The sequence below is a fragment of the Podarcis melisellensis genome (assembly GCF_964234715.1).
Source record: "Podarcis melisellensis genome assembly, chromosome: 7".
In the NCBI taxonomy this organism is placed as follows: Eukaryota; Metazoa; Chordata; class Lepidosauria; order Squamata; family Lacertidae; genus Podarcis; species Podarcis melisellensis.
Genome location: NC_138539.1, coordinates 23,913,856 through 24,039,401, shown reverse-complemented (window position 1 = coordinate 24,039,401; position 125,546 = coordinate 23,913,856). Strand labels below are relative to the sequence as shown.

The 125,546-nt window shown below is 42.4% G+C and overlaps 6 protein-coding genes and 1 long non-coding RNA gene across 8 annotated transcripts; 4 read left to right on the top strand and 3 right to left on the bottom strand.

Annotated features, from left to right (window-relative positions):
* Window positions 1-6,660: 6,660 nt before the first annotated feature.
* MATN2 (matrilin 2) lies at window positions 6,661-57,725 on the top strand. The gene is made up of 20 exons (XM_081919702.1): window positions 6,661-6,805; window positions 11,829-11,993; window positions 14,765-15,334; window positions 17,121-17,243; window positions 23,787-23,909; window positions 32,657-32,779; window positions 34,774-34,896; window positions 35,822-35,944; window positions 39,123-39,245; window positions 41,794-41,916; window positions 42,733-42,855; window positions 43,755-43,877; window positions 43,962-44,084; window positions 45,189-45,311; window positions 47,373-47,786; window positions 51,372-51,524; window positions 53,752-53,814; window positions 54,335-54,445; window positions 55,636-55,734; window positions 56,961-57,725. The coding sequence occupies exons 2-20, from the start codon at window positions 11,879-11,881 to the stop codon at window positions 57,011-57,013; spliced, it is 2,931 nt and encodes a 976-aa protein (XP_081775828.1). The 5' UTR covers window positions 6,661-6,805; window positions 11,829-11,878; the 3' UTR covers window positions 57,014-57,725.
* Window positions 57,726-58,718: 993 nt separating this feature from the next.
* On the bottom strand, window positions 58,719-61,936 carry RPL30 (ribosomal protein L30). The gene is made up of 5 exons (XM_081919916.1): window positions 61,828-61,936; window positions 61,631-61,681; window positions 60,345-60,490; window positions 59,462-59,592; window positions 58,719-58,816 (listed from the first exon to the last, which is right to left on the bottom strand). Exons 2-5 carry the CDS (start codon window positions 61,649-61,651, stop codon window positions 58,767-58,769), a joined length of 348 nt encoding a protein of 115 aa, XP_081776042.1. The 5' UTR covers window positions 61,652-61,681; window positions 61,828-61,936; the 3' UTR covers window positions 58,719-58,766.
* A 226-nt stretch (window positions 61,937-62,162) lies between these two features.
* On the top strand, window positions 62,163-67,698 carry LOC309374342 (tigger transposable element-derived protein 1-like). Of its 2 annotated transcripts, none has more exons than XM_081919163.1 (2): window positions 62,163-64,304; window positions 65,432-66,854. In XM_081919163.1, exon 1 carries the CDS (start codon window positions 63,225-63,227, stop codon window positions 64,287-64,289), a length of 1,065 nt encoding a protein of 354 aa, XP_081775289.1. In that variant the 5' UTR covers window positions 62,163-63,224; the 3' UTR covers window positions 64,290-64,304; window positions 65,432-66,854. The 2 variants fall into 2 exon arrangements, with proteins under 2 accessions (XP_081775289.1, XP_081775288.1); XM_081919162.1 differs by lacking the exon at window positions 65,432-66,854 and adding an exon at window positions 66,875-67,698 and having other exon boundaries at window positions 62,164-64,304.
* Window positions 67,699-70,673: 2,975 nt separating this feature from the next.
* ERICH5 (glutamate rich 5) lies at window positions 70,674-83,044 on the top strand. The gene is made up of 5 exons (XM_081919881.1): window positions 70,674-71,076; window positions 75,561-76,049; window positions 77,549-77,656; window positions 80,067-81,958; window positions 82,326-83,044. The coding sequence occupies exons 1-4, from the start codon at window positions 70,986-70,988 to the stop codon at window positions 80,087-80,089; spliced, it is 711 nt and encodes a 236-aa protein (XP_081776007.1). The 5' UTR covers window positions 70,674-70,985; the 3' UTR covers window positions 80,090-81,958; window positions 82,326-83,044.
* On the bottom strand, window positions 76,622-77,538 carry LOC309374738. Its single transcript, XR_014170699.1, has 2 exons — window positions 77,424-77,538; window positions 76,622-76,893 (listed from the first exon to the last, which is right to left on the bottom strand). It is a non-coding gene; the product is annotated as an uncharacterized lncRNA (long non-coding RNA).
* On the bottom strand, window positions 82,945-92,788 carry RIDA (reactive intermediate imine deaminase A). Its single transcript, XM_081919910.1, has 6 exons — window positions 92,622-92,788; window positions 87,899-88,004; window positions 86,564-86,618; window positions 85,725-85,793; window positions 84,835-84,890; window positions 82,945-83,661 (listed from the first exon to the last, which is right to left on the bottom strand). The coding sequence occupies exons 1-6, from the start codon at window positions 92,684-92,686 to the stop codon at window positions 83,593-83,595; spliced, it is 420 nt and encodes a 139-aa protein (XP_081776036.1). The 5' UTR covers window positions 92,687-92,788; the 3' UTR covers window positions 82,945-83,592.
* Window positions 92,789-92,920: 132 nt separating this feature from the next.
* POP1 (POP1 homolog, ribonuclease P/MRP subunit) lies at window positions 92,921-113,393 on the top strand. Its single transcript, XM_081919701.1, has 16 exons — window positions 92,921-93,100; window positions 95,085-95,231; window positions 96,337-96,411; window positions 96,758-96,933; window positions 97,846-98,094; window positions 98,615-98,702; window positions 99,845-100,032; window positions 101,702-101,952; window positions 102,516-102,609; window positions 103,601-103,712; window positions 103,842-103,958; window positions 107,635-107,750; window positions 108,732-108,923; window positions 109,799-109,953; window positions 111,248-111,580; window positions 112,596-113,393. Exons 2-16 carry the CDS (start codon window positions 95,087-95,089, stop codon window positions 113,248-113,250), a joined length of 2,946 nt encoding a protein of 981 aa, XP_081775827.1. The 5' UTR covers window positions 92,921-93,100; window positions 95,085-95,086; the 3' UTR covers window positions 113,251-113,393.
* The last annotated feature ends 12,153 nt before the right edge of the window (window positions 113,394-125,546 follow it).

Genomic DNA, 125,546 nt, shown 5'->3' with positions numbered 1-125,546 from the left:
TACTTTTCCACTCTTGTGTTATACAAGTGTCCATACCTACTTCAGTGCAGGTTGTTTTTGGCACTGCTTTTCCCCCCAAGCATTTCATTTCAGCACTGCTTCACTTGGGTGGGTGTGTTTTTTATCAGAATATCAGCAGTTGTGGAGCTCTTGTATTATCTCACTGGATCACACTTCCTTTGAGAAGGTGAAGGCGAAATACGTGGAGTCACTGTCCAATATATATGTGTGATACATTGGCCTGAGGGGACAGAAGCTAAATGTTGACCAATGTCTGCATGGTTCGGCACAGTTTTAATTCCACATCTCAATTTAAGATTGCCACACTGTTCACGACACCACATGGGCAGATTTAACATAGAAACCTTAAAACAAATACATAGCTGAGTGTTAGGTGTGCAGATGTACAAAGCAGCCAAGAACCATGCCTGTAAAAGTAGCCCTATACACCGGCTCACATTTGATGGGTGTTTTAAAACAATTTTGCTCTATTGCACTTCTGACTTGAATGGCAAATCTGCTCCTCCTATTGTTTCATAGGAAATGCAGGCAATATGAATGCTATTGCTTGACACCAGCAGAAAATGTTTTATGGCGGCCCAATTAATCAGCAAGACTTTCTTACACCCTGGTACAGAATAAAGCTGGTTTTATATTTTATGTTTCTCGTATTAGGTTTCAATTTTTGTTAACTTGCAAACTGCCTAGACAACTTCGCTTCTTGGATGGTAGATAGATATTGAAAATAAATAACATTAATACCTTAAAATTATTATGGAAGTGTAAAGCTACAAAAGCCAAGCTGCATACATGCACGTACACATCAAGAATCCTGGGCACCTTACAGAACTACACTTCCCAGCACCTTTAAACTACAGTTCCCAGGCTTCTCGTGGGGGTGGAGGAGAATGTGCTTTGAATATATGGTGCGTAATCAGCCTAGGTAGCTATAGACATGGATTCAAAAGTGCATTTTATGGGTTTGTATACTGTGTTCCTCCAGTTTCCACCAATTTGCCTCCTTTCAGTTGTCCAAGCCACATCCATGCTCTTTCAAAAGGTCCCCTGGCCCCTAGGAGTGTTTCTTCAGGAGTAGAGTGACGGTGAAGAAAGCACCATTGCGTGAGAGGAGTTATGCTCATGCCGTAAGTAGGAACATCGTGCTTTGGGAAGACCCCTGCTGGACCCAAATGCACAGACAGTGGCTCTACTTTGACAAAAATATAATCTTTCTTGCATGAACTTTCTAGGAAAAGGTCCAGCTACTTTGAGAAAGGATCCAAAAACTGTTGAAATAGTAGCATGACAAGTGGAAAGATCTGGTGCCGATCAAAATATCAGTTGCTCAGAATTTCATATTTGATGAGGCTGTTAATTGGTCGTGTGTTACCAAGATTTAGCAAGATGGGCATCTTGGCTGCGACCTCTGAGATGGTTCTAGCAAAGTAACCAGTTTAGCAACAGGTGTCAGGAAAGAGTTGGGAATTGTGTTCTAACAATGCCTTGCCCTGAATGAAGTGTCCAGTGACTGGTTTGTATGTTCCTAGTTCATGCAAATAGACTGCACAATTGCTTCTAGTAAATTCAATCTCCTGCCTCGTTTTTAAAGTGAGTTTCTCAGCTAGGAGCAATCAAAATTAAAACACTAACAGCATCTTAACTCATAATCTTAAAAGCTGTAAAATAGCGTCTGACACCATTCAAAGGACATTTTGGCTCTAATAGATCTGTCTGGACATCCTTGGATTTCAACCAAAATGCTTCTGCAAAACCAGCCAGCTTTTCGTTTTATTAATTCAGCTGGATTTGGAGACGCCAGATCTGTGACCTTTTGCATCCATGTACTGTCATATGGATAAGATCCTGGATCACTGGGATGACAGCACCGTTGCTCAGCCAAAAAATATAAAGCTACTTGGAAGTACAAACAAACACTATAAACACACATTTTATCTTGACACTTACCTGAAACAGCTGTTTGTTTTGTATAAGTTATTAAGGCGCAATTGAATGCAACGGGTTCTATGTATATGAATTTGTGTATGCATTACAGTAGCATTTTAACAAAAATAACACTTTCATATAATTCCTATATGGCCATTGAAGGCAGAAGTTTAAGCCAATGGCCCTGATATTCACATGAGGGAGTAGATGTAGCTACTGGAAAAGGTGTTATTTAGCCTGATCCAGCAGGTTCGTCTTATATTCTTAAGGTTGAGCGTTTGCCAGGACCTCAGGTTCAGCAGAGGGCCAGCCATCTTCCATTCTATCATTCCTACCTTGCAGAGTATCCAAAAGGATCACATGCAGATTAATAACATTTTTGTTCTGAATCTTTCAGGTTCAAGGAACTCACTAAGAGTGCCACGGCTAAGGGCCTCCAAAATCCTGGAGTCAGTATTTGGAGGCCAAACAGGGCTTTCTTTACATGCCACTAACAAGGAGTGGGGGAATTTGAGACTTTCCGAGAGCCATATCCCAATGGTCACTCATCTGCTTTTGCATGTCTTGGGGTCAGTCCCCAGCATCTATGAAGTGTAGGTGGGTTCCCATGAGGCAAGACACAGTGATAACAGCAAGAACCTTTATTGAACTACATAACTGGGAAACAGAGGCAAAGCAACTCCTTATATACATTTCTGAAAGCCTGAGCCACTCCCACTCCCAACGTGATTGGCTGTCTACACTACCAAACAGCGAATCACGACTCAGAGTTCAAGGGCCAATGGCAGAGGCCCAAATCTTGAAATGTTCTGTGACTGGACAACATGTATCAAATCAGAACACAGAAGCTCAGAATCCTTAGTCCAGACTCAAGCTCAGGCAAACTTAGACCACTGAATATATAACAATCTACAAACAGAGCTGGAAAAACTGTCTGAAATAATGGAAAGGCACTGCCAGTCAGTGTAGACTGAGCTAGATAAACAAAGTTAAACTCAGAAGGCAGCTTCTTAGGTTTCAGTTTGGTTGGTGCTCCCACTTTTCTGCATACCTCACAACCTGAATTCAGGCAACTAGTCCCTTGTCTTTCACCTTCTATTAATGCTGGGCAATCTGGTTCATGAGCGATAGCTCAGTTGGTAGAGCATGAGACTCTTAATCTTAGGGTTGTGGGTTTGAGACCCATGTTGGGCAAAAGATTCCTGCATTGCAGGGGGGTTGAACTAAATGACCTTTGTGGTCCCTTCCAACTCTACAAATCTATGACTCTATGGTGTATTTCCTGGCTTTTTCTTCCCCATCCTCCTTTTTTTTCTTAACTGCTCCTGAGCATCAGAAATATAGGCTCTCAAAGGTTGCTGCAAAGGGGACTTTCCTACTGTCTGCAGCTGCAGCAAAAAATGTTTTCTTTCTTCACTTCCCAATGTGTGCACCACCCTGGCATAAAAAGCAGTGCCCTTACAAACAGAAAGAAGAAATAAGAGAGCCACAAATGTGTTTTCTTCAGTACTTGTGCTACTGACATTCTGATCCTGCCCCCTTGATGTGAGATTTATTGCAGCCAGTTCGAAAAAACTAAACAATTGATATTGGTAAGGTGTTCTCCATCTGCCTCTTTATTCGTCCTGAGAGACAGCAAGCAGTTTATGATTGGAATCAGATTGGCAAAGGGAGTGACATCTTTATGATATTTACTGGAGAACCAAGCTGAAGAGATTACATCAATTGGGGTAGGATGCCAAGAGAGTTAATTATTTCAATAACTCGAATGTCTAGAATCCTGGAGATTCTACATTGTTTTTCTTTGAAGAGTTGCATTTGTTTTGGTGAAATGGAACCATGTCAAATTCAGATTGCCCACGCTATGCTATGTCTGAGCAATATTTGGATGGCCCAGTGATTATTCTTCTGTTTAATTTAAGATTGCTATTTTATTTTATTTTTAAAAAATTATTCAATAAGAAAAAGACCAAAGATTCAGGTGTTTGCTTAGAACTATGAGAATCAATTTCTTCTTGGTGCTGAGATATGATTGATATAAACGTTTTTATATATTTTACTTTACAGAATCAATGTTATACCAACTTATTCCTACTACAATATTATTCTCATTTTCTCATTTCTAGACTGCATTTGTAGTGGTTGTAAGCTAGCAATAGTAATGATAATAATCTAAATATTTATATGCCAGCCATCTTACTGCTTCCAACCAAATTATTAAGTCATTATGTCCACCTTACTCAAAATAAGTTTAAGCTTTGATTACAATTGCAGCTGGCCATACAATGTAAGAGAAAAAGTAATAGGAAAGGTGATACCATTTATTGCATTGACTTTTATTGGTTGGAATGGAACATGTTGTATTTTGGGAGAATTCAGTTTCAAATAAAATGAAAAGCAGAAATATATATATACATATATATGTATATATATAATTACCTTACATATAAACCAAGTTGGCTTTTTCTGTCACTTAAGATAAAAACTAGGCAGATGGTTTCTCCCCCACAAGCGACCCTCAGGATGATTCATCACTCTTCTTTCCCGATGCTCTTCTGCAACATATATCCGAAGATATATGCACACAATACAATAGCAGAGTCCAAGCAGAAGCTAGGCATTTGAGGTGTGGAATCTAAGCTACTTTATTATATACAAGTGTTACAGAACAAAGGAACATGGCTCCTCTCTCCTTCTTCTTCTCTGAGAGATATCAGACCAAAAGCAATAGGACAACATAACGGAACAGTGGAACTGAACTTCTGTTCTCATGACTCCAACAGTATGGAATGTCAACACAGACATGTGATGAAAACAATCACACATCCTGCAACGAAGGAATGAAATCCCAACAATATCTAGGAGCAGCCTGGTGTTAAATCTCCAACCTCATCTCAGCCCAAGATACCCCAGGGTAACTTCTTTCATCTAGGGCTCAGTTGAAGCTGGCTGAGCTGAGACTGGTGTAAAGTCTCCAAAAAGGGACATTTAGGGCAGTGGCATAGCGTGGCGGGTGCAGGAGGGGCCGGCCGCACCGGGTGCAACATCTGGGGGGCGCGCGCTTGCACTTGCAGCTCTCTGCCCTCTGCTAAAATCCACGGGTTAGGGGGCGCAAATTACTTGCCTTACTCCGGGTGCTGACAACCCATGCTACGCCACTGATTTAGGGATGGGGCAGTGGCGGGACCACACTGGATCATAAACCCATTCAGCTTGGTTACTTCACCTGGAAGTACAGCATAGAACATCATTTTAAACACTTATTATCACTTTGCCAAGCTTAGGCGGAGCAGCAGTGCTGCTGAACAGGATTTGGATCTGGTGTAATTTACTCTGGCTTAACTTCAGCTTTATGCCAGTTTCATGTGCATATGAGTGCTCCCTAAACCAGTGTTTCCCAACCTTGTGCCTCCAGATGTTTTTGGCCTACAACTCCCATCATCCCTAGCTAGCAAGACCAGTGGTCAGGGATGATGGGAATTGTAGTTCAAAAACAGCTGGAGGCACAAGGTTGGGAAACACTGCCCTAAACCATTTAGTGAGAGATCTTTCACACATGCAGATTGTCTGAATATCCCCAAACCCAATGATCCATTATTTGTGGAAACCAACTTTTCACTCCCTGATGGTATGCTCCTGAGGGTTGAGGACCCTTGGAAATGATGTGGGGTTTGGTGAAGGGGACTACTAGGGGGCATTTATGGAAATGGTGCCCCTCCTTAGGTAAACAGAGCAGCAACTTATCATCCAAGCCATTTTAGATTTGTCATCTGAATTAACGACGCACGAAAAGCAAACACTGATTTGTGGAAACAACGTTCAGTGTCTCTTGGGAAAAGGTCCTAAGACTTAGGGCTGATGAAGATATCAGGTGAACTGAAAAGCTTGCATGCTATTTGGCGATATTTTGATTTGCCTAATAAAGGGACCAAGCCCAATTCAAGGTGTTGGTACTGGTGTACAAAGCCCTACATGCCTTCCAATGTGTATTCCAAGGTGAGAAGGGGATGCCCAGCTCTTCATCCCATCAACAGGCAACTCAAGATGGGGCCTTCTCGGTGGTGGCCCCTCAATTATGGCACACACACACACGCCGGGAAGTGCAGTTGTCCTCCACACTTCCCATTTTTAGTTGTCACTTCAGTACATTTCTGTTTTCCCAGGCATTTCAGATATATATTTACAGTACTCTGGGATCTAGGACTGCCCTGGTTGAGCCCGTTATCCTATGCCATTGTGTTGAGTTTTGTAACACTGCTTCAATTACTGTATATAAACGGTTGCATGTTCAAGATGTTGTGCGCCACATTGGGCTTCTTTGGCCAGAAAGATGCTATACAAATATAAAAATAATAATATTGCCTTATAATATGTGGATTTTGGCTTTTTTTAATGGGCCAGCACAGCAATGTTTACTTCTTTCTGTTCACAACCAAAACTACTGATTTCAAAGGTCCTGCTCCTTTTCAGTTGCATAATCGAGAAAATTATGAGTCTCTGAGGAGGAGTCCAAAGGGGTAATCCGGCGCCACAGAAAGAGAGGGGAGACTACGACCTCCGCTTTCCGGACCACCGGTCGCCAGAGCGGGAGCATCCAGCGCGGCCGGGCTGGACTCTCCCGCCGTCTCCTCCCCTTCCCCGCTCAGCGCCCTCTCCGGGATGGGACGGGGAGGCGACTGCACCGCCGGCTTCCCCCTTCCGTCCTCCTTGGCTGCCGAGCCGGAGCCGCGCTGCCAGGAGGCCCCCTTCTCCTCCTCCTCCTCCGGACGCGCGCCGCCTGCTGCCTCCTCGCCCGCTTGTCTGCTGCTCTCCGGGCTTTCGGGGCTGGAGCCGCCGCCGCCGCGCCTGGGAAGGGAGTCAGGTAAGAGGCGTCGCCCGAGGAGGGCTGCCTTTACTTTTGGCGCCGGACCTCAGGCGTCAATGGGGTGTGGAACTGCTTTAGGAGAATGCAATAGAATAAGCATGAGTAGGGGAGCGAGGCTTTCACAGAATCCTAATACTTATCTGTGTCTGAAAGCAAAGGGGCCATGGGGAGGGGAGCGGGAAGTATTTTAAGGGAGCGCCCACTTATTTATGTATTTATTTTATTTATATATCGCTTTTCTCTCATGGTTCTCTTCCTGCCCTTTTTCATCCTCACAACAACCTTGTGAGGTAGGTTGGGCTTAAGAGATGGTAAGGGCTGAGTGGGGATTCGAACCATCTTCTCCCAGGTCCTTGTCCAACACTCTAACCACATGCTAGACCTTTGAGGGAAGTTTTTAATATATAATGCTGTATTGTTTTTAACACTTGATTGGGAGCCGCCCAGAGTGGCTGGGGAAGGGATGGGTGGGGTATAAATAATAAATTATGGGTGGGGTATAAATAAATTATTATTATTATTATTATTATTATTATTATTATTATTATTATTATTATTATTTCTTCAGCAAATTGCATTTTTCCTTTTCTAACCCCCACCCCACCCCACCTGCTCTCTTTTAAATGCAATTATATACATCTTGCCGCCGCCCCCCCTTTTCTCAACAACAGGCAGTCAACCTTTCCCCACAATATCTAGTGGCTAAATAATGGCTTAATTAGTGCAAGGGCTCCATTGGCATGAATGGAGGAAGGACAAATGAAAGTGACCCAGAGCAAAGAAAGCTAAATTTCTTGTATGTACTGTATATGATTTGCCATTTCCAAAGTCACTGCTGGACCTCTTAATGTGGAAATGTTGCATTCGGAACTAGGTATCCACGCAGCTATTTCAAATCTTTAAACATGAGCAGTACAAAACAAAAATCAAAGATGTGCATAAATATGTCTTCTGGTAGAATACATGCTCTGTGTACATTTTCACATGGAAGCAGTTTGAAAAATTTATCTATATGAGTTTCAGTGCTGATGACTTGTGGTCAATACAACACTGGAATCTCAGTCCCATAAGTTCTGAATCTTAAGAAATCAAATCTGTTCCACCACATAAAACACATAACCTAATTCTGCCAACTCCATGGTACTATTAATCTTAAGTATTTTGTGGAAAATATGACAGATTCAATTCAAAAAGATCAAATGAGTTGTCCCCAAAGAATCAATTTGATGAAAAGATACTTTGTCTGTAAAAGCAACTAGGAAACTAGGAGACCAACGTCATTACAAAAATCTTCCTCAGTAAATCTTGCTTCCCCACATCCAGTGGAAATTATGCAAAGCTGACCAAACCATGGGATTACTCTTTCAAATATCACCAAATGCTTCTTCATAGTTGCCTTTATTAAACTAGAAAATGTTAGCTGAAGAGATCCCAGTGGCTCCGTATGCAATTTAAGATAATAGAGCATAACTTTTAGCTTTCTCAGTATGGATTGACTACTGACAAGAAATGTTGCAGCAGTGAATGAGAACTTTTCCAGGTATTTTAAGGAAGAAAAAGAGATCCCATCACTTGATTGCTGTAGGGGCGCCAAACATCTTTCTTCAAATAAATGTTGCTTTTATTCTTAATGTTACTACAGTAAAAATAAATAAATAAGTTCCACAAAGTATCATCCTAAGACGGCAGCATTCCATTACTGCTTGCTTATTTACATACATTGCAAATATCAAACCACTGTGATCCAAAACCATTCCTCTTTTTTTGATGACTGAGCCAATTTTATGTTATTTGTCAATGTTTCAATCACAATTGTATCCCAACCCTTTTTGTACCAATATCCCAAATGTTTCTCTAAGGAACTGAAATTCCCGTTACAGTAGCATAACTGTAAGTGCTTTGTGGATTACATCTGCATGTGTTCTCATGAGCACCTATTGGACAGTATCCAGAAGATCCCGAGTAAACAGTAACACAACTCCCTTTTTTCTTATTTTGTTCCTTGACACTGGAGCATAGTATGAAGACATGTGATGCAGCAAAATTACTGCAGCTAAGCAGGTCTGGGCCTAGTTATTGCCTAGACTGGAGTCTTCTCAGAAACCCTAGGTATGCCATCTTGAGTTCCATAATAAATAAAGCTAGGATATAAATATAATAAGCAAATAAGACAGAGATCCAAACCTCCAACTGTTGCACTGAAGGTGGGTGGGTCTTGGATGGGTTGGAGATCTTCCTTGGCCCAGTCCAAAACAGCTTCATTGGCCTCCCTCTCGCATGAAGATCTCCATTCCGCCTGGCAAAAGTGCAGGTGGTCGGAAACACAGCCAGTGGGATTCCCACTGGCAGCAGCACACAGAAAGACTCAAAACAGTAACAGGGAGGGGTGAGCCAGTCCGGGATCCACTGCCTCCAGAGCTGGCCCACTGCCATCACTTGATGGCTTTGGACCCGATTCACTGCCAGCTCCAGGCTGCTGTATCAGAGAACAGGTCTTTGCCTGCCCCTTCATCTTGCACCCAAGATGGAATTAGGATTGCTCTATGTCCTTAGAGACTGACACTGTGTACACACCATACAACTGAAGCACATTTGAAGCATGTTACTTCCGTCAAAGGGTATTGGGAACTGCAGTTTACCCCTACATCTCCCAGTACCCTCAACAAACTACAGTTCCAAGGATTCTTTGGGAGGAGTTGAGCTTTAAATCCACAGCAGTGATCAGAGGAGAAACAAGTGCTGATAGAAGAAACGCCATGGTGCATCTGTAACAGCGAAATGGATGCCTTCGTCTGGCCCAACTGCAATAGAAGATGTCTCTCCTGTTTGATCTCTTCAACCACAGCTGGCGCTGAAATTCTCCAGTGGTTTGACTTTAGCCCTGATAGCGCACTCTTCCATTGGTGGACGCTTCCATTGTTAAACCAGACGGATACCAACAATGACAATGACAGAGTTTTCTTGCATCCATTTGTCTTTTAATGGAACACAGTAATGAAGGCTTGCACATAATTCACCCCAGTAGAATGTGCCCAAGGTTTTTAAGTACTGTTGAGCTTTAGCTGATTTAATGCTATTTTAATTTGGATACTTTATGTGTATTTTTACATGGGTGTTGCCTGGTTTAATTGGGTGTCGTCCATTTGGACTGTACCCTCTGTGGAGCAAATGATACTGCGTCCACGTGTAAGAGAGCCCAGATGGCACCTTGTTTGAAAAAGAAAGGGGTGCTTTGAAGGAGGGAAGGAACAGAGGGGAAGGGAGTGCTTAACCCAAACTAAATCTGAGTAAATAAATAAGCTCTACAGGTGGTGCTGTGGGTTAAACCACAGAGCCTAGGACTTGCTGATCATAAGGTCAGCGGTTCAAATCCCCACGACGGGGTGAGCTCCCATTGCTCAGTACCTGCTCTTGCCAACCTAGGAGTTCGAAAGCACGTCAAAGTGCAAGTAGATAAATAGGTACTGCTCCGGTAGGAAGGTAAACGGCATTTCCGTGTGCTGCTCTGGTTCGCCAGAAGCGGCTTAGTCATGCTGGTCACATGACCCGGAAGCTGTACACCGGCTCCCTCGGCCAATAAAGCGAGATGAGCGCTGCAACCCCAGAGTCGGTCATGACTGGACCTAATGGTCAGGGGTCCCTTTACCTTTACTGTATGCTAACCCATACTGTATTCAAACCCATGCTGCATAATATTGTGAGTGTTTGTAAATATGTGAACTTTTCTTTGTTTTACATTTGCATTTATGCGTTGAAAAACTTAACATCTTGCCTTTCTCCAATGCTAAAGCCCTAGGAATGTTTCCTCAGAACTAAACCCCATTGAATTCCATGTATTACTTATTTATTTATTATTAAATTGTTAACCCACCTTTCCTCTACGAGCTCAAGATTGCAGACTCAGTTCCCCCCCTTTCCCATTTTATCCCCACCGCAAGTAAGTGTTGCGCAGAATTGCAGCATTAAACTGCCCACACCACAGTACAAAAAGAAGTGAAAATATATGCATGAAATTCATAATCTCAGATCACAGCAAGTAAGCAAGTTAGTGTGGCACAGAAACGCCTGTTGTGGTGTGACATGTTAGGCTTCACCATAGGAGATCCAGGTGCAAAATCTTTGCTCTATGTATGCTTCCTGTTGCAATATGCGAATCAACCTCTTCTGTGTAACCTGCCTCACACATGATTGTTTTGAGGAGTGAACATCCTTGGAAGAAGGGCAGAATACAAATGAATCAAATCACTGGAAGATGTTTTATAGCACCTTCTAAAGTCTTTTACAAATGTTGTTAGTCTTTTTATATAAGATATTTAATGATGGCATTGTCTATAGAATTATAGAATCATAGAGTTGGAAGAGACCACAAGGGCCATCGAGTCCAACCCCCCTGCCCAGCATGTTTTTAGCTTTTTCTATTTTATCTATATAGGGGGACGCGGGTGGTGCTGTGGTCTAAACCACTGAGCCTAGGGCTTGCTGAACAGGATGGCTGCTGGAATCCCCACGACGGGGTGAGCTCCCATTGCTCAGTCCCAGCTCCTGCCAACCTAGCAGTTTGAAAGCACATCAAGTGCAAGTAGATAAATAGGTACTGCTCTGGCGGGAAGGTAAACAGCGTTTCCATGTGCTGCTCTGGTGCGCCAGAAGCGGCTTAGCCATACTGGCCACATGACCCGGAAGCTGTCTGTGGACAAACACCGGCTCCCTTGGCCTATAGAGCGAGATGAGCACTCAACCCCAGAGTTGTCCGCGACTGGACCTAACAGTCAGGAGTACCTTTACCTTTTTATTTTATCTGTATAAGCTGCCTTGAGTTCTGGATTGGTGAAAGGGTGGGATATAAGTAAATATAACAACAACAACAACAACAACAACAACAACAACAACAACAACAACAACAACAACAAATTGTTGTGTGTACATTCAGAAAGAAGCAGCATTAAAAGAAAGGTGCATGACATTTTTCTGGCAGTGATTGCCTGACGATAAAACTTAATCTCATTTCCTCTTGTTGCAGTGAAGTGCCCTGATTATCCATCTTGCTCCATTCTTTGTTCTTTCTGAAAAATGAAGAAAATGATCTCATGCTTCCTTTTGCTGGTTGGACTTTTCCCTGCCTTGGCCAGAGAGAGACACTTTCCAGGGACACTTTTAAGTCAAAGAAATGATGTTTCTTTACTTGGTGAGTTGCAAGTTGGCAGTATCAAACAATACCTGCATACAGTTTAGGACTTCCTAACGCTTGTAGATTGTAAGCAATGGGGACTGCGCTGCTCTGCTCTTTTGGAGGGGATGATTATTGTAGAAGCCACAACACCAGAAATAGGATAGGGAAGATGCATATACCATTATGATGAGTGGTCTTTTTAAACAGAGAACACTGCTTCTGGATGGACCAAATAACCTGGTGAAGTGGCAGAGAGAGGCTTGCATAACCTTTTCCTTGCCTGCTGTTTCCTTTATAAGATTACAAAACAGCCATGATTTTATGGGGAGGGGGGAGGACAGAGAGATAGTTGCTTTGGAGTGATTTGGAGCAAGAAACAGTGAGCAAGAAAATAGTCAAGCACTCCCTTCTCTTCACGGCCTCCCTAGTGCCTGTTCTGGAAGTAGCTTTTACTGCTTAAAAAGGCATGGTGGGTTGATGATTACATTCATAAATGTCTAGTTCGACACTTAAAATGGCACGTACATGTTGGGGAAATTGTTGGTATTAATAGCATCAATTATATGAATTATACCCTATTGCTTGAAGTGCCTGGAATAAACTAGTACAGTAAATCTGTTTTGCTAGAAGTTCAACTAGATGACCTAATGCACATTTTATATTTCCATTGCTTATGAATGTGTCATAAACACTGGGTTCCAAATAAGAGGTTAGGGATCAAAATCACAAAAATTAAAGTTCTATGTTCACAGTTGTTGTTTTAAACCTTGCTGCTTAGTATTGTTATCTTTGTTAGAATTGCGTCAGAAAGTTCCATGAGGGGTATATATCCTATCCTGTCCTTTCCTTTCCTTTTTGGACTACATTAATTGTAAATCAGAGCCAGAATTATGGGCATGGTTAAACAAAGCCAGAACTTTTCATTTCCATGTGATGTTTGCAAAGATTCCAAAATTTGCCTTGGCTAGAGTACTGCATTTGACCCAATTTCTTCTTATTTCTGATTAGTTAATTATGGAACATATACAAATGTTAATTATGGAACATATACAAAATCCACAGCTTTAGTTACTAACACTTGCCCTGAATATTAGTATTCCAAAGCTTCAACACTACTTCTAAAACTGATGCCAAAACAATGTCCTGGGAAGGATGAACCTGCACCTGGCATTCAAGTAAGAGCCCTGTGACAACTGACAGGGCCCATGGAGACGACTGTGTTGGCTTTTTGGCTCCATTCCTTCATGTACTTGAGTCTGAAAAGTTACACTAAAAATAGCTCACTTAATTTTTTTTACTTGAAATGATAAGCATCTTTTGAGGGTTAATCCCCCCTGACTTTTTTCAACTGCATTTGAATCAACAACAGATAATTCCAGCTTACGGCATAATTGGAAGAGAAACAATGAACTGGATCCAACTCCTCAGATTGAGGTCCAGACTTCCTAGTTTGGTCTCCAGTGGTGACCAAACTTAAGTTCAGCCCTTCCAACTCTATTTTAATTTCTTTCTTTCTGACTTCATTCCTGCAAATATCCCTCGCGTGTTATCCGTGTACAATTCTTATACCATAATTATTAGTGTTTTATTCTACGCTAGAAAAAAGAGAAATAACTGCATACAGGAGTGAGGTAATAATATGGAAAACTAATAAATACGCCAGCATTTCTGCATCTCATTAGAACTGGAATGCCATTTTTGCTCATTTTGGAGGATGAGCTGGTTCTGAAAACGTTAGCAACCTTTCTATGACTCTCTGAAGAAACCTTGACTGTAGCCCCCAAATGAATAAAACATAGTTACTTCATAGACCACAAATAACATTGTTGTTCTGTGCCCACAAATGTTCCTGGTTGCTGACAAAAGACCAAATGAACCAGAGGGAAATATGGCCATTTCCCTCAATAAATTGCAGAAACATGTTTTCAGTATTTATCCTTGAACCATTTGCTTAAGTACGCAACAATAGACAACTGTACAAAAAAACAAAAAATAATAATCTAATTTTGACTTTGTATTTCCCCAAGATGGAATGTTGCTTCAGTGACTATAGAATATGCCCATAATTTTAGTTGCTTACCACTAGCTAAATTTGGTTGTTGCCTACATCTTTTATGCTAATTCTCAATTCTTCTTTTAGTATTATTAGTACAGTCAAACCTCGGATCACGAACGCCTCCGTTTTGGAACGTTTCGGCTCCCTAACGCCGAAAACACGGAAGTAAATGTTCCGGTTTTCGAATGTTTTTTCGGAAGCCGAATGTCCTACGCAGCTTCCACTTGGGTGCAGAAAGCTCCTGCAACCAATCGGAAGCCGTGCCTGAACATTTCGGAAGCCGAAATGAACATTTCGTTGTTGAACATTTTGGAAGCCGATTGGGCTTCCGGAATGGATTACATTTGACTACTGAGGTTTGATTGTAGCAAGTTTATACTCCACCTTTCCTCCAAAGAGGTGAGACTGGTATATATGTTACTCGCCCCTCCCATTTCAGCCTTACAACAACCCTGTGAGGTAGGCAAGGCTGAAAGATGGTGACTGTAGCAAGGTCATCCACTAAGCTTCATGGCCAAGTGGGGATTCACACCTCGGTCTCCCAGGTCCTAGTCCAGCACTCTAACCAGAACACTAAAAATATTGGTGGATTGAGTGTCTCTGGGTTGTAAATTAAATTTCATTTGCTTCCTAGTTCTCAATTCAAAATAGAAGCACTCTACCTGACCCATCATACTCACTTTGGGGAATTGTTTGTTATATATATCTGCTTTCCCCCCTCCTTTTTCAGAAAACTTTTGCAATAACAAGCGGCTGGACCTTGTGTTCATCATCGACAGTTCTCGCAGTGTTCGCCCTTATGACTTTGAGAAAGTGAAAGAATTCATCTTAACCATCTTGCAGTTTTTGGACATTGGCCCGGATGCCACTAGAGTGGGACTCATTCAATATGCCAGCACGGTCAAACAGGAATTTTCCCTGAAGACCTTTAGGAGGAAACAGGATGTGGAGAGAGCAGTGAAAAGAATGTTGTACCTGGCCACGGGTACCATGACGGGATTAGCCATTCAGTATGCAGTGAACATCGCATTTTCAGAATCTGAAGGGGCTCGGCCACTCCGACAGAACGTGCCTAGAGTGATCATGATAGTGACAGACGGGAGGCCTCAGGATCCTGTCGCAGATGTTGCCGCAAAAGCCAGGAATTCGGGAATTCTGATTTTTGCTATTGGCGTGGGAAAAGTAGATATGAATACCCTCAAGTCCATTGGGAGTGAACCTTATGAAGACCATGTGTTTTTGGTTGCAAATTTTAGCCAGATTGAAACGCTGACTTCCGTGTTCCAGACTAAACTTTGTGGTAAGGCTCTTAAACGCAGATTTTGAAAGTTTTGTTGAAAAGTCTTTTAAAGGTGCCTCCCTCCCTCTTGTTTTTAAAAGAAACAGATGCATGCCAGAACCATGGGCTCCTTATCATGAAAGACAAATTGCAGTGTGTTTGATGAATAGACAGGTTTTTTGAGAAGCACCCAAATAATGATTTAAGACTGTGTTCAGATGCAACAACAAAAAACAGTTTTCCATTATGTGCATGAGCCACCGTGAACCTTGGACACACACACTTTCCCTTTCCCTTTCTTCGCATGTGAAGGGAGGAAATGTAAAACTTCTGATTGCAGTCAGTAATGAACTGCATCTTCCTGTTTTCTCTGAATATGGTAAGCTGCCATAGGTCGTTCACCTGTACATGCCAGAATTAAACAATAGTTTAATATCCTGGTTTGTTAATTGACTATGATTTGTACAAAAAGTTTAACATGTTCAGACAGAATGGGAAACTGTGGATGGTTACAAACCTTGTTTGAAAGCTGTCAATGTCCCTTCATTCACAAAACTCATTGTGGCTCATACATGTGGCAACAAAAGATGATTTATCATTATGTCTAAATCTTAATATAAATTTAATATCCTGTATGAAATTCACAGTCATACTAGGATTAAAGTCTTCTCTATGACATGATAGATTTATTTCTATTTTACATTGAGTACCAATCAGCTGTGCTGTTCCTGATCTTCAGTCTGGTTTACCATGTGCAATTTCTGCACATGTGAGTACAGCCTTACGTTTCCGTCATTCTCAGGGTACAGTTGGCATAGGATTTGTGTCTTTAGAAATCTGTGATATGTTCCTGAAGATAGAAATGACATCCACATGTTAACAGGAAAATCAGAAATTGTGATAGTTTGAACATGGACTGCAAAATCTAGAATCTAAATTTAAGAAATGCATTTCGTCCAAATAAATTTTATTTTTTAAAGGGGGGGTTATAAACACCTAGCATGTCATAGTTCTCACTGTGGTAAGTATTAGAAGAACATGGACGGTCCACAGAAATTATTCGGGATTTACTCTCATTTGCATATACATCTCTCCATAATCTTATCACATTCTGACTCACATGAAAGCTCTCTCTGTGTTTAGTTACTGAGCTTTGAACATAAATTTGTGAATTGACCTGTAGGGCATGCTTGCCTGGAGCTTGAAACTGCCCCCAAAAATCCTGAAAATCAAGATACCATCTGCACAAAGAAACCACCACGCTGACATCAAATCTTAAATTGTGTGGACAGCACATTCCCCCAAACCCTCTTTTTATCCTCATCTGCAATACAGATTTGCTAAACACCAGTGGGTATGGGGACTGTGGGTATTAGATACGTTCACTTAATTCATCTAGCAAGCCCATCTGATCACTTTGGATAACAAAAGGGGCAGTGTGGTGTGTTGGATAGAATGGTGAACTTGAACCAGAAGACCTGGGTACCACTCTGCTCAGTCATAATGAAATATGATGCTGTGGCTGGAAGTAACAGGAAGGAAAGGATAGGAGTACTGATGTACACATGGCTGGGTTTGTGAAGGGATTGCTTTAGTGTGGGATTTTAATACAAAGATGTCCATATAAAAAAGATTTTTGAGCAGGAAAGACTATTTTGGTGCTCGTTTCATTCCTTTAATATGCATGTTCTCTTTGTCCGTTGAAAGAAAAACCTCTTATCTAGGTTTTTATACCTCTTACCTAGTCTTTTTGTATATTAAGTCTTTAGCAGAAGTAGTTTTGTTTAATTACTTTTCTGTTTTTCAGTCCAACACATGTGCAGTGTGACTGAACATGGCTGTGATCATTTCTGCATCAACACTCCTGGATCTTATGTATGTAAATGCAAACAAGGGTATATTCTGAACTCAGACCAGAGGACTTGCAATAGTGAGTTTTCTATTGTATCTCTCTTACATCTTATCAATTCATAGATACAGTCTTTGGTGTAAAATTGCAAAGCTGTTGTGGTCTCAACAGCCTGAAAACATTTGACACTACTTCCTTGGAAAATCAATATATCCACTCCTGATAACTTTGGTTTATAAGGTAAAATGGTGGAATGGTTTTTTGGTGTGTGTATAAACATATTCTAAGAAAGCTACATGTTAAGTTTCTCTAGTACAACATAGTGCAGTTTCTGATGTAAATGTAAAGCTGTATTTTCCTTTGCTGCATATCATTGGCTGCTTCTGGTGGGAACTGGACAATTCTCAGCATAACAACACCCAGGATATTATGCACGATGCATGATGGGGAAACATCTTTGAGGGGGGAATTGCTAACATTTTCAGCAACAGATCCATTTTTTTGTGGTTCTGCCCACAGGAACACCAACATTGCTATATAGTTGGTAGTACCTGTACCTCTTGCCTATGTCTTTCCCCTTTCAATTCTCCCATCATTTTAATAGTAGGAAAACTTTTTAAAAACACTTTGTATTTTCATTTTGTCTCACATTTTCTTTTTCCTCTGTGCCAAAGATTTCTTCACTTTCCTTGCCAAAACAGTGCGTGATATCTAGTCTCAGATCTTGTCATGGTTATTGCTTGCTATAGTGTAGAATACATTTAAAATACAAAATGTTTTATCTAAGATCTGCAGTCTTAGACTAGGACTTGTCTCCTGTTTATGTCACCCTGTAACATGTTGAAAAAATAATTAGCTGCAATAGTCTTGTCCAGAAGATCAACGTGGCATTGTGGCACCAAATGCTTTATACACTTCTTCACTGTGTTTATAGTGAAGATTTCCCTCAGAGGCAAATCATTATGTTTTTCCTCCACTTGTGTCTCAAAATAAACATTATATAGTAGCACATGGCTTTTTTTGGATTCTAAGTAGCCTTCCTTCCTATGATAACTTAGTTCAAGTTATGTACAGCAAAGTGATAAAAATTACAAATAGCATGGGCATAATTAAATAGAAGGTGCCCCTACACCACAACTTTATGACATACAGCTTATTGCCTTCTCTTATAAAGTACTGATTTAGGACAAACAAAACAAAATAATTCCTTCCAGTAGCACCTTAGAGACCAATTAAGTTTGTTATTGGTATGAGCTTTCTTGTGCATGCACACTTCTTCAAATAGCTTCACACTTCTTCATATATCTTCTTCAGGTGTATCTGAAGAAGTGTGCATGCACACGAAAGCTCATGCCAATAACAAACTTAGTTGGTCTCTAAGGTGCTACTGGAAGGAATTATTTTATTTTGTTTCGACTACGGAAGACCAACACAGCTACCTACTTGTAACTGATTTAGGACAGTAGTGCAGAAAATTGGCTGCAAGGAACATTATGATGAGTGGTGCCTAATGGGTGACCATGAAAATTGCCAGAAATTGGTGCAGTAGGAATACGCATTAATTCACCAGTAGAATCGCCTTTCCTGACACAGCACATAAGTGTCTTCACTGCAATCAAGTGCAAGAGAGAAAGAGAGTCATGGAGGGAGCAAGAGTGGTGACGGTCCATTTATATACCTTTCTAAAGATTTTTCTCGCTTTTTAAAAAATGGCATAGTTATATTGTGGCCTAAGCTAAGTATAGATTCCCAAAGATATTTTTTCCCTGGTAACTATGGCCAAGGAAGCGTGTGTGGCAGCTGTGGATGTATGCGCTGATGATGGCCCTGTGACACCTATTGTAGAATATTAAGAAAGGTAGATGCTAGAACAGTTTTGTTGGCAAGGGTTCGATTCAAGCTGATGCAGCTCTAGTGTGGTTTATTTATTGCCTTATTTTAATTATTTGTTTTACATATTAATATGCCACCTTTCAGAATGACAGTTTGCATCAAATAAAAGCAATTTTAAAAAGCCCACTGCTACAGTGTGATCCAAAAATATTGAGTGGATTCATCTAACCAGCCCCATCAGCCGAAGCTTTCTGGCCAGGGTTTTCCTCCTCTTTCCCCTGCTGCAAAATATAAAATTGGCTCTGATGGGATCAGGAGAACCACCCCAGAACAGTGTGCAGGAGGAAGAAAGCAGTATCATTCTGTTTGGCAAGCTGGAATGATTACATAGATTGAATGTTGGGAAGAGTGTGATGTTGATTTCCACTCATTGTATTTTTGTATTTTTTTATTTGCATGTGTTGTTGAATGTCCAGAAGCATATAAGGCCAAAAGCACATTCCTCACATGGTCTCTAATCTCTGCAGATATAAATAAGCCTTGTTTACATTTTCAGACAATACATGGTCAACATTAACCAGATGTATTTCACTAAACGCTAGCATCGGCTTTCAGTTAACTCCCAAACTAAATTTAACATCCTCAAAATCACTTACCCTTTCTAATCTCTCAAAGTCAAGGGCTATAATTCACATCTCATTAAAGTAAATGGCAAGGCTCTCACCAGTAGTTCAGGTTTGTGAATTTCACTCACTGGTTGCAGTTCCACAACCAGTTTATACATATATGTGACCCATTAATTTAATCAGCATTGACTTAGGCGTACAGGAAATGTGCCCCTGTGTTAGATGGCTTCCCTACACCCAATATCCAGATGTTGAGTGTGGATGCTGGTACAGTGGTACCTTGGGTTAAGTACTTAATTTGTTCCAGAGGTCCGTTCTTAACCTGAAACTGTTCTTAACCTGAAGCACCACTTTAGCTAATGGGGCCTCCCGCTGCCAGAGCACGATTTCTGTTCTCATCCTGAAGCAGTGTTCTTAACCCAAGGTAATATTTCTGGGTTAGCGGAGTCTGCAACCTGAAGCGTCTGTAACCCGAGGTACCACTGTAGCAGGAAAAGCCCAAAGTGTACATGTATTAGAGGCTGAAGAAGGGTACTTTAAAGTATTGATATCACAAGTCTGGAATTCCCCGCACAGAGCAGCCTGCAACAGCTTATCCCTTCCTATTTTTAAAGAGAATTTGAAAGGAAGAAAAAAGGAGGATTTTGGAAGGCTTCTTAAAATCGATTAAAACCATTCTGCTTGCTAAACAGAATTGGTTCATCAAGCAGATGAGAGTTCATTTTATTTTTAGTGTCAAGATCAGGAGCAGTCAGTGGGGACACTGCCATGGAAACCAGCCTCTTGGCATTGGGGTTTTTTGCTGCTTACTAGGACAGTGGCTGAGGGGACGCAGGTGGCGCTGTGGGTTAAAGCCTCAGCGCCTAGGACTTGCCGATCGAAAGGTCGGCAGTTCGAATCCCTGCGGCGGGGTGCGCTCCCGCTGCTCGGTCCCAGCGCCTGCCAACCTAGCAGTTCGAAAGCACCTCCGGGTGCAAGTAGATAAATAGGGACCGCTTACCAGCGGGAAGGTAAACGGCGTTTCCGTGTGCGGCTCTGGCTTGCCAGAGCTGCGATGTCACGCTGGCCACGTGACCCGGAAGTGTCTCCGGACAGCGCTGGCCCCTGGCCTCTTAAGTGAGATGGGCGCACAACCCCAGAGTCTGTCAAGACTGGCCCGTACGGGCAGGGGTACCTTTACCTTTACCTTTACCTTTAGGACAGTGGCTGAAAGAGGATGGCAATGAGGTTGGACTGGCTCAGGCACACCAGGGAAGGCATCAGATTGGCTCTGCTGGTGTGTTTGTGTCCTGGTAAGCAGCAGTGATGCAGCCCCACCAGCCCCATTGGGTTTTTTTTCTGCAACAGGCTAACATGGCTATCCTTAGTTTTACTGCTGTCATTTTGTTTGTGTTGTTGATTTCTAAATAGCTGCACCTTTTAAATAATGTTTTGTTTATTCTCACATTTGGGCAATTAAGATTTCCTTTTCAAAAGGAAACAAAATGTGTCAGGCATAGAGGGAACTTTGAAGAGACTAGATAAAGCGTATCCCGTTTGTTCGTGCAGAAAACAAACCTATTGTAAGTCTTGGCTGGGGAAAAAGTAAGCATGCCATTCTCTGGGAAAGCATGCGTGTATTTGTCACAGTGAGCACAGATTGTATAAGTAAACAGTTGCTTCTTTTACCAAATATTTAATCTATATTTTCAGAATTATGTCTAGGTTTTTAAAGTATCAGTATCACATATCAGTTTTGACACTTTGTTTTAGAATGTTTTATTTTTCTATGAAGTTGTTTATATATCATGGGCTTGTGCTAAACATGACTTGCTTATTTTAATCTCTTTCTCACATTTATCTTTAAATACGTCCAAATCTCCCTGGTCGTAAATTCTTGAGGTAGGAAAAACAATCTGAATAAGCAAGGGTGACTTTCAATCACTTAAGTAGTACTGATTGTGGATATTTAGTTTCTAGGCTGTAGGGGCAATTAGTGACCTAATACTGGTTTTTAAAAAAAGCAATACTGCAAAGTATTTTCTTTTTTAATTGCTTAAATCCTATTTCTTGAGGGAGATCATACTAGCTCAAAAGATCTTTCAGAATTTTAAACTAAAAGCATATTTATACTGCTACCAAAACTGGTTGGCTATATGTTGGGTTGAAATAAACGGCTTTGGGATGGGACCCCTCTGCATTGCAGAAGATACTGAGACATGTTTTAAGGCACCCACTCAACTCACAGAGTATAGTTCATGTAGGAGATTACCAGCCAAACCTAACAAAGACTCTCCTCCCTGAAAGAGAGGGGAGTGGTTGTGGGCGGGAGCCCGAGCACCGCCCAGCAGGGGGCGTTGCCCCCTGCCTCCAGCTCACCTGGCTGGCGCTCACGCCCCCCCCCCCGGTGGCCACCCAACCAGGTGCCGCGGTGGGGGCGTGTTCAGCAGCCTTTTGCTGCAGCGCCAGCCTTTCCCTGGCCTCATTCCTCGTCGTCGTCCCGTCACGAGTCACCCACCCTCCACTCCCTTTTAGTTAGGGCTTAGGTCATTGGCCTTGCTATGGACCTTAGGTTGGTCGCCCTGGTTGCCCGGGGGGCCTGGTAGGAGTTTTTCCATTTGGCAATAGGCTTTTTGGTTTTTTCGCCTACCTCGTAGCAATCGTCACAACTTTTGTGGTATTGGTGGGTAGGTTAGGCATTGGAATAATGTGTTGTGGTGTGTCGAAGTGCTAGGTGTGGCCATCGCCTAAGCCTTCAATTTTTAGGGGTATTCCGTTAAAGGAATCTGGCGGTCGTGTATTCTGTCCGATGCCTGCTTGGCGGGAGGCCATGGCACGACCCGTGGTGACAGCAGGCGTGAGCCTATAGTTGGATTAGCATCAACAGGTGATGAACCCCTGGTGAATAAACCCACTTGTTTCGATCCAATGCCTAAGCCAATACCTTTTCATTGCTGTAATCAATAAAGTTGTGGCCTTTTCTAGCCCATTAACCTTATATCACGTGCCCTTGTGTCTTCATTTCACTTCACGGGGGTTGGGCCCTCGAACCACAAATGCATGTTCTTGCTAGTTAGCATGAGACGGGGCTAAGTCCACAGAGCTGTATTACTGATAGGCAGATACTCAGACCATACAATTGGTAGAGAGGGCTGTGTGTGACGTCATTTCCGTCCTCTCCTAGAGAGGAAGGAGTATATAGGACTTCCTGTTCCTCTCCCCGTTCCTTTGACTAGTGTTGGGTGCTGATAGGCCTCCGCTTGCTGCAGCTTTTAGGCAGATGGCTGAAGCTGGTTATGTTGTAAATATAAGTGTTTTGCCTGCATAGTTTTTACTGCTGCCACTTCTGTGAACCAGTGCAATATTATAAGTAAGTAAATTATATATATTTTTACTTACTTTACAAGCTGTTGCCTGATTCTTTGTTAAGCAGGGTAAGAAGGGGAAAGCCAACTTACTTTGTTAGCTGGATTTGCTCCAAAGGAGGCTTTGCAGCCTAAGTCCTATGCTTCTGATTTTGCTGCCGAGGTTGGGATTTTGAAACTCTGTTCAACCCACACATGTGGGAGCCTAGAGAAATGAATTGCAATTAGTATATCTTCTTTTACCCATTAAAACCCATCCCACAGGTCACACTTAGTTTGTGCAGAATGAAACTGGGGTCAACAGAGAGAGGTAGCTGTGTTCGTCTTCTTCAACAAAAGCAACAGCAGAGTCTTGCAACACAGCATTTATTATGGCATAAACTGGTGGTAGCCATTGTGGAGCCCTCCATATGTTGTGGACTAATTATCAGGAAATCTGCATAGGTTTGCAATTCAGTGCTATTCAATCTCATTTCAAGCAAATCTTCCAGAAGTTCTCCCATTTCTGTCCATGTGGTAATGGAAGGTTCTGATACAATTTTAGCCAAAGAGCTTGGTTTTAAGCCAGTTGATGATCTGATTGTAACATTTGCTGTTCCTGCAGATTAGTTCTGCATCCAACAGATAATTTTGGGTCAGGTAACAAAGCAAATCTATATGTTCACAAACATCTCCAATATTACTGTCCTCTCTGCATGCAGATACTATATGATATGAAAGATTTCAGGACCTGAGACAAAAAGAAAAGGTAGAACTGAAGATGGCACAGGCTGCAATCCCAGTTCTTTCTAAGATTGTGGTGTAATTTTTATATTTTGCAGCCCAGGACCTATGCGAAGTCGAAAAGCATGATTGCGAACAGATATGCGTGAATACACCCGGATCCTATGTTTGCCAGTGTTATGATGGTTATGAACTTGAGGAAGATGGAAAGAAATGCTTCAGTATGTATCTGCTTCCTATTATTCTTATACTTAAAAAAAGAAAGCAAGGAAAAAGAGGCTGCTTTTATTGCGATAACTGTCTTGGATATCTCTAGTCTCCTATATTCAGTTTGGAGTATCAGGGATGACCGGGTGGCTGAGACCCATAAGCTGTCAGCTCACATGTTCCATTGCTTGTGGGGAATGGAAGGTTCTGCTGGCTGCAAAGCCGTAAGATAACATCTTGCAGAACTAATGTGGGAATAGGATGAAGGGAAGGAAGAATTCATGTGGTGCCACTCTAAGCAGGAGAACTCCAGCAATGGCAGGAAAATTATCAGACACAACAACAAACTAAAAAGTTTAAGGGCACAAGCTCTTTGTGGTAGCTATGTGAGTTGTTCCTAATGTTATGATTGATCTGCTGTTTCCCACATTGTGGACTTCCCTTTTCTGGAGCTGGAAGGGAACACCTCCACATTTCATTAAAGAGTGTTCCTTGATGCTAAACAACTGTCTTTCTCAGGCTCCAGTTTTTAAGAGCTTGCTAAAAAAATATGTGAAAGCATACTGATTCCATCATATGTTCAAGTTTTCTTAGGCCCATAAACACAGTCACACCCCAATACTTTGTAAGCAAAACAGCTTCCCACAGCTGTACATTCTCTCTAGCAAACTTCACTCTGAAACCCATAAAACTTATTGCTTTTCAAATAACAGCTGTTTTATGTTACTACTTTGCATGAGGAATGGGTTGTTCTTTGTTCTAATGAATACTTTACTTTCTGATTGCTGAATACTTAAACTTCTTATATATAAATTGGATGCATTTCCATTTACATGCACTATGTTCTCTTTTTGTTTATTTAAGTATTTTCATTTGCTTGAATACCTCCTGTCCTATGCCCTACTGAGATCCCTAAAAGTCAAAGCCATCTTCTTTTGTATAGTATTTGTTAATTTCTCCAGGGGCACATAGACACACTAGCTGTTCTGTAACTGTGCAACTCCTTTCCCCTAGAGAGTTCTCATAGCCCAAATATGTAGCTTAAGTGCCATGATACTTTTCTTTTTCTTTAAGCTAGGGCTGAGCTATAGGTAGCTCTCAGATGAGCCAGAAGCTGAACCAGACTAAAGAGACTGATAGGAAGACTTTTGCAGCTTTTTCTATCCAGAAGGGCCCAATGGCCAACTGGGGGGAAGGGAGGGACTAATCCAGAGCCTGAGAACATTTCACTAGAAGGAACTTGTTCCGAATGGCAGCTACACAGAGAATGGAACCCAGTTCTAGCCCTGGCAGCTTCTGGCACTTCAGGGACACAAGGAATTTAAAAAAGCATTTCCATGCAATTTCAACCATAGTATAAACTTCTCTGCTTAGACTTAATTATATTCAAGGCTCATTGGATAATTTAGCAGGAGCTTATTAGTGGCTTATGGAATGATGAGTCCTCTTCTCACTCTCAAAACATGTCTATTCTCATATTCATGTTATGTATTTTCCCTTCCTCTTGACCTAATTCTACAGAGGTGTGGCTTCTCTGCATTTAGCTTGGAGGAACTCCATAATACAGTATGTGCAGCTTATAGGCAGCTTAGGCTGAAGTCCTATGTACCTTCCAAATGAGTAAATCTAAATGAGCACAGTGGGACTTACTTCCAATTGTGTGCTGAAAAAAACATAATTTTTTTTTTATGAATGCCCTTACCCTAGCCATATTTATTTAGATTTAATTATCATTGATTTCAGTGGACCTATATCCATCTAACAGTGCTTAAGGTTGTGGTCCTGTTGTACACTCCATTTTAGTTTTTTCTACACCTTGAACTTTTAAGATACAATTTGCAATGTCTCACTGGAATACTGTTCCCTTACATTTCCAATGGTCAGGCATGAGTGTTGTTGCTTAAGTAACTAAAGCTTTACCACCTGACAACAAGGGAGAGGTGTCAGCAGGTTCAGGGGAACCCCAAGTTTTGCAGAAGACAAAAGTGCCTTCTTTCTCAAGAGTGGATTAAAGGTAAAGGTACCCCTGCCCATACGGGCCAGTCGTGACCGACTCTGGAGTTGTGCGCCCATCTCACTTAAGAGGCCAAGGGCCAGCACTGTCCGGAGACACTTCTGGGTCACGTGGCCAGTGTGACAAAGCTGCTCTGGCGAGCCAGCACCAGCGCAGCACACGGAAACGCCATTTACCTTCCCGCTATAAAGCGGTACCTATTTATCTACTTGCACTTTGACGTGCTTTCGAACTGCTAGGTGGGCAGGAGCTGGGACCGAACGATGGGAGCTCACCCCGCCGCGGGGATTCAAACCACTGACCATACGATCGGCAAGTCCTAGGCGCTGAGGTTTTACCCACAGCGCCACCCGCGTCCCCAAGAGTGGATTATATATGCCAAATGAAATACTACTACTTTTCTCAAGAGTAGATGATATGTGCCAGATACTATTAGTTTCAAAAACCTAGAATAGTCATGTTGTCTGAACATCTCAACTTTACCCCAGGAATAAAGAGTAAATTACAGTCGAATCAGAGCCCAGCCATTCTGAATTCTGTGTGGCGCTTAATAATTGAATCTATAGGACAGAAAAAAAACTAAACAGTTTAAACATCAAGAACCGATGTTTTGACTGAACTGAAGTAATACTGCAACACAGCACATATGTGTATGTGAAAACACACAAAAGATGTTGCATATGTGGTGTTTTGTGTGTGTACATTATCCCTCGCCAGATAAAATTGTGTGCCCTTCACACTTAATATTAGAGATGACTGACCCTCATCAGGATACTACAATTTCTTTCTTGCAACTCTTTGTTGGAATCCATTGCAATGTATATATGATTGGGACCAGACCATAGAAGGCAATATGTTCAGTACCCTCCACACCCTTCTGGCTTTCAAACAATGTGAAATATTTAACAAAAGTAGTAATCAGAAGCAGATAAACATGTTTTCAGGGGAAAGGAACAACAACAAAAAACAGATGGGAGAATTGTAGTCAGGTTTTTTTCCATGCCAATGGCCAATATCCCTAGTAACAACAACCATCTATGCATATATTCTCTCTCGTGCAATACAGCAGACTAGCTGAAGTGACTTTAAGATATACGTCTGTCAACTACCTTGCTGGGAATTATCTATAAAGCAAATTCACATGTAAAGTATAAGAAGAACCAAACTGCCATTTATTTATTTATTAAAAAAGGTCTAATGGAAAGTTTTGCCTACTTTACACTGATAGAAGTTGGTCTAATAAAATATCATCTTAAATGCTCTTCATTGCTAGATATTCCTATAAATGCTATTCAGATAAATGTTATAAATAGTTGGTCTTTATGCTGTCCTAGAAGTTTAGTATGTTTACAATTCATATTGCCTCATTTCAAAGTGGATATTGTAGAGCTGTAAAATATTTATTATGTTTTTGTATATGCTGGAAGCTGCCCAGAGTGGCTGGGGCAACCTATTCAGATGGGCAGGGTACAAATAATAATAAGATGATGATGTGTGTAATAATTGGGACTTTTTAGTTTAGAAAAAAGGCAAGCAAGTGGGGACATGATAGAGATTTATAACATCATGCATGATGTCGAGAAAGTGGATAGAAAGAAACTGTTCTCAGGAAGCTGAATGCTGGTTGTAGCCAATGCTAGTCCTGCTCAGAGCAGACCCACTGAAATTAAGGGACACAACTAATATCCATGAATTTCAATGGGTCTACTCTGAGTAAGGGATCCAACCCTATTACTCATCTATTCGCCAAAGGCGCTAGTCGCTTTTGTAGTTTCGAAATAACTTTGTAATATATGTTTTCCCATTGATTGGGACTTCATTAGTATAAATAAGTAAATTATATCCTGAAATGTACTGTGGTTATTGTAGATTGCTGTTACTATAATTTTGTCTCACGAGGCTGCTGAAAAATTGCGCTTGAGATTTTTAAGGGAAAGCTGATTATTGCTTTAATTTTCAAGAAATGTTCCATATGACTGTCTTCGGCCTGGAACAAGGAAGGTGTTTGCCAGGAAAGTGGTTACACATCCTACATGACGGAAAGTCTAAATTGTTTGGACTCTGCCCAATTTCTTTAAGTCAGCAAAGCAGAAACTCCCATAATGTGAAAGAATATTATCAGCTGCTTTTTGTTCTGTTTTCCCAAAGTTGCCTAAATTATGGCAGAGTTATAGTTGTGGGATTTGGGGAGAATGCATTAATCCAAACAAATGGACATTAAAAAAAATTTTTTTTAAGTAATATGATTTTGGAACGTAAAAAAGAAATATAACAGGATCTAGCAGCTAGTTCATAATGGCTTAGTTGGCACTGTTGGGAATGCCGTACTTGGTAAAATTTATATGAAACATGACATTATTTCAAGGGCAAAAAATGGAAACTTTGTTCTTTTTATTAGTCCGAATGATCTAAGAAACCACTTTGTGATTTGATTATGTTTATCCTTTGTTTAGAATAATTCTTTAAAAACTGACACAAGCTCCACAGAGATAAATACAGTTCAGCTTCATCTATCCAAAATCTGCAGAGCATTCCAAACAATTTAGAATGTTCTGAAAGAGGGTTTGATTAACAGGTTTACATTTAGGCAAATAGAAGATATTTGATAAGGGCACAAATATATTTTAATAAGCAGAAATTTTGGGAATGGGAGTTTGCACAATGACAGATATATAATGTTTAATATTTTCAGGGTATAGCTTACACCATTTCACAACCACTTTCACAAATTAGTTTAGTTTTGGCATCTTGCCTAGTGCTTTGTAGATAAATATTACGTCCTGTTTATATTTAGTGAATATAAATTACCAAAATGACTACAACAATGCTTCTTGCTGTCAAAGAGCAATACAAGCCCAGTATGGTGTAATGGCTAGAGGGCTTGGAAGGCCCAAGTTCAGATAGCTGTGAAGCTCAATGGGAGGCCCTGAGGCTAAGTTGCCTAATTTATAAGGTTGTTGTAAGGAGGGGATAGGGGACGGAGAATAGCATGCATGCATCTTTCAGCTTCTTGGAGGAAGAATGGGATAATAATGTAAGTAAGCAAGTCGTGGTGAACTATGAGGCCAGGGTTTACATTATAAGCTTGGAAACACAGAGGGACAAAATTACAGTGATACCTCAGGTTAAGAACTTAATTCATTCCGGAGGTCCGTTCTTAACCTGAAACTGTTCTTAACCTGAGGTACCACTTTAGCTAATGGGGCCTCCTGCTGCCGCCGCGCCCCAGCTGCGCGATTTCTGTTCTCATCCTGAAGCAAAGTTCTTAACCAGAGGTACTATTCCTGGGTTAGCGGAGTCTGTAACCTGAAGCATCTGTAACCTGAAGTGTATGTAACCCGAGGTACCACTGTAGTTTGCAGAACAGTAAGTGGCTTCATTGGACAGTTGCCAGATCCACAAATTGCTCATTCCTTTAAATGCTCTTTTAAGGGAGAGAGAAGGATGCTGCTGTGTTCAACCATGCCCACTTATGTCCTCCACCATTTGCTATAGTGGTGCTCAAATAAGGTCCTCTTGATGGGGAGAACAGGTGAGGGGAATCAAGGTTGAAACAAGGTGTGAAGCGTAGAGGCTACACCCTTTCTCAGAGGGTTTAAAGGTGTAACATCATATTTCTTTACCATTTATCCACATAATTAGCTGCCCCCGGTGGGAATTGGAAAATTCACAATGAATTGATATCACAACACAATAAACTGGTTCTGCAGGGGAAAAGGAGAGTCAGTATGGTACAGTGTATAGTATAGACTGGAACATGGAAGACCTGGGTTCAAATCCCTGCTCAGCTATGAAACTCAGTGCGGGACCCTGGGCTAATCACAGTCTCTCATGCTTTTCGCTCCTTGGAGGAAAGGGAGTATATCAATGAAACAAACAAATTGACCTAAGGATGCCATTTTTGGTAGACGCTCCGTGTGGGGTACAACACGGAGCTTCTACCAAAAATGGCATCCCTGGGTCAATTTGTATGTTTCATTGATAAGCTGCTAATGTGAAGTTCTTCCTTCAGTGTTTTATGGAGAGAGCAGGGGTTTTTTTCAGCTTGAACTCACTGGAACTCCGTTCTAGCACCTCTCAGGTGGGCTTCATTGTCATTCTAAAGAACGAGTGAGGTGTTCATGGTGAGTTCCAGCACCTTTTTCTTCTTCTGGAAAAATAGCACTGGAAGAGAGAGATTAGTTCTAACCAAATCACTGCTTCCCAAAGGATCTAGTTCCTGAATATTGTTCCGTACTCACCACATTTTAAGTAACACCCTCAGTTTCTTCCAAACTGTAAATTTTTCTAGGCGATGACAAAGGAAACTTTCGTGTTTAACCTTGAGCAGTCAGAGTCAAGTTTATTTTGGCTGCACTGTGATAGTCAAGAAAGAGAACAGTGCTCAAACAGCTAGCACAGAGTTTGGTATGTGTCAGACTGAGTACAGCACCATTTCTACACCCACGTGCTTTGTCTCACCTGAGGGTCTATGAAGGCAACTTTAATTTCAAGGATTGTGAACGTTGCTTCCATTCCTCCAGACTCTGCAGTCCAGATGTATGGCGTGCTTAAACCAAATAGGGAATCTCAGATCAGGGGGCCAAATGCAACCTTCCAGGTCTCCCCATCTGGCCCTCAGAACTCTCTGCAGGCCATCTACCCTCTCCCTAAACCATACCCCTCACTGGCTCTGCTATCCCACCTGAATGTGTTTCCCTGGCTGCAATGTGTCCTTGGACTCTGATAATGCCTCTGGCTTGTCTGCTCCTGTTCATCAGGCAGTGGCTTTTTCCACCTGCCTTGCCCCAACCTTAGGAGTCTTCCCCAGACCATGTCTTTGAGAACTACAAAAGCAGCTGGGAAGAGAGAAGAGGAGCTTAGGGAGATATATAAGTCGTGTGTCCTTGTTTCTCAATTTGATCCTTTTACATAGTTTTGTGGTATTTAATGCATTGTGACTTGCTGTTATTTTTACTGATCATAGTTTAGTAAAAAAAAATTTTTATTGTAATTGATGTGTGAACTGTATAATTATTATTTGCTATTTAATTTTACTGTTGACTATTATATTCTAATGCATTGTTGAATATTGCTTTATTTGATATAAGTTGTTTAAGTTATTGTGACTTTCTCTGGTATTGGATCAGATTGTTATGAGGTGTGTGATCTTTGCTGTCTGTTTTGTTGTTTCTTCAGCTTGTAAACCACCTTGTATACAAATTAAAAGTGAAATGAAAAAATGAGAAGGAATGGAGGGTAGGGAGGGTGTGTGTGTGTAGAAAGTAGCCTACTGTAGAAAGGTGAAATTCACATTTGTTGTTTCCACACACACCCCTTTACCTCTGACCCTGCCCTCCACAGACATGTGGCCCCCTGAAGTTTACCCAGATTGGAATGTGGACCTTAGGCTAAACATGTTCCTTAAAAAGGTAAAGGACCCCTGACAGTTAAGTCCAGTCGCAGACAACTCTGGGATTGCGGCACTCATCTCGCTTTACAGGCTGAGGGGGCCGACGTTTGTCTGCAGACAGTTTTTCCGGGTCATGTGGCCAGCATGACCAAGCCGCTTCTGGTGAAACCAGAGCAGTGCACGGAAACACCATTTACCTTCCAGCCAGAGCGGTACCTTTTTATCTACTCACACTTTGATATGCTTTCGAACTGCTAGGTTGGCAGGAGCTGGGACTGAACAACGGGAGCTCACCCAGTCATGGGGATTTAAACCTCCAACCTTCCGATCGGCAACCCCTAGGCTCAGTGGTTTAGACCACAGCACCGCCCACGTCCCTCCAATATGTTCCTTACCCGTAGTTTAAGTTATTACTGGCCCCTTACCAACCCACAGCTGACTTGCACAGGAAAATTGTCCACTGTGTAGTTCACACAGTTGGCTTCCAACATCTTCAGGGGATGATGGAATTCTCCCCTTTCCCCAGGACACCTCACTTCCCTTTCCCATGAACACAAGGTATGGAAGATCATGCTTTAGAATGAAGTTCATGTCAGCTGCTCCAACAGGATTATAGCAATAATGTGATGGGAAGGTCAGTTTAAACATGTGCTATGCTCTTCGTGTCACTGCAGTCCAAATTGAATCTAGATGGAAAACCACACACCCATTGTCCACTTCTTTCAGCAGCACCTGACTAAAGGCCTTAGTTGATAAGTTGTTGTAATGTTGGCATCTGTCTGTCTTGAGAGACAATGGAGTGAGCCTCCAGTGATGAAGTCAAGCTGCTGCGTTAGCAACATCAAAGTGACCTCCTCAGGGCGCAAGCCTGGGCAGTGTGTATGGAGGTCCTGGGCTGCCCAGATGACAACACACACACACCCCTTTGGTCTTGCTGATGTGGTCCAAAACAAAGCAGAGTTATACCTTTGTTAGCAGCTTAGCTTAGTTGCCAGCAGGAAGTGTACAAGGCACCATCCAGTCATCTTAGGCAGTGTTCCCCAACCTTGGGCCTCCAGCTGTTTTTGGACTACAATTCCCATCATCCTTGTCTACTGGTCTTACTAGCGAGGGATGATGGGAGTTGTAGTCCAAAAACAGCTGGAGGCCCAAGGTTGGGGAACACTGATCTTAGGGACTCCACTCCAGATTTGTGTAGGGTTTTCTTCTCCAGAAGATATCCCGCAAGGCTATGGAGGTTTAGGATCAGAGTTTTCCATCTCCTAGATGGACTACCTGCCCACCGCCAACATTGCAAACATTCATTTGTCAAGTTCTGTCCCTGAGTGAGCTTGTTGTTCTTGTTTGTTTTTCAGTTGTAAATTACTGTGCTTTGAATAACCAAGGCTGTCAACATGAATGCATTAATACTGAAGACTCCTACTACTGTCAATGCCGCAAAGGGTTCATTCTCAATCCGGATAAAAAAACCTGCAGGCGTAAGTTTTCCATATCTATGCTCAGTTCTTTCAGATAGTAGCACACAGGTGCATACAGTCTGTTGTAAGGGGAAGTGCCACAGTTCCACCATCTGTTTTGCATGCAGGAGGTCCTGGCTACAGTCCATGGCATCTCCAATGAAAAGGATCTCAGGTTGCAGATATTCTAGAAGGGCCATTCCTAGTAGGTGAATTGGCCTAGATGAAGTACTGCCATAATGTACAATTAACAACACGCTTTAGTACATGTGCCTATATGATACAGGTGGCAGAAAGCATGTGTTTGTTGCATGTTTTAGCATATAGTACATTTGAAATATTTTACATATGTGCCTTAAAAATATAATATGTAAAACACCACTAGGTCCCTAAAGTTCCTGCCCTGAACCATTTAGGAGTAAGCCCCATGAAATTTACTTCTGAGTAGGCATTATGGAATTGTGCTATAAGGTTTACTTCTATTTCCATTTGTTTTGTTTTTGCAAACATTCAGAGTATACCTTAGGGCCAAATGACATGTGACTATCAAATTGGCTTAACCTGGCCATTTTATTTTGAGGGGAAAGCAATACAGTGCTCTTGTTCCAGCATGTGCTCCCGTCCAGATTGTGGCCCCCAAGCCTGCTGAAAATGGGTCCCCCCACCAGCTGCTTTTTGCCACAAAAAGGGCGGTTTGTGAGCTTCCCTGAGCTGTCTTTCTGATAAACAGTGTAGTCAGAGTAATGGGCTAGTTGGAACAATTGGCCTAGTCCACATAGTCTCCAACTGTCCCCGAAAATGCCAGGACTGTCACGAAAACCTGTAAGCCATTATGGCTTCTCGCTTTCTCATGCCGAGCCCCGAATTTCCATCTTTTTTGAGGTATGTTAACCAGAAATGGCTTCATGTAGGGGGAAGAGAGTGTTGCCAACTGAGCCTCCTCCTTTGCCACCGCTCCTGGCAGTCAAAGAAAGCAGGGTGGAAGGAGGGGAGAAGAGTCTTGTGCTGGGTCCAAGGAAGGAAGCCAGGCTGACCAGCTGGCCGGCCGGTGGAGTAGCAGCAGCATCAGAAAGCGGAAGGGGAGGAAGGGGGAAGGAGGCAACAGGGCCACTGCCATCCTTGCCATGCTTGCCATGGGAGGTTGCGACTCTCCAGGCTGGCAGACCCATAGCCACCCATCCAGCTGGCCATGCAAATAAAAACAAGGAGAAAGTGAGCTAGGTCAGGCCTGAAGAGAAGACAGCGGCTAGAGAAGACCCTGGGCAGGAGCAGGCCCTGAAGGTCGTGGGAAAGGGTGTAGCTCAGTGCTTCTCAACCTGTGGGTCCCCAGATGTTGGACTACAACTCCCATCATCCCTGACCACTGATCATGCTGGCTAGGAATGATGGGAGTTGTAGTCCAAAAGCATCTGGGGACCAGCTGGTGGGGTGCAGGCCGGCCTCTGGGGGGCTGGAGTTTAAGAGGTAGCAGGGGCAAGGAGATTATGGGAGTCATAGGTGGGCATTGGAGCTAGCTGGGCTTCAGGGAGGGGTTGTCTGTATCATGGAAAACTTTAATAAAAATATTAACGTGCAAAAAAACAAAGCCCCTCCTGGCAGTGATACTGATGTAGACTAGAAGGTCTGTGGAATGTTGGGGTTATGGGTCCAACAAGACCAATTAGATGTATTCTGTTCCCATTAGTGGCTGGCAGGGTTGCATGGCTGGGGCTGTATCATTTTCTGGACCTCCTAACCCCTCAGGTTGCTGCCAGTTATTGAGAGGGCAGGACAAAGCAAAGCAGCACTGACCTCAACATGGTGTAGATGTAGCTTTGGGAGTGTCAGACTGGCCTGCGGTTTGCTTCTGTTCCCAGATTTATAAAGATTTTATTCAATTTTCTGTGAAAAACTAATGCTCTTCTTATAGTCACATCTCTGGCTGAAGCCTTTATTTTTGATTACAGTCTGCTCACTTTGTGTACTACTCCTGTTACTTAAATAATAACAATTCCCCCCTTCCCCCCAAACTTCAGGACCAGACTACTGTGCAATGCAAAATCATGGGTGCCAGCAGGAGTGTGTCAATACAGATGAATCCTATCACTGCCGATGCCAGCAAGGCTTTATTCTCAATCCAGATAAGAGAACGTGCAAAAGTATGTTGTCCTAAAGTGTATAGTAAGTTCATCTGTTTTTACTTCTCAACATCACCGTCACAGCTTTCTTTTAGTTCCTTTTTGCCATTTTGAGGTGTAACTTTTGAACATGCCTATAAAAACCACCTCCTCCTTATGTCTTCATTATAATTCCTAAAATCAACCAACCAATCCTCCACGCACATAGAAATATCTTTGTGCCAACTTAAAGAAGCACATGTGCATTAAGAAGCCTCCTTGGTGGAACTCCAGTCCCATGGCCTTCTACCAAAAGACAATCTCTAAGCCTCTTTAAAAACCAGTATGAAACTTAGAGGTTGCACTGACGTTTGGTGGCTGGTTTGCATGGAGGATTTTGCATGTTACCTTTTTAACTTTATGTTTATATATGACAATAGTGCAAAGTTTATTTGACTATATTCCCAGAAACAACCAGAGCCATGCATTTTGGAGAACAACACTTACACAAAGAAACTGATGAAACCACCCTAAGAGGCAGAATTGCATCTAGGGTTGAATGGTAGGCTCTGTCAGGGGCTTGTCCTACACTCAAGTAGGACCTTGGTAGAGACACATGCCCGACTGGCATGTTCTCTCCCTCCTGGTCGATTGTTCGGGAGCTTCAAAAGCTTTCTTCAGCCCGAACATCACAGCGACCGATGCTAACAGACATTGGCACACTTAGGGAATCGCAGAGTGTTCGCAGCTTGCAATAGCCAAATATTTTGAAAGGTCTTGTCCTCCTGATACTGTCTCTTGCATATGCAAACAGTCCTAGTGAACTCTTAATTTTGCTTTTGGTGTCTAGCACCAAACTGGAAGATGAGGTGTTTTTAATGGTTTTACATGATGGTTCTTAAGTATTATTTTTCAACAATTATGTTCCAGCATTGTTACATTACATGTTTTCCTTCCCTTCCCACAGGAATAAATGTCTGTGCTTTGGGAAAACATGGCTGTGAACATGAATGTGTTAACACAGAAGACGGGTATACTTGCAGATGTCGAGCCGGATACACTCTGAACCGTGACCGCAAAACATGCAGAAGTGAGTATGTCAGACATTCTGGTGGAGTTAATCTGTATACTGGACAGAGTTCTGAAGCAAACCTATGCTACAGATCTCCTCAGGCATTATAAATATGGGCTTTTGTAAAGCTAGCAAGATTCAGCATAAGCTGAGATAATGCCAGCGTGTGATTTAAATACTGTATATTTCTTTAACAAACAAACTTGCTGCAAAGTTCTAGAAAGAGGAATGCCTTACTGCTGAATGTATTTTAGGTCCTTATCTTAGAAAGTGCAGATAATAAGAGAGCATGCAGTGTGTGTGTTTTGTTACTGGTTCTGGGCCTGTTTCTTTGCTTTAGGCATCTCTTACGCAAAAAAATGACTTACTGATTATTTTTTTTGCAACTCCACATATTAAGTAGTTGTCCACATGGCACTTAAACTATGGAATTCACTCCCTCTAGAAGTAATGACGGCTACCAGCTTGGATAGCTTTAAAAGGTATTTAGACACATTCACGGAGAATAAGATTATCAGTTGTGGTTCGAGGACCCGACCCCCGCAATGTGGAAAGAATACACAAGGACACGTGATATAAGGTTAATGGGCAAGGAAAGGCCACAACTTTATTGATTACAGCAGTGAAAAGGTATTGGCTTAGGCACTGGATTTCTCAAACAAGTGGGTTTATTCACCAGAAGGTGGAGCCTGTTGATGCTAATCCAACTATAGGCTCTCCCCTGATGTCACTGAGGGTCGTGCCATGGCCTCCCGCCAAGCAGGCATTGGACAGAATACACGACCGCCAGATTCCTTTAACGGAATACCCAAAAATTGAAGGCATAGGCGATGGCCACACCTAGCTCTTCGACACAGCATAACACATTATTCCAATGCCTAACCTACCCACCAATACCACAAAAGTTGTGACGATTGCTACGACGTAGGCGAAAAAAACAAAAAGCCTAATGCCAAATGGAAAAACTCCTACCAGGCCCCCTGGACAACCAGGGCGACCAACCTAAGATCCATAGCAAGGCCAATGACCTAAGCCCTAACTCAAAGGGAGTGGAGGGTGGGTGACTCGCGACGAGACGACGAAGAATGAGGCCGGGGAGAGGCTGGCGCCGCAGCGAAAGGCTGCTAAACACGCCCCCCCTCAGGAACATGGTTGGATGCCTGCCGAGGGGCGTGGGCGCCAGCCAGGTAATGGAGGCAGGGGGCTAACGCCACCTGCTAGGGGCGGAGCTCGGGCTCCCGCCCACAACCACTCCCCTCTCTTGCAGAGAGGAGAGTCCTTGCTGTTCGCCATGAAGGCTGTATTCTGTCTCTGCTGTAAGTGGCAATATGATTTGGACTGCCAAGTTGCTAAGAATCACAAGTGGGGAGTGCTCTGTTGTAATCAGGTTCTGCTTTTGAGCTTCCACTGGGCATCTGATTGGCCAGTGTGAGAACAGGATGTTGAACTAGATGGGCCTTGGCCTGATCCAGCAGTGTGATGTCGTACGTCTGTGTCGCATGTGTGATGTCACATGCATGCGACGAGCCCCTCCCCCCCTCATGTCACGCAAAACTCGGCGCCTCTGAAATCAGGATATCTATCATCTGTCCCAAAGTCTCCTTTTTTAAAAGAAATGGTAAATGCAGCTACAGGAGGGGTAGGATTAGGATCAGGACTATGGCACTAAGGATGAGATTTTTAATCCTTTCTCCCTGTAACATTTTCCTGATGCAAAATCTGCCCCCAGACTGCTATTTGCTCTGCAAGAGAAAGCCTATAGGTTCCTCCATGGTACCACGAGTTTCCACCCTGAACCAACTGAAGCTTCAGGGAGGCAATACATATTGAGAAAATGGTACACAGAAACAGGTTTTGGGTTTTTTAAATCACCTCTCCTCAACACTACACGTCAAACCACAGTCTCCTTCTTGTGGCATTATTTACCAATAAAAAACGCAGGAAATCTGATCACAGATCCCCTGGTGTTCTTTCGAGTTTAGCCCTGAAAAGTCAGGTCATGCAAGTGAATAGCCTTTACTATAGTCATAGAAATCAAAGAGGGTGTTCCCTTGCATGTAGCGTGAGCTCATATAATGCACTTTTCCATCTCATTCCTGTGCAGTCTGGAGGAATTGTGCATACTGTTTGCCTATTTGAAATGGTTCTAAGAGTGAGCTATAAAAATAGCAAAGAATGTCTGCTAGCAGAAAGTTAACAGAGGAGTTTGTTTGAAAAGGGGATTTCTTCCCTTCTCTCTCTCCCTCTCTCTCTTGGATCTATTTTCCCCCCAGGAAAAAAAACGCGTTTTGCTCTGTACTGCCAGAGCCAGCATAGAGAGAAATGTACATTCATAAAAGCACGTATCAGCTGCACCTCCCAGTTGTTCCTTCGCGTGAGAAACAAACAGTCCAGGCTTTAGACCTTAACAAATCCTCTGTTGCATGTATATCTGGCATTCTCTCTCCTCTGTTAGGAAGTTCCCCTGCAACAGCTGAGCAGTCATGCTAATTTGCAAAATGGTGATGTTAGGTTTCCTCATTTCATATGATTAAATTATAATTCTGCTACACAGTTAATCCTGAAGATTTCACTGTGAATGTCATGTTGTGGTGACTTTACCAAGTATGACTTCTACTCAAAAAATGTAAACAGTAGTCCAGTCCACCCTCCACCCAGTGTAAGGGAGGTTTGGATTGCTTTGTTAATATAACAGAGTACACTTGATCAGATGTTCCCTCAGTTTTCAGGTATACAGTTGTACCTTGGATCTTGAATGGCTTAGTTGCCGAAAAGGTTTAGGCTCCCGAACGATCGAAAACGTGAAGTGAGTGTTCCAGTTTTCAAACTTTTTTTGGAAGTCGAACGTCCGATGCAGGTTCCAGTTGGTTGCAGGAGCTTCCTGCAGCCAATCAGAAGCCCGCGCTTTGGTTCCCAAACATTTTGGAAGTCAAATAGACTTCTGGAACGGATTCCATTCGACTTCCAAGGTACGACTGTATATATATGGGTGCGGGTGTAAAACAATGGGATCACATGACAATGAAATGCAGAAAGTACATTCTGTGTCCATTCTGTGCAAAGTTTTAACAAAGTCACAGTTTACAATGGTGGGCTTTGCTGATGGTTGTTCCTTGCATATTTTTCACTTCTGGGCTTTAAAAATGCTTTAACATTCCAATGCATTCTTTGCCATTGCTGATACATAACAATCCAGGAAAAGACCACTGTGCAGAGTCCAACCATGGCTGTGAGCATCTGTGCCTGAACACCAAGGACTCTTACATTTGCCAGTGTTCCGAAGGTTTCATCATTAATGAGGATCTAAAGACCTGTTCACGTAAGTCTCTTGATTTGGTTATTGCATATAATTAGAGAAAAACAAGGTGGGTTAAAGTGCTGAATTTTTTAATTCTGTTCTGAAAGGCAATTTTGAGGAAAGCTCGAGATTATAGCATGCACTCAGGTTTTTTGGGAATCCATAATTAAAGCAGGCAGATTGGAATCTTGAGCCAATAAACAGAAACAAAGCTTCATAGTCCCATATTCCAAGCTGGCCCTTTAAAATTGATCGTGACATTCCCTGTTATTTTCATGTGTGCCATATCACACCACCCTTTACTTCTGTTAGTTAGGCATTCCTCAGTGGGCTGCTAGTGAGGCCAGGCATAATACACCTATTTGTTTTTGTTTTGATCCACTGTTTTATCCGAGTCCGATGTATTGGAAGACTTGTATCTTTAAAAAAAAAAAACATGCATGCAAAGGTAAACAACACCTGCCTGTATGCCCACAATGGATCCCAGGTTTGTGGAACTCAGGGTGGGTGGGTTAGTACTAATTGAGGGGAAGGGGAAACAGCACACAGTGTGAATACACCCCATCAAGCAAACCCTACCTGTGTGGATAGGGGAAAATGAGACAGAATTCAATTGAAAGTCCTCATGTGTAGATGAACTTGCACAAGGAAAAAAAACAAATATGTGCAACTTACATGTGCATTAACACTTTGGTGTGTACACAGCCTAAATTTTAAAAGGGGGGAGGGACCATTGGACCATTCCTTAACAATTCCCCATATCACTAGTAATGAGTGATAATAACTTCCCTTTCCCCGCTCAGTTAATTTTGAGAATCTTTGGGTGGTATTCAACTATGTTTTACTTAGACCCATTGAAATTAATGGGCCTAACTAAAGGCTTGCCCACACTTCCGCTTGAGCTGTGCCTAGAAAGCATGGGGCTCAGTGGTTTTCCCCTTGGCCCACTCCTTTCCCAGGGAAAACCTGCTCTTTAACTCTAAATCAGAACAAACAGCAAGACATGGAAAACCTGATTGCTATTTGCTCTGATTGAGCACCAAAGAGCAGTTTTCCCCAGGTGGGAAAGCAGCAAGACAACAGGAAGTGTGGCTAAATCCTTAGTTATGTTCATTAGCTTTGATGGGTCTACTCTCTCTGAGTAGAACAGTTTAATATCATCCAGTCTCTTTCCTACATAAAAGTAAAATCAAGGAATGTGACAATTGGCACGACAACAGTGTTAAGTAGCCATTCATGATTATGGTACTTGATGAGGGTTAGCAGAAATATGTAATTTTAAGATAACTACCTGGTATGTATGTAATCATATGACAACACCCTGTGGTTGAGCAGGGTTAAAACAGAAACTTGGATGCTGTGGCTTGAAAGGAAAAACTGAAAATTAAGGGGAATAACACTTTAGTACTAGCTATTCTAACCCAGCCCTAGGTGTCTGTTTGAATCCAGAGTAGCCAAAAAGCAACAGGCTTGCTGAAATAGTTTTATCAACCTACCAATGGAAAGAGTTCTTTCCTGGATAACAAGAGAAATGTTTATCCTTTATGGAGTTTTATTTTCCTCCGGGCAGCACTTGGGATTTCCATCAAAAGCTCTAAAATTTTATATTTGCTACTCAACTCCTGTGTGTAAAGTTCTCATTTTATGGCTTTTCCTTCTGGAGATTCTTACTTCCCAATTTGCCTTGCTTATTATTTAGAAACAGGCAATACTTATTTTGTGCTGCTAGGAAATCTCATGGGTTATATTACTCAATTGACCTGAAGTTTAACAGTTGCTTAAATCAACAGCAGAGGAAAGAGCCCAGCACACTCATTCTAGTTCTAATACAAAGCACTTGAGAAATAAGTGGCTATAGCCCCTTGTGCAAGCAAAGAATTATTAAACATCAGGGGCAAAGTAGCCTTTTTGTGACCCACCATTGTCTCCCAAGAGAAATGGATGCCAACAAATTTCTGTTACGTCTTTAGTTATGTGTCTTTTTTTTTTAACAGGTTGTAAGCCACCTTCAGCGTGGCTTTAACTTTGGAAAAGTGCCATACAAATAAAACGATTGATTGGTCTAATTACCAAGTGGCACTTTCAATCACAGGGAGCCAATGTAGTGCCCACCAGATATTGTTGGACTGCAACTTACTGAACAATGGCCATGCTGGCTGAAGGGAGCTGTGGTCCAATATCCTCTGGAGGACTCCACATTGTCAGTCCCTCCTGCTTTAAATGCACAGGAACTCCAGATACACATTGGAGTACACAAGCTAGAGTCATAGGGTCCATTGGTCTGCTCTTAGTGGTGTGGCACTAAGTGAAAGTGCATATGTCCTTTCCCCCCGCCCCCCGGCACCCCTCCCCCCAAAAAAGATTGGGCAAGGGGTGTTTACTTTCATTCTGTGCACAAGAGACTAAATTTATCAACTCTTTAGAAACTTCCTCGGTTACCATCCTGTTTGCCCTGACTTCATTTCCCTCCACTTCCTTTGTTGTTTCCTTTGCCTGTTTTCAAGTTCCCTGGGTGTCAGGACTCTTCTTTGCAAATACATAATAATAATTGCAACTTTTTTATTCCCAGGGGTGGACTATTGTTTGCTGAATGACCACAACTGTGAACATTTGTGTGTAAATAGTGAAAGATCTTACGCCTGCCAGTGCTTTGAAGGATATGTGCTGCGTGGGGATGGGAGAACTTGCAAACGTAAGTTTGTTTTCCCCAACCTAGTTCACTTATTTTCTCGTGTGTGTGTGTGTGTGTGTGTGTGTGTGTGTGTGTGTGTGTGTATGTATGTAAGTGAGTGAGAGCTGGACCATAAAGAAGGCTGATTGCCGAAGAATTGATGCTTTTGAATTATGGTGCCGGAGGAGACTCTTGAGAGTCCCATGGACTGCAAGAAGATCAAACCTATCCATTCTTAAGGAAATCAGCCCTGAGTGCTCACTGGAAGGACAGATCCTGAAGCTGAGGCTCCAATACTTTGGCCACCTCATGAGAAGAAAAGACTCCCTGGAAAAGACCCTGATGTAGGGAAAGATTGAGGGCACAAGGAGAAGGGGACGGCAGAGGACGAGATGGTTGGATAGTGTTCTCGAAGCTACCAGCATGAGTTTGACCAAACTGCAGGAAGCAGCGGAAGACAGGAGTGCCTGGCGTGCTCTGGTCCATGGGATCACAAAGAGTCGGACACGACTAAACGACTAAACAACAACTATATATCTATATCTATATATATATATATATATATGTATATCTAGGTTCACAGATAAATAAAAATTGCCAACTGTTATTACTGTGAATAACATAGTTACCGAATTACCCATGGGGGCTGTTTTCAGATTTCACTAGTAGATTTATGCGGTATTGTGTAGTATGATGATTGTTGAGCTCAAACCAAAGTTCAAATGAGTGATGATGAGAGGGAGCTTGGGGAAGCAGAGCCAAAGGTTTTATAGTCTTCATGTTGACTCATAGGGTGAGCATGTGGCGTTACAAAAGAAAAGAATTGTCTGATTTCAGGTAGAGATGTCTGTAGATCTGTCGACCATGGATGTGAGCACCTTTGTGTCAGTGATGGCATTTCCTATGCCTGCAAGTGCCACGAGGAATTCATACTGAGCGAAGATGGGAAGACCTGCAGAAGTAAGCAAGCACTCCTTAATGGGCTATTCCTTCTGAAGGTTCTGGTTTCAGAGGCTGGGAGTGCTGTTTCAGCGCTTCCCTCCCTGTAAGCTCAGGTGTGTGCTATGCTATAGCTCATCTTTGTCTAGTGAACTAACTGGGTGTGGCAGATGGAGGACCAGTGAGGGCTGTAGAGGGCTGTTCCTGCTGCTATCTCATGCTGAATCCATGGGCATCCAAGGGCATATCGCCCTGATCTCTAGGCCTCCTTAGGTATGATGAGAGTGGTCTCATGCTTCTGCTGTCTTGCTGGAGCTTGCATGTCTTTCCACGGGGGAAATGCACAGGTTTCCTTTTTGAATTTTATAAGAGGCTGCAGAAAGTGGAAATGTGAGTACACTTGCACATATTATTCCCCCAAATTTATTGTGATGTGCAATGAAGTCCTCAGCAAATTTGAGATTGTGTCTCAAAGAGCATCTCTGACTAGCACATGGCTAGTTGCATGCTACTTCTGAAGCAGGCTTGCAGCCCCCTAACAGAGCTGGGGAGGTCGTGGAGAGCTCACTTGGAGAGCTTGTAGGCAGGATTCTGCCAGATGATGGTCTACCAGTTCACTACTTCTAATCTAAAGTCTCCATTGAGAAATATGTCCTCAGATCAGTTGGCTATGGCTGTGTTTGTGCTAATAAATACAGCATATCTGCAGTACTAGGAAGCATGCATACTAAAGGAGGATGTGAAAACCTGAACCAATTACACAGCGAAAAGTGGACTCATAATTGTCATGTGAATTCATTTTGACAATTGTGCGAAAGCAGGATGTGATCTGAGTTTTATTTCATCTTTGCAATATTGCTCATTCTACCTTTGCATTTATTTCATCTGGAAAACTTATTAATTATGAAAATTATCATTAGGTAAAGACCTCTGTAAATCGGTTGATCATGGCTGTGAGCACCTGTGTGTCAACAGTGGATACTCCTATGTCTGCAAGTGCCACGATGGATTTGTATTAAGAGACGATGGGAAGACATGCAGAAGTAAGCAGCTCAGTCTTGATCAAATGATAGTTATTGTAAATCTGTTCCATCTGTTTTAACCAGCAAACTCTTAACTATACTCAGATCAAGATGTCTGCAAATCTGTTGACCACGGATGCGAACATGTCTGTGTTAGTAATGGGGATTCATATACCTGCAAGTGCCATGAGGGATTTCTATTAAAGCAAGATGGGAAAATGTGTGGAAGTAAGTAATTTGATTATTCCTCCTATCAAATGAATTGTTGTTGTTTTTTGAAGTTGTTGTTTTACTTGTAGAAACACAGGCCCAGTTCACATGCAGCCCTGCTGCTACTCCAGCACACACAAGAAGAGATTGGAGGCATCTGCTTCTGGGCTATACTAACCATAGTTTGACATTTTTATTTATTATTATTTTCTTTTTTTTCTGTCCTGCCCTTCTTCCCAAATGAGCCCAGAGCACAAACAATCAAGCAGCTAAAACAATACAATGGTACCTCGGGTTACATACACCAGGTTACATACACTTCAGGTTACAGACTCCGCTAACCCAGAAATAGTGCCTCAGGTTAAGAACTTTGCTTCAGGATGAGAACAGAAATCGTGCTCCGGCGGCGCAGCAGCAGCAGGAGGCCCCATTAGCTAAAGTGGTGCCTCAGGTTAAGAACAGTTTCAGGTTAAGAACGGACCTCCAGAACGAATTAAGTACTTAACCCGAGGTACCACTACACATTTAAATAAAAGAAACATTTAAAAGCATTAAGAACACCTAAAAACATGCCTTCACAACCAATAATTTCAGGATTGCCAGGATTTCAGTTTCAAATGGCTAGGTGAACAGAAATGTTTTTAATTTCTCCTTGAATGTTAATAACAAGGGAGGGCATTCCACAAAAGGGATACCACCACAGAGAAGACCCTGTGATGTCTGACGAGGTCAAACTGTCTTTAGTTTAAGCTATGGTGTATTAAAGCAAGCCAATATTAAAAGTATGGTTTCTGATTCTGGCTTGTAAAGCATAGTTTAAATGATGCAATCATGGTTCAGACATTAACAATGCACTTTAAACAATGCAGTTTAAACCAGGAAGAATGTTTTCAGTCTGCCTCTCTGGTACATGCTGGTTGGGAGGTCAAATAGAGTCAGGAAGATGAGTGAAGCATCAGGTTAGGAAGATGAGTCCATCCAGCCAGGCTCATCTCCCTGTTTCTTTGAGGCCCTAGGCTGCGAAGATTAAAATATGTGAAGCACCTGACCTGACTATTCTACAATCTTTGTACTTACCAATAATATTTTGATAAACAACTAAGTATTCTAATTTGTTTTCAGGCAAAGACTTTTGCAAGACCATCGACCATGGCTGTGAACATGTTTGCATGAATAATAACAATTCATACTCCTGCAAATGCCATGAGGGATTCATACTGGAAGAGAATGGGAAGACATGCAGAAGTAAGTCACCAGATATTTGGCCTTTGTTTTGTTCTTCAGATGTCCTTTGATTCCTAAAAGGAAGAATCCAGCACTGTAAAAGTGCTATAAAATCTGAGGTCATGAAAGCTGGAAAATGTGTTTAAGAAAATACAGAGTATTCTAGGAACCAACAGTAGGAGCCAGCAATAGGAAACAATAAGTGGCGTTCCTTTGGAATCAATAAACACCTACAATTCTTTTCCAGCACTGGGATTGGGACTGTTCCAACTCAGATATTTTGCAGTATGAAAAGTGACAGTCCTCTTAATGCTGCACAAAGGTGACCCCTGGCCCCCTGCGTATTCAGGGTTGTGCCTTGTTAGGCTGATAGGGTTGCAAAGTGGAGAGGCTATTGGGTTAGGACTAAAGACACCCTGGTTCAAATCCCAGCTCAGCTTGAACCTCACTAGATGATTATGGACCATTCTGCCTAACCCGCTTGTGGGACAAGATACTTTTTCTTCTGCTTTTGGAACAGAAATCTTCTCATACTACGGGAGCTGAGGAAACCAGTCTGGTTTACCTTGCCTGGCGAATCCAGCTAATCTCTTAGTCAAGGCCTTTCCAAGTCCTGTCTGGCTTTTAAAACTGATAGGTTCTATCTTGACTGGCTGACACTTTGCCCGGCCCTGTTTGGCTGAAGGATCTCCAGAGATATGACTCAAGTCCATCAGTCACAATTACAAATTGAAGGTTACCTAACATTAAAGATGGCAGGATAGCCTGTGCTTATATGGAACACAATGTGTGTCGTGTAAATGGGAGTATATATGTGCACATTTCAGTAATGCTCTGAAGGAAAATGTAATGAAAATGATATATAGATGGTACATGACCCCAGTTAAATTGGCCAAAATATACCATTCGTCTGATAATAAATGTTGGAAATGTAAGGAAAATGAAGGAACATTCTTTCACCTCTGGTGGACTTGCCCTAGAGTGAAGGTCTTCTGGGAAATGATATACAATGAGCTGAAAAAGGTGTTTAAGTATACCTTTACCAAAAAACCAGAGGCCTTCCTTCTGGGCATTGTCGGCCAGAATGTGTTAAAGAAGGACAGAACATTTTTTATGTACGCAACAACGGCAGCAAGGATACTCATCGCTAAGAACTGGAAAACTCAAGATCTACCCACACTGGAAGAATGGCAGATGCAGCTGATGGACTATATGCAACTAGCTGAGATGACTGGCAGAATCCGAGACCTGAGAGAGGAGAGGGTTGAAGAAGACTGGAAGAAATTCAAGATTTATCTACAAAAGTACTGTAATTTGGTTGAATGTTAACAAGGATGTCAGAGTAGAAATAATTGTCTACCATCAAATTAGATTTGAGTTTAATGATAAGGGAAATAAGGAAAGTATATATCCCTTTTTGGAGAAAGGAAGAGACTGTATTTAAATGAATGGATTTAAGATTGTAAGCAAAATGATAATTTGCTTGGAAACAATGACGTGAGGGAGTCCAAAGTAGTAATGAAAAGATGTTAAATAATCAATGTTGTTTATTAAATATGCATTTGTATTAAAAAACCTTAATAAAAATTTATATATAAAATATATATATATATATATATATATGTGCACATTTCAGGCACCAGATTTGGATAGTTGCTTTTACCATCCACTTCTTTATTCTAGACAGAATGTATGTATGTCAGATTCTGAAGGAGATAGCAACCAACTTTATTGGTTACAAGAAATAAATCCTAGCAGTGTGCCCACATGAACACTGTGCTGCCTGTATTTTAATTTGTCTGTGTTCAATTGCAAATAACCTGGCTTCTTACAGCATTCTCAGTTATGTCTGAAATATGATGGAAAGCTGGGCTGATTTCTCCTTTTTAATTTATTTGCTGTCAGTATGGGATTTTCAGAATGGAATAAAAGGTCTTTATTCACCCTTAGGTGATAGACTGAGTTTATTTCACTGTGCTGTTGTTCTTACATTCCTGTTTTATGTTCTTTCGTTGTGTTTAAAAAAAAAAACTGGTTTTGATTTTATTTATTAATTCTTCCTTTCCCATTTTATTTCCAAAGGATGCACTGAAGGCCCAGCTGATCTCGTGTTTGTGATAGATGGATCAAAAAGTCTGGGAGAGAATAATTTTGAAATTGTCAAAGAGTTTGTTTTGGGAATCTTGGACACTCTCACCATATCTCCCAAAGCTTCACAAGTTGGTTTGATACAATATTCTACTCAGGTTCGCACCGAATTCACACTGAAACAATTCAGCACTGCCAAGGACATGAAGAAAGCAGTGTCTCAAATTAAATATATGGGGAAAGGCTCCATGACTGGACTTGCCCTGAAGCAGATGGTTGAGAGAAGCTTCACAGAAGCAGAGGGCGCCAGACGCTTGTCAGCAAACGTTCCCCGAGTGTCTATTGTGTTTACAGATGGACGGGCCCAAGATGAAGTTTCTGAATGGGCTGCTAAAGCAAAGCAAAAGGGTATGATGGAAGTATACTTACAATTATAAGCAGGAAGTCTGCAAAGGTGCTAGTTACCCGTGTTTATTTGCACTGTAACTATATAGGCAATGACCACTTTGCCCGGGAGTTGCATTCCTGAGTCCTGTGCATACCGGCAGAGCATTTGTGAGCCCCGAATTCACCTAAAATGGTTGTTGCCTGTGTATACAGTTTATTATGTGCTTGCACCAAAGAGGGGATCCTGAGAGCCAGTGTGGTGTAGTGGTTAAGAGCGGTGGACTCGTAATCTGGGGAACCGGGTTCACGTCTCCGCTCCTCCACATGCAGCTGCTGGGTGACCTTGGGCCAGTCACACTTCTCTGAAGTCTCTCAGCCCCACTCACCTCACAGAGTGTTTGTTGTGGGGGAGGAAGGGAAAGGAGAATTTTGGCCGCTTTGAGACTCCTTCGGGTAGTGATAAAGCGGGATATCAAATCCAAACTCCTCTTCTTCTCTTCTTCTGAGGTAGGGGCTGGGGAGAAGTTCGATTCAGTTCACAGTTTAAAGGCCAATCTACCAAATTCACATTTTCCAAAACAATATGAGAACTGAAATACAGGTATCATTCAAAATTTGCACTTATCTGAATTTTGTGATGCAGGGTTTCAACCAAACAAAAGTTTACAAAATTGCATGTGTGCATTAAAGTGTTATCGGTAAAAATAACATTAAAAATATGGGGAAATTGCTTTAAAAAATGCGCACCTGTAAAAAAATTAGGAGAAATGTGCACCAGTATACAGGAGAACTTTCATAACAATTTATAATTAGAGAGAACTGAAATGGATGAATCCTTCGTCCCCAAGTCTTAGGGTCATCTCTGACCACTGGTCCTGCTAACTAGGGATGATGGGAGTTGTAGTCCAACAACATCTAGGGACCAAGGTTGAGAAAAGCTTCTTTAAGCAATGAAAATGCGGAAGCACCCATGGATATTATTATTTTTGTACACCAGAGTTCTTGAGACTAGAGCAGGCTTTCCCAACCTGCGGCCCTCCAGATGTTTTGGCCTACAACTCCCATGATCCCTAGCTAACAGGACCAGTGGTCAGGGATGAAGTGAATTGTAGTCCAAAACATCTGGAGGGCCGAAGGTTGGGGATGCCTGGACTAGAATTTCCAGATTGAAAGCCAGCGTATATGCATATGCCTTTCAATTTTTCAGTGGCACGTAGCACTAAATCACAATTCCTCATTGCAGGCAAACTTGGGGTAATCTGGTTCATTCAAACTATGGTTTGTCCATAGCTTAAACCAGGCATAGGCAAACTCGGCCCTCCAGATGTTTTGGGACTACAACTCCCATCATCCCTAACCACTGGTCCTGTTAGCTAGGGATCATGGGAGTTGTAGTCCCAAAACATCTGGAGGGCTGAGTTTGCCTATGCCTGGCTTAAATAGCTCCTTGTTGGCAGTTGTAAAGGGGAACTTGAGTTAATTTAAAGGCAGTTGAAAAAACCTGATCTCCTCTTGGCTGTGTGAGAGAAGGGAAGGGGATGGGGAGCACATGAGGCCAAAGCTCATCAGTGCTTGCTTCTGTAGTACTAAGCTATAGTTTAGCATTACAACATGACAGGAGACAAGCCACAGGTTCCACTCCCCCCCCACCCCCTTCCTCAGCCCTTCTATACATCCCATTCCGGGCTTGCCTGGAGTTCTGATAACTTACAGCATGTTGGAGAAGAGAGATGAGCTGAGGAGGCTGGGAAGAAGCCACATCTGGACTTGTCTCCTGCCTCATTAGCAGATTTAAAGGTATATGCCTGTTGTTCTGGCTTTCAGCCCAGTAACCTAACCTGAGATTGATGAGCTGCACAAGTTGTGGGACTCGAAACATTTGATACATTGCTTGGAATTGGCCTGTGGTGAGTTATCTTCTGAGGCAGAGGAGACATTTATGATCCAGGCCTAGATTTACTTCCAAAGACATACAGTGAAGTCATTCATCAAAAAATGGCACATGCTGCTGCTTTCCCCATTGACAAACATGCCAAGATTCTGCCAGAAATGAGCCCTATGAGTCAGTGCAACCCCAGAGCAGCCAATAAGAGTTGTGCTCAGCATGAAGTTTGGTCTGGAATGTTTCATTGTTGATATCCCACCTTTTAAAGAACAGAGTCCAGCATGGATAGTTCATTCATGAAAATAAAGCAAGAATTTGGAATGATATTTTTTCTCCTGGCTGATGAAAGGCTATTTAAGGGGATATTGGTACAGGAATTCAAAATGGAGAGGACTTACATTGGGTTTTTTCCCCCTGGAACAGAAGCAATGACAAAATGTAGTAGACATGCGAGTTGTTGCTGGATGTACTCACCGTTCCCAGGGGCTTTAACAGAAATATAAGAACTGACAAGTGCAGCAACCTTTTCTGATATCTGAAGACTTCTTCAGTAACAAAGATATCCTTTAAAGTGAGGTAGCTAATGGATGGTCCTCCAGATGTTGGAATCCAGCTCCCACTAGCCCCAGCCAGCATGGCCAGTGGAATCATAGAATTGCAAGGGACCCCAGTGGTCATCTAGTCCAACCCCCTGCCTTGCAGGAAATTCAGGGATGATGGGCGTTATAGTCCAGCAATCCCTGATTTAAAGAATGACCATGGATCTACTTCTGTTCAAGAATATGCTATGCAATCCACAATTAAATTAATTAAATACAAGGAACTACTTGATATCTATTTTTAAAAAAAACAAAAAACACCAACATTATTGATAAGTCAGATGTGCCTGAGAGGATTTTTCAAACGCAGAGCAATCTGGACAAGTAATAATTGTTCCTTTTAAAGATAATTAACGTATGCTATCCGTGATGTTTCTGGGTTACTCAAGCCCCAGATTGATGCCATATGAATGGACAAAATTTTAGCCTTCCACAAATGGAAGAGCTTCTCTCTGGTTGGTGTTGACCTGCAACAGTGGAATACCCTCACTGGTGGGGTGCGCCTATGTCCCTCATTATTAATATACACGGGGAATTTTAAAACATGCCTGTTTACCCAGACGTTTGGTGTCTGAAAGATATTGTTCGTGGCAACCTTGAAATTATTAGCTGTGAAGTTATATAATTGTTTTAAGATGTTTAAAATATTTTATTTTTAGTTCAGTTACACTGAAATCCTTTGGTTGAGATTCTGGAATCTGAATGAAGTGATAATGGGTAATGAATAAATAGAGATTTTAAAGAAGACTGGCCAGATATAGCCAACTGAGCCATCACCTGGAATAAGGAATATGGCAGCCACTACAATTGGGCATCAATCAAAGACAAATTATGTTTCAACTGAATCTGCTTCAATTTGATGGGACTAACTTGCCCCATTGATTTCAATGGCACTTAAGCTAGTGCATGTATCATTGCTGCTGGGGGAGGGGGTTTAAAATAAAAGTTTCTGAATGCAAGTCCTGTCCCCATGGACACCCTTCCGAAATATCAGCACTGATCTCCATTCCTGCAGAATTATCTTGCGTTGGTGTAAGGGGTCATGAGAAGCATTTTCCTTTCCATTGACCATGCTGTGCCTTAACATAGTATCTTTTGACCATAACCAATTTATTTCTTTAGGAATCACAATGTATGCCATCGGAATAGGGAAAGCAATTGAGGAAGAATTACGAGAAATCGCTTCCGACCCTCCAGACAAGCATCTTTTCTATGCAGAGGATTTCAGTGCCATGGAAGAGATTAGTGAAAAGCTGCAAAACAGAATCTGTGAAGGTAATAATTGTCCCAGATTCAGTTTTCTTGTATGAAGAATTAATGCAGACAGAAGCTTGTGGCCTGGCAGAAGGGATCTAACCATTTGTCTTGAACATCTGCAGAAATCACAGGGATACGTGTAAAACACAATGACCAATGAGCCACTGAGAAGAGTAATATTTCAGCTGTTTATCACTCGGGGAATATTTTACTTTATTCTAACGCCAGGGACATATACAATCATTTCTACTACTTCTGCCAGCTTAATAAGTCATGTATGAAATATACAACTCAATAAACCCAGGAGAACTGTCAACGCCCTCCCCTTCCTATACACTGCAGAAAGATCATCAGTACTGCTAAAAAACACCACCACCATGCACGACCCATTCCTTTGGGGATATTTGGTAATTTATAGTTTTCTGTTAAGATGGCCTGTTGGTCAGCATTAGTCACATCTGAGGGAATATGATGGAATACAGGGGAAGGACACAGGCAGCACTGAGTGGCAACAAGGAGGAAGTCACAGAAAAAATATATTCTTTGGCATAGTGATTTTTAGAATAAAAATGAGTAGACAAATTCAGAAATGAACGATTCCAGTTCTTTGAGCCATGGATCTGGCTTTCTATTGCTTATTTTAATTTCTTCCTGGCGGCCGCTATTCTCTCAGGTCAGCTGCTAACATGAATGTAAACCTTGCACTGGCTAGGAGATGCATTCAATTTATCTTCCATATTCTCTCCCACGTTCATTACTTGCATTCATACATGACACAAATGCTCGAAAGAATCTCAGTTGCGTTTTTTAGTGCCATGTATGGAAATGTCCCAATAAGAGCTGGCGATAACTTGCTGGATCTATTTTGAAAACCCAAGTGCTTATCATGCTGCCTGGCATACACAATTCTACTTCTTACCAGGATTGTAACTGATTAAACCATTTTTAAAAACTAAAGCTGTCCCCAATTAATTAGGCCGCAGATTGAGGGTTTTAAAAATATTTTAATGCAAAACTTTAAAAAAACTGTAGACTGCAAGCACAACCTTTAAAAGTGGTGTTGCCCCCTCTCTTCTCTCACCAAGTAAGAATCCTTGGTTCTCAAACTTAATCTGTTCCGGGAATCTGTTTGACTCCTGAAACCGTTCAAAAACCAAGACGCGGCTTCCGATTGGCTGCAGGAGCTTCCTGCACCCAATTGGAAGCCATGTCAGACATTCGGCTTCCAATAAACATTCACAAACCAGAACACTTACTTCTGGGTTTGTGGTGTTCGAGAGCCGATTTGTTCAACAACTAAGCTGTTCGAGAACCAAGGTACCACTGTATGCCCCTCACTTCAGAAAGTTTGAGTTGGTTCCAATGAAAGGAGTCCTTCTGTCAGCTAAAGGAGCACTTCCATTAGAGAAAACCTCCTTACTTAGGAAGCTCCTTCTGTCAGAAGCACAGAACTTTTAGGTCCAAACCTCTTTGGGAGGCGGGTGGCGCTGTGGTCTAAACAACAGAGCCTAGGGCTTGCCGATCAGGTTAGCGATTAGAATCCCTGCGACGGGGTGAGCTTCCGTTGCTCGGTCCCAGCTCCTGCCCACCTAGCAGTTTGAAAGCATGGCAAAGTGCAAGTAGAAGGTAAACGGTGTTTCCGTGTGCTGCTCTGGTTCGCCAGAAGCGGCTTAGTCATGCTGGCCACATGACCTGGAAACTGTCTGCGGACAAACGCCGGCTCCCTCAGCCTGTAAAGCGAGATGAGCGCCGCAACCTCAGAGTTGTCTGCGACTGGACCCAACGCTCAGGGGTCCCTTTACCTTTAATAGAGTATAAGATGCTTCCCTATGCACCTCCATATAATTGACAAATAACCCACTTTGCATCACACCACCTTCAGGTATCCTAAATATTTTGTGTGTGTTTTATCCCTACACTCACAATTGTTTCACCTTTTATCTGTGGCAACCTCTGCAATAGGAGGAACATTTTTCATACTCTCTGAAGTAATACATGTTTCTGCAGGCAGGACCATGACCTCCCAAGCACAGATGCATATATATTCAATGATGACTTAGTAAAGAACAAGCAGTAACAACTGAAATGATCCTGTTGAATGATTTTCTGTTGTCCAAAAACAATTCTAGCCATCTAAATCTTCCTGAAATATCATTAGTCTTCCTGGTTTATTCTAGATCATTAGTATGTTACAGACTTCTGCAATAAATGCTGTTTTATTTCATGTTGACAATATTTCTTCCAGGTCTGAAAGGCCACCAAGATTTGCCAGCAAATGTCCTTTATTCAGAAGATTCACATTCTCAAGGTTTGAGATTCTAAGTCTGTGTATCTTCCATTTCCAGCTCACCTAGTTCTCCACTAAGCATTTGTCATTCTCAATCATTTATTGAAAAAGTAATATTGGGCCACTTTCATTGTAATGCTGTTGCTAAGCTCGTTTTTAAATATTGGTATCAATATAAAATGAATGTGAATCCATATGCAACATATGCTCTTGGTACTCTTTTCATAACCTTATGTAGAAGTTCAGGCACACAGGCAAGTATTTTAAAAATTATAACATTTCAACTAAATCCGTTCTTTAGTTTTGAAAACATACCATGCATGTTATATATTATCTCTGTAGATCTGGGTTAATCTAAAAGCTTCACATAAGAAGCAAACTGAGGAATTATCTTTTTAGCACAGTGTACTCAGTCTTCTTTCACTAAAATAAAGACACAAATACACAAAACTTTTAAAGTAAAAAGCTAGATGGCAATAAGGAACAAGAAAATATGGCTTACTATATTAAATTCACTTCTGTTCTTTATGTCTCCTTACAGAACCTGAAGCAGCTACCCTAGCAATCAAAGACGTTCTTGCCTGTTCCAATTTTGCAGTACATCACAAGTATCTCTTTGAAGAAAAACAGCTGCGATCAAAAGTAGCTTCAGGTAAATCTACTTTCATTCTGCACTTTAGCATGGATATTTATCCTCCGACACAGGACCCCTCCTCAGTTGCAGTTCCCACCTACAACTGAAGTAGTCCATTCCAGACACATACGTACCACTTCAGTTTACCCTGTTTATTGGCTATTTACTGTTAATTCATCACAGCCAAGTGTGAATCTGAATGGAGAGGAGGGCTCTGCTGGATCAGCTTGGATTTGTGCTGAATTGGGAAAGCATTAAGTATTCAATTTTATCAATGCTGTCAGTGCAAAAATGATGTCCACTTCGAATAATCCCAATCCTGATATATATTTTTTTCCAGCAGGCTATGCACTTCTTGTCCTGCATGATTGTCAACCCTCAGAAGGGTTACACGGATTATACAGAAGTTTCTGTTTTGATCCTGGGTTTTGCATGTTGCACTGCTATGAAAGTGACTATAATCTCAATTGTAGAGCACATGCTTTGGCATGGAAACCTCCCTCCGGAGGTTGTGGGCACTTCTTTCTTGGAGGTTTTTAAGCATAGGCTACAGATGCTTTAGCTGAGACACAGATGTTTTAGTTGAGATTCCTGCATTGCGAGGGGTTGGACTAGATGACTCTACAATTCCGATTCATGTTTAAATCTTGTCATCTCCATTAAAGAGCATTAGATAGCAGATACTTGCAACCATGGAGAACTGCCAATAGTTAGTGTACTTGAATAACACTGAATGTAGAGTAACAATTATGTAAATAGGTGAATAAATCCATCCTACTATGGGGCAGCTTCTCAAGCTTCCTTGCTGAACAAATTGGTGCTTGTATCCCTGTCTCTTGGAAGAGATTAAGGGTTCCTTGGATTAAAGTCCTCAAACTCATTGAAGGTGCAAGTATTTCCTCTGCCCCAACTGGAGCAAATCTTATGGCAGATCTAAGATTTATCTGTCATGGACTGCCCTTTTAGTATCAATGCATTACTTTCAGTCATAGAGCAAACATGAATAAATCTAATAAAAAATGGACAGGCAAAAAGTTTTTCTCAACCAGCTTCATAAGTTTCCTGTGTACTTCATTGTTTCTTGTTGGTGACCTTCATTATGTTAAATAGGACAGATGCAAGTGAGTGATGTTTCTAGCATGGATCTGTATTTATTTAGTTAATGTGTTACAGTATGGTTTTCTAAACCTCTCCCATCCGTTTTTCAGGAAATCCTTCAGAAGACAAGAAAGACCCATGTAAATGTGAAAACTTTATGACGTTCCAGAATTTTGCAAATGCTGAAGTTAAAAAACTAACACGACAACATATCCTTTTTTATATACCTATCAGCTTCTGAAAAAGTAACACAGCAAATCCTCAATTGACACGCAGAGTTATAGTTAAATCACATTTAGTCTTTAATTGGATGCAAATCCTGTTGGTTGCAATCCCATCTACTCTAAATAGCTCAACAGCCAGCATCCACGGTATTTTGGGAAGTGGGGTGGGAGAGAAAGGGCATCCATAGCTTTTCCTATTCCACTAGAACCTCTGCTTTTCATTAATGATGTAAGGACTTTTCCTCTGAACCTCCTTAGCCTGTTGAACTGTGTAAGGTAGGCTGAGATCAGAGGCACAAGCAGTAGCAGCTGGGCAATTTTAGCGTACCTAGCGGCTTTCTGAAAGAAAGTTAGTGGTGATAAATGTGGAACACAGGCTCCCTCTAGCGGCGACACCAAAATTCAGAACTGTGCCCAATATATAATGCAGTTTCAATTCAGAAAAATAAAGAACATAGCAAGATTCACAACATCAAATAGGTAGTTAGGCCTGTGCCTCATAGGCTACTTCAACCCACAAAGGTGCATCACCTGCGTAGGGCTTACATGTGCACTTTACAAATGGGTGACGCAGTTATTTCAGTTACAGATAGGTAGCCGTGTTGGTCTGCCATAGTCAAAACAAAAAAAATTCCTTCCAGTAGCACCTTAAAGACCAACTAAGTTAGTTCTTGGTATGAGCTTTCGTGTGCATGCACACTTCTTGTGTGCATGCACACGAAAGCTCATACCAAGAACTAACTTAGTTGGTCTTTAAGGTGCTACTGGAAGGAATTTTTTTTGCAGTTATTTCATGTAGCAATAAATTCTTGGATGATCTTTGAGGAGTACAAATGCAGCCCAATCCAGCCAAGAACACGCAGGTAAGAAGTGTGGGAAACAGGCTAACTCATCTCCTCTCATCAATATATCTAGAAGTGTATTTGCAACAGCATAGCTGTACTCTCTATTACAGCAGGAGCAGGCCTATTGCTCTTACCCTTGCCAAAGGCCTACCTAAGCCAATATACTGTTATACACTGTGCTGATCTTCATGCCTCTGGGAAGACCAGAATCAGGACAAGTTACTTCTACTGAACAGCCTTATGTGGGATCCTCATTATGTACAAGTTGGTTGAAAATTTCTAACCATTAATACAGTGCTGCTGTAGTCTATACTTTATAATATTATAAAATAAGAGTGAAGAGGTGTTTCCTTAATTTAAGATTACTAGAAGAAATGTCAAAAAGAATGGAAGCCCTGGAAAATCGATTAAGATACTGATGGCGTTCTCAAAAGTATGTGCTGAGTTGGATATTTATACATATGAAGAGAGCAAATCTAAGCTATGTAAAAGAGCCAGTCTCCTGCTGGAAGAAAGAATTTATGGTTCCAGTACTTCAAGACTGCATTTTTGTATTGACTGCAGAAAAAAATGGCAAGATTTAATTTTTTATACAATTGTAATATTTTTATCACTTGAGATAAGCTATGAAATATTAAAATGGTGCTTTTAAAAGAACAGTTTTAATTGTTTAGAGACATACAAGGCCCTATTATATAGTCTTTCCTCTAACTGAGACAGTGGAAACATGTGCATGTTACCAAGCAGCTTCCCAAGCTTGTCCTAAAATACCAATATGGGGAAAGATGCTTTAACCCTCAAGGGAAAATAGTCCGAGGCACTGGTGGGAGGACCTTGGCTAGCAAGTTTAAGCACACACATGCACCTCCCCCTGACAAAAACCCCACTCATGTTAACCAGTAAAGCCAAGTTTGGGATACTTGTGGTATTGTAACATGCAGTACTACCCCAAAGCTGAATCTCAGCTTTGCTATCCTAAAGAACATGGCACTAGATGAAAGTACACTCTAAAAATATCAGCCAATAGGGCAAAAGAGGGGATGACCGCTTAGTACATTGAGAAAATGGCTTTTATGCCAGAATGCACATTTGGGTTATTGTTACAACTGTACAATTCTGCATTAATAGTCTTAAGAAATACAGGCAGCTCCAACTCTGAATTATGTGAAAAGTGAAGCCCAAGTCCCAACAGCCTTGTTTCCTTCCCAGTATCTAGATTTTTTAGTGGCTTTATCTCAAGCTACTATCCCAGACGCCTTTCTGCTGCCAAGAAAGAACATTACTGATTCCAAGACCTTTTGGCTTCTCGAGCTTAAAAAGTCGTAAGACATTTTTATCCCAGCATTGTAAGAAACAGAAGTGCCCCTGACCTGAAACCAAAGTTCTGATCATTTGAGAATTTATATAAATACTTTTGGTTGAGCTGCAACAATAAAATAAAGATTCTTCTAGAGCACTTGGAAGCCACTTCTGAATATTTCTGAAAACATTTGATTTTCACTTATGATTATCAGACCAAAGGCTGATAATAATTATTATCTCCATTATTTTTGAATTTTAGAGAAGCAGCCAGACCACTTAGCCATTTGAATATAGAACCCAGAAGCCCAATTTTTAATTCTATTTAATTTTTGAAACTTCACCTTAGGGTGAAGGGAAGGTAACAAATAGTAACTATCTTATATTGTATCATTTTCAATTGATAGCACCCTTGTTTGCAAATTCATATCTTATTTGCCAGAGGCCTGCGTGGCAAAGCCAGTAATGTTACCAGATGAAATGGGCAGGGTATTATGGTAGACAAGCCAAATTCACAAAACTCCCATTAATATAAATTCTGTTAAGCAATTGCCTCCCTCTCTCACTGAGTGACTATTGACATTTTTGTTGCCTGAACCAGTTTTGAGTCAAGTAGGATAAAACATTATGCTTTCATAGCTGCAAGGCACTCCATTCTAGAGGGTGGAGAATAAGGTAGTACAACTTCTACTAAAGATGCAGTCAAAAGCACATCAGCACTCCAAAGTTTGTGGTAACATACCCTAGACCTGGCTTCCCCAATCTTGAGGTGTTCATGTTTTGCAACTATGAATATATGCAACTCAAGAAAGCTCCTGCCAATGGTAGATTTGTAACCAGTTTTATTACACAAAATCTAAAGTTCAGCAATATCTACTTCTCACTGGTTTGCTCTGGCATACTTCTAATGATGTCAGAATCACCTGTTGAGAGGGAGAAAAGACATATTTAAAAAAACACTATAGCAAATAGTGCTGCACAATTAATTCTTCGTATCAAGATGCCAACAACCCATTTTTCCTTTTAGATGAACATTTCCCAGCATAAATTCAAAATTTTTAATTATATCGGGAAGTACACTCTAAATATGTTACTTGCAGTTAAAAACCAGAACTAGGGAGGCAAATCTAGCTCTGGGGACACACTACATAGTTATAATATAGCGAATGTCTAGCCTGCCCTGATCACTGAAATATCAGGACAGCGAGAATATTCGCAGTGCTTTAAAAGTTCAAAATGCAATACCTTAAGGAGTAGATTGAGAGTAATGGCTTTTATACAGTAAGATATTACTTAAACTGACTAGATATTTTGAAGACGTTGGAGTGGGTTGGATTCTATGTATCTCCAGAATTAACTGATTCAGACTACAATATAATGCAAGCTCGGTGAAATTCACTATGATTTAGCTCTAAAGGGACTGTGCTCTCTAATAAATATATGAAGAGCAGGGGGTTTAGAATCAGGACAATTTCCAGAGAGTGTAATGAATGGACTTAGATAAAAGTAAATCACCTTAGGACTCGTCAGCATATCCAAGGGTATTGTGGTACCAAATAAACACATACCTGGGTCAATGATGGCAAGTGTACACACTCTGTAGTACTTTCCACAAGCTGTACCCAATTCAATATTGTTACCACTGTAGTGGTGCACACCAGTTTTGGCCAACATAGCATAGTATTCAGTTTCTGATTTCCTGAGAATTAAACACACACGGAAGCAAAACCAGTTTAAATTTATGGGTTTTAATCTACAATACAGGCTGGAAATTTCACATGAGCACTAAACATTATTCCTCATGAAAGGCTTCATGATTTATCCCTGCAACCTTCTACTATCTAGATAGGGAGTCTAGCAGCTATAAAGATATCTTTGTTTTATAAGGGATTATGGAACATTACTATGCCATAGCAAAAATAGTCATGTTTAAGTGCTATATCAGTATTTCCAGTACATTTTGGGTCATGGCGTCAAAGTTTATTTATCTTCCATTTACCAAGAGCAAAAATATGGCCAAGTCTACATGCCTACCTTCATCATTACTTGGACCAACTTATTTTATAAAATTATTTTAGTGAGAGATTACACCTAAGATTAACAGCACAATACTATGTGTGCTTGTCAAAAAGTAATTCTAACTTAGTTCAATGGGGCTTGCCCCCAGGCAAGTGTGCACAGGAGTCCCACTTAAAACAATTTTTGGTTATTATTATTATTAAACCCTAGCAATCTAAACAACATGCTCAATTTGTTTACAAAATCTCAATTTTTTCAGTACTATAGATCACTGCTACCCAACTAGGGGCCATCATTGTTTGCCTAACAGGAGGCCACAGGTGAAAATAAATTGGGGGCCACAGCACAAGACCAGGGCTACAGAGGGAAGTGAGAAGTGAAGAAAACAGAAGTCAGGAAAAGGTTGAGTAACTGCTGTAGATAGAAACTTACCTTAGAGCTGGGCAGTTGTTGGCTAGGATGACCAACTTGGCTTTGCCCTGTCGGATCATTTTCAGAGTCTGCTTGTATCCCAGTACATATTTACCACTTTTCATAACCAGCTGAAGTCTAGAGTTTATGGACTCGAGGGACTTTTTCTGAAAGAAAATGTTGAGTATGGCAACTTCAAAATGATTCCAGCGTTTATGAATAATGAAGTTCTATATTCCACATGTCTGAGCTTATTACACTGCACTCATCTAAGAATATGTATCACACAAAACACGTCAAATAATGCATAATGATGATGAACTTGAATGTTAAAAATTATTAGATTTTTTTGTTTTTTTAATTTTTACTCTTAAAAATAATCAAGACAGGAGTTATTTGTACATAGCTACGTGTTTTAGCTCTTAAACCAGGGTCTTAGGAAGAAAATGGAAAAACATCCCCAATGAAAAATAGTATTTAATAGTTACAGCTTGTTTCATATCCATGCTAACAGGATATATCTCTTAAACTGTAAGAGTTACTGACAATTTTGAACATATTCCTGCCCTCACACTCTGCTTTCTAAAACTAAAACCCCTGAATTCTATCTCTTTTATACCCAAGTTTTTAAAAATTACTTTAAAAACATGGTAATCTCAGTGGGTCTGGGTTCTTACAAAGTACGGGAAATCTGCAGCCTTATTCTGACAGAAAATGCATGCCTCACCCCAAATTTATACACCTGTCATTCTCGAAAACAATTCAACTTCACTGCCATTTGATTAAGCAGAAAAGTTGAGGCCACATGCAACACCACTCTCCGGCAACCTTATATTCAACTCATCACATGGAGAGATAAATTCATATAAAGCCACCATTGTGCAAATAGGCCAAAGGCAGCTCCTTACGTATAGAAGAAGAAAAACACAGCAGTACTCCTTGCACACACGTCTACTAGCAAAAGCCTAGGAAACTAACACTGAAGTACTGGACTGGCAAAGGCCTATGAGCTGCAAGGAACCAAGAACATACTCTTTATGAAATGCATACCGCTCCACCAAATAAGCAAATAAATCACATTAGGCTGTGCTTTCATGCAAGACAATATGTTTTTTAAAAACGCGATCTATAAATTAAAACCCGACAAAGATTAAATAAAAATTAATGACTCTACAACCAGGTTTGGCTCCAAGTTTCACAAGCTCCTCGCCCCGAAGATCACCCTCCTCTCCTCCCGTTTCTGCCTTTCCCCACATGAGGCCCCTTCCGCCCTCCTGCTGCCCCCCAGGCCCGGCTCTTCCTCTCACCGTCTTCTTGGCGGCCACCATCCTGTCGGCTCACGTCGGCTCTGCCGTTACCTGCGCCAAGGAAAACGGGGAGGCGGGGGAGAGAGAGAGAGAATTAGCGTCCCACCGTATCCAGTCCCACCTGCCGCGCCCCGCGTGAACTCGGCTTTTCCCCCTCACCCGGCTCCCCTCACCCAGCCCCGCGGAGACCCGCTTACCAGAGAGGCACCTCCAAGATGGCCGGGCCGCGAGGAAAGGAAGGAGCTCCCGCAATGCAACGCGCAAAACCACGCGGCCCCCGGCCGCCGCGAACGGCTAAGCTCGCGAGAGGAGGAAATTTCCGCCCACTCCCCGTGGCCACTTTCCCAAACGGGAAGTGCGTTGCGTGGAACATGCGCACAAGTCTCGAGATGGTACCATAGAGACAGAAAAAAGCCTATGACAGGCTTTCTCGCCGGACCGCTGAGAACGGCTGCGCTGGCGAGAGGGGGAAATTTCCGCCTACTCCCCGTGGCCAAACGGGAAGTACGTTGCGTGGAGCATGCGCACAAGCCTCGAGATGGTACCATAGAGATAGAAAAAAGCTTATGACAGGCTTTCTCAACCTTGGTGCCTCAAACCGTGTTGGGACTACGCTCCCCCTCATACTTGATCCTCTGTTGTAGTCCAGCAGCGTTTAGAGACCTAAGGTTGGTCTGGAGAAGGCTGACCGAGAAGAACTGTAACGGCCATTCTGAAAGGAGTTTGAGGCGGCTCCCTCCATTCAGGCTTTGGGAGACGAACGGCGACGTCTTTACGTTTTCCTATCTCTATGCCGCACTTGGCCTGAGCAGCTACCTCTCTTTGCTTCTCTCCGCAGAGAGCAAGCTCTGTAAATGAGAGGGAATCGAGCCATCCTCGGGGCATGGCCTGTTAACTTAGGCCGCAATTGTGCTTGAAAGGATATGCTCAAATAAAAAGGCATATAATTCAGGTGTTGGGTGGGTGGGGGGAGTCTTAATATGATCTATGGTCAAAGAATGTATTGTGAAGAAAGACATGGCTGCTTAAATTTAAAAAAAAATGTAAAACATTTTACTCTGGAGTAAACAAACGACTTAATTCAAAGCAAAGCAGGGCTCACTAGCACTTAATCTTGAAATTCTATTTTCAGTGTAGATGGGGCAACAAGTACACCAGGCCACTGAACTTTGCCGCTTTGTACTTACCTAGAATGATTTCAGCTTTGGTGAGAACGTGTACAGTGGAACCTTGGTTCTCAAACGGCTTAGTTGACGAACAAATAGGAACCTGAATGCTGCAGACCTGGAAAAGTTCCAATTTGTGAACTTTTTTCGGAAGCTGAATGCTTCCGTTCTGAGTGCTTCCGCTGAGGACCCGTGCAACACGCTGGAGATATTTGGAGCTTATATTTGGCAATTTTGTTTTTGCGACTTATTTGGCGATTTTGTTTTAGTGACATACCGGTACTTGGCGATTTTGTTTCTGCAACTTATTTGGCAATTTTGTTTCCGCGAGTATTTTGGTTAATTTGTTTTTGTGACTCTGTGGAACCCAGTTCAGCTACTGTATTTTCAGGAGCCCTCTTGCAATTTGATTGTGTGACTGTGCAAACATGGATAAAAGTTGCAAAGGCAAGAGAACCATTAACAGAGCAACAATAGAGGTGAAGAAGCAAATTATTTCCAAGCATGAAAGTGGTATCCGTGTAAGTGATCTGGCAACGCAGTTTGGTATGGCCAAATCTACAATTTGTACCATCTTAAAAAATAAGGAAGCCATTAAAGGAGCCAATGTTGCAAAAGGTGTCAAAACACTCACAAGGCAACGAACACAGACAATTGAAGAAGTGGAAAAACTGCTTTTAATATGGATAAAAGAAAAACAGTTGGCCGGTGACAGCATTTCTGAGAGCATGATTTGTGAAAAAGCTTTACATTTGCATGCTGAACTCATCAGAAATATTCCTGGAGCAAGTGCTGAGGGTGAGGTTTTCAAGGCAAGTAGAGGTTGGTTTGATAATTTTAAGAGGAGAAGTGGCATCCACAGTGTGGTGAGACATGGTGAAGCCGCCAGTGCCAACAAATTGGATGCTGACCGATTTGTTTTGGATTTTAAAGATTATGTTGAGTCACAGGGTTTCATTCCCCAACAAGTTTTCAACTGTGATGAGACAGGCCTCTTTCGGAAGAAAATGCCAAAGAGGACCTACATAACAAAGGAGGAGAAATCATTGCAAGTGAATAGTGATGATGTGGAGGACCACAAGACTGAGCTTGCCACAGAAGAAGAACAGAACATTGTGACGGAGCAGCAACAGACCGCAACTGAGGAAATACCTTCAGAGGAGGAGAGCAGAGAAATTGTATCTACTGCACTGATCAAAGGAATGTGTGCAAAATGGACTGAAGTGCAAAGTTTTGTTGAAAAATATCACCCTGATAAAGCCGCTGTAAGTCACGCCGCCAACACTTTCAATGATAATGCTATGTCTCACTTTAGACAAATTTTAAAACATAAGCAAAAGCAAATCTCAATTGAAAAAAAATTAGTGAGGAAAAGAATCAGCGGGTCTGAACCAGGTGTCAGTGGTGTAAGAAAAGCAAGGGAAGGAATTGCAGGAGAGGAGTCACCGATTGTGATTCCGGAAGAGGACCCTGACCCTCCATCCAAACAATGACTATCATCCGTGAAGGTAAGAAAAAAAATTACATTTTCATTTTTATCTACAATACTGTTTTATTTTACAGTTCAGCACATTGTTTATTGCTTTCATTTTATAGATCAATGGTCTCGTTAGATAATAAAATTCATGTTAAATTTCTGTTTTAGGGGTTTCTAAAAGTCTGGAACAGATTAATCCTTTTTGCATTATTTTCTATGGGAAAGTGTGCCTTGGTTTTCGAATGTTTTGGAAGTCGAATTAAGTTTGAGAACCAAGGTAACACTGTATATTCAAATCAATGGCCCTGTCATGGGCTCTCACATGACTCCACAGTATGCCAACATTTTCATGACTGGTTAGAACAACACTTAGCTGCTGTCTCCAAAAAGTCTCACTTCTACCCAAGATACATGGGTTCCATCTTTATCACCTGAACAGGAGGTACTTAATGCAGTTTCTATAAGGCTTCAATTAATTCCACTGTGCCAACAACCTAAGACTAAGCCAGTCTTTGCAAGGAATTCAGTTTCTGGACACTGCAAAATAGCGCAACTTTCTGCATTTCCTTTCCATCTGACCTCACTGTTTACAATTCCCTACTCCCTTCGCTATGTGTATATATAGCTGCCACTCAGAAAAACACTTCATATATTTGATGGCGTGGACTGTAGCCCATAAAATCTTAATGCATTTGTTAGTCCTTAAGGTGCCACAAGACTCACTCTTGTTTTCTTTATAATCTATTGCTATCAAAGATGGCAAACCTGGGGATAATTTGTGCTTAAATTTATGCCACACAGAATGCATATTTCTCTCACATGGATTTGATTTGGCTTCGTTTAGACTTCTAGTCCAGCTGTGTTTTATCAGTGTGGACATCCTAATCTTTGTCATACCCTAAAAGCTGCCAGAGCTGTTTTGACATGCCCTATAAACAGGCAGATATTAAACTTATTGCTTTTGTACATTTGCACCCTCAGACAAATGAGAAAGCTTTATTAGAATTCCATTCTGGCACCCACACTAATTACTCTTCTTTCTATGGGTATTAAAAGTGGCAGACTGAGCTTTATGATAATGATCATATTTAAAGCAAGTGTAAACATGGTCATTCAATTTTCCCTGGTTCATGCACTGTCCTATTCATTTATTGTCAGGAAAACAACTATGCCTCATTGTTCCAAAGCGAGCAAATCTGGAATTTGGGATACTAACAAGGTTGGCATTTGCTGAATCAGCATCGACATTTCTTGTCACTCAGCCATCCAATCAAAAAACAGTTCCAGAACAAAAATGGATAAAGGAATGAAGTCCGCTGGAGGGCAGAGGAAAGCCTGATGCTTATTGTCAATTTGAGCATATCCAAAAACATTCAATGCCCAGTTTAAACATGAGTAATACTGTTAGAAGAGTCACTCGAATAACACAAATGGAGTCCAGAGAGAAAAGAAATTGGTAATACTTTACAAGGGGAAACTGAACTATACAGAAATATACAGAGAAGTTTCTTAATTCAGATCTAGTACATAGGGAGGCAGACAATTACACACAGGAGGAAACATCTTTGGACCTAACCAGCCAATCAGAGCTTGAGTTACCAAGCAAGGATTGTGCCAATCTCACTGGTTGCTAGGCAACAACACCATCCGCTCTAGGTTGGCTAACTAAACAATTAACCCTTCAGTTGCTAACTGAATGATCCCTGCTGTTGCATTTCTAAGAAATACAGTCTTGTAAAAAGCCATAAAATTCTGGGCATTGTAGTTTGTTAAGATTGCTGGTGATGTTAGCTGTGTGAGAGGTAAACTACAGTGCCCAGAATTTTTTGAGAGAAAGAATGTGTTTCAAATGTGCTTTAAAGTTATAGTGTGTGCACAGTTTAGATTATTATGAATATATCCTCTTATTCCATCATATAATTGAAGGCCAGTCGTAGGAGATTCCTTTATAATAGGGGTGGGGAACCTATGGCCCTTCAACTCCCATCAGTCTAAGCCAGCATGGCCAGTGTTTAGGAATGATAAGAGCTTGTTCACAGAGCAGACCAGGGGAGGTGTGCAGAGGTCAGCAAGTTCCCCATTCCTGTCTTGTAGGCGGTGTTTTGCCCCAGGCCTGAGATTCCCCACCCAGCTTTTAGATTGTATACCTGCCCTGGTCTGCTCTGTGAACAAGCTGCAATCAGTACAGGAATCACATGTGCTTCACACGTACTTGACATTTTAAAAAAAAAAACCCACCATTCTAGAAGTCTCTTTATTGCAAATATTGCAATAATTAGAAAAATTAGATACACAGCCTCTCATTTGCAGAAGTTAATGGGTGTCTACGACACAGATTCTTGAAGTCTGTTTGGCAACAGAAATGTGATCATGATTAGGTCTGTGGTTTCAGTAAGATTACTTTGACATAATGCGTTTTGATAACCTTTGATGGTGGTTGGATTTTAAGACATTTGAGGGCTTGCACTGTTTTCGTTAATGTAAGTAAGGTTTTGAATTTCTACAGTAAACGTGAAAGAGTTGTGCACTTTGTGTTAACTTATGTTTGCATTGCATGTAAAAGGTTTCTGGCAGAACATAAACGGCTGTTGTGTCTTACAGCTTTATACAAACTGGTGCCTAGCCCTGAACTGGTACTAAGTACTTGAAAGGGGAGAAACCAACACCCCAAAGGTGGAGGACTTTGAGGTCCATGCTGGATTGCCTGGAATGAGTGCTGAGGATCCCCTTGACAGGCTGTCTGGTGAGAAACTGTCTGAAGAACCCTTTGAGCTATCAGAGGAAGAGACTGAGCCAGCCCTCAGTCCTGAATAACTCTGGCACCAATTGGCCTGGGCACAGACTGAAGAGCAATGACACAGCATGGGTCTACAGACCCTGACGTACATGGTAAGCAATTTTTGGAACCCCTTTACTACCAGCAGCTGGGGTTAGGGTGTTATGTATGAGTCGCACACATTAGCCTTCCAGTTGTAGGAAACAATACAGATATCTCTTCTTGTTTGTGGGATCCTTAGTCCTGCTTCCAGTTCCCTCACCTTGCTGAATTCACTGTGATGTTGAACTTGGGTGTAGTTTTGGATCACATTTTGGACCTAGCCTGATTCTCTGTGCTAGACTTTGGCTCAAGACCATAGCCCCCCAAGGACATGCCCTGCAGCATGACAGTTGTTTCATTTAACCAGTGTCCTTAGTAATTCATATCTATCCACTGGTATGTTGCAAATGCCACCACTATTGCATCATTTGGTGTTAAACAGTGACCAGCATCACGTGCTCTTTGACCTGATATAACAATTCCTTGAGACAGTCACAGAAGGAAACGTTTGCAGTGCAATCCTGTACAATTCAACTCAGAAATATGCCTCACTGCTTTCAGTGGGGCTTACAGGTGAAGGTCTATAGGAGAGCAACCTCGCTTAACTAAACCTCCCCAAAAAGCCCCCTGGGTTTCAAAACTTTTTTGTTCATTGTCAGTTCTTTTTCGCATTGTTCCGGTTGGAAACTTCTTCTTTAATTCCACAGAAGTGCAGTCAAGATTATGGTTTGGAGGCACGTAGGGCCATCATCTTGCTGAAACTAAAATGGTGGGGGTCCAGCCAGCACCTACATGAGAGATTTCATGGGCAGCTTAAGACTCTGACTCAAAGAACATCATCCCCCAAAAATACATTCATCTATTGTAAATGTATTTTACCAAACTAATAAGACAATTGATAACATTCTCCCCTCAAAACACTTTGCTTTTACAGTACACTGAAAACACCCCCGTTTGATTTATTTGTTGAGCCACAGTTTATGTGGTTTGACATATGAAAACATCCACCATAGTTTCATAATTACAGTCACTATGAAGAGGCTGCCAAGAAATGCTTTCTTGGTTGCAGGGGCTCATGAGAGCAGCATACCTTGTGGGCTGGCATGGAAAATATGCCAATCTCAAGGAAGCCACCAGGAATGCGCAGGAAGCAGCAGCAACCTCACAGCAACCAAGTATGAGTACTGGTTATATAATGCATACAAAGGCCATAATTACTTGTTTACAAAGTCTGTTATTTTATTGGTATTCTCCTATAAATGTTTTACATAACTTTATGTAAACTGCTTAGAGTTGTTTTGGTTAGGTGGCATACAATCTTGTTAAATAAATACATGAATTTAAGCAAGGCCTATTAGGACTTGTATACTGAAGTCATTTAAAACAATGGAAACATGCAATATATTTTGTTGTGTGGCTGTTCTTATTTGTTCCTTTGTTAATTTTTAGTGTATTTCATGTTTCTCGTATTAGTCACATTGGATTGTACAAGGAAAAGTAGGATATAAATATTTGAAATACTGTACATACATGCAGTGACTACGACCACCAGGTCGAATCCTGGCTAAGAAACAGGTCTTTCCTCACTGCCTGGTGTTTAGGTGGGGACAGAGTTTGGATGACATATAGCTATTTCTCTGCCAGTACTGTTGTGGAGGCCCTACCTTCATTCACACAGAAAGCGTCCAAAAGGGACAGGGCACCAGCGAATTTGAATCTGCTGGATCTGAAGCCCCACAGATCTCCTGAAGAGCCTGATCTGGTGTAGCAAAATTAGACAAAACCACTGACCTGTTCCCATCTTGGGATGTCTCAATGGGTCTGCCACCCCCTTCTCCTTGACCCCACTTAGGATTCTTACTGGGTGACGTTGGGGTAGTCAATTATCTCTTCCTCACAGGGTTAAAATGTAAGGGTTGTGGTACGGATGAAATTGGGAGGAGGGGATTGAGACTGAAGGGACCACCTACCATTAAGAGTTGCCAACCTCTATGGGCCAGTTGGCACATTTGGAATTTTTAGAAAGATCCCTTGGCAACAGTCACAAAATGGTGCAACATATGCTACCTCTGCATTGACTGCTCCGTAAATAGGAAAAGGTACATACAGAAAGCAGCTCTTTGTACCTCTTCTCTGTTCAGAAGGGATGGGAGAATGGGTGTTGAATTCTGGCATACAATGAAATATGGAAATATTTAAAGTGGGGAGGTTCAATCATGGGCATAGCCAGGATTTATGTCGGGGGGCATAACCAAGCTATCTGTGATTGGTCAGTTGCTTAACTATTTTTATTTATTTATTTTAGGGGAGCAGGTGCCCCCTGCCCCCCCTTCAGCCAAGCCCATGAGTTCATTGCAGAAGAGGATGAGTCGTGCAAACAGGAACTAAGTACAAACCATCTCTGGTGCACTGGGCATTTTCAATAGACTATTTGTGGACCTTATAGGAGGTACTGGCAGGTACACTCCTGCCTGGGGACACCACCCTTGATGTACCTCATCCAGATTTCCTTGACAAAAGGGTGGGATAAACATGTCACTCGTAACGGCTATTTTCCAGCACTGCAGAATATAATCCACAACAAAACCCACCATGGGAGCCTTATAGCTGCTTCACACACATTTTGAGAGGCAGGGGTGCAATTGGTAATTTGAAACTCAGGATTTACAGGGCATGGGGGAATCTCTTTGTATAGCTCAGCTGTGGGGGGGCCTTTGGCTCTGCTGCTGTCCTTGAACTACAACTCCTACCAGCCCCAGCAAACAAGGCTTGCCTGGGAGTCTTAGTTCAGAAACACCCAGGGCCTTGCAGAGCCAGGCAGAGGCCCCGGCCAGGTAGATAATGTGCCCCCCCCTTTTTTACCCTAGGGATAACTGAAGTCTTATAAATAATTTTCACAAAAGTTATGCTGACAAATAATTTTATTTCAAGGCTTGAACCATATCTGCATATAAAGACAAAATGAAAATATAGATAAATATGCTGACCGAGGCCCCTTTGGAATGGGAGGCCCGGGCCAAGTGGCCCATATGGCCCCCCTTCTGTCTGGGCCTGGCAACACCCGAAGGGTCAAAGGCTGCCCACCACGTCTTCTCAGGGGATCGTATTCATTGGATAGCAATATTTCCAATATGTGGGGACAGTGGCGTAGCGTGGGTTGTCAGCACCCGGGGCAAGGCAAGTACTTTGCACCCCCTAAACCGTGGATTGGCGCCCCCTAACCCCCAGATGTTGCGCCCGGTGTGGCCGGCCCCCCTGCACCCCCCACGCTACGCCACTGTCTGGGGAGCCAGCCCTGCTGGAAGGGGTCCCGGACATCAGCCCCCAGCACCGATTTATCTCCCTGCTCTTGTTTAATATCTATATTGGTCGCAGGGGAGGCAAGCCCAAAGCAAGCAGAGGGGGCAGCCACCCACTAGGCCCTACTGCCGCGTTCAATTGCGATTTTAAAAAGCGACACCAGCGGCGTGCCCCGTCCCCGTTATGTCCCCATCACCTCACTGGACCTCCCGGGCTCTGCCCCGCCGAGCCTCCACCAGGCGCCCGTCCCGCTCCCGCCGCGCCTGCGCCGTGCGAAGAAGAATGCCCAAAGTTTGGAGCGCCCCGTGTTCGGCTCCCCCTGGCCGCGCGCCGTTCTCATGGCAACCGAGCTCGAGCGATAAACACTCCGGCGGGAGCCTATGAGAGGGAAGTTCCTCGGCACGCGCAGCTCAGCAGGGGGGCGGCGGCCGCCGCTCCCCCCCCCTTTTTAGCGCCTGGGAGAGGAGACACCTGCGCGCATTCCCTTCGGCGGCAGCGGAGCGGCAGGTTCGCTTCCCGCGGAGGAGCCGCCCCGGGAGACCCGCTTCTTTGCCTCGGCTCGGTGTGGGTGGGGAGTGGGGTCCCGTCGCGCAAATGGGGTGCTCCAGCAGCGCTCAGACCCAGGTCAAGGACTGCAGCCGGCCGGCTCCCAAGTCTCCGGACGCCAACGGGCTGCAGAAATGCGGTGAGCGCCCCTTAGGCTCCCTGCTGCTGCTGCTACCAATTTATTATATCTCCTAAAAAAAAAGTTTCTATCCTGCCCTTACAAAATTGCTGCTGCTGCTGCTGCTCTGGCAAGCGGAGCAGGCAGGGGACGCGGGCTCAGCACACCTGGGGGGGGGGGGGAAGCGTTTAAAACCCCTGTAGTAATTAATGGTAAAAGCAGCACCTAATTTAATTCCCGCTTGATATTCGCTCCCTTTGTAATATTGGGAGTTATGTGGCAGTGAAACTTTTATTATATGTTCCGCTCAGTCGAGGGTTTGCGCGTCGTGCATCAAAGGAGCCGTAATACGTTTGTAAGGAAGGGGCAGAAATGTGGTTTTCCCCTCACGGAGCTACATTTCCCAGCACCCGTAGCAAACCGCAGTTCCCAGGCTCCTGTGTGTTTGACACACACAGTATACGGTGTGTTAAGTTTTTTTTGTGTGTGTGTGTTTTAAGGTGTCACAATATTCTTTTCGTAGCAAGAGGCGCTCAGTTTATAATAGAGTTGAATCTGGTGCGGGGGGGGGGGAGGGAAGGAGGATTCAAAACCGTTTGGAGCCATATTTTTGTTAGGGTCGCCCCACCTGTTATTTTGGGTTGGGAATTCTGCTTTTCTCGAGCCTATATAACAAGGTGCATTGCTCAAGTTCTGTTTCCTTCTGTACATCCATTAAAGAGGCAGGTACAGTCTTCCTTTGATTATCCTTTCTGCATTCCTTGCTATCTTCAGATGGGAAGATACTTTTAACCTCTAGTCCATAAATCTGTAAGGTAGTATTCCCTACTAGTCCTACTTAGAGAGGACTCATGGAAAATAATGAACATGGCTAATTAATTTCAGGTCCATTAATTTCAATGGGTTTATTCTGAGGAAACAATTAGTTGAATAGAACCCTAAATTTGCTCCCTCTTTTCTTGCCTACCCCCATGCCTCCATTTTACTTTCTCTGTGGTTAATGGAGGTAAGCAAAAGAATCAAAAGTTGCGGTGGGGGGAGCCCACTTCCCACCTTAGTTTATCTTGGCTTGTTCTAGTACTAAAATTGCCATTCTGGCAATATTCACCCTGATCCACAGGAGCTAGTGCATTTAATTTTACTTCTAAATAAGCAACTATAGGGCTGTGGGCCTATTTTGTAACTACCGATAAATTGCATATGGCTGTGTCATTGTTATGTAAGTTTGGCAGATGTTTTAATAACCTAGTCTACCAGCCTATGTTAAACTGGGCTGCTAAGAGTTAAGAGGTATTAACTCTCCAGTATAAATTATAACCAGGCTTCAAAAAAAAGCTGTGCTGAAACTCCGCATAACTTGCCTGAGAAGAAGTTGTGTATAAATTTGCATATAAACAAATAGCATTTACACCCAAGACACACTGAGGATGTATATTGTTTGGGTTATTATTCTGTGTATACTTCCCTGTGAGCAAACCTCAGTTAACATGGTAGGACCTACTTTTAAGTAAACATACTTGGTTACACTTGCAAAAAGGTTCTCAGGCTTTCATAGTTTGTAGATAGTGCATTATGTGCAAATGCTGATACATGCCAGTCTTCTCAATAAAGCTTTTTAAAAGTATATATTTCTTAATCAGACCTTTTAGTTATCTGATACTCCTTGATATAATTCCACATGAAAAAGTTGTGTTTAAATTTGTTTTAATGTCCAGTAACACAATACAGCCTTGGCATTGTTAAAACAGACCTAGGAATAAACAGTTACAGATAGGTAGCCGTGTTGGTCTGCCATAGTCAAAACAAAACAAAATCCTTCCAGTAGCACCTTAAAGACCAACTAAGTTAGTTCTTGGTATGATCTTTCGTGTCCATGCACACGAAAGCTCATACCAAGAACTAACTTAGTTGGTCTTTAAGGTGCTACTGGAAGGAATTTTTTTTGTTTTGACTAGCAATAAACAGCTTTTCATATTTCTGTTTGAGCCAGATTTTGGGTATAGTATAAACGTTTGTGATAAAAGTATTTGCTTCGTTTCTAAATTGGATGCTCTGATCTCTCCTGCATGAAGTGGCTTGTCTGATTCCATTGCATTATAAAATGATGCCACAGGAGACTGAAGTGTGACACAAACTCTATTAAACAATGCAGTTCCTTACAACTGGTCTAAAAATTTACTGTGGTTAACTTCTGAGCTTTACAGCCATTATATGCTGGCCTTGAAGGTGGTGCAAACTGTGATTGGTCCAGAATGGGTTTGGGGGCTGCAAGTCAGGAACATATTATGCTGATTTTGTGAGAAATCCACTATTCTCCAGTTTGTGGACTACATTCAATGTGTGAATAAACGACAAATGGACAAAGGCAAAGCTATAGTATAAAATTAAAAATCTAACTTCAAAAAGAGCAAAAAAAAAATCCTGGGGGAAATATCAACCCCATGGTTAGTTATTTCCCTTGGGCATTTTGGACAAATAAGGGCTTTAGCAATTAGTTACACATATGGCAAAATCTTCAAGAGGCCTTCGTCTTCTTTTTAAAGGATTTACACATCTACGTAGTGGAAGATAAGGAGGCCACTGAATATATAAAGGCATGTAACTAATTCTGCTGTACTCTTGGTGAGATCATTTTACCAGGAAACAAACATGTCATTCTGCAGTTATAAGCTTTTTCCTGAGTTCCCTTAAGGCTTCTTCACTCAAAACAGTTTTTGTAGGATGGTTTAATAAGTTAACTTGTCAAAATTAATTTGGGTGGGACACTGTGCTCATCATTACCATTCATACTTGTTGGGGTGGGTAAGGGACAGAAACATCTATACATACCTCTGCTTTCAGGCTACAACATGAACACTCTGCCTTTTTGCTTCTAAGCATCAGAACTAAATGACTTGACATGTTCATTCAATAATTTGTGAAATAGCTGCTATCATGTTATGCATTGCTTTATGTCTATATTGTTGAAGGCCTGGTCCACTTGTATTGGCTGCAGTAAAAGAACAGAAGTTTTTGTGCAATAAACGACAATTATTCACATATGGAAGGAGACCAGTAAAAGTACTTGGTTTGGAGTGGGCTTACTCCTACTGACTTTAATACTGGGGCAGGTTTTATGCACCCCTCTGTTTTGTCCGAATTTAGAACTGAATGGGACAATTGAGCCACTCTCTGTTTTGAATTTCTAATAGTGCATTCTACATGTTTCATTAGAAGTTATAGCTAACATGCATACTGATAACCACACTATCAAAAAAGAAAAAGTAGCCCTAGAGTTGCTTCTGGTGGTGTAGTTGCCACTCCTAGAAATTACTCTTTCAGGTGTGCTTTGATATGGGTGGCTTCAAGTTTACAAAAGAACAGTTGATTGTATGGATAAATGGGATATATATATATATATATATATATATATATATATATATGCAGGTTTTGGTGTCCTCGGGTGTCTTCCCGTGTAAAAGTTGGGGTGTCTAGGCGACGTTTCGACGAGGTCTCACTCGTCATCTTCAGGCTGGTGCTTTCGGCTTCTTGTTACTGGAACAGAGCAGGATCTCAGTGTTTGAGTTCCTATAAATACTGTTGAGGGGGTGTGGTGTATAGCCTCCAATGTTCTGGGCAGAGAGGAAGTTCCCAGGCTAGTGTGCCTTTTCTTCTTTTGTTCCTTAATTACTTGAGGGATATCTTGAGTGATTTCTTGAGTGATATCCTGAGTACCACTTAGGTGGGTCATTGGGTGTGGATTAGTTGCTAAAGTCTTTGTGTCTTGACCTCTTGAACTTTGTGAAGAGTTTTTCTGAGAAGATGGCTGTACTGCACTTAGTTGTGCTCTGGCTTGGCTTCGTGTATAGGGGCGAGCTGTGGTTTTGTGGCCTGTGTCAGCCAGATCTGTGTAGGGATTGCAATCCCTACACAGATCTGGCTGACACAGGCCACAAAACCACAGCTCGCCCCTATACACGAAGCCAACCCAGAGCACAACTAAGTGCAGTACAGCCATCTTCTCAGAAAAACTCTTCACAAAGTTCAAGAGGTCAAGACACAAAGACTTTAGCAACTAATCCACACCTAATGACCCACCTAAGTGGTACTCAGGATATCACTCAAGAAATCACTCAAGATATCCCTCAAGTAATTAAGGAACAAAAGAAGAAAAGGCACACTAGCCTGGGAACTTCCTCTCTGCCCAGAACATTGGAGGCTATACACCACACCCCCTCAACAGTATTTATAGGAACTCAAACACTGAGATCCTGCTCTGTTCCAGTAACAAGAAGCCGAAAGCACCAGCCTGAAGATGACGAGTGAGACCTCGTCGAAACGTCGCCTAGACACCCCAACTTTTACACGGGAAGACACCCGAGGACACCAAAACCTGCATTCCTGTACCCGTGAAAATCTACGAAAGCATATATATATATATATATATATATATAACCTATAGATTTGCTCTCAGTAATAATTTGTGTTCTTCTTTCCTATTTGCTTCATCGACATTCCCAAATTAGAGGACAACTTGCCCATCGCAGTCGAAAATGAAACCGTTTCTGATCAGACCAAACTTGGGGTAATGGAAGAAGTGGAGCTGGGCTCGGATGGAGCAAAACTAAGCAAGGGTGTTGCTGAAGAGGAAGCAGATGTTTTGATCCCTGGAATGACCAACTGTGCCCTTTCTACCTGTCAAAGAGTCGACCCCGAAGGCACAGAGCCTCAACCAGTGGCGCCGGAAGAGAAGTTCAGCAAAAGTTTGCCTGTCGCCCTTTTAGAAGCCGGTGAGCCTCGACCTGCGATACCAGCCGAAGAGGTTGGTGAGCCTCAAGCTGCCACAGAAACTGCCAACACTTTGCCTCCGGAAACTGTACAGGACAGTCAGCCCGATCCTGTTGAATCAGCAGAGACAGGCACAGCTGAGCCTGCAACTGAGGAAATTGTTAGGAGTCTTGTAACGGAAATTGTGAAGGAGCTGCAAGTGGATGAAGAACAACAACAGACTGAGGGTAATAAGTTGTGCTATTTCAGACTGAGAAGGCCAAGTTCTGACCTGTATGCAGATTCCACCGATTGTAATGAATTTTTTTGCATGCAGGTACATGAGGGCAAAAATCTTGCCCTGCGGGTTTGAGTTGTGTGTAGCTTTGACAAATAATTAGACTAAAAGGGCCCCCTCTGAATAACAGGTCAGTGCCACCAATTGTTGCCTTGTTTTGTTTCCTTGTGCTCCCATTTCATATACTTAGTTTCCTCCTCCGCCCCCAGCAATTATTTATGCTAGGTGAGATGCTAACAAGAGAGTGGGTGGGAAAGCCCTTCTTTGGTGCATATTGCCAGAAGACAAATGGCACAAAGGCGACTGTACTTTGATTTGGTAATGGATCTGCACATTCTGACATCAAAGTAACTTGTTTCTCTTTTATTTTATTTATTTATTAGATTTGTATACCGCCCTTCATCCAGGGATCACAGGGCGGTTTACAATTTTTTGCTAAATTCCAAATCAGTCCAGTCAAAATTATTGTGATGTGTATAATAGTTAACCAAAAATACAATGCTATTATTGTTTTCAGTCTGCTTGTGAGGTAATAGTATTTATTTAGAATTGCTTTGCTGCATTACATCAAGTGTTTATCTTGTCCATTATCAGTCTCCCATCACACCAGGAAAATTCCCCTTTGAGATGCTGCTTGGCTGTGGCCTTTGGTAGCTGTAGGTATTCTGCATCTGAACATATCAAGAGTTATACCTAGTGCTGAGTGACTATTAGCTATGATAGCCATTTCCTATGACGAATCTTTTCTGTACCACTTTTATGGTATGTGCAGCGGGATTTCTGCAAAATGCAGGCTGTAGGAAACAAGGTAGTATTCATTTACTGAATGGTTTGAAAAACATCAAAATCACTTAATGCATGGGTGAATGGAAATTCTGTTTACATGGACGTACATGTCTTGACACGTGGAATGCTGACAGATGAAAACCAAGTAATCTTTTGAATGAAGTTTAGTAATACGACTTAAGTTACTTATTTCACCAACAACTTTTCTAAAAGTACACAGAGGACAATGATAGGTACACTTTGATGTGGCAGATACATTTATATCAGCTGGCAAGTGCTGCATGTCTCCTGTGCTTTCAACTATTTCTTCTTTGATGTTATAAAGAACACCCGTAGCATCAGTGGGGGCTGTTTCATTAGCACAAATGGAGCATTACCCCACCAGCTTCAGGCAGGTGCCACCTGCCTGCCTCCTTACCATCAGCCCCAGGGGTAGCTTCTCAGTCTTCAGTTTGCCCTTTATAGAACTCTGCAGGAAGGAAGAGGATGGGGACAAAGCTGGAATTAATTGGTTTTGCCTGTCATTGGCTCTACCTACTTTTGGTCTCTCTTGTCTTCCATTCTACCAGTTCCAAAGGGTGCCAGCCACCAGTGCAGAACCTGCTAGGGCACTCAATACTCTTTCAGTGTTCCCTGGCTTGATCTCTATGGTTACTGTTCCAGGTGAGACAGGAGAAAAGAAGGAAACTGAGATGCACCGTGATGCAGTAAGTGAGGGCTCTGAAACAAAAGAAGAAGAAATGGGAGAAGCTACGGCAGCAACAGAGATAGGTATGTTGACGGAGGAGCAAAGGGCTAATATATTAGAAGTTTAAAATGCTGTATTCGTATTCATAACCTTTCATTGGCACGTCCTGGATGCTGCCTGCATTATTTAAATAGAGGTATGTAAAAGGTGTCCTGCAGGTAACTGCTTGTTTTTAAATCTGCCTAGGTTGTGTAGGATTAACTCTGAGATGAGGAATCTGTAGTCCTCCAAATGTTGAACTTTGACTTACTTCTGCCGCTAGCCAATCTGAGCAGTGGCCAAAGATTATGGGAACTGTATCCTCGCAATACAGAGGTACCTCGGGTTAAGAACTTAATTCGTTCTGGAGGTCTGTTCTTAACCTGAAACTGTTTTTAACCTGAAGTACCACTTTAGCTAATGAGGCCTCCCACTGCCGCCACACGATTTCTGTTCTCGTCCTGAAACAAAGTTCTTAACCAGAGGTAGTATTTCTAGGTTAGCAGAGTCTGTAACCTGAAGCGTCTGTAACCCGAGGTACCACTGTATCTGGAGAAAACCTGGTTCCTCATCCCTGGTCTGTGTGCCTAACCTCATCTAGAGGTTGTCAGCTTTTGTTTAAAAATGGTAGTAGGAACATGGGATGATGCTTTCTCCAAATTAGTTCCTGCCAGCATGACCAGTGGTCATCGATGATATGAGCTGCAGTCCAGAGCATCTGGAGGGCAGCAGGTTGGGGAAAGTAGAGCCTGTCTGTCTGCCACTTAACTCTACAACCCTCTTGGAAAGCCCTCACTTCAGCTGGGTTCACTTCTGTCATAATTGCACAGCTGTAGAGAAAAGTCCTTTGAGGAGGGGTCAGACTGTAGGGAAACTAGCAGCAGGGCACAGTGGCTATTGTAGCACTTGTGTGAACCCTTTTGCTGTAAAAATTGGACTACCACTACCTGCTTTCGTCTACTTTGGCCCCAAGCCATTTGAAGCAGATAAGCTACCGGTAGTTAAAAATAGACTTGGAAAAGATGCACATGTGAGAAATGAGAAGCTTAATTATACACATTTAATTCCATAGTTACTATTTGCCAAACACATTCTAATGATGATCAGATTGCTACCATGGCTCTGGGATTTCCCATTCTCGGATTTCTGTTATAATAGGTGAGGAATGGGTAGGGTTCAGAAGCTCACTCACTGGACAAAACAAAGTACAGGTTTTGACTAGAGACAAAAGAACAAATGAAAAGGCAGGCAAAAGGGTTCATCGCTCAGGCCAGATCTAACATTACAGCACTTTAAGTTCCCTCAATCTTAATTGATGGTGGAGATTTCCTTTCTGTGAAACTGAAGGCCCCCTACTGCTTTGGAAACCAGGGTCTGCAATTAAAAGCTCATCATAGCACCCAGGATAAATGCTTGATATAATTACTGGAATTTCTTATAGTGGGAAGAGGAAGTGCCTGTGCATAAATATGCCCATGAAGAGATAGCTGTGTTTTGTCTTCCTAGCGCTCTCTCTCATACACGTATATGTATTTAGTCACTTGCTGTTTTGAGTCGTGCAGAATTACAAATAAGAAATAGTTGGAACCCTCCCCTCTCCCGCATTGCTCACTCTTTGCAAACTCAAATTACCAGTGTCAAGATTTCTTTTCTTTAATTGAATCTGCTTTCTCAAATCAATTTGAAGCACAAGATGACTCAACAAGTGTGAACTTTAAATGTTTTATCATACGGCAACACTTTGCATCAGGTAGCCCTAGTACTGGTCAACAGAGGCTCAGACGGCTTTGTCTTGTTTTACGGACCTTTCTGTACATGCTCCTTTCAACCCTCCAGTTGCTAAGCACTCCCATTTGGCTTTTGTTTAGCTGCTGTGTGATGCTGGGAGTCAATAGAATATGTATTTATGGACCAGGGTGAGGAACCTCAGGCCTGGGAGATGTTCCCAGGCCACACCTCTCTCCAGCCATGTTTTGTACCACCCTCAAGTATTTTTTGCCTTGCTGGAACATGTCCTTCAACTGTAATAAAAACTACTTGCTAGCCTGGATTGAGGATAGAAAGGAGTATACAAGCATGTGCAGAAAGTAGCCTACTGTACAAAGGTAAAATTTATATTGTTTGCTCTGACTACTTCTGCTTCTGGCCTGGCATGTGCCCCCTGCCCCTAGTTGCCCAGAAGGGAATGCAGCCATCAGGCTGAAAAAGGTTCTCCTACCTTTATAAATTTAATATCCAATTATTTCCAGTAAAGAAAGGATCACCATTTTCATCAGATCTGATCTTCCCAATAATCCACTTTAAGCTTTACTGCTTTACTTGCATTGTTCTGACATGCTAAATATAAGCAGCAGAAGCTTCTTCATATGAAGAATAACTGTTCCTAGAATATATTTGTCTAAAAGTCATTGCCACTTTTAAATTTTTAGGTTTTGTTTTTGTTTTATATTGCAGAAGCTACAAATAATGAAGAGTGACTCGTGGCTTCTGCCTGGACTTCATCTTTGGCTGCTCAATTGATATTAGCACTGTGATTTTTGGTATAATCTGGTTTTTTATAGAAGCTTGTATGGACTTGTCACTTCTGAGCACTAGGGGAGAAACCATTTTAATGATTTTATTTTGGGAAGTCAAGTTGCCAAGACACTGAGGAATTGCAATGTGTTAACCTTTCATGTTTGCCATAGAGTGCCTTCTGTAAACTTCCATTTAAGTGAAATCATGTGTTGCAAATCAAGAACTTCATCTACTGTATTTCAGTTAAAATAAATAAATTGCTAGGGCAAACTGTAATGACACCCATAAATTGTAGAACTAGGTGCATGGAGATTCTCCAAGCGCTAGATATGAAAGTGTCTGAGCATGGTTAGGTTCTAGTAATAATGTTGCAGCCATGAGGTTTTTTTTAACTCTACCAGTACAACACTTAAGTGAATTTTGTTACATAAAACAAGTATGGATATTGGAGCGTAATACAGTATTGCTGCTTTGGTTCAATCTGGAAAGATGCATCAATTCAGGCCTTGTTTTTTTAAACTAATGAAGGTAGTCACTGCAATCCAGCACTCAGGGGATGAGAGCTAGCATGTAATTATGGCACTTTGAAAGCACTTTGAAAGCACAGGATAACTGTTGTCACCTGTTGACAAAACAAGCAATTCTGTACACTCTAGTAAGAAATTACTGATAAGCACAACAGCAACATACACTGTTACTGTATTGTGGTGGTAGCACTTCTGTTAAAATGAAAATGTTAAATTTTAAATCTGTAAAATTCTAATCAATTCCTGAAAACACACACTAAAGTAAAAGTATAAACCAAATGAATTGCTGCCTCTAGTGTGTAATTATGTGTACTTCTAGAACACTTTATAGATTTCCCCCCAAAGTGTATATGAATTCTATTTGCCTTTATAAACCTGTTATTTGATAGTAATTATGAAAAGTGAACCCTTCAGTCTTTTTCAAAGAGAAACGTTGAAGTGCAAATCTTATAGCTGAGAGAAAATAATTTCACATAAAAAGCAAGAACTTTGCAGACGTTTAGTGTGAATCTATTGGTTGCATATTTTTGAGAAGTTGGGTAAACTTGAGCAGAGCTGATCTTCACCCACCTTATGTATGAACCAGGGAACCTTTGTTTTATGCCGGGGTATACTTGATAATGGTTGGGATTTGTGCCTCATGTAGTCTATAAAATGGTAATTTTAACACTGAAATAAAGCATTTATGGAATGTCTGCATGAAAACTAATTATTCTAATATCGATAGGCTTATGTATTGTGTGTTTCACATCTTTACCTTCGGAAACGAAAACCACTTGCAATACATTTCCTTTTGTAAGGACCATGTAACTTACATGCTATCAGTGTCCATGACTTGATGGATAACTTATTTTTGAGAGGTATTAGCATGGTAAGTCCTGCTGTTCCTATACTAGGATGCTCCTGAAACTCTGCTGGAGTTTGCAATCAGTATCACTTTTATTGGTTTGGGAAGTAGTCTGCTCTGTGTATTTGTTATGCACCACGGAATAGCAATTGACAAGCTTTACTTCTTTAATCTAGGTGGGTATTTATCATATCTCCTGGAAGGAAGGAATAGGTGCATATAAGAGTTTGAAGGTATCCATTAATTGGGCTGCCTATTTGCCTCAGGTGAGGTAGAAGGCAAGGATTCCTACCGAGAAGTCATTTATACCCCACACCTCAGAGGCAAAGCAAGCTCACCCAGTCCTGGGAGGCCTGTTAAGGGGCTTTTTAGATAGATTTTTGTAACATACCATTAGCTTTTGAAAATGCTGAACAGTGTAGTGCTGTGACAGATAATTCTATCCTTCTACTCAGGCAAAAAAAAGGTCAAGGGGACCCCTGACCATTAGGTCGTCGTGGCCGACTCTGGGGTTGCAGCGCTCATCTCGCTTTATTGGCCGAGGTAGCCGGCGTACAGCTTCTGGGTCATGTGGCCAGCATGACTAAGCCGCTTCTGGAGAACCAGAGCAGTGCACGGAAACGGCGTTTACCTTCCCGCCGGAACGGTACCTATTTATCTACTTGCACTTTGACGTGCTTTCAAACTGCTAGGTTGGCAGCAGGAGGGACCGAGCAACGGGAGCTCACCCCATTGCGGGGATTTGAACAGCCGACCTTCTGATCGGAGAGTCCAAGGCTCTGTGGTTTAACCCACAGCACCACCCGCATCCCTATTACTCAGGCAATACTTCTATGTAAAAGCTTTAGTGTGGGGTATTCAGGCCACTCACACTTCTAGGCACATACATACTAAAATATTTTGCCTACAACTTTCATAATGTCAGCACCAAGACTCTCTTCTGTTGCCACCGGTACATACATTATTTTCCTCTCTCCAAGTGGGTTCAGTCTGGTGAAGTAGTCTTCAAAGCTGGATTGCATGTTTGTGATGGAAGGGACTATCTGCCCATTTAGTCTTCAGAGTTAAATAATTACAGGAAGAAAATAGTTTATTGCCATTTTTAATGCATTTGCCTCAGCACATGTACAAATTAAGAGCACATGTCCCATACTAAGTGCAGGTAATATGGGGTGCTCAAAAAAGCTCCTTAAATTCTTCTCACACCTGTATTCCATGCTTGGTTTGTGTAACTGGTTCCTACAGAGGTACCGTAATTCTTAAGGCTATAAATATATAATTTGGCTTGGAAGTGTCACTGTGAATGATCGAAATGCGATGCAGCGGTACCTACTTGGCCTTCACTGCTGCCTATTTCTGTGTGGTATTTTTAGGAATAGAAGGTCCAATTTAAACACCCAAACACTTTTATTTATGAATGAAGAAACAAGTCTAAATCTGATACTTTATGCAACTGGTTTATTATGTAACACCCCCACAACCACAAAGTTAATTAAAATTAGCTATTTTTGAAGGTAATGTTATTTTAAAATACAAAACACCTCAAAAGATCCCCTCAGTATAAAATTGGCATCAACATTAGGTTGTTTAGTAAGTCAGATGGGGTCAGGGCAGAAGTCCAAGACTATGTTTTTCAAAGTGGCTAAATCTAAAGTTAACATCCACCTCCAATACAGTATTCCGAAAGAATCCATCATAGTCTTTCCGTCAAACATTTTTATGGGTAGGGTTGCTTAATGTAGTGCATAGCAAGAATGCTATCTTGGCTTCTAATCACTACGGAATGAATCTACATTAATTTTTTCTATAAACTATTTCACAGTCTCCCTCAAAATACTACTTCAAGGGCCAAGATGTACCCAAGTATTCAGATCTTTAATGAGCTTCATGTGTACCAAATCCTGCAAAGGGCTCAGAGCATTTATGGCACAGTAGAAAGGGGATGCGGGAGGAGGATCTTTGCCAGAAGAATTCATGTAGGATCCCAGTCCTGAATTGGACTACATTATATGAAGCCAGTGTCAGAACTGAACTCCCTACACAAATCATTCCTGATCCTGTGGAAAGGAAATACCAAGAACAACTAAATTTATAGTCGTGGTGGGGCATCTTGCAGAGGTCCAGTGATGGCAATAGCTTCAATCTCCACACGAGCACCCTGTAGGGAAGATAATAATAAATTTTATTTATACCCCGCCCTCCCCAGCCAGAGCCAGGCTCAGGACGGCTAACACCAGTAAAATTACAATAAAAACATAATAGAAAAAAACCCACCAATTTAAAATACAGGTTAAAATGCAATTTAAAATGCAGCCTCATTTTAAAAGTAGCCCATAGATCAAAACCGTTAGGGGAGGGAAATAAGGGTCAGACTGAGTCCAAACCAAAGGCCAGGCGGAACAGCTCTGTCTTGCAGGCCCTGCAGAAAGATGTCAAGTCCCACAGGGCCCTAGTCTCTTGTTACAGAGTGTTCCACCAAGTCGGGGCCAGTACTGAAAAGGCCCTGGCCCTAATTGAGACCAATCTAACCACCTTGCTACTTGGGACCTCCAAAGTGTTGTCATTTGTGGACCTTAAGGTCCTCCGCAGGGCATACCAGGAGAGACGGTCCCGTAGGTATGTGGGTCCTGGGCCGATGTCAAACAACTGCATTATAAAATCAGTGCAGGCGTCTTCTGCACCCCACAGCTTTGTGTCTATTCCAATTTAATCCTCCTTAGACTCCAAGGGTCTATATGCCAATGGTGGCTTCTGTGTAATAGAAAGCACTTCCACTTGCTGGAGGGGGCATGTATAAAATTTGCAGCCGTTCATGCCACGTAAAAGCTGTAAAAATGTGAGAGGTGCTGTTGTCTATGAGAATTCTATGCAAAGCTTAAATGTATACAAGCACTGCAGCCATTCACAACGACACCTGATAGTGCTATTATAAATGGTCACAAAGCATATCTTGAATACGTTAAGCTTTACATGGAATTGTCACACACAGTCTCTTAAGTTTCATGCTTGTTTGGCTCTAAACAATCCATTTAGGATTACACTTCATGTCTTCTAAACATGTGCTCTAGTCTATGAAAGCTAATGTCACAATACTGTAAGTCTATTGGTCTTTAAGGTGCCAAAAGACTCAAACTGAAATCCTATATGCCCTTACTTGGGAGTAAACCCACTCAACTCAATGGGGCTTTCTTCTCAGTCATATCCTGCTCCTTTGTGTAAATTCTCAAAATTACTGGTAAGTTTTTTAAGTCCTTGTGTCTAAATAATTTTAGCAGTTCTATCTGCAAGAAATCGTATAGAAGCTGTTTTGTAGAAATAGAACAGCACTTACTTTTGGCAGAGCAGCAACTTGGTAAGCGGCTCGGGCTGGAAAGTTGCACTTGAAGACTGAGTAGAATAGAAAAGACATTGCAATGATTATATTGACAACATGAAATACGGAGTTTCGCTTACATTTGCAGCAGCTTGCTGAGTTAGGTAAATAGATTCACCAATGATACAGCAGGCTATCTGTATTCTTGTACTATGCAACCACAGGAAGTAGAATCAGTAGTAAGTTTTTAAGCCTTAAGGCAAGAAAAAGCTTACAGATATGTGGGAAATGCCAAGTGATGCTTTACAAGAAAGAGGAATTTTCAGTAATCAAGGAGCAGAGCACTGAAATCCCATAAAGCTCTTCATTTGACTTAACTAAAGCAAAATAAAAATATTTTGCATAATTTATACAGGTTGTATAATCCAGCTGTCCTTGAGAGAGGCTTTGTTTGTATGTCATGGTATGTCAAGGCCAGGGGTCAAATTCAGCCCTCCAGGCCCATAAACATTTTCACTAGGCCATAATTCCTCCCCAGGCCCGCTCTTTGCTGTCCTCTAGTGATAGTGCCTGGCTGGAATCCAACTAAGTCCTACTCAAAGTAGACACATAGAAACTAATGGAACTAAGTTATGTCCATGGGCCTAGCACTGGGTATAACCAATTACAAAAAAGCAGCTCACAGACTGTTTTAACAAAAGGGCTCACAAGAGCATGAGCATTCAAAACAGAACAATTCTCTTTCCACCCCACCCCCCCATCTGGATTTTCTCATTCCATTCTGTGTCGCTCTTGTCAGCTGAAGCCATCTTGGTGGAGACCACATTGCTTCATGTTTTGTACAGGGCAAAACATTGTTGCTTGTACAGCTGGCGGTACACAAGCGTTAGAGCTGTAGCGATATTTACATTGCTTGTAGATTTCATTCACATCATCAAAGTCCTTCATGTCAGCCATCAGCACAGTAGTCTTCACCACTATACATGAGAAAATGGTATTTTAAACTCCATTCCCTCCCAATTATCAAGCTTTAAAAAACTATAATAACAATTTTTCAGCATGTGTTATGGTTTGAGCTGGTTGCTCCAGCTCAACCGCATGGCTCGTATCAGCCATTCTTGAGTTCCTATATCAATAATTTAGGAACATTCACCACTTTGTACCTAAGCCAAGTTTTACTGCCTGTGCAACTTTTTCTGAAAAGCTCATGAATCTGACCTTTGGAGAGTCTGGAAGTGGGGAAGAAGGAAACTTTGGAAGGGCAGATTTTAAAGGTCTATGTTTCCAGCCTATATTTCTATGCTTTACTTTGTTGCTGCATATTTTGTGATTTTAAAATTCTGCTGGGATTTTTTCACCAAAGAGTACTTGCCCCAAACTTGGATCTTGGAACCCAGGAATTCTCCTTTTATACTTTGTTAAATAGTAACCAGGAGGTAGTTCAGATTGCTGGTACCTGTTAATTCAGAATTTCACCTGAAGAATAAAGGTGACATAGTAAGAACTTTCAAAATCCTAAAACCCACCAAAATGGGGGCTCAGTAAGATGTTTGCATCAACCAGAATTTTTTTTTGTAAAGGGACATGGGATGTCATGTAAATATGAGAAGAGGGAATGTTCTTGATTCCAACCCTGCAGATATTCACAGCAGCTCCACCTCTCTCATTGTCTCATTGTCTCTCTTTTCCTGTCTGATTCAAGGTAAGATAATTCAGAAGTAACTCATTTAGCATAGCTTCTACTCACCATTGTCATAGTCACAGCCAGCAGTTTTCAGAATTTCTCCAATATTGTGAAGGGCCTAAACACACAAAATGGGTTTGAGTCATTTATTTGGATTTGCACACCTCACCCCTAGGAGTCACAGCCGGTTACAACATATGCACCATTTTAAAACGTCATGAAACACAGGGTGGGAACCAGCAATTTATAATGACAAACTTCAGCAAAACGTTAAATCACCAAGGCCCTCATCTAGAAAGGGTTGTGCTTACAAGTCAAGTCACAACCAGCCTATGTTCCATGAATTTCAATGAAACGTAAGGAAAACAAGCTTTCTCTGCGGTGGCAACTATGTGCACAAGAACCTTGGGATTTTAGTCAGTTATTTATACAACTAAATAAATATATACTACCTGTTGCAATCAGGGACACAGGTGGCGCTGTGGGTTAAAGCCTCAGCGCCTAGGACTTGCTGATCGAAAGGTCGGCGGTTCGAATCCCTGCTGCGGGGTGCGCTCCTGCTGCTCGGTCCCAGCGCCTGCCAACCTAGCAGTTCAAAAGCACCTCCGGGTGCAAGTAGATAAATAGGGACCGCTTACCAGCGGGAAGGTAAACGGCGTTTCCGTGTGCAGCTCTGGCTCACCAGAGCAGCGATGTCACACTGGCCATGTGACCCGGAAGTGTCTCCGGACAGCGCTGGCCCCTGGCCTCTTAAGTGAGATGGGCGCACAACCCCAGAGTCTGTCAAGACTGGCCCGTACGGGCAGGGGTACCTTTACCTTTACCTGTTGCAATCAGCCTCCAGGCAGCATGCGAGTTAAATAGATAGCAAAACCACCAATATAAAAAAAATGCAACTGTTTTAAAAAATTAATGCAAATCACATAGAAATGTTTTTGGCAGCTGGTTGTCACACAGGGCCCGATGTCAAACCATCTGACTACACTGACTGGCAGTGGTTCTCTGGGATTTCAGACAGGGGTCTCTCCCAGCCCTGCAGAGAGATGCTGGGGGTTGTTCCTAGGATGTTTTACAGATGCTCTACCACTGAGCTATGGCCTTCCCCATTCCCAAAATAGGGGCCCAGAACGTGTGTTCCTACTCAGCACTGTAACCCAAAAGGGTCCTGAAAAGCGTGGGCACTCTTTCATCCAGTATCCCTCAGTGCAGGTCACCAAAATCTTCAATGGTCCCTGGCAGCTATGTGGTTAAGTGGGAACCAGCCCCCCAGGACTGGACACGTTGAAACAGTACATCTGATCTTCTGTTTTGAGCCTTGCAGACATGCCCTTAAGATTTAATTTATGCTACATGAATAATGACATCAAACTCATTGTCAGAATAATAACGGTGTTTCACCTGTTTGGCTTGTTCCTTTGTTCCTCCAGGTACAAATTGTCCATTTGAGGGATCCAGGCCTAGTTGCCCTGCGATATACATGGTCCTGTCTACCAACACTGCTTGGCTAAGGTTCAGCAGTAGAGAAGAGAGAAAACAAGAAGAAGAAGAAATAGATTTACTTTTTTGCTATCTTAAAGTATTTTATTTTGGTTTCCCAAAGATTTCCCATTCATAACTTAGACATGAGCTTGCTTGCTTGCTTGTTTATTTTTGACGTTTGCATGCAGCTCCACAGCATAAATTTCTCTGGTTGGATTATAATGAACAAGTAAAAAAAAACCAATACAAAATAAAAGAGAGCCATTAAACCCAAAGCAACATGAATTCAACAAGGAACCAAAACCTGACCTCAAAGTTAAAACATTTTGATTTAATTGAATACCGTGGAGGACCAGTCTACATGAGTTATTGAAAATGTCTGAATGAACAGAAACGTCTCCAACAAGTCTAGCTTGACTTCATCCTCAACATATAAGCATCAGTACATCTAGGTCTTCTGGGTGATAGAAAGATCTTGCTCTTCGTTCTGTCCTGAAGTTAGCTACAGTATTCTAAATTCTCATGTAATATAACTTTGTCCAGCTGCTAAGAATTCTGATCCAAAGGGAGAAAAAGCAAGGGGAGAGGGATTTTGAGTGGGAGAATGGTTTGAGGAAAGAAGGATCTTCCCCCAATGCTCTGCTCAAGATTACAGCGCCCTGTGAATGCTTCCCATTAAATAATCTACAGTTACAGACAACTGCACATAACGTGTAGTTTTGACCCCAATGAAGTACTAGAAACTTGCAGGTTACAGCTAAGCAGCCATAAAGGTCTCTTTCCAAATCAACTCATGATGCAATCTTAGGCACACCTTACTCAGAAGTCAGTCCCATTGAATTCAGTGAGACAGTATTGGATGGAAGCCAAAGAAACTAATGGTAAGTAACAAAGATATTTAATTAATAATCATAAAGATTCAGCAGGCACTTACACTGCAGCCGCCAGATTAAAACACAAAGGCTGTTCACTCAGGCCTTTGGACATTAGCATTGTTGCAGTTTACTCAAGGTTGCATTGCATACTGTCTTTATTGAATGTGGTGTATTGTGGTATTTTACGAGACCAATTGTGTTTTAAGAAATGCTGCTGTTATTGGTACAGATATCATTGTATGCTGGACAGGATATAAACAGATTCATCAAGGTAGGTTTTGCTATAGGATGTTGGGTCACACAGCTTTATGGCAGTCTGGGCATTTGTTACATGCCTGTTCAGTTGGTGCCAATAACCACTGCCACCTGGCAAACATCCAAGCAGAAAGCAGCACTCTGCCACTGATTATAAATATGATTTCAAGTTCTCTTTTCCCCTTCTAAGGCTTAAAAGTTTCTTATTTGGTGGAACCAGTGCAGTTGCAAATATTATAATCTAACGCTCTGCTGGTCACTCCAATTCCTACACCAATTCTAAGAACACTCAGGCTGAGAGGACCATATCACCACACTTTTTCAGTCAGAGTGACAGAAATCCATGAACCACTACAACATTATCTGTGAGTTTCAGTATATGATGGACACCCAAGAAATTCTGCAAAAATCCTGTTAGCAGAAACTGAACTGGCAGTGGAGCTGGAAACAGTGAGCCAGACCTTTGCTGCTTTCACCCACCTCAACAGTTCTTGTCACAGCAGAGCAAATGCTAAGTTACTGAAAGCTACCTTTAAACCTCAAAATACACCAATTAAAATGGCTACTCTGGAAATTTAGGCAGTGTTGTTAAGCATTCCCTTGTAGTTTTTTTAAAAAGCGCTTAACTGCGTCGTTTTAGCACAAATTTAATGCTCAAGGACACCGCCCTCCACATTCCCTTAATATGCAACTCAGCAAACATTGGCCTCTCCTAGATACATGTTGCGCTAGCCAACTAATTTGGAACAGCAGATTGCAACACTTAATTATAAATGGGAACACCTTCAAACAAGCTAAAATGATGCAGGCCTAGCCTGGGACCAACCTTTCTGCTGTTCGGGGCAGAACATTAAAAATTAGACTAATTGTTACAAGTTGGTAAACAAAGCCAAGTGCATGCCACAAAAAGATAAAAATCCCTTTTGTTGATGAGCACATGGGGCTGAGCTTTTTCCCCTAAGAACTTTAGAAGTCCCCCCCCTTCTTGTGCCTTAAATATTCTTCTACTTTCTACCCATCACCGCTGCTCAGCATTGTTCAGCATATGTAGATGAAACCTGCCATTAAATGTGTTGTTGTTTAGTCGTTTAGTCGTGTCCGACTCTTCGTGACCCCATGGACCAGAGCACGCCAGGCACTTCTGTCTTCCACTGCCTCCTGCAGTTTGGTCAAAGCCATTAAATGTAGAGTGCTCCTATTCAGGGTTCTGCAGCATTTTCCAAGGAGTATTCAATTTCTCTCCACACCCCTCCCAACAAACAGCTTTTCCCCAGCAAGTCAGCATTCCATGCTCACTGACCATATCCAGGCCACAACCAGACTATGACATGCACACCCCCCACCCACTTGCAACCTCCTTCTTTGGCGATCACTCGTAGCCGAGTAAGATTGTCTTCCATGAACACGGTTTTAACGGTGAGTCCATGTCAAGCATCTTCAAAGCCCATGACCCTGCTCGTAAGCCAGTGTTTCCCAGTTGTCAGTGTTTATACTACATTTTTTTTTAGATTTGCCTTGAGAGAGTCTTGTTGACCACCAGCATTATACTTTCCATTTTTAAGATCAGATGCAACCTCGTTGCCACTGTGTGTTACAGGGGAAGGAGACCTTCATCTGGGTCTGGATTCAGATATGGACCCAAACCTATTATTAACGGCAGACTACAACCTAGGAACAGGACCACCTCAGAGTATGTACATTATGAACATGACACATGTCTACAACTGGTATCTTGCTTGATGCAAGAGAATAGCTTTACTTGCAGGTGCTGAAGTATGTGAAGAACAGAAACTACAAACTAAGAAACCAAAGCTGACCGCAGCTCTTATTATTGGGGAAGAAAATATCTTTTGCAATATTGAGGTCTCATTAAAGATTATTAACATGCCTTCTTCAGGTATATCAGCTTACTCCAGACTTGGCCTTGAAGAGAGACTCATTGGCCTTTTTCATTTTACACTAATTAAACTTTTAGTCTAGCTAGCTTCTTCATTAATGATTAAAAAGTGCAGTAATGGCAAACCAGCTCTTACTCAATGGACAGATTACTACGACAGCTTAGCGTAGGACAGCATTTTCCATTTGAGGAGTTCAATAAACTTTACATATATTCAGGTTTTGATGACAGCCTGCCTCTAGTTGCCGTATAAATAAATTTGCAATGTATTAAAGTTCTTCACATCATTAAAAATTGAAAGGATTAGTAGCTTCCTCATCCCTCAACAGGGAGGTGGTTAAAAAAAAGAAAAGAATGCCAGACTTAGGCTTCACCCTGAGGGAAATTTTCCAGAGGCCAGAAAAAGCTATCATGCATTTTTACAGGTTGGTAAAAGGAAGTAATATTTTTAGTTAAAGATGGCGCTCCACCCAGGACTACAACTGAAGTATTCAACTCAGTGAATAATAATAATTTATTATTTATACCCTGCCCATCTGGGGTATTCACATACGTGAATATAATACTTTCAACCAATTACTTTTTTGGCTGAACTCAGGTTTTTTTTAAGTATTACTCCTTTACACAAGCAATTGATTGATCTGGCTGTAATCATGCAGATATTATATTATTTATTATTATTATTATTAATAATAATAATAATAACAATAAGTACATCTCCCCTCACATTTTGGGGCACAGCAAGTTAACACAATCAACTTAAGAACACTGGAAATTGCCTAATACCAAGACAGACTATTTGCCTGACTACTCCAAGTGACAGTGGCTCTCTGGGTTTCAGGCTACAGGCCATTCCCATCACCTGATATCTGCAGCAGAGATTGAGCCTGGGTCCTTCTGCATTCAATGCAAGTGCTCCACCGCCACAGGATGGCCCACTTGACTTAAGAACATAAGAGCCTGCAGGATCAGGACAAAGGCCCCTCTAATTCACCATCCAAGCAGGACCTTTCTAGCAACTGGTACCCTGTCTTCGGCCATTGAGGCACAGCATAGCCATTGGCAAGCCTTATCCATTAATCCATCTCATCCAAATCGGAGTTCCATAGTTTTACCATGAGCTGGGTGAAAGTGCTTTCTTCTAAACATACAGCCAGTGGTGTAGCGTGGGGGGTGAAGGGGGGGGCCGGCCGCACCGGGCGCAAGATCTGGGGGTTAGGGTTAGGGGGCGCAAATCCACGGGTTAGGGGGCACAAATTGCTTGCCTTGCCCCGGGTGCTGACAACCCACGCTACGCCACTGCATACGGCAGCCCTTTCCAGATTTGGGGCGGTTTGAAGCTCTTTGCCGTATTTCCTGAATTTTTCACACGCTTGCTGAGCCTAGCACCCCCAGCAAGTAACCACTGTATTCAGAGACATATGATGCCTCTCTCTGCTCCTGGAATATTTAGCCACAGTGACTAGTGGCCATTCTTGATTCCTCCTTCGATTTCCTTGGAAACCTCCCCCCGCCCCGCTTCCTTTTCTAAAGCCGCTGGCATCTGCCCATCTTGTGGCAGCGAGTCCCGCAGGTGAACTGCAGTCCACGTACAGAGGAGGAACACTGCTCTTACCTGTAAGGGCCCATGGCAGCCGGAGCTTTAGCGGTGCTGATGATCTTCTTCACTAAGGCGGCCATGGCAGCAACAAGCAGCAGCTCCTCGCTCAACGGACCGCTGGATGAACGAAGCCGGCGGCTCTTTGCGCTTGAACTTTAACCGACTCCCAGTCCGCCCCGCCCCCTCCCCCCAAAAAGCCAACGGCGGCCCCGCCTCCCACTCAGCAACTTAAGGCCCCGCCCCCAGCTCTGAAACCACGCGGGTTTTTTTAAAAATACGGTATTTTAAGTCCCTCGCCGCGAAGGATTATGGGACATGTAGTCTTGAGGGTTAAGGGGGCAGATAGGAGAATAAAGAAAGTGCCGCGAGGCGGAAGTGGACGCAACGTGGTCGCCTGGGCGAAGTGCAGCGCGCCGGATCCTCGGGAGAAGAGCCTGGCTGACTCCTTTTTCCTTAAAGGCCTGCTTCATCAGCCCAGCCCAGACCAGTTTCAGGTAGCGGGTTGTGGGGAAAGGGCGTGGGACGGGGAAGGAGGCTCGCTCCCTCGGTTGAAATGGTGCTCATGGTGCAGAAGTGACTTGAAAGAAGGCAGTTTCTAACATATCCTGCTCTCTACTTCAACTGGACGTCCCACCCTAATGCATTTGTGGCTGCATGGGGAGGGTGTCTCCTTGCCTGTTCATTGGCTTGTCCCCCTGGGGACAGGGGGAGAGGGCATGCTTTGGGAATGGGGAGAAACCAGGGGCTTAATTTTCGGCGCATGTTCTTAAAAATGCATTTAGAGCCCCGCTAGATCAGACTCAGGGCTGTCTAGTCTAGCCACTTTGAGGCCCTGGGAAGCCTGCAGTTGCTTTGCAGCGGGAGGAAAAACGCATGAAAACCATTCCCTTGCCCGTGCATTTTTGTTCTAGGCTGCTCAAGATTATATAGCAGGCTGTATTTTTTATAAAATAAAATAAGTGCAAATGTTTGCTGTGGCATCGCACAAATTAAAATGGTAGTGAAAATGATGCCATGACTCATTCCTCAGCCTCTTTTTGCCCTGATTGGCAGTGGTTAACCAGAACGCTTCTAACTATCCACATTGCTTCTGGTTTCCCTCGATTTACTGCTCCTAAAGTAATTCTGCACTGGAGTAAACAGTATTATACTCTGCTGATGTAAGTGCAGCCGTGATAAGGGAAAGATGCTGACTCAGTATTGGGCACTGCCTGTGAAAGTGATGGGATGACTCTGCAAAAATACAGGCAAGTGGGAGGGGAAAGCTTTAACGCAACATCGTCCCCTACTTGCTGGTACAATGCCTTTGATATTGTTCATTTCATAGCATTTTTATTCATATTTTTTCATAAATTGAAGAAGTAAACTTGATTATATATGTGTTGGTGTACTAAAACAGGTGAAAATCAGTTTCTGGTGGGATGTTGCTGTTGTGATAGGAATTTTGAGGTCTTAGATATATGTTAAATGTTCATAAGTGTACCAACCAAGCACATATATAGATCAGCACAGGAAAACCGACCAGAAACCATTTTGATTCCAAAACTGAGCAAATGTTTTCTCTGCAAGGTCAAAGGAAAATGGAAAAGCCTCCCCATTGTCTTGAGCTCCAGGGCAGGGAATTTAAAATGTCTATATAAGGCCTTGCGCTCCATTGTTCTGGGTTCCTCCTCCTTTCCTAGTTTCTTTGCTTCTCAATATTCTCTGGTTGGCTTCTGTTATTTTCTCCTACCAATAGGGAACCTATGTAAGGACTCTATATGGGCTTTTGGATACCCTATAAGGGAAAGGGGCAGATTTTGTTTACAAAACTGTAAATCATAGTTCTGCAACCATCTTTTCTTTAAAAAAAAGATGTTTTCTTTGTAATGAATCTTTTGAAGAGCTGCAGGTCTTGGTCAGCTCTGAAGCGCTACATATATTCATTATGCTATTAACCCCACAACTTAAAACGTAAAGGGACCCCTGACCATTATGTCCAGTCGCGGATGACTCTGGGATTACGGCTCTCATCTCGCCGAGGGAGCCGTCGTACAGCTTCTGGGTCATGTGGCCAGCATGACTAAGCTGCTTCTGGCGAACCAGAACAGCACACGGAAACTCCGTTTACCTTCCCGTCATAGCAGTACCTATATATCTGCTTGCACTTTGACGTGCTTTCGAACTGCTAGGTTGGCAGGAGCAGGAACCGAGCAACGGGAGCCACAACTTAGGCACATGTAATTTGTGCACATTCAGCTTTATGCAAGTGGCCAAAAAAACCAAAAACAAAAAAACTTGGAAGGTAGGCCTCCAGGAAAAATAACTTTGTCACTTCCACTTGCCCTTGAACCCGAAGGGCATTGACTGTACGTGATTTTGGCTTTAGGCATGATCCCTGAAACATTATTCCCACATGATTTGCAGGCTTACTGTATTCCAATGCTAGGTTGTAATGGTGGAATTGCATCTTTAGTTGCTTCTGTTTTTCTACTACAGGAATGTCAAATGCAAAAGAGAAGAAAAGAGCCAAGAAGATGAAAAACCAGCCTACCAATGTGACCTTTACCTTTGATGGTGGGCCAAGCCACAGTGAAATACACTTTCAAAATGGTGGTGATGGAGCCTCTGAATGCAAGAAACTAGGTAGCTGTTGTGGCTTAGTGCAAGTCTAGGGAATCTATGGTTCTCCAGATGTTGTTAAACTTCCAGCTCCCATTTGCCTCAGCCAGTATGGCCAATGGGCAAAGAGGATGGGAATTAACTCAATCCCAAAACATCTGGAGGTTCCCCATCCCCATTTTACTGGTACAGACATCTGAATTGGTACGAATTACCCATGAAACTTTGACTCTAAAAAAAGAAAGGTAATCTGGAGATAAGAATGAAACCTTAGAGAAGGGGCCTTTTAAAAACAAGGCTAAATTTGACACAGCCCTTGTCCTGGTCCAAAGGAGGGCTGTGTGTGGTCATATAAGTTTGAAAAAGGGAGGAAGGGAGAAATTTGTGGTGGGAAGGGGACTGGCTGATTGGTTGAGAAATAGCTCCCTTATGTGCTGCTTTTGGGCTAGTTGGTCCACTTGTCAAACATAAGGAGGCAGAACTGATTGGTCCCCAAGTTTGTATGCGTGTAGTAGCTTAGGTGGCCAGCAGATACCTCCAGTTGGAAAAGAAGAGGTTGTGTTTCATTCCTTGCTTGAAAAGCGGCTTTGTTGGAGTGTCCAACAGTGATCGTAGGAAACAGACAGAACCCCAAACTGCAGTCCACAGACCACCAATGGTCTGCAGCATGCCTATAGAAATGTAATTAAAAATCTTACAGGATTGTGTATTACAGTTACTACAAAAAAAACCCTGTGAGTGGAATACCATGCACCACCCTGAAGCTTCAATAAGCTTCAGCTGATGTATTTCATTGGCACTTGGTGTGGTGTTTAGGTGTTTATGAAGAGGCTGCAGCTTAACTCCAGAACTGCTCACTGCTGTAAAATGTTAACTATCTCTAAGTGTAGTTTCATCTAAATTTCTTTACAAATATGTTCACGTGGTTCAGTGTAAAAATTCTTGTTTAAAATGGTGTTTAGATAAAGGAAGGATTTAACTTTTATACAGATCAAATTAAGTGATAGGAGAGTTGTTGCCAAATTCTAGAATCAATTTTCTTTCAGGGCTATCGCTATAGGCTGTAGTATACTCTTAGTTTGTGACTTCAGTCAATTTACACGGTAATTCTTCTTTGACTTGCCAACAGATCTGCGTTCTGAAACCTCACAACAGGGCTTTTTGCAACAAAAGGTTTCCTGTGAAATGCCCAAATATGTCACAGGTAAGCATACATGAGCAATGAATATCACCCAACATGTCTGTGTTAAGATGTCAAACAAGCCTATTTCTTAATGCAATAAGAACAAGCCAAGAGAGTCAGAGACTCATCTGCACAGCCAAGGAGGAGGAGTTCAGAGATTTTCATTTATAATTACAATTAACCCCAGACTTTAAATAATCACAGTTCTTCTTCCAGTAATGTTTCAGCATTCTCCATGTTGAACCTTAAGTTACACACCCATAGGTTTAAGAGATTTAATAAAATTTATGAACCTCATTGCTGCCAAGTGGGAAACTGTCCTCATTTAGTTCTTTCAGGTGCTAAACAAATTCTCTTTTTATTTCAGTGTCTCCTTTTGTTCAGGCTCGTGCTGCAGAAATACAAGCTATGCTGAAAGCTGTTACCCAGAAGTCTTCCAACACCTTAGTGTTTCAGTCTCTACCGAGACACATGAGGAGACGAGCTATGAGCCACAATATCAAACGCCTGCCCAGGCGACTTCGTGAGCTTGCCAGAATAGAGGTGTGTCTTTAGCTTGTTTTCCCAGTTAGCTTGCTGGTGCTTCTGTGTAATAGTTCATCCTTGTACATAACCTTTCCTTTTGTGGGGGGTAGGGTGGGGGAATGTAATTGCTGTTGCACGTAGGATGGTGTTAATGCAGCAACGCATGGCAGGCCTCTGTGGGACTTCCCCCACGCCAGATGGTTTCTCCATATTCTTTGGCAGGAGGGCTTGGAGGGTAGTGATAGGTCACTGTGCTGTCTCCAATATATATTTTTTTTCAAAAAAAAATTATTGATTTTCCACATTTATTACAAAAATAACATAATAAAACACACAACAAGGAAAAACACATCACACTACAATAAACTAAACACAAAAAATTGTTTCTTCAAATACCTAATTCTCATTACATTGATAACTGACTTCCTCAAATCCCCTCTAACTGAATTTCATTATGTCGCCTATATAACAGTTCTCCAAATTCATATTTCTAATAATATTGAATCCTTTCATTTACTAACCTCTTCTCCTTTATTAGTATTTTAATCCTTAATATTTACTCTAACATATTCTTATTCTACCCCTAAGCCTATTTATTATTTCCAAGAATTTTCTATTTATCTTGGGGTGTCTCCAATATAAACCCCACGAGTCCCTGTGCCCTCCACCCTAAATAATAATAATAATAATAATAATAATAATAATTAATAATAATTTAATTATCTGACTGGGTTGCCCAGTCACTCCGGGCAGCTCCCAATAAAATATTAAAAACACAATAAAACATAAAAAATAAAAAAAACTTCCCTGTACAGTGCTGCCTTCAGGTTTCTTCTAAAAGTCATATGGGTGAATTGAATTGGGTTGCCTTCCCTTTGGGAAACAGATTCAAGGGGGGAAAAACATTGTTCCCTTGTTCTACCTATGCAGACAGAGAAATTTGAACATCAGAAGAAGGAACTGTCCAAGAGCAAGTGCCGTAAGGCCAGGCGGCGCCATACGAACTTGGTGGTGGAGTTCAACCGCAGGCAAAAGAAGAACGTGTGGCTGGAAACGCACATCTGGCATGCAAAGCGGTTTCACATGGTGAAGAAGTGGGGGTACTGCCTAGGAGACAGGCCCACAACCAAGAGCTATAGGGCCTGCTACCGGGCTATGACTAGCCACTGCCTCCTTCAGGTACTGTGGCTTTTTATGCCTTCATACTTGGCAGGAGAAACACTTCAGCTTTTTAAAAAACCAGAGCATGTCCTCTTGGGAAAGTCAATCCCATAGAGTGTCTTTCTCCTTCCTGTTCTAAAGCACCTGTTGAGTGGAGAAAGAAAATGAAGTTTTCTTATCAGTATCTGGCTGTTTCTGTGTACCACCCTGTGCTTGTGTCTTCAGTATACTGGCTGTTGAGTCCTTGTTAACATATTATAATCTGCATATCTAGAGATAGCTTTTGGTCTTCATGCACCTTGTAAGATAGTCGGAGAATGTTGCTTATTAACACAGGAGATAGATTTGAGTAGTGCTTCTATTCACATTGTCTAAATGCTTGCCACGCTTCTGCAAACTCAGTCTCCTGATATGTGAATTAGTCTAGAAGAATGACTCAGTTTTTTATAAACAAAATCCATCATTTTCCTCTGACCTCTCAAGCATGCCAGGTTTCTCTTTCCCAGCTTAAAATTCAATAGCTTTTCTTTTACATCAGGATTTATCTTATTATTGTTGCTTGGAGTTGACTGGAAAAGAGGAAGAGCTGCTTACAGCACTTGCTCGCATGTGTAGCATAGATGCAGGTAATATTTCTTTATTTTAAAATGCATACATTGTGAATGCTAACTGTTGGGTTGGGCATGGGCGCCTGCTGTCTAGGACTGGGTGGTACTAAGTATGCTCATTTAGTATTTTTGCAAAATACAACCTCGTATTATGCAAGGGAAAAGAGCATAATGAAGGGCTAGGTGTATATTTAATAGTTCTTTGCACTCCATTATTTGTTCCTACTCCTCCCACCTAATTTGCTGATGCCAAGAAAGTCAATTATCTATTTTGCTGTTGAATATAGTTTAGGCCCACTATGGCATAGATGCCTGTGATTAGTGTGGCTCATTATAAGTTTGTAAAATAAATCATACTGTGACTTTTGCAGCAGCGGTCACTTGTGATGGCCATGTTGTGTTTAGAGCAGCCTTCCAGATAAGTCTTCCAAAGCTGTTCTCCCATACTGAAGCAAGCCTCCAAACCATGGTTCCCATACATGTTTGGAGGAATGGTTCAAACCATAGTTTGCTAGTTTGTGTGTTGCAGTAAACTCTGCTTAGAACAAAAGGCAAAATAAGGAATTAAATTGAGAAGGGGGTGAAGTATAAGCAAGCACATGCATACATGGCTTGTTCAAGATTCTCAAGACAGCCTGTTAATCATTTTATGTTATGTTGGTCTGTGAGGGGGAAAACAAAACAAGTCTATAGTTGATCAGCTAGAAGAAATTATTGTCATAGCTAATCAGGACTAGTCATAAAGTTTGTTTAGAAAAAACACTAAGCCGCCATTTCCTTTCCATTCCCAATACAACTTTAGCAGGATGAAATGATCTTAAGAAGTTTCATTGTGGACCTGGTGTGTGACCAGTTCTGAGGTCTTTAAAGCAAGAACTACTGTAGGAGCTATTCTTCCCCCACCATCGCCATGTTCCATCTCTTAACTCTGCAGTTTAGACTTCGGAATGCTACTTCTATTTTTTATTTTTTTAAAGAATAATACTTTATTTAGAATTCAACAATAACAAAGGAAAAAACTGCAGTAGTTGCTACATCAATTCATTACAGTTTTAAAATCGGAATGCTATTTCTAGATGTTGTCGTCCAGTTAAAAAGGTTATAATATCTTGCTAAGTGGGCACTATTTTCTTGAGCATTTTTAGCATGTCTCTTCTCAGGGCCAACATTTGCAGCTATTCCTTGTCTATCTGGGAAGCGCCAGGGTGCTCTCACCATGTACCAGGCAGACCGATACCCTGCAGGTGCACTTGGTCCGGTTACTTTCCTTTGGAAACCCAGAGCTGGGACTGGCAGTACTTCCGAAAACAGACAGCTGTGGATATGGACCCACCCTGTCTTTAAGCAGGTACAAGCCGTTTCATTTCTTTTTTTTAACATTTATAATTAGTGTAGTAAAAAAATACCTGTTATTAAAAAGCTAACCTCTTGTGAAGGGGAAGTAGCCTTGAAGTGGAAGCCTTTCACATGGTTAAAAAGGTAAAGGAACCGCTGACCATTAGGTCGAGTCGTGACCGACTCTGGGGTTGCGGCGCTTATCTCGCTTTATTGGCCGATGTACAGCTTCTGGGTCATGTGGCCAGCATGACTAAGCCGCTTCTGGCAAACCAGAGCAGCACACGGAAATGCTGTTTACCTTCCCGCTGGAGTGGTACCTATTTATCTACTTGCACTTTGACGTGCTTTCGAACTGCTAGGTTGGCAGGAGCAGGGACCAAGCAACAGGAGCTCACCCTGTCGCGGGGATTCGAACCGCCGACCTTCTGATCGGCAAGTCCTAGGCTCTGTGGTTTAACCCACAGCGCCACCCGCGTCCCCTTTCACATGGTTGATTCCCACCCAAAAAAGGTTGGAAAGGCCGTGGGTGAAGGGAGTGCCTGAACCCTCCCTTTAACACAAGTAGAAGATCAGGGGAAGCTGTCTTTATACCAGGCCAGCCTGCTTGTTCAATTAGCCCAAGGGCAGAAGCTCTCTCCATGAACTCAAGCAAAGGCCTTCCACCCAGCCTACCTGAAGCTTTTAGCCACAGATGCCAGGGCTTGAGCCTGGGGCCTTCTGCACAAGTTGTACAAACATTTGGCCTGAGCAACTGTTTCATCTTACGCAGTACTGGTGAAACTAGATTTGTAGAAAGTGCTTTCTAAAAAGAGTCTTACATAAATCGTTTGTAGGGTCATTGAGATCTTTTAAAATACAGTGGTACCTCGGGTTACATACGCTTCAGGTTACAGACTCCGCTAACCCAGAAATAGTGCTTCAGGTTAAGAACTTTGCTTCAGGATGAGAACAGAAATCGTGCTCTGGCGGCGCGGCGGCAGCAGGAGGCCCCATTAGCTAAAGTGGTGCTTCAGGTTAAGAACAGTTTCAGGTTAAGTATGGACCTCTGGAACGAATTAAGTACTTAACCCGAGGTAAAGGTAAAGGTACCCCTGCCCGTACGGGCCAGTCTTGACAGACTCTGGGGTTGTGCGCCCATCTCACTTAAGAGGCCAGGGGCCAGCGCTGTCCGAAGACACTTCCGGGTCACGTGGCCAGCGTGACATCGCTGCTCTGGCGAGCCAGGGCCGCACACGGAAACGCCGTTTACCTTCCCGCTGGTAAGCGGTCCCTATTTATCTACTTGCACCCGGAGGTGCTTTCGAACTGCTAGGTTGGCAGGCGCTGGGACTGAGCAGCGGGAGCGCACCCCGCCGCAGGGATTCGAACTGCCGACCTTTTGATCGGCAAGTCCTAGGCGCTGAGGCTTTAACCCACAGCGCCACCTGCGTCCCTTAACCCAAGGTACCACTGTATAAAAAGCCCCTTTATTCTTTTGACAGCAGGATATGCTACTGAGTGGACTTAAGCTCCATCTAGAGGGCTGGCAACCTGAGAATGTGGAGCTAAATAGTCCACCTGCCGGCCCTCTCTTTCAGCTGCTTATTTCCAAGGACGCGGCTGTTAATCTCTCGCCTGAAACCTGCATAAAAGATGGTGGCCTTCACATTTGATGAGCCCTTTTCCCTGCTTTCCATTAGGAGATCTTGGCTGAGTTAAAAGCAGCCTTCCGGTGTTCTGAGCCCATGGAAGTCTGTAATCCTGAACCAGCTGGAATATTGCCTCAGGAAGAAAGCCAGTCGGTTGTTGCTGAGGAAGTTGGCCAGAAAAGGAAGAGGAAAGACAATGGAGGCGAAATGGCTGTCCCAGTGAAAAAAATTATTGGCGATGGGACCAGAGATCTCCACCAGTCCTATCGCTGGACATCACAAACTACTGGAGTTGTGATAAGGTACTTGTTTGGGTACTCTTAACACATTTCTCATTTATAGTCTAGTCAAGTTGCCTCATTATACAAAGGGATGAAGAAGAACTTTGGTAAACAAATTGGCCCAATCACCTGAACTAGGGCCCCATTTTCAAAACAGTGTCATACCACTTTAAACAGAAAGAATCTTGGGAAGTGTAGTTTTTTTAAAGGTACTGTGAATTGTTATAAAACCCCTATTCCCCTCAAAGAGCTACAATTTAGAGTAGCTTAACAGCCAATCCCTCTTCCAAAGAACTCTAGGAATTGTAGCTCTGTGAGGGAAATGGGAGTCTCCTAACAATTCTCAGCACCCTTGACAAACTACAGTTCCCAGGATTCTTTGTGGGAAAGCCATGAGATTATACAGTTTTAATTAGGCACTGAAATAATAATGTTTGAGATTATTAAAGAACAACAACAGATGAATGCAAAATGTGATAGAACGGATTTATGAATCAACACATGTGAAGTGGGCACAAACTGGAAGTGGATTAATTCATTACTCCTGACTTCATGTTTTGACATGTAGCTTTTGTCTCTCCCAGCGACCTAACAATGGAGATTCTCAGATATCGGTTAATTGGTCCCCTCTCAAACTGCGTCCTTACAGAGGCACTCAAAGCTGCTTGCGTCCATACTGTAAGCTAATCAGCAATTTTCACGCTTGCTTTTGTCATGTGCTCAAGATCACATTGCTGTTATTTCATTGCTGTGTAGTCAACTGCTAGAATCTAGTATTGTGGTACTGCACATGTTTGTACTACATTAGCATAGGATTCCCAACTCATCTAGAAAAGTTTGGGACATCTTGTGTTAGTCATACCACTGACTTAGTGTCCTGAACCTCCATATTATAAAATAATACAGGATAACGCCTAGAGCTGTATAATGGATAGAGCAGTATAGTAAGCCCTCCTTTTAAAACTGTAGTAGATCACTTGCTTGCAAAAGATCCCAGGTTCCATTCCTGGCATCTCCTGGGAAAAACCTGGGTAGCCCTTGCCATTAGAATAGACTGGTGGTAACCAACATGGTGGACTTCATCTCCCATCAGCCCAGCCAGCATGGCCAGTGGTCAGGGATGATGGGAATTGTAGTTAACAGCATCTGGAGGGCCCCATTTTGGATGCTCTGGTGTAGACAGTACTGAGCTAGGTGAACCAGGGGTCTGGCTGAGTGTCAGGCTGCTTCCTGTGTTCCAACGGCAAAAGAAATTCTGTGGCAATGTTGTGTGCATGGTGGTAGAAGAAGCTGAAGTTTGTGGCTCTCTTTGGTAGGAGCAGGAAGGCCAATTGACTTGGTTATGCCAGGATGCTGGATCATTGCTCCTGCCTATTCTCATATTATGCAACTCCCTTGCTCAGTATTCAAAACCACTCTAAAACACTGGAGTGTTTTGGATATATTTGATTTGTATATTACCATGCTTTGGTCACCAAGCCTTTGGCCACTTCTTGGAGGTCTTGGCAGTTGTACCATAACCAGCTTTCATGTAGAAGTTGGTTCTCTAGGAGACAGTTACACATATGTCCATTGGCAGCCCTTGAGGTAAAAGGGGAGGAACTGAGCTTTGTAGCAGCGAATTACATATTTCCCCCTCTTACCTTACGTGTTGTGATTGGTTATCTAGGAAGTGGAGCCTACAGATTCCGAAATCAACAGCTGGTGGATAGATAATTGCAGAGATCCTGATCTGGTGTCTCTTCATCGCCGTCAAGAAGCCATCTTTGAATTGTTGCAAGGTAGCATTCTAGTAGTGCCTTCTGTTTACATGCTTTATATACTTGCTGGTGTACATTTGATCTTGAAATATCAAAATGTAATACTTGTCGGTAAAACTTTAAAGGTGCATCCATTTTATGTGTTTAAAGGGTTAAGTTCATCAGACGTTTCATCAGGTACTGTACTGGGTTTGACTGTGGGGGATCCTCGAGTGAATTTGCCTAAAAAGAGAGTGAAAGCCAAGCCAAATCCCGAAAGATACCAAGGTAAAGTATCTCATCTAATATGTGACTGTAAAGAGTACATCAATCTACTTTTATGTCAGGTTAAGTTAATGTGTCTTTATTAAGCATTAGCAGAGAGTGCCCAGGGCTGCCTGGGAATTTTTCGAAACCAAAACTTACTGTGATTTTTAAATGGATAGTGTAGTGAGTTTGGACCCATCATGCTAACAATTGGGCGGAGTCATGCCAAAGTCACGTTTTAGTCCACCATCTTGATTCAAAATGGCTGACACCCAAACATTGATAAAGGCCACTTCCCCCACCTTGGGAACTTTTGTAGTGAGTTTGTCAGTGAAATTTCAAGAGGTAGCCAAACCCATAGAGAACAAACAGGCAAACCATTTCCTAAAACATATAGTATATTCCAGGGAGCGTTGCTCTTATCTCATGGCTTTTTAGGGTTCCATTAAACATACCAAATAGATGCACACATCCTATATTAATGCTGTGTAGAGAATACTGGCAGTTGTGAGGAAGGGACTTGGCACCAAACTGGTCTTGTGCTCAATGGAAGCCTCTGTTAAATGGTACAGATGATCCAGGTTCGAATCCTGGCGAGGCCAACAGGTGCTATACCTCAAGATGCAACACTTCATTTCTATATGCTCGTATTGCCTACAAACATACTTCTGAAAAAGTGTTAAAGAGTTCTCCACATATAACAACAGAATGTTTGGCTTACCACGCTAATTTAGCCTTAGAAATATTTTTCTGTAGTGAGAGTAAGAATCAGAAGTTCCACAATTCAGTCCCCCTGTACTTATTTGGCAATTAATTCCATGGCACTGGATTCATTATTTCACTTTTCACCATTTCTTAGTACACAAACAATTATTTTTCAGTAATGGGGCAGGTTTGGGGCAAAGAGAATCCCCCTAAACACACATTTCTTTTACCTGTCTACATTTGGCATCTGCTTCACTTAGGCTTATCTACATCTCTCCCTTTTAATATGGATTTAACCGCTACAGACAACTTGCCCATCAAACCAAACAGTATATTCTGACTTGAAGCCACTCTTCATTTTGTTATGCAGGGTGTATCTCTTAGTCCTGGGATCCTTCAACCGAAGATGCCAGGGATTAATGCTTGGATTTTTTCTATTTGCAAAGGATGTGCCATGATCTTGAGCTGTGGTTTCTGCTCCTGGACCAAACCATAAGAAAATCTTAAAACTTTGGTTCTTTTCTTCTACATTATAAGGTCCTTCTCCACTTGCCAGGGCAACATTGTTTGGTGTTTCCTAATAAAGTGCTTTACAGACATAAATATGCACTCAGGTAGCCGTGGTTTGATACTCCCGATTGCTTCGGTGTAGATTCATGAATGCGCCTAGATCTTCTGCACATACACACATATATATATAGCCCTGTGAGAAACTTTGGGTTGTGCAAGGCCGCGAGGGACACGCCAGCCCACCAGGGACTCTGCTGTCCACCATAGCCTTTCACTATATATGTTTGTGAATTTAATAACCCTTTCTGTTTTGAGGCATTCTGCAGGCAGTGCATGCCCATAAGCAGTGCATGCAAGCTAAGGCTGATGGCTGAAGAAGAAAGGGTAGCAAGAGAAGATCTTAAATGGATGCATGTGGGGAACCAGCAATGGGAGCCTGGATGGCTGAAGACTCGTGTTTGCAAACAGGCAGAGGGGAAGATGCCACCTAAGAAAGAAATCTTAAGGAAAGCTGGTGCTTCTTTTGGATAGTGCTCCACAGCTCTTCCCCTGCATTAGCTTAGGGTTGTGTCCTGCTGAAAATGAGAGCCCACAAAAAAGTAATGTTGGCCAACAACTTGGATGACCTAAAAAGAGGATTAGAGGATTCATGGAGGAAAAGGCTATCAGTGGCTATTGACCACTCAGATTATGTTCTCTTTCTGTTACAGCTGGGGAGAACGCTGTTCTGCTCAGGTCCTGTTTTCAGGTTTCCATAGGCATGTGGTTGTCCACTGGCAACAGGATGCTGGTCCTGATCCAGCAGGGCTCTTAAATTGTTACTCAGAGGAGGACCATTGAAATTAGAGGGATGAGTTAGCCATGTCCCTTAATTTCAGTTGGTCTCCTCTTGAGTATGACTGGCATTGGATACAACCCATAGTCATGGAGGAAACATTGATTTGGTTTTCTGTATCTTCCTTATTCACTATAGTTATTTAGTAGTTCATTCTCTTACTTGGCATGCATGCTTTTCACATTCTTAGGGTGGCATTCTATTCATTAAGGTTCTGTAATCTCCCTTAAAATACGTGGTGGAGTAGGATTTCTTCAGGTGTAGTCATTTGAAGATTCATTACACCGTGTGTTTTGGGTAAAGTGTTCCAAATATCACACATGAAGTTGGGTACTTTAGCCCAGGGTATACTGATTTGATAAGCATGTCGTCACAATCTAAAGTTTTCTTTTGCTGGAATAGCTAATACAGTGGAACCTCGGTTGCCGAACGCTTCGGAAGTTAAACACTTTGGCTTTTGAACGCCAACAACCCAAAAGTGAATGTTTCCATTTACAAATGTGCCTTGGAAGTCGAATGGTTTCCAAGGCACATTTCTTCATTTTTTTCAATGGATTTTGCCAACCGGCAATTGCTCCTCGATTGTCGAACATTTCAGAAGTCCAACGGTCTTCCGGAACGGATTGCGTTCGACAACCGAGGTTCCACTGTACTAAAAATAAGAAGGGTGACAATGGGCCACAGGCACATCAACCTTGCAATAGAACCATTTCTCTTAAACACATTCATTCTTTGGCACCACAATTTCCCCACCCTTCACCCAAAACCTAATGCCAACTATCTGCATGGCATACGAGTGCACACAGTTCCTGAAGATCTGTCGATAGGAGTGAAGGGATGTTTAAATATTCTCTTAGAGAGTGGTGCTTGACTCTGCAGTGAGAAAATAGTGCATCATTCTTGGATCTCAATATGCTCAGGCAGGAAAAGGAGAGCAGTTCCAGAACGTAAAGTTCAAGGGGAACTCTGAAATCACCACCTTCACATCAGCCTTTAAAGCAGGGATGGGGAGCCTGTGGCCCTCCAGATGTTGTTGCTGCTTCCATCAGTCCAAGCTAACTTGGCCAGGGGTTAGGGATGATGGTAGATGGAATCCATCAATATCTGGAGGACCACAAGTTCCCCACCCATGCTTTGCAGTGGTTCTCAACCTGTGGGTCCCCAGATGTTGTTGGACTACAACTCCCATCATCCCTGAGCTCTGGCCTTGCTAGCTGGGGGTGATGGGAGTTGTAGTTCAATAACATCTGGGGACCCACAGGCTGAGAAAGGCTGTTTTAAAGTGAGACCGTGTCTTCTAAAATGTTGCTCCCTCACTTTAGACCTCACTAAAATTAGGACTATTGCCTACAGCTCCACAAACTCCCAGAAGGCTTTGACTTCTGTTAGAGTAGAACTCAAAGTTCATTTCTCTCTGTGCTGTTAAATGTGTGTTTGCTCTTTGTACAAAATACCCCTTTAAATGAAGTAGCAAGGGTTGCTATGCTCCTAAGACAAAACATTCAGCTAGTTTCTCGTGGAATATGAACTGAAATTGTTAAGGTTAGAAGCTTTAATGATCTTTTCACATCTTGCTGTTCTGCATTCCCCTTTGTATGCTCTTAACCTTTGAGTGACAACAGGTCTCTCTTTTTTCCTTTTCTTTAGAGGATGAAAAAGTCAAGCAGCTGATCTTGGAAGGGGTGCCAGCAGAGTGTGCACAGAGCTTTCTCTGGGACCAAAACGTCCGCAAGAACGTCACAGAAAATAAAATGCCAGAACAGGTAACCTTTACATCAGAAATAACAATGAAGTAGTTGGATATAAATGTCAGCCGTTCAGTGCATTTCTGTTAAGCCCAATTACTTTGAGATTTGAAATGTCTGTCTCAAAATCCTGCCCATTTCTTTCCAGCTGGCGAAGTGTACCAGAGTAGGCTTGGTTTTCTAATTTGAAAATGTTACCTCCTCATTTACTTTGCATCTCTAGTTACATAATTTGCACTTACATAGGGCAATATCCCGCTAAACCATTCTGCTGGTGCAAGGACTTACAGCTGACGAAATGGACCTTCCCCTCCTTCCCCTCTCCCTCTGTGTCTGCTCTGGAGTGTTGGAGGGGGGGAACCCTCACCACAGACTTAGGGGGCACATGGGGAGAGGAGAGGGAGGGGAAGTTTTGTTGCACAGCCAGAAGTCTTTGTTCTTGCAGATGTGTTTAGTTTGATACCTCCCACAGACAATCTACTGAGTACATTTTATATCCTGCCTTTCTTCCATCAGGCTCTCAAAGAAGTATATGTGAGGTTCCTAGGCGATCTCCCATCAGGATGCAGACCAGACCTAGACATGCTTGGTTTCAGCAAGGTGGCTGGATCCTGTGTCCTGAGATCTGTAAACATGGAAGTGGCACCATAACAGACACAGTTTTGTTTGATACAGATGGGCGACATGTCAGTCTCTATCTCTCCTTTCAACAGTGATTTATAAAGAGTTACTAAACTACAGAGCCATTGACAGAAAGAAATTCAGATCAGGCCTGTAAGCTGCCATATTCCTCTACTAACACACAGGAAACATACTGCATTAAAGAAAAAATGTTGTGTTCCAGGAATAGCTTTCAGTGAAGCTTTTATTTATGGCTTATTAAATTGTTTTAAGGTATAAGTGCTTACAATGCAGAATAAGAATATTTTCTTCTTCTTCTGGTACCTCTTTTTCCTTTTTTAAGCAAACCTTAGTGTGCATTGTCCCCTCTCATCACAGGACTTGAATCATCTGAGAAGTAAACTCTTGGTGCCTGGATCACATCTTGACTTAGGCCTCCGAGAATCCAAGATTCCTATACTCCTGGTTCAGCAGCCTGGAAAAATGGCTGGAGAAGATCGACCAGGATGGGGAAGTGGCTGGGATATTTGCCTGCCCAAAGGTTGGGGCATGGCTTTTTGGCTACCTTTTGTAAGTTACGTTCCAGATTGTAAAACCGTGGGCAATGAACTATAATTGCTGACTAACATACCTTTGCTCTTCAGGATGATTAAAACATTTTTAAAAATGCACGCATCATGATGAAATTAACTCCATGTTTTCTACGAAGTATCCCATGGTGGTTTTATGGTTTTATATTGATACCACTTCTCTTCCTCCCATTCTATTGGAGAAACAGAGCCCCAAAAGCAATGCAAGCTGAGCATCCACAATAAAGTCACTTTCCTAAATACCAGCCTTAGGTGTTCAAAAGGAGGATTCATTGCAGGCAAATCTGTTGCCCTGTTTTCGTGCAATCCAGAAAAGCAGCGGTAACTTTAGTTTATGGACCTTTCCTCTTGTTCTTGCATTCTCTTAACTTACAGTGGTATATTTTTATATTGCACTGCCGTCCCTATGCCTAGATCCGAAGGCTGCAAAATGGAAACCAAACGTTGCAACTGCTGTGGATTTTTAAAAAAGATCCTCTTCATAATGAAACCAAAAGTAGATTATTTGGACTGAGCTGGGCAGTTTTTAAGAACCTTGCCAGGTATTAGTTTTTCTTACAATTTGAAGCTTCCAAGCCTGCAGAGCGGCATCTGCACTGAGATACAATAGGCGCCTGATAGCTGTATCTTCTGAAAAACAATGAAGAAGTTTTTGTTCCAGCAAACTTTCCCACCTCGATGAAAAGGTCCTTCCTTAGGTGTTCATTTTGTTTTGTTTCTAAGTCTACCATCAATTGTTGTTTGTACTTTTTAACTTCTTTTATGGCCTGTCTCTAAATCGCCGTGAGACTTACGTAAAAGGCAATTCATAACTGATAAATAAATGAAAGTCAATCTTACACATTTGTTTTGTAGCTGTATCGAGGTGCACGTGTTGGGGGATTGCAGGAGGCTCTGAAACATTCTCTGTATAAGAGAACACCGCATATCCCGCACGATTACCCGGACTCTCCTGCTGCCATGCAGTTTGCCAAAACATTGGAGAGAAATCTTCTTGAAAAGTTTAAGAGGTAGGTATCTGAGATGCACCTGGGAGCTTCCCCCCTTACCTCAGCCAGTACATGTGGTATATATTCAGATTAAATCTTCAGAAAAATTACCTTTCCAGAGGCAATGGGAACATGACATTTTAGGTCACAACTCAGTATGGCAAAAGACGTGAAAGCACTTTCCTCCAGCCAATAATTTAGGGGAAGGATTTCTTTTAATCTAGCCAAGGTTAAAAGAAAAGAAAAGAAAAAGAATTTATCCTTTTTACCAATGTAATTCTTGGCGATTAGGCAGTATATAAATACCGTATTTTTCGCTCTATAACATGCACCCGACCATAACACGCACATAGTTTTTAGAGGAGGAAAACAAGAAAAAAATATTCTAAACGAAACAGTGGATGTATGATTTTTGTGGTTCCTGCTGTGGCCACAGACATGTAATCTGACAGTGAGTTTGGGTAGCCCAATGCAAAAATCCTGAGGATCCATGTGGATCCATGCTTTCTAACCACGTTTTTGCACCACTGCAGCCCCAGGCAACAGTGGGTGCGTGATTTTTTTGGTGCAAGATGTAGCCATGGACATGCTATGTGATCTGATGGTGAATTTGGGGTGACCCAGTGCAAAAATCCTGAGGATCCATGCTTTGTAACCACGTTTTAAGTGGGGAGGGAAGGAAAGGCACTCAAGGGACAAGGAACACGCATGGGGTGGGTGGAGAAGGATGCTGTTAATAATGCAGAAGAGGGGTATAAGGGGAGAAGGCTCCTCTCCTCTCCGGCTTTGCTCCTTTAAAGGCTCTGCTTCTCTCCCTCCTCCCCGGCTCGCTGAAAAACTTTTGCTGCTATTAAGCCAGCTGAGTGGGGAGGAGAGAGGGACAGAGAGCCTGCTTGCGAAAAACTTTGCTGCTATTTAGCGAGCTGTTTTCTCCCTCCCCGGCTCGCTGAAAAAAACAGCTCCAGACTCGTGTAAGCGACTCCTCTCCTCTCCCGCTTTGCTCCTTTAAAGCAAGCAGGCTCTCTGTCCCTCTCTCCTCCCCACTCAGCGGCTCTTCTCCCGCTTTGCTGTTTCAAAGCGAGCCGCGGAGGAGGGAAGGAAGAGGAACCATGGATCCTCTGCTCACGACTGCAGCAGATCCCCCCACCATCCGTAGGCATTCGCTCCATAACACGCACAGACATTTCCCCTTACTTTCTAGGAGGAAAAAAGTGAGTGTTATGGTGCAAAAAACATGGTATATTAATAATAATAATTTTGCATTTCCCTCTATGTTTGGCTGCTTCTAAATAAGAAGTTTTTTCCTTTATCGTAGGCGTCCTCCTGCAAAAAGAGCCAATTATGTTAAGCATGGGACCTTGGCACCATTCCTCTGTCCCTGGGAAAAGCTGAACAGAGATTGGGAGGCCAGAAACAGAGCTTTTGCAAAACATGTACCCATATCAGACCAGGAGTCTTGTGCAACTGAAGAACAGGCTTCTTGTGGCCCCAGCTCTGGAGCACATGTGGCTGAATCGCCTGTGGCTGTCAGTTCAGAACATCAAATGGAGATGAGCTCCCCTGACATGCAGGTGGAAGAAGAGAGAAAAATGGTGGGTCTATGCAAGAGAGATGAAGCTGAATCAGGTTGGACCTTCTGTGTTCTCAGGTATGCACACCAAATCAATTCCCCCGTTGACCATAGTGGGAAATCAACTTGCAACTCATGTGAATCCATACATAGGGATTTTGAGTGTGCAAGCTGTTGCCGTGGAACAAGACTTAGATCCTTGAGTACTTCATCTTCTGAGGCTTACCCTGGTCAGATGTGACAAGCTTTAGAAGCTGTTCTGCTTATGAGCTATCTTACAAACTTGTGAATTGCTTATTACCTGCGTACACAAATGTCTTCTGCACTTTGGAGCTTTTAAAGGCTTGTTTCAAGTGAGTGTGGTCAGTTAGCACCTGATTATTTCAACAGGCTGAAGCCAGAACTGTAGCAATTAGCTCTTAAATAGGAGTCTCTTGCCCTGCAGATGCCCATGCTTATATTTTCTGAGTGGCGTAGAAGTACAAGAGTCCTATATTCAAAATCCAACTCTGCTCCAAAACGTACTGGGTGACCTTGGGTCACTATCTCTTGGCCTACTTTGCAGGGTGAAAGTTAAGCTAAAAGGTGGACTAGAGCACATTGTATGCCACTCCTGTGCTCCTTGAAGGAAGGGCATGATAAACACATAATAAATGCAGTATTTAAACTCTGAACAAAGTTGTGCAGTCTCAGTAAGCTCTTCATCATTGACACAGAGAGAGAGAGAGAGAGACAAAATGCATCTTTACAGATACTGTACTTTTTCATAGCAAAACATTCTATTTACTTACAGTGAGTTCATTCTGCAGGTATGGATCCTTATGTGGTCTGGATCCATGCACCAAAGGGAAGGCAGAAGTATAACAAAAAAACTAAACTATATAAACAGCCCACTGAGACTTGAGCAACCTCTGACCACATACAGTTTACTAACTACAGGAAAACAAGGAAGGGGAAATGGAACAGTGTTCCCTGGCAAAGGGTGGGAATTCTGTACGGGAGCATTCCATACTGCAACATTATGTTGCAGGGCCCACTTGTTCTGTACTGAACTGCAGGAAAACATAACTTCTTGTTGTATCTTTTTCAATAGGAGCAGAAAATTATTAAGGCAGGTATCGGTCTGGTGCCAGCCAACACCTGGGAGAAATCGGAGGCTACAGCGCCTTGTCGCCAGGCCAGATCAGAAGGATCTGACTGAAGATGCCCTCCTGCCTATCCTTCAACGTTATCCCAGGTCACTGGTTTGGGTCAGCTTGTCCCTTCTCAAAAAAGGTAGCCCCGAGTTACACGCAATGATTTGCATTCCAACAAAAGGAGATTTATTGCAGCTCAGCAAAGACCAAGACTACTGCGGACCTCGGGAACCTAAGCACAGCGACAGATTTAAGAGCAAGTTGTCGAAACGAAAGGGAAGGAAGAAGAGGCAAGACGTCGGGAAGGCCACAGAAAGCAGTGCCTTGAATACAACGAAGGCCGCACCGACGGAACGTGAAGATCTGGTTCTGGGCTTATGGCCGAACCCTTTGCCAGATCTTACAGCGCACTGTTCCAGAGTGCTCTTGGGATTTGTCACTCAAGGGGACTTCTCCTTGGCCTCTGGTTGTGGTGAGGCGTTAGGGTTTGTTAGTCTGACAGGGTTGCTGCGAATGTTGGTGGGTCAGCCAGTGGACAAGAAAGGGCTTGTGGTGTTAAGAAACCCAGCATCCCTACAATACAGATTTGCTAGGCTTACGGTTGAAGTCTAACTTGGGTTGGAACTCATTGGCATTCAGAAGTACCAAAGACGCTTTTCTCTTGAACATGTACAGGCATCTTAATTTTGAGTCGGAGCTTCCAAAAATATACCTTACCTTTGTGCATATGTGACATGAAATAGACTTTAAAACTATTCTGTATTGTTTTCAGTACCAAATATCTCTTCCATTACTTAGAGGCACACACACTGAACATCTGTACTTAACAACAAATGCTAGTTGCTTTCTTATGTTTAAACCAAGCATGGGAACCTTTGGCTCTCTGAATGTTGCTGCTCTATAACTCCCATAATTGGTCATGCTTGATGGGGTTGATGGGAGTTGTAGTTCAGCAATACGGGGGGGGGGGACGGAAAATTCCCCACATTGTTGTATACTATCCTCCCCACTTTACATACAGATTTGCCTCAACTAAGGAATTCTGCCCCCGTCCCCCCTTGTAACATAGTGGTTTTGGCAGCACATTTCAGGCTTACAGTGGTTTTTGGGGCCCATGCATTTAGCAAGTAAGATTTTAGGGTACTTAAGATGGTACTTTTTCTGGAATACTGGAAGAATTCCCCCCCAAATATGCCCCTACCCCCCCCCGGATGTTGAATTGAAAGAATGTTAATAAAGCCATGGAAATTACATGACGGGTTGGCTCCCTCACCTGAGCCTCAGCTTTTCTGAACAAATTATACTGTGCAAGTGTTCCACTTTGGACAAAAGTCCTTCACTATTCCGGAGAGACGATGGCTTCATTTGCCCTGTAAGCCACACTGCCTTTTATGATCAAGTAGAGGAATCATGTCAGAAGAATCATGTTACCTTCATTTTAAATATGAATTTACTGCGAGAGGTGATATTCTGTAATCAGTAAGTATACTGAAACACATAGAAGGCAATAAACTTGCTCACAATATAAAAATATTTGTCTTAGTGTTTTGATCTCCTGTAAAGATAGATAAGGTTGGGAGCCCCCTGTTGGAAATCATGGAGAACAGCTTCCAGTTAGTGTGGATAGTTAGTGTGGAAAGATCTGACTGTGTATAGCAGCTTCCTATAGTTTTGGTATTGACCATTCTGGTTGGGGCAGATGGAAGTTGTGGCCCCCACCTGTATCTGAAGGCTCCCATCTTAGCCACCCCTGCCTTAAATAGTAACCTAATGGTGTGTCTTGTTTTGGATACATACCGGTACTTAATATTCTCCAAACCAGTAGATAATTGTTGCACCTGTTGCCAAATTTTTAGTTTGCTTTGCCATCTGGTGAATGCAAACTTTAAAATACTACTTTCAACGCCAAAGGGATGTCATTTCAACAAAGAATTCCTGCTTGAGACAACTAAGCAAAATTCAAATCAGAAATATTTAAAAAAAGAGAGAGAGAGAAAGCACAGTTTCATCTGTTGTGTAACCTGTCTGCTAATCTTTCTTTGTTATAAAATTGTGGTGGGGTCATAATTCATTGACAAAAATGCAACAGCAGAGCCAGATAAGTTCAGTTCATCAAAATGAATGCAGTGGTACCTTGGTTCTCGAACTTAGTCCATTCTGGGACTCAGTTCTACTCTCGAAACCGTTCAAAAACCAAGGCGCGGCACTCAAGCGGAAACTGCATTGGATGTTCGGTTTCCGAAAAACATTTGCAAACCAGAACACTTCCAGGTTTGCGGTGTTCAAGAGCCAATTTGATCGACAACTAAGCTGTTCGAGAACCAAGGTATCACTATATAAATACATTGGTACCTCGGGTTACAGACGCTTCAGGTTACAGACTCCGCTAACCCAGAAATAGTACCTCTGGTTAAGAACTTTGCTTCAGAATGAGAACAGAAATCACGCGGCGGCGGCAGGAAGCCCCATTAGCTAAAGTGGTACCTCAGGTTAAGAACATTTTCAGGTTAAGAACGGACCTCCAGAACGAATTAAGTTCTTAACCTGAGGTACCGCTGTATTGAAAGTCAACTGTTATTCCAAGTGTGGATATTTTCCAGCCTGGGTTGATTTCAGTCTTTTTACTGATGGCGCTGCTGGAGCAACAGTGTCAAAGAGGACCAGTGTTGAGTAACGGCATCTTCCATATTGGAGTATAAGATAATGTGACTAGTTTAAACTATATGTGCTGCATGCTTTTAACTGACATCATCACCATCATTTTCTTCCTCCAAGGAGCTCAGGTTAGCTTACGATACATGATTCTCTCTCCCCCCCCCCCCCAAGCCTTTGAGATAGGTTGTGCTTGAGAAATTGTGATTGGCTCAAGGTCAACCAATGATTTTCATGACTGAGTTGGGCTTTGCCTGGACAAAATAAGGAATAATGGCTTCTGGCAACTCAGCACAGAGACAAAGTTTCCACACCACATTAAGCCAAACCATGGTGAGAATTTGTTTATTTAATTATTTCATCCACATATTGCCATTCATCTGACGATCACAGGACAGTTCATAACATAATGAGAACACAAAATACCTAATGCAGTCATACCTCGGGTTAAGTACTTAATTCGTTCCGGAGGTCGGTTCTTAACCTGAAACTGTTCTTAACCTGAAGCACCACTTTAGCTAATGGGGCCTCCCGCTGCTGCCGCGCCGCCGGAGCACGATTTCTGTTCTCATCCTGAAGCAAAGTTCTTAACCCGAGGTACTATTTCTGGGTTAGTGGAGTCTGTAACCTGAAGCGTATGTAACCCAAGGTACCACTGTAATACAAGCTTAACTGCAAGCCGTGGTTGAGATGATGCTCAAGTCTAAACCAAGTCTTGGCTTATCTTAGCATTGCACAGTAACAAAAAGGATTGCAGCTGTGAGCATCTGAACTTGCACTAAGCTAAGGTTTGGCTTAGGTTGACACAATAAACATCATTCAAAAATCCAGTGTATAAAATACACAACCTTTTAGCATAATAATAAAAGGAAGGGCTTGATCTAACTGACTTCCTCCAAAAGAAGTCCAGGGCAGCTTGTATTTCAGGCTTGCTTAACATCAAAAAGCTTTTAACTGTAGAAACTGAAGGTTTTGCTTTGGCATGTTTTCAACGGCTTTAAGGTACTTAAGTTCTCTAAGTGGCTGCTGTGGACAGAGGAGAAACATGGGTTAATGCTATTTGTCTTGGAGTTAAATAATTCAGATACTGATGTGTTCTGGATGGATTAGTTGCTGGTGGGGTTTCTCAAAGGCTGCATTTGCCATGCTTTGTAGACTCCTTAGTTCCAGCTAGATGTCCTCCTAATTAGCTGCTTTGCAGAAAAGGCTCTTTGTTGTGTGCTGGGTCACTGGCGCTTCCATGTAGCTCATTAAGGGACATTTGTCATTCCTGTGCTAAGCCTGACACGGTGCACCTGCTTGCTAGACAGGAAGCAGGTTGCGGCAGCTTAAGGAGCTTACAACTGGTTATTTTGTGGTGGTGTCTGGTTCTTGGGTTTTTCTTATTTCCAGAAGCCACAGCAATAGTCTTGTTTCAAGTAACAGTGCTGTCAACATTGAAAATGGCCACAAGATGTCCCCATAGGAAAAACAATGGCTGGTTTTGAATCTAACGCATCCTATAACCATGTGCAAATAATAAAAACCTTTAAATAGGCTGAGCGTGTTTTTCTCAGGTCAGCAATGATGGATTTCAGTCAACCTTTTGAATTGTTTCCCATTCAAAGACAGCTCCAAGGCTCTCTATCATGTTTGTTTTGAACTACCTCTTTTTCATTCTTCCTTTTTTAAAGCCAACAATTTTTATTGGCTTACTAGCATGGGCTTTGGTCCACAGAACGCAGTGAGATAAGTCATTAACAATTGCCAGTGGTGAAGCTAATTACACCTTGCTTCTTGATTCCCTAAAGAAGAACGGAAGGATTTCCTGTTGCCCTGTCTATCCCTTAAGCCAGGGATGGGAACCTGTGCCCCCCTGAATGCTGTTGGACTCCATCTCCCATCAGCCCCAGCGGTCAAGGGCGATAGGCAATGACGTCTGGAGGCCCACAGGTTCCCCAGCCCTGCCTTAGCACATAGCCTCCTATATTTGGCTCACGATGGGCAGCACTGCACAACTTAGTGGCTGCCAGATATTGTTGACCTCCAGCTCCCATCAGCCACAGCCAGCATGGCCACTGGTCAGGGATGATGGGAGTTGCAGAGCTGGGACCACACTTCCTTGACTTCTGCCTGTCCTGTCTCTCCATATGTAACATTTGTTCCTTTAGCTGCACTTTTGACTAATTGCAATAAGTAAAGCCTGGAGTGAACATAAGAAGAGCCTGCTGAATCAGCCCAATGGCCCATTTGGTCCATCTTCTCACAGTGGCCAACCAGATGCCTCAACCTCAAGAGCACTCTCCCCATCTGTGGTTTCCAGCAACTGATGGCTTCTAGCATGTCATTGATTTGGCAATTGAGGAAGTCCTGACGGTCTGTTTTCTTCTGTTCTTTGGTTGACAGTCCAGATTTGCTAGTCATTATCACACTGTAAGGCATCACCTTGCCAACAAAGGTCTGTATAGTTAAAGCTATGGTTTCCCCAGTAGTGATGTATGGAAGTGAGAGCTGGACCATAAAGAAGGCTGATTGCCGAAGAATTGATGCTTTTGAATTATGGTGCTGGAGGAGACTCTTGAGAGTCCCATGGACTGCAAGAAGATCAAATGTATCCATTCTTAAGGAAATCAGCCCTGAGTGCTCACTGGAAGGACAGATCCTGAAGCTCAGGCTCCAATACTTTGGCCACCTCATGAGAAGAGAAGACTCCCTGGAAAAGACCCTGATGTTGGGAAAGATGGAGGTCACAAGGAGAAGGGGATGACAGAGGATGAGATGGTGGGACAGTGTTCTTGAAGCTACAAGCATGAGTTTGACCAAACTGCGGGAGGCAGTGGAAGACAGGAGTGCCTGGCGTGCTCTGGTCCATGGGGTCACGAAGAGTCGGACACGACTAAACAACAACAAATAACATTGTTATCTAGATTTAAATGCAGTATAGGAAGCCTAGAATAAAATGACAGTTTCAGTCTTAAATTTTGCAGTGCTTGCATTCTGGTGTATCAAGAGTGCATCTAGGTTTCCAGCAAACCATTGTCATTTGGATCCAAGTTAATTTTATACAGTAATCTGGTGTGGATTTTGATATGTTGATTTACCATATTTTTTCACACTCTGTATGTTGCATGACTCCCCCTGCCCCATTTCATCTCAGGGAGCTGCTCAACCTGTACTTAGAAACCCAGGAAATACATTTAACCAGTTATTTAGATGCCATAGAGATGGTGCAGGCCTTGGGGTCAAATAGTTTGGTAAGGAGGTATCATTCTCCCGAATTAACACTTTGGCTCTTAGGGGAAATACAAGCTTCGGTTTTGCAAACTTCACTAATATATCCTGGTTTCTTTTAAATCCACTTACATATTTGATTCCCTTTGCTGGCCAGTTTCCCAGTTATTATTTTGAACATGGGGTGTACGTGCTAACTTGGTGATTTCGAGTTAGGAGTATTGATGAAATCCTTATTTAGGTATTTGACACTGCGCAGCCACGTTGACATGGAGCAGGAAGGGCATTTCAGCCTATGAATCTAAAGCCGAGCAAAACAATTTTTATATGGGGGTGGTTTTTGACAAGAAATCGAGTCCACCCTAGAACAATCAGAAGACTGCTGAGTTGTCCTCTCCATCTGGTTGCCAGAGTAAGCTGAAATGCTATGTGATATATATCCCACTCTGAATATATATCACAAGCATTTCTGCTTACGCATTGCTATTTCCCATTGTTAAAGAGTTGCCATTTATGGCCCTTTACCATCTGCACTATACATTTAAAGCAGTATCATACCTCTTTAAGCAGCCATGGTTTCCCCCAAAGAATCATGGGAATCAGTGTAATTTCTTAAAGAGTTGTCGGGAGACCCCTTTTCCCCTCTCAGAGCTACAATTTCCAGAGCGGTTTCACAGTCTTTCTTCCCAGGGAAATCCATTAATGGCCTTTCCCACCCTCTCCCTCTGGTGAGAGACACTAAAAGGTAAGTCTTTTCTGTTGTAGTGAACATGGATGATCAAGAAGAGTGTTATATCTGGGAAGTTTTTAACGTGTGATATTTTACTGTATTTTTGGTTTCTATGGAAGCCGCCCAGAGTGGCTGGGGAGGCCCAGCCAGATGGGCGGGGTATAAATAAATTATTATTATTATTATTATTATTATTATTATTATTATTATTATTATTATTAATTGGTCTGGTACAAAGTCAGCTTGACCACAAGGATACAAGGAGAATCTTTGCCAAAGCTACTGCTAAGATAAGGGATGGGGGAATTTGTGGCCACCCAGAAATTGTTGGGCTCCGGGTCCCATTAGTTCCTACCAGCATGACCAATGGTCATGGGGTGATGGGAATTGTGGTCTAAGAACAGTTGGAGGGTCACAGCTTCCCCCATCCCTGCTTACAATATTAGCATCCATACAAAGAGCCAGTGTGGTGTAGTGGTTAAGAGCAGTAGACTCGTAATCTGGTGAACCAGGTTCGCTTCCCTGCTCCTCCATATGCAGCTGCTGGGTGACCTTGGGCTAGTCACGCTTCTTTGAAGTCTCTCAGCCCCACTCACCTCACAGAGTGTTTGTTGTGGGGGAGGAAGGGAAAGAGATTGTTAGCCGCTTTGAGACTCCTTCGGGTAGTGATAAAGCGGGATATCAAATCCAAACTCTTCTTTTTCTTCTCAGTACTTGAGATGGCAAAGGGGTCCCTTTTCCTAGAATGAATGTCAAAGCCCAAAGAGCTTCATGGCTACTAAATGGAGACTATCTTGCCTCATAACTCTCAGATAAGTGCCAGGGACCAACAAAGAACTTTACAATATTTGGTGAACCATCTTTCCTGGCACTCTTCCTTTGACATAGAATTTCAAATCCTACCTGTTGTCTTTTTTACTGATAAGTACCAACTGCCTGTCTCATCTGGAAACTCACTCTTGAAAAAGACCCACGACTCATCTGAGTCAGTGCCTGTTGTGTCTGTATAAAAGTTTTAAATAAGGTCTTGGACAATTCACCCCTTCTGACCACAGATTCACTGCTGCCCACTTTTAGGATATTTTTCTAGTTCTGAATTGATTGAGGTAGTAGGCCTCCTCATTGAATTCTTGTTGCCTGAGGCAATGTTGAAAATGTAGTTTTCTGTGAGTGGTTGGTTTTTTCCCTTTTCTTTTTAAATAAACACTTAATGGCTATTTGGGTAGAATTACGTGGAATATGAGGGTTCCTTCACACCTATACTTTTTCTGTGTTGATATTTTAGCAAGAAGTGTGAATTTAGAAACAGGTGACTGAGAAAACCATTTCTGAATATTTAAACAGCGATAGTATTTATGGAGAGAGGCAATTGCCTGAGATGTATCTTTTGAGTAAAGGACTCACCATATTTTGGTGATTGTAGGTTGTTTTAAATGAGTTATTATTCATAACAATGAATGGTTATTGAAAATCCCTATTTTTCCTTAGCTAAAATCCATTAACTTGAGCTCTGAGCTCAATGCATAAACAAAAACTTGCTGTATAGACAAGTGCTCAGAGCCCTCTCCTTTACCAGTTGTGACGGCAACTATGGCCTTCAATGTACCAGTAGTAGAACAGAACAGAGAGAAGACACGTCTGTGCTTTATCTTACGTCCTGGACACACTCTGACACACAAACTCAAGTCTGGGAACAAACGCCAGAGCGTGTTCCCAGAGATGATTACCTCTTCCTCCCAGATAAGAGTAGGAAGAGGAAGATCCTTTTATGGTCAGAAGTACAGGAAGGAACACCCTTTTATGGTTAAGAATACCAGAGCAAGAACATATGTGATGTCAACCTGCGTACATAGGCTGACGTGGTTGGAAGGAGGGAGAGGGTGCCTGGAGGATATATATACTGCATGAAACGTGTCATTTCTTTGGACTTGCTGTGGACTTGATCACGCAAGTGCCTTCTGCTATCCGGAGAGCAGAATAAACTCTTTCTTGGAATCCACCTTGGTGTCATTTGACTTCTTTCCTCCTGGCCCGGAGCAACGCAGACCCAATCGGTCAACTCCAATAAGGCTACAGTTGTTGTTTGACTACAACTCCCACCAGGCCTTGCTATCTGGTTCTGATGGGAATTGAGACCACCGGGTATAGGGCGGTATATAAATTAAATAAATAATAAAAACATGTGAAGCACATGTAGATAATGAGTGTCAGTTCCCTAAGGCTTCAGACAATGATCTTTCCACCTGAGGTGTTGAGAAGTGGGCTTTGGATCCTTCTGCATGTGATCTGCTGGTGAGTTAGGGCTCCGGGGTCTTCAGTTAAAAAGATTAAGGTAATTTAAGAGATCTTGCCTGTCTGTCAGTGACTTTGCAGGTTCAGAGTAGACACTGTTTGGTTATACAGACAAATAGTCTGGTAGAAGGCAGCTTAGTTTAATAAAACACCTCTAATTATGCTGCGGTCATAATAAGCCCCTTGAGTCCTTACTTGTTTTCCACTAGTGACACAGTTGATGTCTGAGACTTGAAAGAGCCATTTTTAAGAACTGGAAGGTTTATATCCGTGACTTCTTTATGGTTGCCTATGGCCCATAACAGTGAAAAAAGCAATGGTGCCAGGATAGGATCTTAATGCTGAGCTGAGCTGAGACCTCTGTGCTAAGTGTCAACAGCTACACACAAGGGCTCACAGTTACATCAGGTGTTTCCCCTCCTCTCAAGTTGCATAGTTTTGTTAGATTTGGTCCCAACTTGAACCAAGGGTGTTTCCAAAATGTCACTATTGTGCAGGTGTGATTCTGTCAAATAGGGGCAAGTTCAGGTTGTACAATTGCCCAATGACACTGCTTCCAAAATCCAGAAGCTGGACTTTTTGTGGGAAGGAAAGCAAACTGAAAATCGTGGGATAACAATTGCTTGGCATAGCATTGTACAACCTCCCCACAAACAAATTGGCACGGATGTTCCATAAGCAGGCAACATCGTATAACCTCCCCACAAGCGTTGTGCAAACAAATCAGGACAAATGCTTAATAAAGGAGTCTACTAGAAATGACCACCAGCAGTTTGTCTGATCTGGGCTGATTATTGCTATGCTTGGCAGCACTGTCTCGCACGTAAGACCAGGCCCACACAGCAGACTGTCATATGCAAAACAGCACATGTGGTCCACACACCTAGAGACTCCCCCTAGATTAGTATTCCCCAATGCAATGTGGCTTTCAAAAGACGTGACCAACTTGCTGCGGTAATGCGGACACTTTGGTTGAGGTGTTTTAGTCTGTTGCCAAGTTTAAAGAGTTAACGAAACCAGAACTGCTTTCTGCAAGCCATTTTGTCAGCATATTAATTGCATCCAGGCTTCCCGAATACTTTCGCGGTGCAATAGTTCTTGTAAGTTAGTTGGCAAATATATCAAGGGACTCCAAATTATATCACAAAAATGTATCAAATTAGCTAAGAACTATAACCAGATCTTTCCAAAGGAAAGCAGATGAAGAGATGCATAGGAACATCAGGACGAGTACAGGGAAGGACTTAAATACGCTCTGTAATCAGATTTTCAAAAAATCTACTTTTAATCCCACAGAAAGCATGTTGATTGTAACTAAGCAACCTTTAAGTGCCATGTGTCTTGAGTTCCTGTTTGCCCGTCATCCAGTGGGAGTTGAGAGCAATTGTCAAATGAATGCAGAGTCTGTAGAGCTGAATTTTCTTTATAAATTATATGTGTTCATAGTGATTTGGGGGCATAAGGGGGCACGGGGGTGTGGGGACAGGAAGCATAAGAGCCTGTGGCTTCCTGTTCGCTGCAGTTTTCTGCCCACAGACTAACATCTGCAGACGCTTTGATAATGCTTCGTTGTGATTCTATCAAGGTAATTTGATTTTGCTTGCAACTCACATTGGAAGGATTTGTCTCCTTAAGAGGCGGGATATAAATAATTATAATAGATATTTCTTGTTCATAACATTGGATGTGAACTCAAAGGCTCAGAGAAACTGTGAAGGAGCGACAGGTTGTTGGGATAAGAAACAAGATGGTAGACCAAGATTGGCCAGTGGTCTGAACAAGCAGGGCTCTTCTTATTTTACCAACTTCTGCTTTTTAAAAAATGAACTCTGCCTCTCCACCTCTTTCCAGGCCATGGGCCACTGGGCAAAGCCATCCCACATGCAGAACAAGGCTTTACAAAAGTCAGATAAATGAGTGAACCAAATGAACATAACAAGGGTTTTTCCCCCCAGCTGGAACTCACCAGAACTCCGTTTCGGCACTTCTCAGGTGGGCACAGAGACACAACATGGGGGGTGCTGGGGGAGAGGCATTGCTCCAGGTGCACAATTTTTAGGGGGGGTGAACCAGGCATGCCCACGCAGGTGGCCCCAATGTGGACCTACCGACCTGCCAGGGGCCATCAGCTGGCCAGGCTCCTGCCCCCCTGGGGCTGGAGGGCAAGCGGTTCAGCACAGCCCTGCTCTGCTCCACTGGGAGTGGGGTCACTCTGACAGTGGCAGCGAGGGCTGGGCTGGCACACCCTGCCTGATATGCACCCACCCCGGGCACTGGCAACCACCGCTATGCCACTAGGTGGGCGCCATTGCCATTATAACACAACATGGGAGGTGTTCATGGTGAGTTCTGGCACCCCTTTTCTCGAAAAATAGCACTGAACATAACCATGCCCGTCCCCCCAATTGCACAGTGAGATCCAAAGCAGAAAGAAAGTGAGCCACATATTCCTTTGCCAAGACGTGGGCCCCTCTTACTCAGAAGTCGCCCATGGAAACCCATTGCTCAAAGATGTCTACATGCAGATTCTAGCATCTTGGCATCCGTTGAGGAATCTACAAGTTTTGGAGGCTGTTGCTTCCCAGTGCAGATGGTTTGTCTATGTCTGCTGGGGAATATGCAAATTACTTATTTATGGTTGCAGAAGGCTATAAAAATGTGTGGATTTTTAAATTCCCAAAGGTCAGGAATGCCTTCTTTTTACAAGATAGATTTGATACAACCCTGCTATTAGGAAAACAGATGTTTGTTGTTGTTTTTTTTATTTCGAAGGGGAATTTTAATTGTGTGCTATATTTTATCTTGTAAAAATATCTCCATTTGGTTCCTTTTTTATTATTATTAACAGAATGTATCATTACTGCCTGTGGTGACATTGTTGGAATAATATTGTAGATGGAGCAAACAGACAAACAGATCACATCAGAGCCACTTTTATTAGCTGGAGCAGCCAGGGAAAAAAGCTGCGCTGTAGCCTCGGCCATAAATTTTAAAGCAAGAGCATTAAAATACTTGCTTGTCCCAGTTGTGCCTCAGGACTCTGGAGGAGGGCAATTTTAGCAAATGTAGATAGATCTGTTTTGGAAATGAGGCAATGAAATGCAGCTAAGAGCTTTTATAAGCAGTGAAGGTTATACGTATTCTACCAGCTGTCCCCTGTTCCCTGTTCTAAGGATGGTGGGGAGTCCTACACATGCTTGGAGTTCTTCGTTTGGGATTTTCAGCAGCCTGGATGCAAGCATTGCTGGAGTCCCTACAAATCCCTGGCAACTCACATGACACTATTCTTAAAGCCAGTTCCTAAACATGGCACTTGAGCTTGACAAGATTTGCCAGTGTGGTGTAGTGGTTAAGAGCTGTAGACTCATAATCTGGTGAACCGGGTTCGCGTCTCCGCTCCTCCACAAGCTGCTGTTGGGAGACCTTGGGCTAGTCACACTTCTTTGAAGTCTCTCAGCTCCACTCACCTCACAGAATATTTGTTGTGGGGGAGGAAGGGAAAGGAGAATGTTAGCCGCTTTGAGACTCCTTCAGGTAGTGATAAAGCAGGATATCAAATCCAAACTACTACTACTACTATTCTTCCTCTTCCTCTTCCTCTTCCTCTTCCTCTTCCTCTTCCTCTTCTGCACACAACTGCCGTAAGATTTTCCCACAGTGCTGAAACTGCTTCAGGTGCATACTCTCAGGAGCCCCGGGAGAATTGGACAAACAGTGTGCTTGGGTGGTCATGGGCATCATGCTCAATGTTCTTTAGGTGGTTGAGGGAAGCAGTTACTCATATTCCCCTGTCTCAAAAAACTCTTGTCAACTTTAGTGAGTGCATGGGCCTGATTTTGGGATACACACAGCTTTCAAGGAATCCAAGCGTGGATTCTAAATGTTTGTTTTCGACGGAAGTTCAACAGAAAAGGCGACCTTCACTTTCATCTGGCAAGCATTTCTCCAGCATCCCCCTTCCTCATGCTGAGAACAACGATTTACCACAGCCAGTCAAAGCTCAACCTGTCTCGCAGTTATGCTT

Excerpts from the sequence above, each read along its gene's own strand:
- RIDA (XM_081919910.1), bottom strand. The coding sequence starts at position 92,686 with ATGGCCGCCTTAGTGAAGAAGATCATCAGCACCGCTAAAGCTCCGGCT. Across the intron at positions 84,891-85,724 it reads GAATGAAATCTACAAGCAAT|TCTTCAAGTGCAACTTTCCA; the intron begins GTAAATATCGCT and ends TATTCTACTCAG. Across the intron at positions 83,662-84,834 it reads AAGTTGCTGCTCTGCCAAAA|GGTGCTCGTGTGGAGATTGA; the intron begins GTAAGTGCTGTT and ends TCTTCCCTACAG.
- LOC309374342 (XM_081919162.1), top strand. The coding sequence starts at position 63,225 with ATGGATAAAAGTTGCAAAGGCAAGAGAACCATTAACAGAGCAACAATA.
- POP1 (XM_081919701.1), top strand. The coding sequence starts at position 95,087 with ATGTCAAATGCAAAAGAGAAGAAAAGAGCCAAGAAGATGAAAAACCAG. Across the intron at positions 95,232-96,336 it reads CTCTGAATGCAAGAAACTAG|ATCTGCGTTCTGAAACCTCA; the intron begins GTAGCTGTTGTG and ends ACTTGCCAACAG. Across the intron at positions 103,959-107,634 it reads AAATCCCGAAAGATACCAAG|AGGATGAAAAAGTCAAGCAG; the intron begins GTAAAGTATCTC and ends CCTTTTCTTTAG.
- ERICH5 (XM_081919881.1), top strand. The coding sequence starts at position 70,986 with ATGGGGTGCTCCAGCAGCGCTCAGACCCAGGTCAAGGACTGCAGCCGG. Across the intron at positions 71,077-75,560 it reads CAACGGGCTGCAGAAATGCG|AGGACAACTTGCCCATCGCA; the intron begins GTGAGCGCCCCT and ends TTCCCAAATTAG. Across the intron at positions 76,050-77,548 it reads AGAACAACAACAGACTGAGG|GTGAGACAGGAGAAAAGAAG; the intron begins GTAATAAGTTGT and ends TTACTGTTCCAG.
- MATN2 (XM_081919702.1), top strand. The coding sequence starts at position 11,879 with ATGAAGAAAATGATCTCATGCTTCCTTTTGCTGGTTGGACTTTTCCCT. Across the intron at positions 15,335-17,120 it reads GTTCCAGACTAAACTTTGTG|TCCAACACATGTGCAGTGTG; the intron begins GTAAGGCTCTTA and ends TCTGTTTTTCAG. Across the intron at positions 41,917-42,732 it reads GGATGGGAGAACTTGCAAAC|GTAGAGATGTCTGTAGATCT; the intron begins GTAAGTTTGTTT and ends GTCTGATTTCAG.
- RPL30 (XM_081919916.1), bottom strand. The coding sequence starts at position 61,651 with ATGGTGGCCGCCAAGAAGACG. Across the intron at positions 60,491-61,630 it reads TGGTGGCCGCCAAGAAGACG|AAAAAGTCCCTCGAGTCCAT; the intron begins GTGAGAGGAAGA and ends ATTTTCTTTCAG. Across the intron at positions 58,817-59,461 it reads ACTTGCCATCATTGACCCAG|GTGATTCTGACATCATTAGA; the intron begins GTATGTGTTTAT and ends CCCTCTCAACAG.